Below are 107,115 nucleotides of genomic sequence, written 5' to 3'. Positions count from 1 at the left end.
TACATACATACATACATACATACATACATACATACATACATACATACATACATACATACATACATACATACAAACATACATACATACATACAAACATACATACATACATACATACATACATACATACATACATACATACATACATACATACATACATACAAACATACATATATACACATGTTAATAACATTTAACATTTATTGTTGGACATTAAAGATTGTAGAAACACCAAAGCATTTCCACTCCTAATATGTTATATGATCGTATTCAAATGAAAGCAAGATTTGAAATTATTATGTTTTAGTTAAATGTTATTATAATTTTGGAAATATGTTCCAAAGTATTCCCATGCATAACAGAGAGATACTATGCGATCGTATACAAATGTAAACAAGATTTGAAATTATGTTTTAGTCAAATCTGTTTATCTGTTTAGGCTTCTTGCGGTCAATTTGCAGTCTAGAAATTATTTGTAATTATGTTTCAGCCCCCTGACCATCCACTCAAGAAAAAGGTAGGCCCATGGCTGAATTTAGTTGATGATCCCAGCTGTACAGTGTGCATCTTACCTGGCTCCTCATGGCTGCCAATCCTGCCATGTTTGAGACTGTCTCTCCCAGCTAAATAATGGCAGAAAAGCAGAACCAGACAGAATGTCTCCGTGAGACAGCAGTCAGCCAGTAGAGGATTCCTCTGGTGAAAACAGACAGGAGACAGGAGGTTGGAAGTTGTTCTGTCTATCTGCTGTACCCACCTCTTCATCAGGGTGGGTACACACACACACACACACACATAGTTTATTGACTCACACTCTGCTTCTCATCTGCCTTACAAGTTTACACAGGAGCACAGAGAGCTGGGCCCTCTGCCCCAAGGGTAGCTGAATTCCATTCTTTCCACAAACACAGTGTACAACTATTTCCCTATAAATTCAGCTTCGTAATACTCTAAAAAAACTCTCAAATATCCATTCCCCGACCCACCCATATGGTGGGAGAATGTCTCGGTTCGACACCTAAAAGGCTGTAACTTTGAAACTTCATGATTCGCTTTCGGTCGTCTGCTGTAAAAGCCAAATGAAAGATCGAAATAGGAGGAAAATCACTGTGTTTGCTAGGACCAACTGTGTTAGCTGTCAGTGTGTTTACTAGGACCAACTGTGTTAGCTGTCAGTGTGTTTACTAGGACCAGCTGTGTTAGTAGCTGTCAGTGTGTTTACTAGGACTAGCTGTGTTAGCTGTCAGTGTGTTTGCTAGGACCAGCTGTGTTAGTAGCTGTCAGTGTGTTTACTAGGACCAGCTGTGTTAGTAGCTGTCAGTGTGTTTACTAGGACTAGCTGTGTTAGCTGTCAGTGTGTTTACTATGACTAGCTGTGTTAGCTGTCAGTGTGTTTGCTAGGACCAGCTGTGTTAGTAGCTGTCAGTGTGTTTACTAGGACCAGCTGTGTTAGTAGCTGTCAGTGTGTTTACTATGACTAGCTGTGTTAGTAGCTGTCAGTATGTTTACTAGGACTAGCTGTGTTAGTAGCTGTCAGTATGTTTACTAGGACTAGCTGTGTTAGCTGTCAGTGTGTTTACTAGGACTAGCTGTGTTAGCTGTCAGTGTGTTTACTAGGACTAGTTGTGTTAGTAGCTGTCAGTGTGTTTGCTAGGACTAGCTGTGCTAGCTGTCAGTGTATTTACTAGGAAAAGCTGTGTTAGCTGTCAGTGTGTTTACTAGGACCAGAAGTGTTAGCTGTCAGTGTGTTTACTAGGACTAGCTGTGTTAGTATCTGTCAGTGTGTTTACTATGACCATCTGTGTTAGCTATCAGTGTTTTTACTAGGACCAGCTGTGTTAGCAGCTGTCAGTGTGTTTACTAGGACCAGCTGTGTTAGCTGTCAGTTTGTTTACTAGGACTAGCTGTGTTAGCAGTCACTGTGTTTACTAGAAACCAACTGTGTTAGCTGTCAGTGTTTTTCCTAGGACTAACTGTGTTAGCTGTCACTGTGTTTACTAGGACTAGCTGTGTTAGCTGTCAGTGTGTTTACTATGACTAGCTCTGTTAGCCGCTGTCAGTGTGCTTTGTAGGACAAGTTGGGTTAGCTGTCAGTGTGTTTACTAGGACTAGCTTTTTTAGTAGTTGTCAGTATGGATACTAGGACTAGCTGTGTTAGCTGTCAGTGTGTTTACTAGGACAAGCTGTGTTAGTAGCTGTCAGTATGTTTACTTGGACTAGCTGTGTTAGCTGTCAGTGTGTTTACTAGGAATAGCTGTGTTAGTAGCTGTCTGTGTGTTTACTAGGAATAGCTGTGTTAGTAGCTGTCAGTGTGTTTACTAGGACCAGCTGTGTTAGTAGCTGTCAGTGTGTTTACTATGACTAGCTGTGTTAGCTGTCAGTGTGTTTACTAGGGCTAGCTGTGTCAGCTGTCAGTGTGTTTGCTAGGACCAGCTGTGTTAGTAGCTGTCAGTGTGCTTACTAGGAATAGCTGTGTTAGTAGCTGTCAGTGTGTTTACTAGGACCAGCTGTGTTAGTAGCTGTCAGTGTGTTTACTATGACTAGCTGGGTTAGCTGTCAGTGTGTTTACTATGACTAGCTGTGTTAGCTGTCCGTGTGTTTACTAAGAATAGCTGTGTTAGCTGTCAGTGTGTTTACTAGGACTAGCTGTGTTAGTAGCTGTCAGTGTGTTTACTAGGACTAGCTGTGTTAGCTGTCAGTGTGTTTACTAGGACTAGCTGTGTTAGTAGCTGTCAGTGTGTTTACTAGGAATAGCTGTGATAGTAGCTGTCAGTGTGTTTACTAGGACCAGCTGTGTTAGTAGCTGTCAGTGTGTTTACTATGATAGTTGTGTTAGCTGTCAGTGTGTTTACTATGACTAGCTGTGTTAGCTGTCAGTGTGTTTACTAGGACTAGCTGTGTTAGTAGCTGTCAGTATATTTACTAGGAATAGCTGTGTTAGCTGTCAGTGTGTTTACTATGACTAGCTGTGTTAGCTGTCAGTGTGTTTACTAGGAATAGCTGTGTTAGCTGTCAGTGTGTTTACTAGGACTAGCTGTGTTAGTATCTGTCTGTGTGTTTACTAGGACTAGCTGCGTTAGCCGTCGGTGTGTTTACTAGGACTAGCTGTGTTAGTAGCTGTCAGTGTGTTTACTAGGACTAGCTGTGTTAGTAGCTGTCAGTGTGTTTACTAGGACCAGATGTGTTAGTAGCTGTCAGTGTGTTTACTATGACTAGCTGTGTTAGCTGTCAGTGTGTTTACTATGACTAGCTGTGTTAGCTGTCAGTGTGTTTACTAGGACTAGCTGTGTTAGTAGCTGTCAGTATATTTACTAGGAATAGCTGTGTTAGCTGTCAGTGTGTTTACTATGACTAGCTGTGTTAGCTGTCAGTGTGTTTACTAGGAATAGCTGTGTTAGCTGTCAGTGTGTTTACTAGGACTAGCTGTGTTAGTAGCTGTCAGTGTGTTTACTATGACTAGCTGTGTTAGCTGTCAGTGTGTTTACTAGGAATAGCTGTGTTAGTAGCTGTCAGTGTGTTTACTAGGAATAGCTGTGTTAGTAGCTGTCAGTGTGTTTACTGGGACCAGCTGTGTTAGTAGCTGTCAGTGTGTTTACTATGACTAGCTGTGTTACCTGTCAGTGTGTTTACTAGGGCTAGCTGTGTCAGCTGTCAGTGTGTTTGCTAGGACAAGCTGTGTTAGTAGCTGTCAGTGTGTTTACTAGGACTAGCTGTGTTAGCTGTCAGTGTGTTTACTAGGACTAGCAGTGTTAGTAGCTGTCAGTGTGTTTGCTAGGACTAGCTGTGCTTGCTGTCAGTGTATTTAATAGGAATAGCTGTGTTAGCTGTCAGTGTGTTTACTATGACTAACTGTGTTAGCAGCTGTCAGTGTGTTTACTAGGAATAGCTGTGTTAGCTGTCAGTGTGTTTACTAGGACTAGCTGTGTTAGTATCTGTCAGTGTGTTTATTAGGACCAGCTGTGTTAGCTGTCAGTGTGTTTACTATGACCAGCTGTGTTAGTATCTGTCAGTGTGTTTACTATGACTAGCTGTGTTAGCAGCTGTCAGTGTGTTTACTAGGACCAACTGTGTTAGCTGTCAGTGTGTTTCCTAGCACTAACTTTGTTAGCTGTCAGTGTGTTTACTAGGACAAGCTGTGTTAGCTGTCAGTGTGTTTACTATGACTAACTGTGTTAGCAGCTGTCAGTGTGTTTTGTAGGACCAGCTGTGTTAGCTGTCAGTGTGATTACTAGGACTAGCTGTGTTAGCAGTCACTTTGTTTACTAGGACCAACTGTGTTAGCTGTCAGTGTGTTTACTAGGACTAGCTGTGCTAGCTGTCAGTGTGTTTACTTGGACTAGCTGTGTTAGTAGTTGTCAGTATGGATACTAGGACTAGCTGTGTTAGTTGTCAGTGTGTTTACTAGGACCAGCTGTGTTAGTAGATGTCAGTGTTTTTGCTATGACTAGCTGTGTTGGTAGCTGTCAGTGTGTTTACTAGGACTAGCTGTGTTAGTAGCTGTCAGTATATTTACTAGGAATAGCTGTGTTAGCTGTCAGTGTGTTTACTAGGAATAGCTGTGTTAGCTGTCAGTGTGTTTACTATGACTAGCTGTGTTAGCTGTCAGTGTGTTTACTAGGAATAGCTGTGTTAGCTGTCAGTGTGTTTACTAGGACTAGCTTGTTAGTAGCTGTCAGTGTGATTACTAGGACTAGCTGTGTTAGCTGTCAGTGTGTTTACTAGGAATAGCTGTGTTAGTAGCTGTCAGTGTGTTTACTAGGAATAGCTGTGTTAGTACCTGTCAGTGTGTTTACTAGGACCAGCTGTGTTAGTAGCTGTCATTGTGTTTACTATGACTAGCTGTGTTAGCTGTCAGTGTGTTTACTATGACTAGCTGTGTTAGCTGTCAGTGTGTTTACTAGGACTAGCTGTGTTAGTAGCTGTCAGTATATTTACTAGGAATAGCTGTGTTAGCTGTCAGTGTGTTTACTAGGAATAGCTGTGTTAGCTGTCAGTGTGTTTACTAGGAATAGCTGTGTTAGCTGTCAGTGTGTTTACTATGACTAGCTGTGTTAGCTGTCAGTGTGTTTACTAGGAATAGCTATGTTAGCTGTCAGTGTGTTTCCTAGGACTAGCTGTGTTAGTAGCTGTCAGTGTGTTTACTAGGATTAGCTGTGTTAGCTGTCAGTGTGTTTACTCGGAATAGATGTGTTAGTAGCTGTCAGTGTGTTTACTAGGACTAGCTGTGTTAGTAGTTGTCAGTATGGATACTAGCACTAGCTGTGTTAGTTGTCAGTGTGTTTACTAGGACCAGCTGTGTTAGTAGCTGTCAGTGTTTTTACTATGACTAGCTTTGTTGGTAGCTGTCAGTGTGTTTACTAGGACTAGCTGTGTTAGTAGCTGTCAGTGTGTTTACTATGACTAGCTGTGTTAGCTGTCAGTGTGTTTACTACAAATAGCTGTGTTAGCTGTCAGTGTGTTTACTAGGACTAGCTGTGTTAGTAGCTGTCAGTGTGTTTACTAGGACTAGCTGTGTTAGCTGTCAGTGTGTTTACTAGGACTAGCTGTGTTAGTAGCTGTCAGTGTGTTTACTAGGAATAGCTGTGATAGTAGCTGTCAGTGTGTTTACTAGGACCAGCTGTGTTAGTAGCTGTCAGTGTGTTTACTATGATAGCTGTGTTAGCTGTCAGTGTGTTTACTATGACTAGCTGTGTTAGCTGTCAGTGTGTTTACCAGGACTAGCTGTGTTAGTAGCTGTCAGTATATTTACTAGGAATAGCTGTGTTAGCTGTCAGTGTGTTTACTAGGAATAGCTGTGTTAGCTGTCAGTGTGTTTACTAGGAATAGCTGTGTTAGTAGCTGTCAGTGTGTTTACTATGACTAGCTGTGTTAGCTGTCAGTGTGTTTGCTAGGACCAGCTGTGTTAGTGGCTGTCAGTTTGTTTACTAGGACTAGCTGTGTTAGCTGTCAGTGTGTTTACTAGGACTAGCAGTGTCAGTAGCTGTCAGTGTGTTTGCTAGGACTAGCTCTGCTTGCTGTCAGTGTATTTACTAGGAATAGCTGTGTTAGCTGTCAGTGTGCTTACTAAGACTAGCTGTGTTAGTATCTGTCAGTGTGTTTATTAGGACCAGCTGTGTTAGCTGTCAGTGTTTACTATGACTAGCTGTGTTAGTATCTGTCAGTGTGTTTACTATGACTAGCTGTGTTAGCAGCTGTCAGTGTGTTTACTAGGACCAGCTGTGTTAGCTGTCAGTGTGTTTACTAGGACTAGCTGTGTTAGCAGTAACTGTGTTTACTAGGACCAACTGTGTTAGCTGTCAGTGTGTTTCCTAGGACTAACTGTGTTAGCTGTCAGTGTGTTTACTAGGACTAGCTGTGTTAGCTGTCAGTGTGTTTACTATGACTAACTGTGTTAGCAGCTGTCAGTGTGTTTTGTAGGACCAGCTGTGTTAGCTGTCAGTGTGTTTACTAGGACTAGCTTTGTTAGTAGTTGTCAGTATGGATATTATGACTAGCTGTGTTAGCTGTAAGTGTGTTTACTAGGACTAGTTGTGTTAGTAGCTGTCAGTGTGTTTACTAGGGCTAGCTGTGTTGGTAGCTGTCAGTGTGTTTACTAGAACTAGCTGTGTTAGTAGCTGTCAGTATATTTACTAGGAATAGCTGTGTTAGCTGTCAGTGTGTTTACTGGGAATAGCTGTGTTAGCTGTCAGTGTGTTTACTAGGAATAGCTGTGTTAGCTGTCAGTGTGTTTACTCTGACTAGCTGTGTTAGCTGTCAGTGTGTTTACCATGACTAGCTGTGTTAGCTGTCAGTGTGTTTACTAGGAATAGCTGTGTTAGCTGTCAGTGTGTTTACTAGGACTAGCTGTGTTAGTAGCTGTCAGTGTGTTTACTAGGACTAGCTTTGTTAGCTGTCAGTGTGTTTACTAGGAATAGCTGTGTTAGTAGCTGTCAGTGTGTTTACTTGGAATAGCTGTGTTAGTAGCTGTCAGTGTGTTTACTAGGACCAGCTGTGTTAGTAGCTGTCAGTGTGTTTACTATGACTAGCTGTGTTAGCTGTCAGTGTGTTTACTAGGGCTAGCTGTGTCAGCTGTCAGTGTGTTTTACTAGTACCAGCTGTGTTAATAGCTGTCAGTGTGTTTACTAGGACTAGCTGTTTTAGCTGTCAGTGTGTTTACTAGGACTAGCAGTGTTAGTAGCTGTCAGTGTGTTTGCTAGGACTAGCTGTGCTTGCTGTCAGTGTATTTACTAGGAATAGCTGTGTTAGCTGTCAGTGTGTTTACTAAGACTAGCTGTGTTAGTATCTGTCAGTGTGTTTATTAGGACCAGCTGTGTTAGTATCTGTCAGTGTTGTTTACTATGACTAGCTGTGTTAGCAGCTGTCAGTGTGTTTACTAGGACCAGCTGTGTTAGCTGTCAGTGTGTTTACTAGGACTAGCTGTGTTAGCAGTCACCTTGTTTACTAGGACCAACTGTGTTAGCTGTCAGTGTGTTTCCTAGGACTAACTGTGTTAGCTGTCAGTGTGTTTACTAGGACTAGCTGTGTTAGCTGTCAGTGTGTTTACTATGACTAACTGTTTTTGCAGCTGTCAGTGTGTTTTGTAGGACCAGCTGTGTTAGCTGTCAGTGTGTTTACTAGGACTTGCTTTGTTAGTAGTTGTCAGTATGGATACTATGACTAGCTGTGTTAGCTGTCAGTGTGCTTACTAGGACTAGTTGTGTTAGTAGCTGTCTGTGTGTTTACTAGGACTAGCTGCGTTAGCCGTCGGTGTGTTTACTAGGACTAGCTGTGTTAGTAGCTGTCAGTGTGTTTACTAGGACTAGCTGTGTTAGTAGCTGTCAGTGTGTTTACTAGGACTAGCTGTGTTAGTATCTGTTTGTGTGTTTACTATGACCATCTGTGTTAGCTGTCAGTGTTTTTACTAGGACCAGCTGTGTTAGCAGCTGTCAGTGTGTTTACTAGGGCTAGCTGTGTTAGCTGTCAGTGTGTCTACTAGGACCAGCTGTGTTAGCTGTCAGTGTGATTACTAGGACTAGCTGTGTTAGTAGCTGTCAGTGTGTTTACTAGGACTAGCTGTGTTAGCTGTCAGTGTGTCTACTAGGACCAGCTGTGTTAGCTGTCAGTGTGATTACTAGGACTAGCTGTGTTAGCAGTCACTTTGTTTACTAGGACCAACTGTGTTAGCTGTCAGTGTGTTTACTAAGACTAGCTGTGCTAGCTGTCAGTGTGTTTACTAGGACTAGCTGTGTTAGTAGTTGTCAGTATGGATACTAGGACTAGCTGTGTTAGTTGTCAGTGTGTTTACTAGGACCAGCTGTGTTAGTAGCTGTCAGTGTTTTTACTAGGACTAGCTGTGTTGGTAGCTGTCAGTGTGTTTACTAGGACTAGCTGTGTTAGTAGCTGTCAGTATATTTACTAGGAATAGCTGTGTTAGCTGTCAGTGTGTTTACTAGGAATAGCTGTGTTAGCTGTCAGTGTGTTTACTAGGAATAGCTGTGTTAGCTGTCAGTGTGTTTACTATGACTAGCTGTGTTAGCTGTCAGTGTGTTTACTAGGAATAGCTGTGTTAGTTGTCAGTGTGTTTACTAGGAATAGCTGTGTTAGTAGCTGTCAGTGTGTTTACTAGGAATAGCTGTGTTAGTAGCTGTCAGTGTGTTTACTAGGACCAGCTTTTTTAGTAGCTGTCAGTGTGTTTACTATGACTAGCTGTGTTAGCTGTCAGTGTGTTTACTATGACTAGCTGTGTTAGCTGTCATTGTGTTTACTAGGACTAGCTGTTTTAGTAGCTGTCAGTATATTTACTAGGAATAGCTGTGTTAGCTGTCAGTGTGTTTACTAGGAATAGCTGTGTTAGCTGTCAGTGTATTTACTAGGAATAGCTGTGTTAGCTGTCAGTGTGTTTACTATGACTAGCTGTGTTAGCTGTCAGTGTGTTTACTATGACTAGCTGTGTTAGCTGTCATTGTGTTTACTAGGACTAGCTGTTTTAGTAGCTGTCAGTATATTTACTAGGAATAGCTGTGTTAGCTGTCAGTGTGTTTACTAGGAATAGCTGTGTTAGCTGTCAGTGTGTTTACTATGACTAGCTGTGTTAGCTGTCAGTGTGTTTACTATGACTAGCTGTGTTAGCTGTCATTGTGTTTACTAGGACTAGCTGTTTTAGTAGCTGTCTATATATTTACTAGGAATAGCTGTGTTAGCTGTCAGTGTGTTTACTAGGAATAGCTGCGTTAGCTCTCATTGTGTTTACTAGGAATAGCTGTGTTAGCTGTCAGTGTGTTTACTATGACTAGCTGTGTTAGCTGTCAGTGTGTTTACTAGGACTAGCTGTGTTAGCTGTCAGTGTGTTTACTAGGAATAGCTGTGTTAGTAGCTGTCAGTGTGTTTACTAGGACCAGCTGTGTTAGTTGTCAGTGTGTTTACTAGGACCAGCTGTGTTAGTAGCTGTCAGTGTGTTTACTAGGACTAGCTGTGTTAGTAGCTGTCAGTGTGTTTACTAGGACTAGCTGTGTTAGCTGTCAGTGTGTTTACTAGGAATAGCTGTGTTAGTAGCTGTTAGTGTGTTTACTAGGACTAGCAAATGTTAGCTGTGAGTGGAGAATCAGTTCCTGATTATGAGGATAAGTGTTCTTTCATCCTAACAGTTCATTCCTCAGAGAAGACTCTGGAAAATAAAGACATCTGGAACAGAATGGATCATCTTCCTATTCGTCATCCTACGCCGACAGGCAACAAACCCATTGTTATTAGAAAAAAGCCAAATTGGATTTCTCAGCTAATTACTTTAAACCCTGCAGGATTCATTGCGATGTTTGAAAAGGAATGATTTCATCATCACAATAGGGAGATCATATGGGTGTGGAGAGAACAGGAATCTCCCAACCTCCCTAAAGACAAGTTATCTGTATGCTAACTGGGCTTTGAAAAACCTTGAAGAAATTACCTCAGTTTCACTGACTCCAATAAATTAAAATGGCTGCTTATTACCAAGTCCTATCTTCTGCTTAATTGCTGCTTGCTTTCACTTGATGTTTCTTTGAGGCATAAAACACATGATTATATGGTTGGAAACTAGATTTATCACTGTCTACTACCTTAGTCTGATCACCAATGTTTGCCGCAATCTATCTAGTCAGCAGTATAATTGAATTAAAGGTATGCCTTGAAATGTTAGCTAACATAGCCTTCACAACGTTGTCTCCAGTGAATACTGGTAATTACCTTTGGGGAATATAGATCAAGAACCAGTGGGCTGTTTCTAATGACATTCTGGGATCTTTTTTAGTTTATTGAAATTCTTTATCTTGAAATCCCCCCAAACTATCCTAAGAGGGACAAGAAAATGACACACTCAACATTTGTGATGATTGGCCAAGCTGTCATTGCAAATAAGAATTTGTTCTCATCTGTGTGAATAAAGTCGATAATGCTTATTCTATTGCAGTCTCACCTGAAACAACACAGATCCATGGTCTGTAATATCAGTTGCAGAAACAAACATGCACACACTTGACAATATTTCCCAACACTACATTCATATTTTTTTGATGACTCCAGTAGCATTACAAAGCAAGAGTAGTACGGAGAAGAAACAAGAGCTGTGGGGCGATATTTCAGATTCTATCTATTTTACAGTCACTTCTGAGAAGCCACATAATAAAAAAAACAACATCTGTTTACAAGATCAGGTATTTTTCAAATCATTTGTTAACAAGCAGATGACTGCTCTGGACTGTCTGCAAGACCACATCTGGATACATAATATCTATAGCTATGAGGAGAGGGGAGCTGCTCCTGGTTGCAGTTCAGTTGAACAATTCTCTGATTGTTTGAAAGTTGGATGGCAACACAGTTTGTGTATTAGGAACGCCCTTTTGGTGAATATGATGAAGTAGAGTGATAACACATTTTTATAAAACAACAATTGTTTAGAATCGAGTGCCAGAACAGGAACATATTGAGGTTGACCCAAAATGTGTTTCTAGTTCCAACATGTCCATAGCATCTGTATCCCAATTGTGCTAAAGTATCCTGCCATGCAGATGATCTAAGCCAATAAATAGAAACATGATCTCTCTCCTTGGGGATACCAATATTTGAAATGTTTTTCAAGGCACACACACACACACATTTATTTTAATTTCTTACGACACTACAAGCATATAGTGAGAATTAAATAACGCTCGTTAGCTCAACTAAAAAAAGTAGACTCTTTATACTTCATTTTTTGAACATTAACATGTCATTTGAATAACACACATTCCCTTGGTTTCACATGTAGGGAAAGCTGAACAGAGTTCTAGAAGACTGAATACGAGGTTAAAACTGAGCTGCCAATTGAGAAAAAAACAAAGCAGATCCTTCCAGTGGTCTGTCAGTCATAGTGGGAGCAAGAATGTTTCCCATTAAATGACTCGCATTAAGAAGGAAGGCTGTAATTATATTCTCCGACTGAAACATTGCATACAGGATCAGTGACTACACTGAGCTAAAAGTAGTAATGTAGAAGATTGAACAGTCCTTGACCAATGCTAATGTAGCAAGTTGTATTTATTTGTATGGGGACACATATAACTCATCAGGGTTTGTGTCAGTTGAAAGCTATTTTCTTATCTAAATATGAATCCAGCAGTTGTCCCCTGCTATTTAAATATATTCTCTTATCTCAGTAAACCAGTTTCCTATTATAGATCAAATGTTTTCTTACCCGTTTCAAATAAAAAGGGTCTTGCTCAGAATCAGAAGTGTGACAACAAAGTGCACACAATAACTTTAGCCAATCTTTTTTTTTTACCTTTAAAAGCCATGGTAATAATCTGAAGTCAAGAAGAAGAAAAACATCCCTTTAAGAAGATGATGATTTAGTCTGGGTTTAGAGGCTTAATGCAATCAGTGTTAATCCTTTAATCTGAAAGGAAATTATCTCCAACATAAAGTTCATAACCCTAACCAATAATGTGTAGGCCATCATTGTAAATAAGAATTTGTGTCTCAACTGACTTGCCTAGTTAAATAAAGGTTACATTATTTTTTATATATTTTTTAAAATAATGGGTGTTTCATTGGTAATTAGTGTTTCAGTAATAATAATAATAATATTGCAGTAGTAAAGTTTGAACATAATTTCAGGGTTGTTCAAAGTCTCCATAGGAAGTTGTCACTCATATTCAATAATATGCATTGAAACAGCTCAGCAGTTGATCGTATCTTTAATAAAACATGTGACAGGTCTACAGAGTTTGCGTGTGGAGTGCAGACATAACCTCATGCTCTTCAAGGAGTTCTAATGGATGTTCTGTGGTTCCTGGTGTTCTGTGGATCCTGGATGTCCACCCACTGTCTCAGCTAGAACCTCCCTCTGTACTCCCTACAGCTGCTGCTGCTGCTACCAGTAGACCCAGACAGGTAGACAAATCAGACCCCTTTCCCGTCCCCTTCTCCCCACCCCAACTCTGGAGGTGGTGGTGGAAGAGGTGATGGAGGGAGAAGTGGTGGTGGAGAAAGTGGTGGAGGTGGAGGAAGTGGTGGAGGGAGAAGTGGTGGTGGAGGTGGTGGTGGAGGTGGTGGAGATGGAGGGGGTGGAGAAAGTGGTGCAGGAGGTGGTGGAGGTAGTGGAGGAGGTGGAGGAGGAGGTAGTGGTGGAAGAGGTGGTGGAGGGAGAAGTGGTGGTGGAGGTGGTGGAGAAAGTGGTGGAGGTGGAGGATATGGTGGAGGGATAAGTGGTGGAGGTGGAGGTGGTGGAGGGAGAAGTGGTGGTGGAGGTGGTGGAGAAAGTGGTGGAGGTGGAGTAGGTGTTGGAGGTGGAGGAGGAGGTAGTGTTGGAAGAGGTGGTGGAGGGAGAAGTGGTGGTGGTGGACGTGGTGGAGAAAGTGGTTGAGAAAGTGGTGGAGGTGGAGGAGGTGGTGGTGGTGGTGGAGGTGGAGGAGGTGGTGGAGGGAGTGGTGGTGGAAGTGTATGAAGTGGTGATAGAAGAAGTGGTGGTGGTGTAGGTAGTGGAGGTGGAAGTGGAGGTAAAAGTGGAGGAGGAGGTGGTGGTGTTAGAGGGAGTGGTGGTGTTAGAGGAAGTGGTGGTGGAGGTGGAGGTGGTGGAGGATGTGGTGGAGGAGGGGATGGTGGAGGAAGTAGTGGTGTTAGAGGAAGTGGTGGTGGAGGTGGAGAGGTGGTGGTGGTGGTGGAGGAAGTGGTGGAGGTGGAGGAAGTGGTGGAGGTTGTGGAGGAGGTGGTGGTGGAGGTGGAGGAGGATGTGGTGAGGGAGAAGTGGTGCTGGAGGAAGTGGTGGTGGTAGAAGAAGTGGTGGTGGTAGAGGATGTGGTGGGGAAGGAAGTGGTGGTGGTGGAAGTGGTGGTGGTGGAGGTGGGAGAGGTTGGTGGAGGGGATGGATGTGGTGTTGGAAATGGTGTAGGGGGAAGTGGTGGTGGAGGAAGTGGTGGGGAAGGTAGTGGTTGAGAAGGTGGTGGAGGAGGTGGTGGAGAAGGTAATGGAGAAAGTGGTGATGGAGGAGATGGTGGTGGAGGACGGGTGGTGGAGGAAGTGGTGGTGGAGGTGGCGTTGGTGGTGGAGGAAGTGGTGGTGGTGGTGGTGGTGGTGGTGGAGGAAGTGGTGGTGGAGGAAGTGGTGGTGTTAGAGGAATCGGTGGTGGAGGTGGTTGAGGTGGAGAAAGAGGTGGTGGAGGGAGTGGTGGTGGAGGTGGAGGAAGTGGTGGTAGAGGAAGTGGTGGTGGAGGAGGAGGTGGTGGTAGAAGAAGTGGTGGTGGAGGTGGTGGTGGAGGATGGGATGGTGGAGGAAGTAGTGGTGTTAGAGGAAGTGGTGGTGTTAGAGGAAGTGGTGGTGGAGGAGGGGATGGTGGAGGAAGTAGTGGTGTTAGAGGAAGTGGTGGTGTTAGAGGAAGTGGTGGTGGAGGAGGGGATGGTGGAGGAAGTAGTGGTGTTAGAGGAGGTGGTGGAGGTGGAGGAAGTGGTGGAGGTAGAGGAAGTGGTGGAGGTGGTGGTGGAGGAAGTGGTGCTGGAAGTGGTGGTGGAGGTGGAGTAGGAAGTGGTGGAGGAGGTGGTGAAGGAAGTGGTGGTGGTGGAGGTGGTGGGGAAGGTTGTGGTTAAGAAGGTGGTGGAATAGGTGGTGGTGGAGAAGTTGGTGGAGAAAGTGGTGACGAAGGAGATGGTGGTGGAGGAAGTGGTGGTGGAGGAGGCGGTGTTGGTGGAGGAAGTGGTGGTGGTGGTGGAGGAAGTGGTGGTGGAGGTGGTGGAGGTGGAGGAGGAAGTGGTGGAGGAGGTGGTGAATGAATTGGTGGTGGTGGAGGTGGTGGAGGTGGTGGAGGAAGTGGTTGTGGAGGAAGTGGTGGTGGTTGTAGAGAAAGTGGTGGTGGAGGTGTTGGATGAGGTGGTTGAGGTGGAGGAGGTGGCGGTGGTGGAGAAAGTGGTGGGGGTAGAGAAAGTGGTGGTTTTAGAGGAAGTGTTGATGATGGAGGAGGTGTAGGTGTATGTGGTGGAGGAGGAGGTGGTGGTGGTGGAGGTGGTGGATGCAGTGCATGAAGTGGTGATGGTTGAGGAATTGGTGGTGGAGGTGGAGGAGGTGGTGGTGGTACTGGTGAAGGAGGTGGAGGTGGTTGAGGTGGTGGTGGAGGTGGTGGAGGTGGTGGTGGAGGTGAAGGATGTGGAGGAGGAGAAGGTGGTGGAGGAGGAAATTGTGGTGGATGAGAGGGAGGTGGAGGAGGAAGTGGTGGAGGAGGTAAACATTGTGGTGGAGGAAGTGGTGGTGGAGGAGGTGGTGGAGGAAGAGGAGGTTTTGGAGGGAATGGTGGTGGAGGTGGTGGAAGTGGTAGAGGAGGTGATGGGGGAAGTGGTGGAGAATGTGGTGGTAGAGGAGGTGGTGGAGGAAGAGGAGGTGTTGGAGGAAAGAGTGGAGTTGGTGGTGGTGGTGGTGGTGGTGGTGGAGGTTGAAGTGGTGGTGGTGGTAGAAGTGGTGGTGGTGGAAGTTAGTGGAAGTGGTGGTTGTGGAGGAAGTCATGGTTGTGGTATAAGTAGTGGAGGAGTTGGTGGAGGTGGTGGAAGAAGTGTTGGTGGAAGAGGTGGAAGTAGTTATTGTGGAGGAAGTTGTGGAGGTGGTGGTGGTGGTGGAGGTAGAAGTGGTAGAAGTAGTGATTGCGGAGGAAGTGGTGGTGACGGGGGTGGAGGAGGTGGTGATGTTGGAGGTGGTGGTGGTAGTGGTGAATCCAGACATCCTGTTCTGTCTCTCTGGCTTGGTAGGAGAGTGTGTGACAAGCTCTATTGTGGTCAGAATAGAACAGCACCACAGCCTTAACACAGCTGGCGAGGCAGATGTGGCCCACAAAGTTTAACAAACATTTCTTAGTGTTGAGAAAATCCCCTGGCTTTGCATAACAAGGAATAGACTGCATTATTATGACAACCGAAAGCTAGATGTCCTATTTGTTCCAACGAATAGTAGAGTGGTGACTGGACATGACGTTTAGTAGCACTTTGTTTTTCGAGTGACTTGCTGAGTTTGATCACTACACCGTCTATGTTGAGAGACTGAGCTAAGACACATTCTGTAAATATTTATTTTTTTAAACGTCAAAATGGATATAACCATTTTTATGGATATTCAGCAAGATAACATACAGTGACTTCAGAAAGTATCCACACCCCTTGACTTATTCCATATTTTGTGTTACAGCCTGAATTCAAAACGGATAAAGTATTTAAAATTATCAATACCCCAAAATGACAAAGTGAAAATATATATATATTTTTTTAAATGTTAGCACATTTATTGAAAATAAAACACTGAAATGTCTTATTTACATACTGTAAGTATTCACACCCCTGAGTCCACACTTTGTAGAAGCACCTTTGGCAGTGATTACAGCTTTGAGTCGTCTTGGGTATGTCTGTATCAGCTATGCACATCTGGATTTGGGGATCTATTTTATTTCTTGCTGGCAGATTTTCTCAAGCTATGTTAAGTTAGATGGGGAGTGGCAGTGAACAGCTATCTTCAAGTTTTTCCAAAGATTTAGGATACAAGTCTGGGCTTTGGCTGGCCCACTCAAGGATTTTTCACATTCTTGTTCTGAAGTCATTCCAGCATTGCTTTGGCTGCATGCTTGGGGTCAATGAGCTTAGACTGGGGCCCCCACTTATTCACTCTGAAGATGGTTCCTGTATTTGGTTCATTCCATTGTTCCCTATATCCTTACCAGTCTCCTAGTCCCTGCCTCTGAATTGCATCCCATAGCATGATGCTTTCACCACCATGCTTCATGGCAGGCAGTATACCACATCTGTCACCTATTCATTAATTTTATTTGTATTTTTTTAAATTTCACCTTAATATAACCAGGTAGGCTAGTTGAGAACACCTTTATTTAACCAGGTAGGCTAGTTGAGAACACCTTTATTTAACCAGGTAGGCTAGTTGAGAACACCTTTATTTAACCAGGTAGGCTAGTTGAGAACACCTTTATTTAACCAGGTAGGCCAGTTGAGAACACCTTTATTTAACCAGATAGGCCAGTTGAGAACACCTTTATTTAACCAGGTAGGCTAGTTGAGAACACCTTTATTTAACCAGGTAGGCTAGTTGAGAACACCTTTATTTAACCAGGTAGGCTAGTTGAGAACACCTTTATTTAACCAGGTAGGCCAGTTGAGAACACCTTTATTTAACCAGATAGGCCAGTTGAGAACACCTTTATTTAACCAGGTAGGCTAGTTGAGAACACCTTTATTTTACCAGGTAGGCTAGTTGAGAACACCTTTATTTAACCAGGTAGGCTAGTTGAGAACACCTTTATTTAACCAGGTAGGCTAGTTGAGAACACCTTTATTTAACCAGGTAGGCTAGTTGAGAACACCTTTATTTAACCAGGTAGGCTAGTTGAGAACACCTTTATTTAACCAGGTAGGCTAGTTGAGAACACCTTTATTTAACCAGGTAGGCTAGTTGAGAACACCTTTATTTAACCAGGTAGGCTAGTTGAGAACACCTTTATTTAACCAGGTAGGCCAGTTGAGAACACCTTTATTTAACCAGGTAGGCTAGTTGAGAACACCTTTATTTAACCAGGTAGGCTAGTTGAGAACACCTTTATTTAACCAGGTAGGCTAGTTGAGAACACCTTTATTTAACCAGGTAGGCTAGTTGAGAACACCTTTATTTAACCAGGTAGGCTAGTTGAGAACACCTTCATTTAACCAGGTAGGCTAGTTGAGAACACCTTTATTTAACCAGGTAGGCTAGTTGAGAACACCTTTATTTAACCAGGTAGGCTAGTTGAGAACACCTTCATTTAACCAGGTAGGCTAGTTGAGAACACCTTTATTTAACCAGGTAGGCTAGTTGAGAACACCTTTATTTAACCAGGTAGGCTAGTTGAGAACACCTTAATTTAACCAGGTAGGCTAGTTGAGAACACCTTAATTTAACCAGGTAGGCTAGTTGAGAACACCTTAATTTAACCAGGTAGGCTAGTTGAGAACACCTTAATTTAACCAGGTAGGCTAGTTGAGAACACCTTTATTTAACCAGGTAGGCTAGTTGAGAACACCTTTATTTAACCAGGTAGGCTAGTTGAGAACACCTTAATTTAACCAGGTAGGCTAGTTGAGAACAAGTTCTCATTTACAACTGCGACCGGGCCAAGATAAAGCACAGCAGTGCGACACAAACAACATCACAGAGTGACACAAACATAGTCAAACATAGTCAATAATACAATAGATAAAAAGTCTATACTGTATACAGTGTGTGCAAATGAGGTACGATAAGGGAGGTAAGGCATTGAATAGGCCATAGTGGCAAAATAATTACAATATAGCAATTAAACACTGGAGTGATAGATGTGCAGAAGATGAAGGTGCAAGTAGAGATACTGAGGTGCAAAGGGGCAAAATAAATAAATAACAGTATGGGGATTAGGTAGTTGAGGCTATGTACAGGTGAAGTGATCTGTGAGCTGCTCTGACAGCTGGTGCTTAAAGTTAGTGAGGGAGATATGAGTCTCCAGCTTCAGTGATTTTTGCAGTTCGTTTCAGTCATTGGCAGCAGAGAACTGGAAGGACGGGCGGCCAAAGGAGGAACTGGCTTTGGGGGTGACCAGTGAAATATACTTGCTGGAGCGCATGCTATGGGTGGGTGCTGCTATGACGACCAGTGAGCTGAAATAAGGCGGGGCTTTATCTAGCAAAGACTTATAGATGATCTGGCGACGAATGTGAAGTGAGGACCAGCCAACGAGAGCATACAGGTTGCAGTGGTGGGTAGTATATGGGGATTTGGTGACAAAACGGATGGCACTGTGATAGACTGCATCCAATTTGCTGAGTAGAGTGTTGGAGGCTATTTTGTAAATGACATCACCGAAGTCAAGGACCGGTAGGATAGTCAGTTTCACGAGGGTATGTTTGGCAGCATGAGTGAAGGATGCTTTGTTGCAAAATAGGAAGCCGATTATAGATTTAGTTTTAGATTGGAGATGCTTAATGTGAGTCTACAGTGTAACCAGACACCTAGGTATTTGTAATTGTCCACATATTCTAAGTCAGAACCGTCCAGAGTAGTGATGCTGGACGGGCGGGCAGGTATGAGCAGCGATCGGCTGAAGAGCATGCATTTAGTTTTACTTGCATTTAAATTAAGAGCAGTTGGAGGCCACGGAAGGAGAGTTGTATGGCATTGAAGCTTGTCTGGAGGTTAGTTAAAACAGTGTCCAAAGAAGGGCCAGAATACATATATATATGTATACATATATACATATATACAGAATGGTGTCATCTGCGTAGAGGTGGATCAGAGAATCACCAGCTGCAAGAGCGACATCATTGATGTATACAGAGAAGAGAGTCAGTCCGAGAATTGAACCCTGTGGCACCCCCATAGAGACTGCCAGAGGTCCGGACAACAGGCCCTCTGATTTGACACACTGAACTTTATCAGAGAAGTAGTTGGTGAACCAGGCGAGGCAGTCATTTGAGAAACCAAGGCTGTGTAGTGTGCTGATTAGAATGTGGTGATTGACAGAGTTGAAAGCCTTGGCCAGGTCGATGAATACAGCTGCACAGTATTGTCTCTTATCGATGGCGGTCATAATATCGCTTAGAATACTACTACACCGGCTCGAATACTACTACACCGGCTCTGATGCTCGTCGCATGTGACAGGGCTTGCAAACTATCACGGATTACAAAGCGATACCAATCTCCAAGCTGCACAGTGACGCGAGTCTACCAGACGAGCTAAATATCTTCTATGCTCGCTACTAGGCAAGCAACACTGAACCATGCATGAGAACACCGGCTGTTCCGGATGACTGTGTGATCACGCTCTCTGTAGCCGATGTGAGTAAGACATTTATTTTTGTCATTATCTTTAATTATAATTTTAACAGGGGTTAAATAAACAACCAAACAAAGTGCATCACACAGACCAAGTACAATAAAATGAATATGGATACAGCAGAATATTATACAAACATCACAGCTATAACATGGGGCATTTATGGGAGATTTTCTACATAGGACCACAATGGAGACCAAATTTTACAATATGTCAGACTTCTTGAGTAAATCAAAGGTAAGTAGAATAGCAGAAGCTTGAGAAAGCCACATTCTCGCAGATGGTACTTTAGGTGTAGACCATAATAACAATTTAATGTTTTTGCTAAGTAAACAAGGGTATTGAACACACGTTCAGAGTTAGGGTCAAACACATTGTTACAATCAAAGTAGAGCAAACATAAAATTGGTGAAAAAGCAAATTGTCTACCCAAGATCCTTCTGGGTGTGTAAATGAATATAATTCCAATAAGACTGGATTCTGCTACAGTACCAAAAAACATGCATGAAATCAAAAAAGAAAAAAAATCAAGGTGCCAGTATCCTGTTTACATCTGAAACATTAAGGGCAATCGGATTAAGGCCAATCGGTTGACAAGCAGAGGGATTTAAGGTCTGGAATCTGCAAGTACCCGATAAGGCCAGGATCTTTTCAAAGCTATTAATAAATGATAAGGAAGCTATGGCTCTTGGTTGACATGCTATTGATTCCATCCCAACCCAAAGTAAGTGGCATCTCTGTTTAGGCACCAACTAAACATGTGCTTGATCTGAGCAGACCAGTAATATAGTTGCAGATTTGGCAAAAAAGACCTCTCTTAAATCCTTAGGCTTAAAATTTGTTTGGTAATTTGGTTCTAGGTTTCTTATTGTTCCATATATATTTAGAGATATTGGCCTTCATTTTCGTAAAAAAAAAGGACTGAGATAGATGTCAGGGGATAGTTTGGAATAGAAAATTTAGCCGAGAAAGGATATTCATCCTGACGACATAAATCCTGCCAAAAAAAGAGTTTGGCACGGTAGACCAGTTAACCAAGCCCTGTTTAATCTTTGTGCCCAAAGGCATGTAATTTGAAGTGCACAGGTCTTTAAGATTTGGAGTAACATAGATGCTCAAGTATTTTAAGTTTCAGGCAATTAGACTGGAGATATAGTTTCTAAGTTGATTGTAGCGGGGATATTCAAAATCTAAAGCCATGGATTTATCCACGTTAATTTTGTACCCTGACAGGTTACCATATTCAGATATGATGTTCATTACTGCAGTGACAGAGGTCTCTGGTCTGGAATAAAGCACATGATCAGTAAATAATGGAATTCTATGCTCTTCGTCACCAATAGAGACGTCCCTGATGTTATTACTATAACTTATTGCCTCAGCCAGTGGTTCTATGACGAACGAGAGCAGAGCAGGAGATAAAGGACAGCCTTGACGACAGCCCCTACTGTTAGGAAATCTTTCTGATAATTTACCATTTGTTTTATCTGCCGCTGATAGTCAGAATAAAGTAATTGTACTAAATTAATAAAATGGTCATCCAGATTAACTTTTTCTAATACAGCAAAGAATAATTTCCACTCAACTCTATCGTAGGCGTTTTCTGCATCGGGAAAGATGGGGTCCTCACATTGTCCTTTCCAAATCTGGATTTGACAAAGCCAGTCTGGAAGTAAGACCTCCATCCTGAAAGCAAGTGTCTTAAAGACTATTTTAACATGAACTCCTAGCAAACTGATAGGTCTAAACAAAGAGGAGTTTAATGCGTTTTTGTCCTTTTATAGTATCAGGCTAATGGATGCAGTTTTTCAGGACTCTGGAATGATGTCTCTTTCGAACATATCATTTAGAGCAGGCATGAAGATAGGGCATATATCAGGTCAAAACTTGAAGAAGTCTGCCGGAAAGCAGTCTAGGCCGGGTGCCTTGCCAGAAGGCATTGCCTTAATTGTTTCCCAAACCTCTTCAGGAGTAAAGAGAGCATTTAGTTTATTTTTTATGCTCATCTGATATAGTGGGCAAGATGATCTTATTCAGATATTTTGTCATTTTGTTTTTCGATCTTGTACATTGTGAAGTATAAAGAGATTTTTTAGAAATCACAAAACATTATTGATAAGCAATAGATCATAAGAAGTGAAGCCATCTGCCATACTTATAGACTTAATACATCTTTCATTCTGTTATTTCTTAAAAGCTCTTAGTGATAGGCAAATGTCTCAACTTGCCAATTGCCAGGGGAAATGCAGAGCGCCAGATTCAAATAAAATGCTATAAAATTCAAACTGTCATTAAATCACACATGTAAGACACTCAATTAAAGCTACACTCGTTGTGAATCCAGCCAACATGTCAGATTTTAAAACTGCTTTTCGGCGAAAGCATAAGAAGCTATTATCTGATAGCAGGCACTATCTGCACCAGCAGTGAACAAAGGAGCTAGCATATTACAACCCTGCAGGCGCTACACAAAACGCTGAAATAAAATATAAAACATGCATTACCTTTGACAAGCTTCTTTTGTTGGCACTCCAATATGACGCATAAACATCACGATTGGTCCTTTTGTTCAATTACTTATATATTATTATTATATATCCAACATGTCCATTTATAAAGCGCGTTTGATCCAGAAAAAAACAGCTTACAAACACTCAACGTCACTACAAAATATTTCAAAAGTTGCCTATAAACTTTGCCAAAATATTTCAAACTACTTTTGTAATACAACGTTAGGTATTTTTAAATGTTAATAATCAATCAAATTGTAGACGGGGCAATCTGTATTCAATACAGGAAAGAAAACAAACTAGCGCTGCTTTTCACGTCTTGTGCAACTCACAAAAGTGTCCCCAGTTCCAAGTTGGGCTACTTCTTCATTGCACAAAGGAATAACCTCAACCAAATTCCAAAGACTGGTGACATCCAGTGGAAGCGGTAGGAACTGAAAATAGTTTCCTATGAAATATCCCATGGCAAAGACAATACAGGGAACAGAGAGGGGAAAAAAATCTGAACAGTTAGTCCTCTGGGCTTTGTCTGCTACATAAGTTCCGTTATACTCATAGACATGATTCAAACAGTTTTAGAAACTTCAGAGTGTTTTCTATCCAAATATATGAATAATATGCATATCTTATATTCTTGGCATGAGTAGCAGGAAGTTGAAATTGCGCACGCTATTTATCCAAAAGTGAAAATTCTGCCCCCTAGCTTCAAGAGGGTAACGTTGTATTACAAAAGTAGTTTGAAATATTTGGTGTACAAGAGTACAAGTAGATGGCTCGGACTGTTACCAAACTCATAATATTTTTGCTCAGTAAAAAACTTTTTTTTTTACATGCTTTGTATGATCTAAATAGAGTTTGGCCTTAGCACAAACTAGTGACTTCCTGTTTGCCTGGGTTGGTTGTTGTTTATGAAAAAGTTCTACAGGCTTTACTTCAGCCTCCAATTTTTCCCTATTTTCCATTCTAAGCATCTTGACCAGAAAGGCTTGGGAAATGATATAACCCTTTATGGTTGCTTTAGCAGAACCCCAGATAGTTGTAGCTGAGACAGGAGAGAGTTGATTGCCGCTAGAGTGCAATGCACCCTGTCGATGACTGGGGGGGCCTGTCAAACGTCTCTCCGCCGAGGAAGTCTTGCAGGAAAGAGGCCATGAACTGGGTAGGATTGTGCCCTTCCGGCCCTTCTGGGATTCCGGTCACACGTATGTTCTGTCTCCGGGAACGTTTCCTGTTCTTCTAGACTAACTTTCAGCTTCACATTCTCGGAGGCAAGCTCGTCGTTTTTGGTTGAAACCGCACCCCTGCGAGTAAAAACCTTAAACAGGTTAAACAGGGCAAGACGGATTACCAGGAAGCGTACTCAGAGCAAGCAAGCACACCAGCTGGCATGTGACTTCATTGACATTTTCAAACTCTCCCTGACCCAGTCTGTAATGCCTACATGTTTCAAGCAGACCACCATAGTCCCTGTGCCCAAGAACTCCAAGGTAACCTGCCTTAATGACTAAACCCCGTAGCACTCAAATCTGTAGCCAGGAAGTTATTTGAAAGGCTGGTCATGGCTCACATCAACAACATCGTCCCAGAAACCCCAGACCCATGCCATACCGCCCCAACAGATCCACAGATGACGCAATCTCTATTGCACTCAACACTGCCCTTACCCACCTTGACAAAAGGAACACCTATGTGAAAATGCTGCTTATTCACTACAGTGCAGCACTCAATACCATAGTGCCCTCCAAGCTCATCACTAAGCTAAAGACCCTGAACTGAACACCTCCCTCTGCAACTGGATCCTGGACTTCCTGACGGACCGCCCCCAGGTGGTGAGAGTAGGCAACAACACATCCACCACACTGACCCTCAACATAGGGGCCCCACAGGGGTGCGTGCTTAGTCCCCTCTTGTACTCCCTGTTCACCCACGACTGCGTTGCCACGTACAACTCCAACACCATCAAGTTTTACAACAACACGACGGTGGTAGGCCTGATCACTGACGATGAGACAACCTATAGGGAGGAGGTCAGAGACCTGGCAGTGTGGTGCCAGGAAAAACAACTGCTCCCTCGATGTGAGCAAGACAAAGAAGCTGATCATGGACTACAGTAAAAGGAGGGTCAGGCACGCCCCCATTCACATCGACAGGGCTGCAAGGGATCGGGTCGAGAGGTTAAATGTCCACATCACCAAGGACCTATCATGGTCCAAACACACCAAGGCAGTCCAGAATGACAATGCTTATGACAATGCTTATTTCCCCTCAGGAGGCTGAAAAGATTTGGCATGGGTCCTCAGATCCTCAAAAAGTTCTACAGCTGCACCATCGAGAGCATCCTGGCTGGTGGCATCACCGCCTGGTATGGCAACTGCTCGGCATCTGACCGCAAGTCAGTTTTACTATTTTTAAGTTTTACTATTTTCTACATTATACAATAATAGTGAAGACATCAAAACTATGAAATAACACATATGGAATCATGTAGTAACCAAACAGAGCTGAGCATATGTGGAAACTCCTTCAAGACTGCTAGAAAAGCATTCCAGGTGAAGCTGATTGAGAGAATACCAAAAGTGTGCAAAGCTGTCATCAATGCAAAGGGTGGCTATTTGAATAATCTCAATATAAAATACATTTTGATTTGTTTGACACTTTTTTGTTACTACATGATTCCATATGTGTTATTTCATAGTTTTGATGTCTTTACTATTATTCTACAATGTAGAAAATAGTACAAATAAAGAAAAACCCTTGAATGAGTAGTTATGTCCAAACTTTTGACTGGTACTGTAGGTGCACACAGGTCAAGAGACACATTTGTTATAATTTCTGTTTAAGTCTATGGAAGGCGGTGCGAACCATGAACCTCTGACGTTTTGTATTGAGGTCAGTGTACCCAGAGAAGGAAGGAAGCTAGCTGTCCTCCGGCTACACCATGGTGCTACCCTACAGAGTGTTGTTGAGGCTACTGTTGACCTTCTTTGCAAAATAGTGGGATTTAATCAACTATTTTGTGATGTGATGTGATTATATGTAGTATAGTTTTATCTAAAAATGATAACTTTAACGTTTTATAATTTACGTTTTTATAAAATTCACTGTGGAGGATGGTCCTCCCCTTCTTCCTCTGAGGAGCCTCCACTGGTGTGTACGGCCCAGTATATCACTGGGGCCGAGCTTCCTGTCATCCAGGACCTCTATACCAGGAAGGCCCAAAAAATGATCAAAGACTGTTCACTCTGCTACCGCATAGCAAGCGGTAGCACCAAGTCTGGGACCAAAAGGCTCCTGAACAGCTTCTACCCCCAAGCCATAAGACTGCTGAACAGTTAAATAAATGGCTACCTTGACTATTTACATTGACCCCCTTTTTTTATTCGTATTTATTCAAATTGTTTTTCACTGACTCTTTTGCACAGGCTCGACGTACACTCACTAGACTCTAACCACACACTCACACATACTACACTGGCACTAACACAAACACACATGCACATATTGACGCTACACACACACACACACACACACACACACACTGTACATGCTCTGCTAATACTCTGTTTATTATCTATGCATAGTCACTACCTCTACCTACATCTACAGTACATATTACCTCCATTACCTCGACTATCCCGTACCCCTGCACATTGACTCTGTATCGGTACCCTTTGTAAACAGCCTCCTTATTGTCATTTTATTGTGTTATTATTTTTCCTTCATTTTATTTAGCAGATTTATCTTGCTTACATTTTAATAAAAAACTGCATTGTTGGTTAAGGATTCGTAAGTCACGGTAAATTCTTCATGTTGTATTCTGCGCAAGTGACAAATAAGATTTCATTTGATTGTTTGAATTAGGAATGGTGTTAGACGGGTGATGAGCTGTGTCTGTTTTTTTCCAGACATAGCGCTTTGCATTCAGTCCAAACAGTTCCGTTTTTGTCTCATGAGACCACAGAATCTTTTGGCTTATGCTCTCAGAGTCTTTGCCATGCCGTTTTGTAAACTCCAGGCGTGCTGTCATGTGCCTTTTTCTCGGGAGTGGCTTCCATCTGGCCACTCTCACATAAAGCCCAGATTGATGAAGTGCTGTAGACATCTCAGCCAAGGAACTCTGTAGTTCTATCAGAGTGGTCATGGGCTTCTTGGTCCAAAGTCCTTCTTTCCCGGTTGCTCAGTTTGGTCGGACATTCAGCTCTGCGCAGAGTCGAGGTAGTTCCATATTTTTTCAATTTCCCAATGATGGAGATTATTGTGCTCTTGGAAACTTTCAACACTCTAGAAATGGCTTTATACCCTTCCCCAGATATATGCCTCATCACAATGCACGTCTGAGATCTACAGACAGTTCCTTGGACTTCATGGTACTCGCCCGACTTAAAGGCTCAGTGCAGTCAAAAACATTTATATATATTTCCACACTTTGAGGTTGGAAAAATACTGTGACATTGTGACAATTATGCTAATGCCGTTTTAGTGTAATAGCTGTTTGAAAAGACCGCCTGAAATTTCAGCCTGTTTTGTTAATAGACCAATAAGAAAGATAATAACAACACATTTTTCTCCTCTCAAACCACTCACAGACAGTCCTAGCAAAATTATTGCGATAAATTTCTATCTGCTAACAAGCTATTTTTGTTTATTTTTGACCATTTTAATTGAAAACAATCACAGTAAGGTTGTTACCCCAACTATCACAGTAAAGTTGTTACCCCAACTATCACAGTAAGGTTGTTACCCCAACTATCACAGTAAGGTTGTTACCCCAACTATCACAGTAAGGTTGTTACCCCAACTATCACAGTAAGGTTGTTACCCCAACTATCACAGTAAGGTTGTTACCCCAACTATCACAGTAAGGTTGTTACCCCAACTATCACAGTAAGGTTGTTACCCCAACTATCACAGTAAGGTTGTTACCCCAACTATCACAGTAAGGTTGTTACCCCAACTATCACAGTAAGGTTGTTACCCCAACTATCACAGTAAGGTTGTTACCCCAACTATCACAGTAAGGTTGTTACCCCAACTATCACAGTAAGGTTGTTACCCCAACTATTGAGATATTGATATAAAAACAGCTGCATTTGACTTTTAAAGTTGGTCATAAAAAGATTAGGCAGTAATCAGGAAGCGAGTTTGCCTGTGGTCCAGTCCGGGAGAGGATAGGTGAACTCCCTGTGGCTATGTCTGGGACCCTCTGTTCCACTTCCTGGTTAGTGAGAGAGTTCTCTCACAGGCCAGACAGCTCTGGCTCTTGCACTTCATTAGGGTGTTGAAATGTGCCCGAATTAAATTTTTATGGAGTCTGAGGAGCTGTCAAAACAGCCACCTTCCACTCCAGCTCATTAGCGAATGAACCACGTACATTGTTCCTGACTTCCCTTTACACAGAATGGGAACATAAGAATTAAGAGGAAGAAGAAATCAAGCAGTGGAGTAGTTGGAGGATACTGACAGAATTCTGAAGTCGGAGTTAAAAGGCTTTTTCAAAGGGAGTAAGGGGTTATTGCCACAATGTTTCACGCCACTTTCAGTTTCTATGCATAGTTTTACAGATGATGAAAACAAGACGATAAAAATACTAATATCCCATTTCATCCATCACGGAGGACAAAGGAAAATGCACACACGGTAATACAATCAGGCTGAAGGGTTCAAGCTGGCAATATACAGAATGAAAGCAGCTTAATTGCCATGAAAATACTGATGAGGCACAAGGTACAAAAGCATTACTATTAGCATGTAATGTTAAATCAATGTGAAAATGAAAAAGTCGTATTAGCATTGCAAGCAACCTCATATCAGAGACATTAACTGTCATTTTTACTGAACAGATCATAAGGCCTAATGTTTGCCCGGGACAAACAAACAACCCTCTGGGCACAGACGTCACTTCAACGTCTATTCCACGTTGGTGCAATGTCATTTAATTGAAATGACGTCGAGACAACTTTGATTCAACCAGTGTGTGCCCAGTGGGAAAATTTGCCAGCAAATATTCAAACAACAAAAAGTGAAAGTAATGACATATATATTGCAGTACCTTCATTTCCCCTTAAGATGTGGGGGCAGAGAAAAACTTGATACATTCAATAACAAACTAAGATACTTTGGTTATATCTTGAATATTGGGGAATTACATTCATAATGTTCTGGATATTCAAGTTTCATTTTCCCCATCATAATAAAAACAGGGGGATGGCAGTTACACTTGTGTTTGGATGAGTGAATGGATGAATACTAGAACCAGTTACAGTTGTGAATGGATGACTATTAGAATCAGTTACACTTGTTTGGATGAGTGAATGGATGAATATTAGAACCAGTTACAGTTGTGAATGGATGACTATTAGAATCAGTTACACTTGTGTTTGGATGAGTGAATGGATGACTATTAGACTCAGTTACACTTGTTTGGATGAGTGAATGGATTAATATTAGAACCAGTTACAGTTGTGAATGGATGACTATTAGAATCAGTTACACTTGTGTTTGGATGAGTGAATGGATGAATATTAGAATCAGTTACACTTGTGAATGGATGACTATTCGACTCAGTTACTCTTGTTTGGATGAGTGAATGGATGACTATTAGACTCAGTTACACTTGTTTGGATGAGTGAATGAATGACTATTAGAATCAGTTACACTTGTGATTGGATGAGTGAATGGATGACTATTAGAATCAGTTACACTTGTGTTTGGATGAGTGAATGGATGACTATTAGAATAAGTTATACTTGTGTTTGGATGAGTGAATGGATGACTATTAGAATCAGTTACAGTTGTGAATGGATGACTATTAGAATCAGTTACACTTGTGAATGGATGACTATTAGAATCAGTTACAGCTGTGTTTGGATGAGTGAATGGATGAATATTAGAATCAGTTACAGCTGTGTTTGGATGAATATTAGAATCAGTTACAGCTGTGTTTGGATGAGTGAATGGATGAATATTAGAATCAGTTACAGCTGTGTTTGGATGAGTATTAGAATCCGTTACAGCTGTGTTTGGATGAGTGAATGGATGAATATTAGAATCAGTTACAGCTGTGTTTGGATGAGTATTAGAATCCGTTACAGCTGTGTTTGGATGAGTGAATGGATGAATATTAGAATCAGTTACAGCTGTGTTTAGATTAATATTAATATCAGTTACAGAAGGCCATGAACATTAGTTGTAAAAGCTAGTGACCAAAACATCACATTTAAGTGTAACAGCAGTAACAAAAACATCATGGATTTTCATTTGTTTGGCAACAGCTCCACCAACAGAGAAATAGCACAAAGACACCTCTTGTTTCAATACGATAAATGTATTTGATTTTGGTTATAATATCAACATTTTATCTCATAGGATGATATTAGAATATAAAAATGAACATTGTACGTAAGCCACTAGTACTGATCCATTCAGATTCATTCATACACCATTATTCTGAGTTAAATAAAAATAACATTATAAAACATATAAATGACACGGCCCCCCCCAAAAAAAATACTCAGATAGTCACATCTCAGTGATGTTAATTTGTGTCTCTGTTAAGGTATTTCTTAATGACAAAATGTTGGAGTCAAGCTTCTGAAAAAAGTATAGGTAACACATGAGCAGAGTGAAACAACAACATTAACAAACAAACACACCGTTACTCACAGACAATTGGCACATCTCAGTAAGTAGCAGATCAACATATTCATACAGGACCTCCCCCCCCCCCTCATCCCTCCTCTCCTCTTGGTAACACAGTAGTTGAAGTTAGTGGGTCTACTCAACGCATCACACCAGTGTCTCTGGTAGTGTGTCTGTGTTGTCTGTTGATAAGAGCTTCCATATCTGCCAACTCTCTCTCTGCCACTCCGGGCTGACTGGCACGTTTCCTTCCAGAGGACTAGTGGAGGGGTTCTTAGGGGCCACAGTCCGGTTCCTGGGGCTGCAGCTGCCCTGGGGGGGCCGTTGGGGGCTCTGTGGGGTCACACACTGGTGCGTGGAGAGGGAGAGGGAAGGTGTAGAGTGAGAACATTCTCTGTGTGTTCCTCTGAGAGGTCCAGGGTAGGGAGGGGGGGGCCTTCCATCCACCCTGCCACCAGGCCTGCCTCTGAGGGAGGGACTGGCAGGCTGTGACACTCCTCCTCTTAGTGCGAGGTCCTCTGAGCTGCCGGCCCCTGGTCTTCCCTGTGGTCGGTGATGTAATAATGAGTCGGTACCCTGCTGTCTTTGCCCTCTCTCCGTCAGAGGGCTACTACTGCAGCGAGTCACCGGGGGGTGTGGTCTGCACTCAGGCACACCTAATGAGGTATAAGTTCGTCTGACAGGCAGTTTGCTGTTGTTACCTTGGTGACGGTCGAGTCCCTCTGATGAGCCGCAGGAGCCGTGTTCCGAAACGTCGCCATGGGAACCTAGGGGAAACCATTTATACACATAATCAACGTCTAACTCCATCTAGTCTACAATGTTTATTCTAGGTTGCAAAGTTTCAAAGAGCAAAGAATGAGACATTATGTTTAAAGACAATGAATGTACCAGTGATGTGATGATCCACAAACCCTTTCCTTAGAGAGGCATGCCAGGCACCCCAGACATGTTCATCAGGTGTGTCTAATGGAAAAATAAGACATATTCCTCAGCCTAAGTAGCAATATACAATACAGCATATTGTGCTATTTTCAGAAATTAAATGACCAACAACTCGACCATTGGGAAGCTCACCTTTGCCTGTGGATGGTGAGTGACAGGTGATGCTAGGACGACCTTTGACGTGGCCAACCAGTGTGTACTGCTCTGGAACCCTGAACAGCCTATCAGAGAGGAGATTCCTGTCCTCCTGGGGCTGTGAGAGCAGCCGCTCCGGCAGCACAGGTGAGTTGTTGTCATAGGGGGACACATCCCCACTGGAGGCCTTGTTGGAGTCACTGGAGCAACGCCTCTCCCTCAAAGAGAAGGGATCCTCAGTCCTCACAGGGCCTGGACCACTATGGGGGAGAGGAGAAGAAAGAGACATGATGTAAAATGAGACATATGATGACCAGTAGATTTACCATAGTAGGTATTATCTGACCAGGAACAACTCATTGCCCTAGTTACAAAGTATGCCATGGTGTACAGAGAAGGGAGACAACTGAAATGATATGTTATCACAATGATGTCTGGGTAAGAGAATGGAAACTGCATTATATCAAATCTAATTTTATTGGTCGCATACAACATATTTAGCAGATGTTATTGTGGGTGTAGCAAAATGCTTGTGTTCCTAGATCCAACAGTGCAGTAATATCTCATGTTTAGGTAAGAACATTAAAACCAAATGTCATCACAATGATGTTTAGGTAAGAAAACTGAAACTATATGTCATCACCATGATGTTTAGGTAAGAAAACTGAAACTATATGTCATCACCATGATGTTTAGGTAAGAAAACTGAAACTATATGTCATCACCATGATGTTTAGGTAAGAAAACTGAAACTATATGTCATCACCATGATGTTTAGGTAAGAAAACTGAAACTATATGTCATCACCATGATGTTTAGGTAAGAAGTGAAAATACACAATACTACCACCAGGGGGTGCTCAAGTACCTTCTCAGAGCCCCATACATCACTGTACAGGATTTTCACAGAGCTTTTTAAATATTTGTCATGTAGTAGATGTTATCTTATCCGGAGCAAGTAGGGTTAAGGACATATTTTTCACCTAGTCAGCTCAGGGATTCAAACCAGCGACATTTCAGTTACTGGCCCGACGCTCTTGATGCCCATTTGGCAGAGGCACAGCATCACGTCCAATCGTCCATATCTAAGCACACAAAAGGCCACACACTCACGAGTGCTGAGAATCCTTCCTCCTCAGGAGGTAATCCACCACGTCAGGATCCGTCTCTAGTAGACTCATCAGAACCTCATTCTGCAGGTCAGGCGGCACCTGGAAGGGCCAGAAACACACAATCCTTAACTAGACGTCTCAGCTGAACAGACAGTTGTTACATCTATCTCATTCTCTGTTGGCTTAAACTGGATATCTAAGTCCTTCACTGTAAATCAAGCGGCTCAGATGTAGGCCAAGTGTTGAGACAGATATTGACACAATAATGTAAATATGTACTCTGAAACGCTAAATTACAAGAGCTGAAGCAAGAATGTCTCCTACAGACGATGTATAATAAGCAAGTGGTTCAAGTAAAGTTTAAAGCTATTGCACCATTGGTTAACACATGCGAATATATATACACTACTGTTCAAAAGTTTGGGGTCACTTAGAAATGTCCTTGTTTTTAACAGAAAAGCTAATTTTTTGTCCATTAAAATAGCATCAAATTGATCAGAAATACAGTGTAGACATTGTTAATGTTGTAAATGACTATTGTAGCTGGAAACGGCAGATTTTTAAAGGAATATCTACATAGGCGTACAGAGGCCCATTATCAGCAACCATCACTCATGTGTTCCAGTGGCATACTGTGTTAGCTAATCCAAGTTAATAATTTTAAAAGGGTAATTGATCATTAGAAAACCCATTTGCAATTATGTTCGCACAGCTGAAAACTGTTGTGCTGATTACAGAAGCAATACAACTGGCCTTCTTTAGACTAGTTGAGTATCTGGAGCATCATTTGTGGGTTCGATTACAGGCTTAAAATGGCCAGAAACAAATAACTTTCTTCTGAAACTCGTCAGTCTATTCTTGTTCTGAGAAATTAAGGCTATTCCATGCGAGAAATTGCCAAGAAACTGAAGATCTCGTACAACACTCGTACTACTCCCTTCACAGAACAGTGCAAACTGGCTCTAACATAATTGAAAGAGAGTGGGTGGCCCCGGTGCACAACTGAGCAAAAGGACAAGTATATTAGAGTGTCTGTGAGGCGTCTGTTTCTCAAACTAGACACTCTAATGTACTTGTCCTCTTGCTCATAAACTTGGATTAGCTAACACAATGTGCCATTGGAACACAGGAGTGATGGTTGCTGATAATGGGCCTCTGTACACCTATGTAGATATCCTAAAAAATCAGCCGTTTCCAGCTACAATAGTCATTTACAACATTAACAATGTCTACACTGTATTTCTAATCAATTCAATGTTATTTTAATGGACAAAAAAAATAGTTTTTCTGTAAAAAACAAGGACATTTCTAAGTGACCCCAAACTTTTGAACGGTAGTGCATATAGCTTAGATGAAGCAATGCAATGGAAAGGGTAAGGGAGGGATGGTGGTTGTGAGATATTTTGTGTTGAAAGATCCCACAGACTAAAGGTTAAGATAAATAGAGCAAGTTTAAAGGAAATCCACGGTTGCTGTATCTATTCCATCTATTTATGGTCTAATCAAATTAATGACATAGATTCTTGAAGAATATAACGTACAAATGCCTCATGAGATCAACGGTCGTACCATATCAGAAACCAAAATGCACTGAAAAAAAATATATACGCAACATGCAACAATTTCCAAGATTTTACTGAGTTACAGTTCATATAAGGAAATCAGTCAATTGAAATAAATAAATTAGGTCCTAATCTATGGATTTCACATGACTGGGAATACAGATATGCATCTGTTGGTCACATAAAGCTTTTAAAAAAGTAGCGGCGTGGATCAGAAAACCAGTCAGTATCTGGCGCAGCACATTCTCCTTTGCATAGAGTTGATCAGGCTGTTGATTGTGGCCTGTGGAATGTTGTCCCACTCCTCTTCAATGGCTGTGCAAAGTTGCTGGATATTGGCAGGAACTGGAACACGCTTGTCGTATATGCTGTCATACATGTTGATCCAGAGCATCCCAAACATGCTCAATGGGTGACATGTATGGTGAGTATGCAGGCCATGGAAGAACTGAGACATTTTCAGTTTCCAGGAATTGTGTACAGATCCTTGTGACATGGGGCCGTGCATTATCATGCTGAAACATGAGCTGATGGCAGCGGATGAATGGCACGATAATGGGCCTCAGGATCTCGTCACGATATCTCTTTGCATTCAAATTGCCATCGATAAAATGCATTTGTGTTTGCTGTCTCTAGTTTATGCCTGCCCATAGCATTACCCCACCGCCAAATTCTCTAAAACAATGTTGGAGGCAGCTTATGGAAGAGAAATTAACATTCAATTCTCTGGCAACAGCTCTGGTGGACATTCCTGCAGTCAGCATGCCAATTGCACGCTCCCTCAAAACTTGAGACATCTGTGGCATTGTGTTGTGTGACAAATCTGCACATTTAGAGTGGCCTTTTATTGTCCCCCAGCACAAGGTGCACCTGTGTAATGATCATGAACCTCAAGGATCATACCCTTTTTTTCAATGTTCACCTAAAATGACATAACCAAATCTAACTGCCTGTAGCTCAGGACCTGAAGCAAGGATATGCATATTCTTGAAACCATTTGAAAGGAAACACTTTGAAGTTTGTGGAAATGTGAAATGAATGTAGGAGAATATAACACATTAGATCTGGTAAAACCTGATTTTTCTATTTTGTATTTTTCCATCATTGAAATGTAGGAGAATGGCCATGCTTTCAGATAGGAGTCCTGGTGTAATTTAGATTTTGGCCACCAGATGGCAACAGTGTGTGTGTGTGTGTGTGTGTGTGTGTGCAAAGTTTCAGACTGATCCAGTGAAGAATTACATTACTGCTCAAAATGTTGTATCAAGTCTGCCAGGAGATTGCCTAAATGTGCCGAATTGATCATTTATACATTTTCAAGTACATAACTATAGAGAACATATAAAAATGCTTTGGTAATAAAAAAATTAAGTTTACACACTCCCAGGAATGTCATACAGTACATGATGGATCATTAGCTTATACACTTTCACAAATCTAGATGGCCGGGTCAAATCAAATCAAATTTATTTGTCACATACAAATATGTATGTAGTTAGCAGATGTTAATGCAAGTGTAGAGAAATGCTTGTGCTTCTAGTTCCGACCGGCAGTAATATCTAACAATATCTAACATCCAATATATAACATCCTGTGACATCGGGTGGTGTAGGTGTCCTGGAGGGCAGGTAGTTTGCACCCGGTGATGCGTTGTGCAGACCTCACTACCCTCTGGAGTCTTACGGTTATGGGTGGAGCAGCTGCCGTACGGTGGTGGGCGGTGATACAGCCCGACAGGAGGCTCTCAATTGTGCATCTGTAAAAGTTTGTGTGTTTTTGGTGACAAGCCAAATTGTTTCAGCCTCCTGAGGTTGAAGAGGCGCTGCTGCGCCTTCTTCACAACACTGTCTGTGTGGGTGGACCATTTCAGTTTGTCCGTGATGTGTACGCCGAGGAACTTCAAACTTACTACCCTCTCCACTACTGTTCCATCGATGTGGATAGGGGGGTGCTCCCTTTGCTGTTTCTTGAAGTCCACGATCATCTCCTTTGTTTTGTTGACATTGAATGTGAGGTTATTTTCCTGACACCACACTCCGAGGGCCCTCACCTCCTCCCTGTAGGCTGTCTCGTCGTTGTTGGTAATCAAGCCTATCACTGTAGTGTCGTCTGCAAACTTGATGATTGAGTTGGAGGCGTGCATGGCCATGCAGTCGTGGGTGAACAGGGAGTACAGGAGAGGGCTGAGAACGCACCCTTGTGGGGACCCAGTGTTGAGGATCAGCGGGGTGGAGATGTTGTTACCTACCCTCACCACCTGGGGGCGGCACGTCAGGAAGTCCAGGACCCAGTTGCACAGGGTGGGGTCGAGACCCAGGGTCTCGAGCTTAATGATGAGTTTGGAGGGTACTATGGTGTTAAATGCTGAGCTGTAATCGATGAACAGCATTCTTACATAGGTATTCCTCTTGTCCAGATGGGTTAGGGCAGTGTGGTGGCCTGTGGTCTGTGGACCTATTGGGGGGGTAAGCAAATTGGAGTGGGTCTAGGGTGTCAGGTAGGGTGGAGGTGATATGGTCCTTGACTAGTCTCTCAAAGCACTTCATGATGATGGAAGTGAGTGCTACAGGTCGGTTGTCATTTAGCTTTCTTGAGAACAGGAACAATGGTGGCCCTCTTGAAGCATGTGGGGACAGCAGACTGGGATAAGGATTGATTGAATATGTCTGTAAACACACCAGCCTGCCAGTCTGTGCACGCTCTGAGTATGCGGCTGGGGATGCCGTCTGGGCCTGCAGCCTTGCGAGGGTTGACACGTTTAAATGTTTTACTCACATTGGCTACAGTGAAGGAGAGCCCGCAGGTTTTGGTAGCTGGCCGTGTCAGTGGCACTGTATTGTCCTCAAAGCGAGCAAAAAAGTTGTTTAGTCTGTCTGGGAGCAAGGCATCGTGATCCGAAACGGGGCTGGTTGTTCTTTTGTAGTCCGTGATTGATTGTAGACCCTGCCACATACCTCTCGTGTCTGAGCCGTTGAATTGCGACTCCACTTTTTCTCTGTTCTGTTCTCTAGTTAGATTACTTGTTATTACTGCATTGTCGGAACTAGAAGCACAAGCATTTCGCTACACTCGCATTAACATCTGCTAACCATGTGTATGTGACAAATAAAATTTGATTTGATTTGATTTGACGCTTAGCTTGTTTGATTGCCTTGCGGAGGGAATAGCTACACTGTTTGTATTCGGTCATGTTTCCGGTCACCTTGCCCTGATTAAAAGCAGTGGTTCGCGTGTTCTGTTTTGCACCAATTCTGCCATCAATCCACCGTTTCTGGTTGGGGAATGTTTTAATAGACGCTGTGGGTACAACATCACCGATGCATTTGTTAATAAACTCGCACACCGAATCAGCGTATTCGTCAATGTTGTTGTTCGCCGCAATGCGGAACATATCCCAGACCACGTGATCGATGCAATTTTGAAGCGTGGAATCAGATTGGTCGGACCAGCGTTGAACAGACCTGAGCGCGGGTGCTTCCTGGTTTAGTTTCTGTCTATAGGCTGGGAGCAACAAAATGGAGTCGTGGCCAGCTTTTCCGAAGGGAGGTCGGGGGAGGGCCTTAAATGCGTTGCGGCAGTTAGAATAACAGTGGTCTAGGGTTTTGCCCTGGTAGCACAATCAATATGCTGATAGAATTTAGGGAGCCTTGTTTTCAGATTAGCCTTGTTAAAATCCCTGGCTACAATAAGTGCAGCCTCAGGATATGTGGTTTCCAGTTTACATAGAGTCCAATGAAGTTCTTTCAGGGCCGGCGATGTGTCGACTTGGGGGGGAAATAACACATAAAAAAACAAAATACTGCATAGTTTCCTAGGAACACGAAGCGAGGCGGCCATCTCTGTCAGCCCCGGAAGTGAATGCACGTGGGGTGGGTGTGGAGCCAGAGACATCAGTGGGGTAAAACTGTAGACCCCAGTTGCTACATTTGAACATAAAAATTGATTTTATCAAACACAACTATGCTACATTTATCTCTGGGACCCTCGGGATGACAAATAAGAGCAAGATTACTGAATGTATCAAACCAGTTGCCGTGATAAAAGGTTTGTTGTTTTGCACTCTCCTCAAACAATAGCATGGTATTTTTTCATTGTAATAGCTACTGTTAATTAGACACAGCAGTTAGATTAACAAGAATGTAATCTTCTGCCCATATAAGACACGTCTATGTCCTGGAAAGTTGGCTGTTTTATACAACGACATTCTAGTCACATTAGCAACAACCGTCCCGGTTTAGGGACACTGATCCCGTAGAGGTTTAAAATAATCAACTTCTTGATATGCCACACCTGCCAGGTGGATGGATTACCTTGGCAAATGAGAAATGCTCACTAACAAGGATGTAAACACATTTATGGACAAAACTTTATGGAACTAAGCTTTTTATGGAAAATTTCTGGGATTTTTTATTTCAGCTCATGAAAAATTGGACCAACAATGTTGTGTTTATATTTTTGTTCAGTGCACATGTCATGATAGGAGTGAGTCCCCAGATGCTCCAGCCACACACAACATGCTTTGATAATGTGTGTGCAGTTCATTCTGAAAGTATTCAGACCACTTCGATTTTTCCACATTTTGTTACGTTACAGCTTAATTCTAACATTTATTAAATTAAATGTTTTCCTTATCAATCCACACACAATACCCCATAGTGCCAAAGCGAATACAGGTTTTTATAAGATTTTGCACATTTTATAATAATAAAAAAACTGAAATACCCTATTTACATAAGTATTGAGACCCTTCGCAATGAGACTCGAAATTGAGCTCAGGTGTATTCTGTTTCCATTGATCATCCTTGAAATGTTTCTACAATTTGATTAGAGTCAACCTGTGGTAAATGCAATTGATTGGACATGATTTGGAAAGGCACACTGTGAGACATGCACTGTCCCACAGTTGACAGTGCATGTCAGAGCAACATCCAAGCCATGAGGTCGAAGGAATTGTCCGTAAAGCTCCGAGACAGGATTGTGTCGAGGCACACATCTGGGCAAGGGTACCAAAACATTTCTGTAGCATTGAAGGTCCCCAAGAACACAGTGGCCTCCATCATTCATAAATGGAAGAAGTTTGGAACCACCAAGACCTGGAGCTGGACGCCCGGCTAAACTGAGCAATCGGGGAGAAGGGCCTTGGTCAGGGAGGTGACCAAGAACCTGATCGTCACTCTGACAGAGCTCTAGAGTTCCTCTGTGGACATTGGGAGAACCTTCCAGAAGGACAACCATCTCTGCAGCACTCCACCAATCAGGCCTTTATGGTAGAATGGCCAGACGTAAGCCACTCCTCAGTAAAAGGCACATGACAGCTGCTTGGAGTTTGCCAAAAGGCACCTAAAATGACTCTTAGACCACGAGAAACAATATTCTCTGGTCTAATAAAACCAAGATTGAACTCTTTGGCCTGAATGCCAAGCGTCACGTCTGGAGGAAACCTGGCACCATCCCTACGGTGAAGAATGGGGTTGGTGGCATCATGCTGTGGGGATGTTTTTCAGCGGCAAGGACTGGGAGACTAGTAAGGAACGGAGCTAAGTACAGAGAGATCCTTGATAAAAACCTGCTAAAGAGCGCTCAAGACCTCGGACTGGGGTGAAGGTTCACCTTCCAACACGACAACGACCCAAAGCACACATCCAAGACAACGCAAGAGTGGCTTCAGGACAAGTCTCTGAATGTACTTGAGTGGCCCAGCCAGAGCCCGGACTTGATCCCGATTGAACATCTCTGGAGAGATCTGATAATAGCAGTGCAGCAAAGCTCCCCATCCAACTGGACAGAGCTTGAGAGGATCTGCAGAGGAGAATGAGAGAAATTCCCCAAATACAGGTGTGCCACGCTTATAGCGTCTTACCCAAGAAGACTCGAAGCTGTAATCACTGCAAAAAGGTGCTTCAACTGAGTAAAGGGTCTGAATACCTATGTAAATGTGAATTCAGTTTGACATTTTTTAATACATTTTCAAAAAAATTCTAGAACCCTTTTTTTGCTTTGTCATTATGGGATATTGTGTGTAGATTGAGGATGGAAGAAAAACAATTGAATCTATTTTAGAATAAGGTTGTAACGTAACAAAAAACTTTCTGAATGCACTGTAAGCAAAAACTGTGTATAGCTTCAAAATATGCTTAACTATATTGTTGACATATTGAGTGGTCAGTCCTTGCGTCAAAATAGCTCTGTCTATGAATTTAAGAGTGATTGCATTTCTCCATGTCCATCCCTCACCTTTTTACCATAACAAAGGCAGTGCATGTGCTTTGTTATTGTTTCAACTGAGGATTGCCCCTTTAAGAGAAATAGAGCTTGGTCTGGAAAGAAACTGTAAAGACACTGTAATCAGTATGTCCAAATCCATAGTCCTCCTTTTCCTGGACCTTATAAGGACCCGTACAGGAGTGAAAAACAAAGGCAGGAGTTGATGATCTTCTCTGTGGAGCTTGGTTTTACAAGGCTTAGGCCTTCTCCAAAACGTATAAAATGCATGTTTACATTTCATTAGATGGAGCCACTCTATTAAAGGAATACATCTGTATTTTGGCAATGAGGTCCTTTTATCTACTTCCCCAGTCAGATGAACTTGTGTTTACCATTTTCTTTGTATCTGCGTGCAGTTCGAAGGACATTCCTAACTAGAACTACTGCAATGACTAACTATAGTAGCGTTACCACAATGACTGGAAGTCTATGGTATCTGCTAGCAGAACCTACCTCTAATTTCCTTCATAAAAATGTAATCCATGGGGAAGTAGATAGCAGGCCTCATTGCCAAATTCCCAAAGTATCCCTTTAAGCACAATTCCCCTAAGAACAATTATTCTAGGAAAGGAGAGCAGTGACTAAGAGAGTTCAATTGTTTGTCAGCTGTGCCAATTTTGTACTCTGTTCTCTATCTAGTGTGATAAACACTTATATATCCATCTATTGGTGCCATGTTACAGTGTTTTCCATAAGTGGATAGCTTACCATGAAGAGGGTCTCATATGTGGTGATCATGCTGTGTACCACGCCAATGATGGCTGTACTCTCCTCTGCGCGGGCAACACTCTGAACAGTAAACTCCTTGTCTGAGCTCTTCTGCTTGTGTAGAAGGTTGGGCCCAAAGACGGTGGCCAAGTTGAGTGATGTCATCTTGTTCCCGGTGATCTAAAGACAGCAGTGGGACAATGAGCACAAAAACATACACACACACACACACACACACACACCTTTCTGAGAAGCTCTCCTGCCAGTGCTGGCAAACATGAGCTCCTTCTGCTCGGTAGGACATGAACAGTTTGTTATGCATCGTCATGAAATCCCCAGTAATAACAGGATAATGAAGCCTGAATTGATCTCATTCTGGCTGTCTGGCCAGCAGCCCCACAACTCACAGCCTCACATGCCAAGTACGTGATTGTTAGCAAGACATTTTCGTCTGATCTTTTGTGGTTACAGGAAAAATCAGGACTATGCTGAAGGTTAGGTTGATGGAGGTTAACTGGAATGATTAGTTAAGGTAACACTGAATAAAAACATCAGATGACTTTCTGGTCTTTCTTTTAAGTTTAATGTAAAATTAACATGGGTAAGCAGTCATTAATACAGATAATTTTTTAAAATCAATTATGATTATGGTAGCAATAGAAAACAATTAATGCACATGGCTGACTCTTGACACACAGAGGTGTATACATATTCAAACCGAGAGGAGTGTGGGAATTAATACTCACTTAAGCCGCTCTTGTCAACATGAATAAAGCTATAAAGTCCGTCAATTTGTTACATCAGAATGTAAAAATATCCTTCCCATGTACTCCTCTCTGCGCTCATTTGGGGTGGTGGAAGTACTATTACTAGCATGCTAATGACAATGTGGTCTGCGCTGTAATGTAAAATGCTTGCAGTATTTCGATAGATGAATATGACTCATGACCTTGTCAAGAATCATAAATAACCAACATTGGGAAAAACTACAACATTCATCTATCATCTACCTGAGTAAATTAATTACACTACTAACCTCTCATCCTGTCATGCTCTGCCCTGTCCTCCTGCCCTTTCCTCATGTCCTGCCATGTCCAGCCCTCATGTCCTGTCCTCCTACCCTGTCCTCCAGTCATCCTATCCTGTCCTCCTGTCCTGCCGTGTCCTACCCTCATGTCCTGTCCTCCAGTCATCCTATCCTGTCCTGCCGTGTCCTACCCTCATGTCCTGTCCTCCAGTCATCCTATCCTGTCCTCCTGTCCTGCCGTGTCCTACCCTCATGTCCTGTCCTTCCCTGCACTGCCCTCATGGCCTGTCCTCCTGTCCTGCCGTGTCCTGTCCTCCTGCCCTGTCCTCCAGTCTTCCTATTCTGTCCTCCTGTCCTGCCGTGTCCTACCCTCAAGTCCTTGCCTGCCCTGTCCATTCCACACCTCATGTCCGTCCCTGTCCTGACTGTCCTCTGCGTGGGCGGTCACCGTGGCCAGGAACTCCAGGAGGCGTTGCAGGGTGTCACTGTTGCACGGCGGCAGCAGATACACCAGTAGCTGGATGGTGCTCTCCTGGTCTGGATGGTCCAGTACTGCAGAGGAAGACAACCATCAACACAACTCCCTCTCATTCTCACAGGTACAGGTACAGACACGTTTTACAATACAGACGGTATAGGAATCAGGTATACTCTCTTGGTGTATGAAGTGTATGCTTTCTTAATAACAAACTACTGTAGTGTACAGTGGCTTGCGAAAGTATTCACCCCCTTGGCATTTTTCCTATTTTGTTGCCTTACAGCCTGGAATTACAATAGATTTTTTTGGGGGGGTGTATCATTTGATTTACACAACATGCCTACCACTTTGAAGATGCAATTTTTTTTTATTGTGAAACAAATAAGACAAAAAAACTGAAAACTTGAGCGTGCATACTGTAACTATTCACCCCCTCATAGTCAATACTTTGTAGAGACACCTTTTGCAGCAATTACAGCTGTAAGTCTCTTGGGGTATGTCTCTATAAGCTTGGCACATCTAACCACTGGGATTTTTGCCCATTCTTCAGGGCAAAACTGCTCCAGCTCCTTCAAGTTGGATGGGTTCCGCTGGTGTACAGCAATCTTTAAGTCATACCACCGATTCTCAATTGGATTGAGGTCTGGGCTTTGACTAGGCCATTCATTGGAATGTTCCCCCTTAAACCACGCAAGTGTTGCTTTAGCAGTATGCTTAGGGACATTGTCCTGCTGGAAGGTGAACCTCCATCCCAATCTCAAATCTCAAAGAAATTCCCTGTATTTAGCGCCATCCATCATTCCTTCAATTCTGACCAGTTTCCCAGTCCCTGCCATTGAAAAACATCCCCACAGCATGATGCTGCCACCACCATGCTTCACTGTGGGGATGAAGTTCATGGATGAAGTTCTCGGGGTGATGGAGGTGTTGGGTTTGACCCAGACTTGGTGTTTTGCTTGATGGCCAAAAAGCTCAATTTTAGTCTCATCTGACCAGAGTACCTTCTTCCATATGTTTGGAGAGTCTCCCACATGCCTTTTGGCGAACACCAAACGTGTTTGCTTTTTTTCTTCTTTAAGCAATGGCTTTTTTTCTGGCCACTCTTCAGTAAAGCCCAACTCTGTGGAGTATATGGCTTAAAGTGGTCCTATGGACAGATACTCCAATCTCCGCTGTGGAGCTTTGCAGATCCTTCAGGGTTATCTTTGGTCTCTTTATTGCCTCTCTGATTAACGCCCTCCTTGCCTGGTCAGTGAGTTTTGGTGGGCGGCCCTCTCTCGGCAGGTTCGTTGTGGTGCCATATTCTTTACATTTTTTAATAATGGATTTAATGGTGCTCCATGGGATGTTCAAGTTTCAGATATTTAAAAAAACAACAACCTTGATCTGTACTTCTCCACAACGTTGTCCTTGACCTGTTTGGAGAGCTCCTTGGTCTTCATATTGCCGCTTGCTTGGTGGTGCCCCTTGCTTAGTGGTGTTGCAGACTCTGAGGCCTTTCAGAACAGGTGTATACATACTGAGATCATGTGACACTTAGATTGCACACAGGTGGATCTTATTTAACCAATTATGTGACGTCTGAAGGCAATTGGTTGCACCAGATCTTATTTAGGGGCTTCACAGTAAAGGGGGTGAATACATATGCACAAACCACCATTTTTTTAAACAAGTTATTTTTTTCATTTCACTTCACCTATTTGGACTATTTTGTGAATGTACATTACATGAAATCCAAATAAAAATCCCAGGTTGTAATGCAACTAAATAGGAAAAACGCCAAGGGGGATGAATACTTTTGCATGGCACTGTAGGCGTAACTAAACCCTTCACACTTTGGGTTGATTAAGGCTATGAGTAGTGTTGTGGTTAGATTGTGGTGAAGCAATTGAGTTATATAGTGTATGAAGTGTACATGAATGTGGGGTATGGGGTAAATGTGGGCTGTTCATGCTAGTGATGAAGGCTGTGTGAAGTGTGGTGGTGAGATTGTGTGTCATATTGTGGTATGAAGTTTAGATGTGAGCGTAAAGTATGGGTTTAGTAATGTGTTTGTGTCTGTCTGTGTGTGTGTGTGTGTGTGTGTGTGTGTGTGTGTGTGTGTGTGGCCAAGTCTGTCTGTGTGTGTGTGTGTTTGTAAGTCTGTGTGTGGCCAGGGTGTGTGTGTGTGTGTGTGTGTGTGTGTGTGTGTGTGTGTGTGGCCAAGCCTGTGTGTCTGTGTTCCTCACACATGGTATTGAGGAATGCAGTGTAGAGCTCTCTGGTCAGCAGGGGTTCAGGCATATCCCTCAGGAACTCCTTAAGCAGCGCGGCCACATCATGGACACTGTTAGCCTCGTCCAGCTGGACCTCCATTCCCAGGTCACACTGCTCTCTGAGCTGGAAACAACATACCAAATCCCACATTCCACAGTTTAACACTAGAGACATACTGGAGACAACAGCCATCCCTCCACAGTTTAACACTAGAAACTTACTGGACTGGAGACAACATCCCTCCCTCCACAGTTTAACACTAGAAACATACTGGAGACAACAGCCCTCCCTCCACAGTTTAACACTAGAAACATACTGGAGACAACAGCCCTCCCTCCACAGTTTAACACTAGAAACATACTGGAGACAACATCCCTCCCTCCACAGTTTAACACTAGAAACATACTGGAGACAACAGCCCTCCCTCCACAGTTTAACACTAGAAACATACTGGACTGGAGACAACATCCCTCCCTCCACAGTTTAACACTAGAAACATACTGGACTGGAGACAACATCCCTCCCTCCACAGTTTAACACTAGAAACATACTGGACTGGAGACAACATCCCTCCCTCCACAATTTAACACTATAAACATACTGGAGACAACAGCCCTCCCTCCACAGTTTAACACTAGAAACATACTGGAGACAACATCCCTCCCTCCACAGTTTAACACTAGAAACATACTGGAGACAACAGCCCTCCCTCCACAGTTTAACACTAGAAACATACTGGACTGGAGACAACATCCCTCCCTCCACAGTTTAACACTAGAAACATACTGGACTGGAGACAACATCCCACCCTCCACAGTTTAACACTAGAAACACACTAGGAATTTCACAGTGTGTTTTGATGAGCACCTCATCGATGTGTTCATCAGCATTTTCCAGAGAAACCTCACCTGCCGCACTCTCTTCTTTGAGCTCCCTACACGGAAGATGCCGACTGTCTGTAGACCTAAATTACATGGAGAAATAAAGGGTAAATTTGATTTGACACCAACAGGGAAAATGTGTACATAAACTCCAGTCGCATTTAACAATCCTCTGCAAGTCATATCCTCCATTGACTTAAGTGAACGATTTACATGAAAGTCTGTGTTGTCTGCGCTCACTACAACTGTGAATCGGGCCCAATATGCGCAGCACTTTCTGAAGAATGACGGCAATTCCTTTGTGTGTACCATATTTCTCCAGATGCAGGCAGCACATCTCCACCACCCTGGGAACCTGTCTATAGATGGGGTTGAGGCTAAGCTTCTTGTCCCTCTGCTTCTTCCTGTTGCTGGGTGTCTCGGCTGGTAGGGACAGCTGCAGGGCTTCCAGCAGGCGAGACTGATTGTCATCCAGGTCAGTGATGCAATCCACAGACACTCCTCCCTGCCAGATACACATAGTTGAGTGAGTACGGTACAGTACAGCCATATGGAGAGGTGATGGATAGCGTATGGCGACGAGCGCATGGCATGGCATGATGGATTATATACAGTGTGCTCGGAAAGTGTTCAGACCCCTTCACTTTTTCCACATTTTGATACGTTACAGCCTTATTCTAAAATGTATTCAATCTATAAACAATAACCCATAATGACAAAGCAAAAACAGGTTTTTGGAAATGTTTGCAAATATATATATTAAAAAAAAACGTAAATGTTACATTTACATAAATAGTCAGACCTTTTACTCAGTACTTTGCTGAAGCACCTTTGTCAGCGACTACAGCCTCGAGTCTTCTTTGATATGACGCTACAAGCTTGGCACACCTGTATTTGGGGAGTTAATCCCATTCTTCTCTGCAGATCCTCTCAAGCTCTGTCTGGTTGGATGGGGACACAGCTATTTTCAGGTCTCTCCAGGGATGTTCGATCGGGTTTAAGTCCGGGCTCAGGCTGGGCCACTCAAGGACATTCAGAGACTTGTCCCGAAGCCACTCCTGCTTTGTCTTGGCTGTGTGCTTAGGGTCATTGTCCTGTTGGAAGGTGAACCTTCACCCCAGTCTGAGGTCCTGAGAGCTCTGGAGCAGGTTTTAATCAAGGCCTGATTGGTGGAGTGCTGCAAAGATGGTTGTCCTTCTGGAAGGTTATCCCATCTCCACAGAGGAACTCTGGAGCTCTGTCAGAGTGACCATCGGGTTCTTGGTCACCTCCCTGACCAAGGCCCTTCTCCCCTGATTGCTCAGTTTAGCCGGGCGGCAAGCTCAAGGAAGAGTCTTGGTGGTTCCAAACTTCTTACATTTAAGAATGATGGAGGCCACTGTGTTATTGGGGACCTTCAATGCTGCAGAAATGTCTTGGTACCCTTCCCCTGATCTGTGCCTCAACACAATCCTGTCTTGTAGGTCTACGGACAATTCCTTCGACCTCATGGCTTGGTTTTTGCTCTGACATGCACTGTCAACTGTGGGACCTTATATAGACAGGTGTGTGCCTTTCCAAATCATGTCCAATCAGTTGAAAACAATCTCAAGGATGATCAATGGAAGCAGGATGCACCTGAGCTCAATTTCGAGTTTGATACCAAAGAGTCTGAATAATTATGTAAATAGATTTCCTAAAATACTGTTTTCGCTTTGTCATTATGGGGTATTGTGTGTAGATTGATGAAGAAAATGTTTTATTTAATCAATTTTAGAAAAAGGCTGTAACATAACAAAATGTGGAAAAAGGGAAGGGGTCTGAATACTTTCCAAACGTACTGTAAGTGGATGGCATACATTGAAGTGAGGTGGGAGCCCGGCCAATGGTATTTCTACCTCTGCCCATCAAGTTATATGGGGCGGCAGGGTAGCCTAGTGGTTAGAGCTTTGGACTAGTAACCGGAAGTTCAAATCCCCGAGCTGACAAGGTACAGGTCCTTCTGCCCCTGAACAAGCAGTTAACCCACTGTCCCTAGGCCGTCATTGAAAATAAGAGTTTGTCTTTAACTAGGCAAGTCAGTTAAGAAAAGGTAAAATAAAATTATATGAACAAGTTGCTTTGGATATAACAGAATACATTCAGACTCATACCATAGGTTTGTTAGAACAGCCCCCATAGGTAAAAACCTACCCTTCTGCGGGTGCGTGGTGCTGCTTCGGGTGTGCTGGGTGACGGTGACTCAGTGGCCGTCTCAGAGGTGGAGCTGAGAGACGAGTTGCTGCTGGACAGCTCCTTGTCTTTGGTGCTCTTCCGTGAGGTGAGGTGTAGCAGGGAGGACACCAGGTCACTGGGGTCACGGTGCTCCTCGCGCTGGGGCTCCTGACGCTGCTTGTGGGTGCGATCGTTAGAGATCACCTGCGACAGAAGTATGCCGAAGGCCTGGGGCGTTGCCTCTATGATGCGAGGGACGGATAAGGAGGGGAAAGGGGAGGACCCGGAGTTAATATTCATAAATTCAGCATTCAATTAAATGTAATGGTAAATCCCAAGACTTGCTTCGAAGTATGAAGTAACGTACTGTGCAGTGAAGTCTGGATGGCTAAAAAACTATGCTTCCTTATTTAAAAAATAATAATTACATTTCCCATAGGCCCTCTAATTGAAAACTCTTACCCTATATAAAAACATATCTAAAGGTCCTTGGGGAAATGCAGTGTTTAGTCTAAACAGTATCCGTACCATGTATACATTATCCCCAGTCAGGGGACGCATACTTTGGGATGTGTCTCTTTAAACACAGGGAGAGAAAATGAAAAGAGAGCGGGGGTGGGCTAGGGTTGTCCATGCCTGAGGTTAGGCTGGGATGACTGAGGTTAGGCTGGGATGACTGAGGTTAGGCTGGGATGACTGAGGTTAGGCTGGGATGACTGAGGTTAGGCTGGGATGACTGAAGTTAGGCTGGGATGACTGAGGTTAGGCTGAGATGACTGAGGTTAGGCTGGGATGACTGAGGTTAGGCTGAGATGACTGAGGTTAGGCTGGGATGACCGAGGTTAGGCTGGGATGACTGAGGTTAGGCTGAGATGACTGAGGTTAGGCTGAGATGACTGAGGTTAGGCTGAGATGACTGAGGTTAGGCTGGGATGACCGAGGTTAGGCTGGGATGACTGAGGTTAGGCTGGGATGACTGAAGTTAGGCTGAGATGACTGAGGTTAGGCTGGGATGACTGAAGTTAGGCTGAGATGACTGAGGTTAGGCTGGGATGACTGAAGTTAGGCTGAGATGACTGAGGTTAGGCTGGGATGACTGAAGTTAGGCTGAGATGACTGAAGTTAGGCTAGGATGACCAAGCCACCTCTCAAGATTGTTTTTGTTCTTCCCTTGACCACCCAGGCGACAGAGAGAACTCACATTCCTGTGAACATTGTAGCAGGAGGCTGGGCAGCAGTTGGCAGTGCTGTTCAGTGGAGGCTGCTGAGGGGAGGACGGCTCATAATAATGGCCGGAACGGAGCAAATGGAACGGCATCAAACACCTGGAAACCATGGAAACCATATGTTTGATGCATTTGATACCATTCCACTGATTGAGCCCGTCCTCCCCAATTAAGGTGCCACCCAACCTCCTGTGGTGCAGTTGTTGAAGCAGCCCTGGCTCTTTCAGGAGGAGGCTCCTACTGTATATTTTCCTCTCAGAGCTCGGCGGGTTGAAACAGCTGAGAATGCTTGCTCTAGTGAGCTCCACATAGCTCCAGTGAAACGGATCAAAGAGTCAACGGATGGCCCGGCCAGTGTGTGAGATAACGGAACCCAGCTGGACATGAACAAAGGTCTAGAGGACTCAGTGTCTGTCTCACAGCCTCCAACTAAAAAGAGCCATGTTTATCTACACTGAAAGATCAACATCAATATTATCACTGACTACATGCAAGACACTTTTCTCAAATATACTGTAGTGATGGAGAGAATTTGAGAATCCCCCAATATTGTCATTGTATGGTATGGCGAAGTGAAATATCTCACCTTTTATATATACTTTCCGAGGCAGTGGAGGCTGCTGAGATGAGAAGGGCTCATAATAATGGCTGGAACGGAGCAAATGGAATGGCATCAAACACATGCAAACCCGCTCCCACCATTACCATGAGCCCGTCATCCCCTATTAAGGTGCCACCAACCTCCTGTGTTCTGAGGGTATTTGAGTCTAGGGCTGCACCATTGACATGTGTAATATCCATATCCCATGCAATATTTTGAAATGCCACTCAGCAGTGTGTAATGTCCGTTTGTATAGTTTACTCGTTTGCTGTCTCTCTCCTCTAGCGGCTGCTTCCCACACACACCAGGCCCTGCCCCCTGTCACTCAAGCAGTACGCTTCCTCTGCTGTTAGATCCAATATACGTTTGCATGCTGTTCTGTTAGGTCAAATGCAGTCAACACATTGTTCCATGGTGCTCTCCATCATTGTATTTCTATGATTCCAACAGGTCACCAAAGTGTTTTGATCTATATCGCAAGTCAAATTGCAAAAGCAGTATTTGGTTAACAAAAGAAAATCGCAATGAAATGTTTTTCCCATTTTGTGCAGCCCTACTTGAGACATATTACTACATAAAATAAACATACCTAACTCATGTGACTAATTAATGGAACTACCTTTGTCTTTACTCATCTCTTTGGCCAGTGAATCCAACTTCCTCCTGAGGGACTTCTTACGCTTTTGACCATCTAAGAAAGAAAAGAAAAAACACTTCATAACATTCTACCACATTCTACTGCATTCTACCACATTCTACCACATTCTACCACATTCTACCACATTCTACTGCATTCTACCACATTCTACTGCATTCTACCATACCTGTAACATGTAATTTCATGACTCAATATTGCATTACCATACACAAATGTTTTCATCACTCATCACAATCACTCAAAAATATCATTAAACAGACAACCCAAGCATAAATCATGTAATATTTAAAATGTGGAATATGAATCCTAATCCTAGTTTTCAAGAGCACTGTTAAAGTCACATGTGACAATCCACACAAAAACATGGCCGGATATACTGTGTCTTGTCTTTTCTAACTCAATCCATATGTAGAAAGGGTGGTTCTAATGTCTGCTACTATTTCAGATTACATTTCATGTGTTTTTCCTACAGTTGACTGTTTACTTTTCATGCTAGTGCTTTCTAAAGTTTTAATGCTGCAGTTATTGCGAGTGACTGTTGATGGCAGTGCATGTCTATAGGGTGCCTGTCCCATGTTAGCCTAAAATAGTTAAGACAGGAGCACACGAGGGAATGTAATCCAAGACAGAGCCTGGCTGACCAGAAACAGACCATGAGGTGAAGATAGACAACCTCACACCACGACAAGACAGTTGAAATAAATAACTCCTACAGCTACATACCTATAATTCACTATCTTCTATACAAAAGGTCATTAAATACACAGTTAAAACAGGGTTTTACAAATTGCTATTCATGCAAACGCTAAATACACAGGACATCCTATGTAAAATACACAGAATAAACTAGAAATTATTTATTACATTCAGTTTTGGTGTCAGTATATGTTGTGTAACATTCAGACTTGTTGTGACAATAATGTTTTCCAAGTAGCTTTGCTCGTTGAATGAAGAGATCAGGAGATAGTGGATGTTAGATGGCCTCCAAGCCTGAATAGTAGAGTACCTTTGGGGATGGTGATCTGGCAGCCCAGGTTGTATTCCTGGAGCAGCCTGCTGAAGGCCACTTCTTGCAGGCGGACTCTCTCCAGCTCTGAGAGGCTCTGGAGGGGCACAGGCTTCAGACGAACGCTCCGCCCTGACATGCTGTTCCATGTGAAGGCACCCTGTGGTGAGGAGACAGGACACACACACGTCAGAGAGGAAACAAGGGATACACACACATACACACATCAGATACATCTATCAGTACTGTTACTGTGGAGGTACCTGACTAGTCATGCATTTGTAAAGCAACAGATATTTCTGCATGAACTGACAGTTGAGAAACTGGAGCGCATCAATCATTTGACAATTCCCATGATTAATTCCCAGTTGGTTTTAGCCTAATATGTGTTCAGATCTAGTTTGGTTTCTATTGTACAACAAATTATTTAAGGAACATACAAATTCTTATTTCTTTCAACTCTGTAAGTAAGTATGAACCAGAGTTCATGTGAATAATCTCCCTGACAACGGATCTCAATGACAACGAATCTCCCTGACGACGGATCTCCCTGACGACAGATGGTTATTTTGCCCACTAAGGGAAGAGAATGTAAAAACTGGGTCATGCCAACCACTCTAAAAGGAAACAGACTCATGTACTTTCCGCAAACTCAACAAACCTTTACAAGCGAGACACAAGAGCAAAACTAGAATTTAAAACACATTATCTCCCAACCTCCTAAATGAGAAGTGTGTAGGCCTAACAGGCCTAACAGTATAAAGAGCCTGTTCTGTTAAAAGTGAAACCCATTTACTCAGCCATTACCAAATATGTCTCTGTCCCGTCATCTCCCCTGGTCTATAATGAGGTCACAGTCCATGGTTTCAAAAGGCCATCAATAAAAGCCTAGTTGTTGTAATTTCCTCTCTGACTGGAGAACTTGGTGAATAACACAGCTGGATGGGCTGAAACTCCCACTGTGAGAGAGCTTGCCAGAGCACCATCCATGCTCAGGAATGTCAGACATTGAGCCCTGTGTTTCAAGCCTCATTACAGCCTCTCCCAGCTCTGGTTGGAGAGGTAAGTGCTGCTGACATACTGTAGGCCAACTCTCTCTGTCTAATGTTGAGATGGTGTTAAGTGTAAATTCATTATCGTCTGACAGTATCCAAGAACTGTGACATGGAGAGAGTTCAATACTCATCCAGCCACCACCATGCGTGGAGAACATTCCATACAATACAATTTGACTAACATTTCAGGCTTGAGAAAACACACTGATTTACTTTTATAATGCAAATTCAAGACTAACAAAATAACAGTTAATGATCTATGATGAAAAGGACTCTGCTGAGTTAGTTAATAGGATGAACCCCTGTTGTGATCTACCAGACTAGGAAACCAGGAGTCCTCACTCGCTGCTGAAAACCCTGACCTCGGAGCATCTCTCTAATAAATCCAGCCAGCAGATTAGACTTCCTTTGATCTCATATGAGCCATGCTCCGAATCGACTTACGTGCTCATTATCAGGCTTTGCTTACACTACTGTACAGTAGCTTACTCTCTCCTGTTGGGAGAGTAATGTCTTTACTTCACAAAGTCTAACTACTTTAACTGAATTAATATCACGCACCTGATACTGAACCATGGACATACATGTACATCTAACCGCTCTGCTCAGGCATGCTCCACCTCTATGGCATTGGACATACATGTACATCTAACAGCTCTGCTCAGGCATGCTCCACCTCTATGGCATTGGACATACATGTACATTTAACCGCTCTTCTCAGGCATGCTCCACCTCTATGGCATTGGACATACATGTACATCTAACCGCTCTGCTCAGGCATGCTCCACCTCTATGGCATTGGCTAACACCTCAACTGCAATCAGAGGTTCTGGGGATGGAGAGTAGAAATATAACAGCATAGAATAGAACAACTTGTTTTTTTTCTGTTGAGGAAACCAACAAACATAGACACTAGGCGTACTTGGGAGATCTAACGGAGATCTAAGGGAGATCTAAGGGAGATCTAACAGAGATCTAAGGGAGATCTAACAGAGATCTAACGGAGATCTAACAGAGATCTAAGGGAGATCTAAGGGAGATCTAACAGAGATCTAACAGAGATCTAACAGAGATCTAAGGGAGATCTAAGGGATATCTAACAGAGATCTAAGGGAGATCTAACAGAGTTCTAAGGGAGATCTAATGGAGATCTAAGGGAGCTCTAACGTACATCTAAGGGAGCTCTAACGGAACTAAGGGAGATCTAATGGAGATCTAAGGGAGATCTAACAGAGATCGAACAGAGATCTAACAGAGATCTAGGGGAGATTGAACGGACATCTAAGGGAGATCTAGGGGAGATCTAACGGAGATCTAACAGAGATCTAAGGGAGATCTAACAGAGATCTAAGGGAGATCTAACGGAGATCTAAGGGAGATCTAACAGAGATCGAACGGAGATCTAACAGAGACCTAAGGGAGATCTAACAGAGATCGAACGGAGATCTAACAGAGATCTAAGGGAGATCTAACGGACATCTAAGGGAGATCTAACGGACATCTAACAGAGATCGAACGGAGATCTAACAGAGATCTAACGGAGATCTAAGGGAGATCTAAGGGAGCTCTACCGGACATCTAAGGGAGATCTAACAGAACTAAAGGAGATCGAACATTCTACTGTATCAATCATGTTTCACAGCCTTGACGGCCTCCTGACATTACAGTGTTTACCTCAGCTCATTGTGAGGATTCCTCCCCTGGTAGGGTGTTGAATCATTGAGTCATTTTCCCCAGTCCAACCCTCCATCGGCTACACAAGGGACTGATACTCTGTAGTACTTCCTTCCCTAATCAACAAACAAAAGATTGTCTCTGTTGCGATTCTCTCCATGTTCTGTCCACTGGAGCCAAGATCTCTGCTGTAGCCAGAGAATGTGTTTAATCTCCCTTCTCTGCGTGCCAACCCATAAAGGCCAAAAACACACACACACACGTTTGGTGTTAATTATCCACAGCTGGGAGGCATCAACACCCAGTAATACATCACAGCACGTTATCACACGTTTCCACAATGTGGGATTGAACACAGAGTAAATGGGATGATAAGTCTGCCCAAACAATCCGGTTCTACAACATTACATCTTATTGTGTGGATACACGTGATATATTGTAAAGATTGTTGTCGGTTTTTCTGATATGAGACAGTGGTCGAGAGGAAGGAAAATAAAATACATTCTATTCATCTTCTTCTTCTATTATTTTTACAAATCAAACTCAGAGGTAAAGCTCAAAGCCCTGCTAGTTAATTGGCTTCCGAGTGGCGCAGCGGTTTAGGGGAGGGTTTGGCCCGGGGTAGGCCATCATTGTATAATAAGAATTTGTTCTTGACTGACTTGCATGATAAAAATAATAATACATAATAAATAATGGTTGAGGCTTGAGCAGGTGGCAGTCCGGGGTTGGGATACAGTCAGAAAGTCAAATAAAGCCGTCAATACAACCCTTTCCAAGATTTAATACGTCTGGTAGGTAACTTAGCAACCACGTAATGGTTTACTTTCCCCCTTGCAGTTTTACATATATTTACATAACAGGCTGTAGCATCTGTCCACACAATTACAGGGTATTTGTTTACAACCCACTCTGATTAAGATGAAAAGATAAGTGAGTTATGTACTGTATACATGGCAAGCAGTGGAGGCTGCTGAGGGGAGGATGGCTCAAAATAATGTCTGGAAAGGAGTAAATGGAATGGCATCAAACACATGGTGTATTTGAAACCATTTGTTACGGCTGTCGTCTGAATGAGATCAAGGTGCAGCGTGGTAGGTGTACATTTTGAATTTATTAAATGAACACCAAAAAAACAAGAAAGATAAACGACACGTAAAGTATAGTAGCGCTAAACCAGCAACTAACAAAAACAAGATCCCACAACAGAAAGTGGAAAAAGGGCTGCCTAAGTATGATCCCCAATCAGAGACAACGATAGACAGCTGCCTCTGATTGGGAACCATACTCAAACTGAGAATCCATCAAACTGAGGGAACATCAACCTAGGAACCCATCAAACTGAGAACCCATCAAACTGAGAATCCATCAAACTGAGAACCCATCAAACTGAAAACCCATCCAACTGAGAATCCATCAAACTGAGAACCCATCAAACTGAAAACCCATAAAACTGAAAACCCATCAAACTGAGAACCCATCAAACTGAGAATCCATCAAACTGAGAACCCATCAAACTGAAAACCCATCCAACTGAGAATCCATCAAACTGAGAACCCATCAAACTGAAAACCCATCCAACTGAGAATCCATCAAACTGAGAACCCATCAAACTGAAAACCCATCAAACTGAGAATCCATCAAACTAAGAATCCATCAAACTGAAAACCCATCAAACCGAGAACCCATCAAACTGAGAACCCATCAAACTGAGGGAACATCAATCTAGGAACCCATCAAACTGAGAACCCATCAAACTGAAAACCCATCAAACTGAGAATCCTTCAAACTGAGAACCCATCAAACTGAAAACCCATAAAACTGATGGAACATCAAACTGAGGAAAGATCAAACTGAGAACCCATCAAACTGAGAACCCATCAAACAGAGGGAACATCAACCTGATAACCCATCAAACAGAGAACCCATGAAACTGAGAATCCATCAAACTGAGAACCCATCAAACTGAGAACCCATCAAAAACTGATGGAACATCAAACTGATGGAACATCAAACTGAGGAAACATTAAACTGAGAACCCATCAAACTGAGAACCCATCAAACAGAGGGAACATCTAGATGTGGGTGCGTTATGACAGACTCATTTGTATATTACACCATATCCTATTCATATCAGCTTTAACGACAGCTCTCATCTGCTCAATCTGTTCCAATGTTCCTATCAGATCTCACTACATCAGACAAGGCTGTGGGAGGAGTTATAGGATGTAATGGCTGGAATGAAATTAATGGAATGGTATCAAACACATCAAACATATGGAAACCACGTGTTTGACTCCGCTCCATTTATTCCATTCCAGCCATTACAATGAGCCCTTCCTCCTATAGCTCCTCCCACCAGACTCCTCTGCAGTACATCCCATGGTTCACCATCCTACTCAGAGACAGTCCAGAAGGGCATGGTCCCACCGTCCTACTCAGAGACAGTCCAGAAGAGCATGGTCCCACCATCCTACTCAGAGACAGTCCAGAAGGGCATGGTCCCACCGTCCTACTCAGAGACAGTCCAGAAGGGCATGGTACCACCGTCCTACTCAGAGACAGTCTAGAAGGGCATGGTCCTCACACTGACAACTATAGACATGTGGACTAGACTCTCACATTACCCCACCACTCATAAAGCATCTCTCGTTGAACTGTTTAGTGTGACAGCAGTCTTGGATAAGGTTATTAAGGGAGGGTATACTTACTTAGATTACATAAATCCTTGAAAGATACCAGCATTTTGTTAGTTTACTGGTAAACTTAGAACATTTCCAGTAATAACCCCTCCCTTTGTAACCTTATCCAAGACTTCTGTACTTCAGATTATGACAGGTGTCTGTAATTATCTCTGGCCCTCTGTTGAATACATTTAAAAAAAGAAAAAAAAGAAGTTATTCAAGCATAAATGACCAAAGTTATGACAGTTTGCCATATCATTTTTGTTAATTAACAAAATTACTGAAGATTCCGGTAACTTTGGTAAATTAGCGGTAGCTTAGCAACCCTAGTCCTACCCTATGTCTACTACAATGTATCCGAAGGTTATGATTGTATGTGTGAGTAGGATGGTACCTAATCATATCACAGTGGGAAAAAAAGAGCATTCTATAAAATGGATCAGTCACTTTTCTCTGAACAGCTTGAAAGACATAATATCAACATGTCACTCTGGCTGTGCATTCTTTCACACTAAGAGGAGCGACCTGGTTTTGAAAAGATTGAATGTGTCATTAAAGGGGAATGTTGTTAGTCATACTAACCTTGAGTTCAATCTCATCTTAAACATGATATGGGAAAACATTACGCAACTCAGTGGTGTTTTCTGTCCAATTACAGGTGAGAGGTGCTGCCCTGCTCACTAAACCCCACCTCAGAGGATGAAAGAAAATTAACAGAGGTAACATACAGTACTGTACAGTATATAGCCATATGGTATGCAACACACACATAGCCATAAACCGCCATGTGTGTGAGTAGGGATGCTTATTCCTGTTACTACCAGTTCTGATAGTTAATAACATAAAATAGAATGGATTTCCATTCAGTTTCATGAAATAGTACTTAAATTCATCATGAACTGTAATACTGTAGCATCCTATATGAAAGAGTTGCCACAATGTGCATGTCCTTCAGTGGTCCGTCCCCAATGCAATTAAAAAAAGAGAAAGTGTTAGCCATCACTCGGTGAGGTACAATGAGTAGACATGAGCAAGGGAAACACAAAGTAGTGAGACTGCCAGCTCAGAATACAGCCATTAAACACACTTGAGATAGGTATGTTGGGTGATGAATATTCCTCCCTGTTCAGGAAGCCATTGAATGGAACATTTAACTAGTCCTGTTCTCCACAAAGACTTCAAACCGCGGCTTGAATAATTTTAGAAACAAATACCGAAAACAATACTAAAACCTCTACAACAAGTCCAACACTAATATAATTAACTAACAACGTGGAAGAGAAACTGCCACCTTCCCAATCTGAACTAAACAGGATTCTGCACGCTGATCAATATTTATGACTGCACTTCAATGAGGTTATTTTCGGGTTGGTTGACTGTTCATTGACTTTCTGATGTCTGGCAAGTTCACAACCTGCACACACAGCAACCATTTATCTAGATCGAGGGGAAACACAACCACGATTTGTTATTTCCAATCTGATGAGGAGATGATAGATAGGGCATAGTAATGACTGCTTCTGTGGCACCAAAGATAACTAAAGGAAACTAGATTCTTGGCATATTCAAAACAATCCCATAGGATTTTTTTATAGACATTGTGAACAAAAACAGGCTTTAATGATTACTATTATTGATCTTTCACTAATATAGTGTTTTTGGAATAATGGTGTAAAACAGTTTTTATCATACTTCATATAGTACTTCCTGCTTTTAAGCAAATATTATTCAGCTACAAGGAGACTCCACGATAATGTGTTATCCTTCATACTACATGAAGCACAAGGTCAGATGCACATATTTTCAAGGATAATTAATAAAAAACATTACTAAAAAGTGACCATGTAAGTTGCAGTAGGATTTTCCTACTACAGTTTCTACATGTATCACTGAGGTCCAATAAGATTCATAAGAAATATGGCTTTAGCTCAATGGGCTAACAGGGTCTTGTTACATGTATTTGTTTAGTTTTTACATTTGAGTCATTTTTCAGACGTTCTTATCCAGAGCGATTTACAGCAGCAATAAGTGTTAAGTGCCTTGCTCAAGGGCAAATTGACAGATTTTTCACCAAGTCATCTCAGGGATTCGACCTAGCGACCTTTCGGTTAACTGCTAGGGTACCTACAGCCAAAGTCATATTGATAACTCTGGTTCGAAACCAGGTCAGTAACATCTGCAAACAGAAAAATCTAAAGCTTGGCACAGCTCCAGACTTCACTGAAAGCACTGTCACAGGGATCATCAACAACACTGAACAAAAATATAAACACAACATGTGTTTGTCCCATGTTTCATGAGCTGAAATAAAAGATCCCAGAAATGTTGCATATGCACAAAAAGCTTATTTCTCTCAAATTTGGCACACAAATTTGTTTCCATCCCTGTTAGTGAGCATTTCTCCTTTGCCAAGACAATCCATCCACCTGACAGGTGTGGCATATTAAGAAGCTGATTAAACAGCATGATCCTTACACAGGCACACTTTGTGCTGGGGACAAGGCCACTCTTAAATTTGCAGTTTTGTTACACAACACAATGTAACAGATTTCTCAAGTTTTGAGGGAGCGTGCAATTGGCATGCTGACTGCAGGCATGTCCATCAGAGCTGTTGCCAGAGAAAGTAATGTTAATTTCTCTACCATAAGCCGCCTCCAACATCGTTTTAGAGAATTTGGCAGTACGGCCAACCGGCCTCACAACCGCAGACCACGTTTAGCCACGCCAGCTCAGGACTGACACATCCGGCTTCGTCACCTGCGGGTATCGTCTGAGACCAGCCACCCAGACAGCTGATTAAACTGAGGAGTATTTAAAAAACTCATTCTGATTTGCTGGGCCTGGCTCCCCAGTGGGTGGCCCAATGCCCTCCGAGGCCCACCCATGGCTGCACCCCTACCCAGTCATGTGAAATCCATAGATTAGGCCCTAAATAATGTATGTAAATTGACTGATATCCTTATATGAACTGTAAATCAGTAAAATCGTTTAAATTGTTGCATGTGGCGTTTATATTTTTGTTCATTATAGATTCAGTCGCAGGACGTTTTGTTTCTTGAGCGGATGGTCAGGGAGCCGGAACACAATTACAAATATTTTGTAGATAGAAAACTGACCGCAAGAAGCCCAAACAGATATAATATTTGACTAAAAAATAATAATTTCAAACCTTGCTTACATTTGTATACTATTGCATATACACTATAAATACAAAATTATGTGTATACCCCTTCAAATTAGTGGATTCAGCTATTTTAGCTACACCCTTTGCTGACAGTTGCATAAAATCGAGCACATAGCCATGCAATCTCCAGAGACAAACATTGTCAGTACAAAGAGCTCAGTGACTTTCAACGTGGCACCATCATAGGATGCCATCTTTCTGCTACGTGGACAATAGACAGCTGTACATTTCGATGAAACATGGTGAAACCACAAAATTGCCCTCCCTGGAAGCCTGTGTTTCAGACATAAGGAAGTGGATGGCGGCAAATGTTTTACTTTTAAACTCAGACAAAACAGAGATTGTTCTAGCTCCCAAGAAACAATGAGATCTTCTGTTGGATCTGACAATTAAACCTGATGGTTGTACAGTAATCTCAAACAAAACTGTGAAGGACCTTGGCGTTACTCTGGACCCTGATCTCTCTTTTGATGAATATATCAAGACTGTTTCAAGGACAGCTTTTTTCCATCTAGGTAACATTGCAAAAATCAGAAATGTTCTGTCCAAAAATTATGCAGAAAAGTTAATCCATGCTTTTGTCACTTCTAGATTAGACTATTGCAATGCTCTACTTCCCGGCTTCCCGGATAAAGCACTAAATAAACTTCAGTTAGTGCTAAACATGGCTTCTAGAATCTTGACTAGAACCCAAAAATGTGATCATATTACTCCAGTGCTAGCCTCTCTACACTGGCTTCCTGTTAAGGCTAGGGCTGATTTCAAGGTTTTACTGCTAACCTACAAAGCATTACATGGGCTTGCTCCTACGCTATCTCTCCGATTTGGTCCTGCCGTACATACCTACACGTACACTACAGTCACAAGACGCAGGCCTCCTAATTGTCCATAGAATTTCTAAGCAAACAGCTGGAGGCAGGGCTTTCTCCTATAGAGCTCCATTTTTATAGAATGATCTGCCTACCCATGTGAGAGACCTCGACCTTTAAGTCTTTATTGAAGACTCATCTCTTCAGTAGGTCCTATGACTGAGTGTAGTCTGGCCCAGGGGTGTGAAGGTGAACGGAAAGGCACTGAAGCGCCGAACCACCCTTGCTGTCTATGCCTGTCCGGTTCCCATCTCTCCACCGGGATTCTCTGCCTCTAACCCTATTACGGGGGCTGATTCACTGGCTTACTGGTGCTCTTCCATGCCGTCCCTAGGAGGGGTGCGTCACTTGAGTGGGTTGAGTCACTGACGTAATCTTCCTGTCTGGGTTTGGCGCCCCCCTCAGGTTCGTGCCGTGGAGGAGAGATCTTCGTGGGCTATACTCGGCCTTGTCTCAGGGTAGTAAGTCGGTGGTTGAAGATATCCCTCTAGTGGTGTGGGGGCTGTGCTTTGGCAAAATCACCCAGATGGGGAACCCTGCACTAAAGTGTAGTTACACTGTTTTAGGGGGTGGCGACACAATCTCAGATATGTTATATGTTCTAAAAACCAAAACAAACCGTATCACAATTCTAGAGATTCAACTTCAGACATACTCCAAGAGATGTCTGATAATGTCTGAACTGATCATAAATGCTTTCAATAGAAAAGCAAGTTCCTCTGTCAGGATGTTGTCAGTCAGTCAGCCCCATAATATTTACTAAGAATTCATGCTGGTTCTGACGTCATCATAACCCACAGTCCTTGTACCACACCTGGTCCTAAGTAACACTTGATTTAATATGAGACCCATTGGCAGAACTCCCTCTCGTTTCTGTCAGTGAATTACATTCTAAAATCATCTTTACAAAAAAAACGAGAAATTAGCTGTCAACTTAAGCAATTAACAGAGTTGCTTTAACAAGTTCCCGCAATGAATCATTAGTGCAAGGTGACTTGAGCATTAATCCCAGCAGTGATGTAGAACATGCTTTGTGCAGCAATATAGACGGTGAGGAGGACTCACTCTCCCATTGGGGAATTCAGTTTTCCCAGTTATAGCCTCAGGTAGGTTCCTTATAGGCCAGGTATGGGGTCATAGAGTTCATAGACCACTGGTGGCTTGAACTCACCTAGATCACTGTCTGTAGACTATCACACCCTGACACCCAGCCCAATTACAGTTTGTGAAGCTACCCCACTGGGCACACACTGGTGGAATCAACGTTGTTTCAACGTAATTTCAATTAAATTAAGTTTAACCAACGTGGAATAGACGTTGGATTAAAGTCTGTGCCCAGTGGGTATGCTTATTGGTTCTTAGCCCAACACACCGCTGATATCACATGATAAGAGGTCATGTACGATTGCTTACTGAAACTACCACATGACTGACTCAGCGATCCACCTAATAAGTATGGGGAACTCCTCGTGGACAAGACAAAAGGGAAGCCACCTGCTCTTCAGCGTTCCTGTTGCCTACCTGTCACTGTTTATTACTGGGCAGCAATGTACTGTATATGAGACGTCACTGTAAAGCCAAACGGTTACATGTGCATGTAGCCATTCCATTAAAGACTGGGACACCAACAAAAACAAAACAAACCACGGAGAAACGGCATCCCATTACATTTTAATTGTGATGATTTCTAGGCTATAACACAATGCACGGCATTACATGTGAGGAGCATTATTTTTTTTTAAACATAATTTGAAGTTATATGTCATATAAAAGTCTGAAGAGAAGCAGACATGAGGCATTTCCAATTACAACTAATATCTCCAAAATGATGTTATCGTTGACACTTTATCGAACCAACATTTTTAATACAAAATGTAGGAAATTCTCAATATCTTTTTTTAATCGTTGACACTTTATCGAACCCCCCCCCCCCCCCCTTTTTTAATAGAAAATGTAGGAAATTCTCAACCTCTTGGTTAAACATACGCAAATGTTGGTTTGTTCAAAAAGTCTACACAGCTGACGCGGTACAGAAGAGCACCGGACAATACTTACAAAGTATGGGATGCGCCTGTTGAAGGGTAGGAGGTCCCCCATGATCCGAATACCTACACAGCCCGCTACACAGAGCGTTTGTGGAGTTACATTTTAATTTACATCAAGTTTGCTGAAATGTAAGTCGCTACGTCAATGACTGCAAATAGATAACATGTAAGATGTTGCTATATTTGCCCTCAGTTTTACTCCATTTTTGTCGTTTAACTCTCATTTGCGCTTCCCCTTGTCTGGTGAAGCTTAGGTCCTTGAAGAATCGAAACGCAAGGAAGCCTGACGATAGACGGGGCGGGGAAGTTTGATGCGCTCTCTCTCTCCATTGGAAAGTTCAACAACTCAGTTATTAATGACGTGATGACAAACACTGTCAAAATCCTCAGAAAGATTCCGCCATTTGTGTTTTAACGCATATTAAACATGCCATCCTTCACACAATACATATTTTCCAATCCAAAATGTACCGACTTGTCTCACTGTGATAAAATATATTCTAGACTAGAGGTCATACCTCAACATCATTCAATATTGTATTTACGTTCCACTATCAATGTGCTGTCCGTGAAATCTATTTGCGTGAATAATTTGCAAAGCAGACCATTTGGTTGAGGACGTTGATGTGAGGAATGTCTCTGTGTCGTAATAAAACTGTTTATATAGTATGAAGTGTCCAGACCATATGTAATGCATCAGGACATGCAGATAAATGTAAAGACCTTTGTGATGTAGTAATTCTATCGGTAGCCTACTTAAATTACGTGCTATGCAAACGACAGCGCTATGACCCTGCTAAACATGCATTACACTATATACTATGTCGTAGTTGTATTAACCTGCTTCTCACGCTTGAAAATATATTAAATCCAAATGAGATCCAGTCTACATGGTTACAACATGGTCCCATTAGCCTACTGTCCACAAAGGGTAAACAAATGTCTCTATTGCCTGAGAATGTGAATTGACTCTCCCTTATGGAGAAGAGAAATTGTCATGTTTGTTATTACTGTGACATGCTGACATCTTCAGCAGCTTTGCCCATCTAAACAGGAACAACTCCTGTTCGAACAAAACAAACAAACTGCAGGTAGAGGCCAAAAACCGTGACCACTCTGTTTTTGCACAACAAATCTAAGTTATAACCCTCAACTTTCGACCACATTCTTGGGATTAGCCTGAGGATCGAGTTTCAAGACATGAGGACACAGTACTTGTGCAAGGATGAACAAAAACGTAAGTGTTTTTCATTGAATATCAGCTTGTTTGACTCGGTTTGTATTTTACATTGTTTTTCTATAACATTTATTATCATATTTATAAATTGTGACATTTTTATGATGCAAACATACAATGTTTTCTGTAATTAGAATTAACCATTTTTCAAGCCAATAACTATTTTTGGCTCAGGGGTTCAATATGATTAGAAGAAACTATAATCTGACTAGGAACATAGTTGTAAAGCCTATAAATGTGGAAAATTTGACTTTTAATGAGACTTTTAATCAGACTCATGGGATAGCTTTCCTCTGCAAGATAATGGCTCAGTAAAGTTTGATCCAAAATATATCTGATGAAATGGGGTTACAATTTTAAAAAGCTCTTGAGATTTGCATTGCAATCCTCTGTTTTCTCAGTATAGTGTGGAGCAAAGGAGGCTGCTGAAGGGAGGACAGTTCATAAGAATGTCTGGAATGTTAGAGAATGGAACGGCATGTATTTAATATCATTACACTTATCCCGCTCCAGCCATTACCACAAGCCCATCCTCCACAATTAAGGTGCCACCAATTCCCTGTGGTGTGGGGGAATACCAAGATGCCTAGCCCACCAGAAACAGCCATGCATTGCGTAACATTCAGAGCAGGTTGTGCTTCTGCTAACATACTGATCCCATCGCAAAGCCTAACTAATTTGATTATTTGAAACCATCCAAACAGCTGGATCGTCATCTTGACTACTTTCTTATGTCATTCTCGGTGGCAACAAAAGTTTAAAAAAAAGTGTTAATAGGGGACAGAATGCGGTCGGACCGTCAAATAATTGGCATATCCACTACCGTTCAAAAGTTTGGGTCACTTAGAAAATTCCTTGTTTTTGAAGGATTTTTTTTTTTTTTGTCCCATAAAATAACTTACAATTGATCAGATATACAGTGTAGACATTATTAATGTTGTAAATGTATATTGTAGCTCGAGACGGCTGATTTTTAATGGAATATCTGGCATCAGGCATACAGAGGCCCATTATCAGCAACCATCAATCCTGTGTTCCAATGTACGTTGTGTTAGCTAATCCAAGTTTATCATTTTAAAAGGCTAGTTGATAATTAGAAAACCCATTTTCAAATATGTTAGCACAGCTGCAAACTGTTGTCCTGATTAAAGAAGCAAAACAACTGGCCTTCTTTAGACTAGTTGAGTATCTGGAGCATCAGCATTTGTGGGTTCGATTACAGGCTTAAAATGGCCAGAAACAAATAACTTATTTCTGAAACTCGTCTGTCTATTCTTGTTCTGAGTAATGAAGGCTATTCCATGCGAGAAATTGCCAAGAAACTGAAGATCTCGTACAACGCTGTGTACTACTCCCTTCACAGAACAGTGCAAACTGGCGCTAACCAGAATAAAAAGAGAGTGGGAGGCCCCAGTGCACAACTGAGCAAGAGGACAAGTACATTAGAGTGTCTAGTTTGAGAAACAGACGCCTCACAAGTCCTCAACTTGCAGCTTCGTTAAATAGTACCTGCAAAACACCAGTCCCAACATCAACAGTGAAGTGGCGACTCCGGGATGCTGGTCTTCTAGGCAGAGTTACAAAGAAAAACTAATATCAGGCCTCCCGGGTGGCGCAGTGGTTAAGGGCGCTGTACTGCAGCGCCAGCTGTGCCATCAGAGTCCTGGGTTCGCGCCCAGGCTCTGTCGTAACCGACCGGGAGGTCCGTGGGGCGACGCACAATTGGCCTAGCGTCGCCCGGGTTAGGGAGGGCTTGGTCGGTAGGGGTGTCCTTGTCTCATCGCGCACCAGCGACTCCTGTGGCGGGCTGGGCGCAGTGTACGCTAGCCAAGGTGGCCAGGTGCACAGTGTTTCCTCCGGCGCATTGGTGCGGCTGGCTTCCGGGTTGGATGTGCGCTGTGTTAAAGAAGCAGCGGCTTGGTTGGTTGTGTATCGGAGGACGCATGACTTTCAACCTTCGTCTCTCCCGAGCCCGTACGGGAGTTGTAGCGATGAGACAAGATAGTAGCTACTACAACAATTGGATACCACGAAATTGGGGAGAAAAAGGGGTAAAAAAAAAAAAAATAAAAAAAAAATAAAAGAAAAACTAATATCTCAGACTGGCCAATTCAAAAAAAAGATTAAGATGGGCAAAATAACACACACACTGGACAGAGGAACTCTGCCTAGAAGGCCAGCATCCCGGAGTCTCCTCTTCACTGTTGGTGGTTTGCAGGTCCTATTTAATGTTCAGAAATGAAATAATATCCAAAATATTGTTATTTTTTAAAACAAGCCATAGAAAGTTGGTTGCAATTTCAGTTTAATCCACCAGAAAAGACAGAACAAATATTACAGTAAATATTCTGGTTAAACTAAAATATATATTATATATATATTTATATATTTTTGGAGATTAAAAAAAAACAAAAAAAAACGTATAATCTTTTAAAATTCTGTCATAAATAGGACTGGTGGAGTTATATCACACATTCAGCTAACAAAAATATATGGAAATGTCTGCTATACCCAACATCACAACCAACTAATTGCAGCATTACCGCAAAAATGGAAGAGGCAAGTGGAAGGGGGAGAACGTAAGGAACTTGTTTGTCAGCTCTGCATTAAAGATCAAAATTGTGATAGATATAATTGTTATAAATAAAAAAGTATACCAGTTTCATTTAAGGACCAAATTTAAGGACTAAATTCAAATTTTTGCAAATTCATAAAAAAATTAAAAATTGGAAATATAACATTTACATTTATTTTCAGACCCTTTACTCAGAACTTTGTTGAAGAGATGTTCGATTGTGTTCAAGTGGCTGGGCCACTCAAGGACATTCGGAGACTTGTCCCGAAGCCACTCATGCATTTTCTTGGCTGCGTGTCAATTTTGAGTCTCATAGCGATGGGTCTTAATAAGGTATTTCTGTTTTTACTTTTTAATAAATGTGCAAAAATGTCTAAAACCTGTTTTTGCTTTGTCATTATGGGGTATTGTGATGTCATTATGGGTTATTGTGTCGATTGATGAGGATTTTTAGATATTTAATTAATTTCAGAATAAGGCTGTAACGTAACAAAATGCGGAATAAGGGAAGGAGTCTGAATACTTTCCGAATGAACTGTATATATGGGGGATACAAACATCCCAGCTCTGCAGATTTTGCTGTGAAGAGACAGAATCATTAAATCATTTGTTTTGGTACTGTTCATATGTAGCTTGTTTTTGGTCGCAGGATCAGGAATGGCTGAAGAATTGCAACATTTACCTGGAGCTTACTCTGCAAATTGCACTGCTGGGTGATTTAAAAAGTCATACTTAATCGATTAATATTATAATAATACTCTTAGCGATATATAATACTCTTGTTTATCTTTAATTTACAATCTGTAGAAACTATGAGAAAATAACATTTCAGAACATTTGTGAAACATCACAGTTGAAAAATATATGGCAAATAGAAGCTGGAAGGTCTTCATAGATAGATGGGATGGGTTGAGTGTAGCTGAAGGCTGGGACTGGATGGTCTTCAGAGATAGATGGGATGGGTTGAGTGTAGCTGAAGGCTGTGGATGGTCTTCAGAAGGCTGAAGGCTGGGACTGGATGGTCTTCATAGATAGATGGGAGGGGTTGAGTGTATCTGAAGGCTGGGACTGGAAGGTCTTCATAGATAGATGGGAGGGGTTGAGTGTAGCTGAACGCTGGGACTGGATGGTCTTCATAGATAGATGGGAGGGGTTGAGTGTAGCTGAAGGCTGGGACTGGATGGTCTTCAGAGATAGATGGGAGGGGTTAAGTGTAGCTGAAGGCTGGGACTGGATTGTCTTCAGAGATAGATGGGAGGGGTTGAGGGTAACTGAAGGCTGGGACTGGATGGTCTTCAGAGATAGATGGGAGGGGTTGAGGGTAGTTGAAGGATGGGACTGGATGGTCTTCAGAGATAGATGGGAGGGGTTGAGTGTAGCTGAAGGCTGGGACTGGATGGTCTTCAGAGATAGATGGGAGGGGTTGAGGGTAGCTGAAGACTGGGACTGGAAGGTCTTCATAGATAGCTGGGAGGGGTTGAGGGTAGCTGAAAGCTGGGACTGGATGGTCTTCAGAGATAGATGGGAGGGGTTGAGTGTAGCTGAAGGCTGGGACTGGATGGTCTTCAGAGATAGATGGGAGGGGTTGAGTGTAGCTGAAGGCTGAGACTGGATGGTCTTCAGAGATAGATGGGAGGGGTTGAGGGTAGCTGAAGACTGGGACTGGAAGGTCTTCATAGATAGCTGGGAGGGGTTGAGGGTAGCTGAAAGCTGGGACTGGATGGTCTTCAGAGATAGATGGGAGGGGTTGAGTGTAGCTGAAGGCTGGGACTGGATGGTCTTCAGAGATAGATGGGAGGGGTTGAGACTGGGACTAAAAACAAACAAAAGATAACTGTTGTAAAATATACTGTTTCCGTAAAATGTATATAATATGTATAAGCTGGAAGTAGAAGCCTAAGGGTTGTTGTCCATTAGTTTACTCCAATTAGGGGAGGGGTGGTAGGATTAGGGGAAAATAATAAAGGAAAATATTTGATTTTTTTAAAATATTTTATATTTGCAAAAAATATATATATGGGGGATTGGAAATTATGCTGACAATTACATGGAAACCACAGTCTATCTGCATATTAAAACTGATCTACCTCCTAATGAAATATGAGTATAATGATATGAGTATAATGATATGAGTTTAATGATATGAGTTTAATGATATGAGTTTAATGATATGAGTATAATGATATGAGTAGAATGATATTAGCATAATGTTGTATGACACAATAAGATTACATTTATGAAACACCCATATTTCAAACAATTAGCAGTACTTAATCAAGCCTAGATTTGATCTTGACGTTTTGTATTTTGTATAGTCGTGGTCTGTGAGAGCTACGCAGGATATCGTTTATGAAAGTATTCAGCCCTCTGCTCCTCCTCCAAGCCCTCGAGTCTCCTCTCTTCTCTCTAGAGCTCGTAGGAATGCAGTCGGCATTCCGTCCAAACACTGGGAGCTAACTACCCACACTGCAGTCCTCCAGACCCACACCTCTCTCTCCCAGTCAGCATCATATCAATCAACCCTGACTTCTCTCTCTCTCTGGAGGAAACATACAGATTTCCACTTCAGCTTGGAGTCGAAAATCAGAAGACCTGCATTTATTAAATGATGGGCATGATGGCCATCTTATAGTACTGATGTATGGCTGATGCCGTCTGTGGGTCAAGTATGCCCCTGACTCCCAGCGCACCAGAGAAAGTGCATTGGACCAAAGGTCAGACAGAAGAGTCAGTCTGCTGTTATTCCTTCTAGTTGCCAGCAAGCTGGAGATGTAGCACCATCCAAACAGGAAGCTGGAGATGTAGCACCATCCAAACAGGAAGCTGGAGACGTAGCACCATCCAAACAGGAAGCTGGAGATGTAGCACCATCCAAACAGGAAGCTGGAGATGTAGCACCATCCAAAAAGGAAGCTGGAGATTTAGCACCATTTAAAGAGGAAAACGTCCAAACATTCCTCTCATGCTATTGAATGCAATGATGCCCTATATTAAAAAAGTTGACATTTGGAGTGTGCAATGGCTGGTTTCACATGTTAGGCTAAAATTAAGAGCATTTTCAAGTGCAACATTAATAGCGGTGGTATTGGGAAACAGCTCGTAGATTTGCTCCTACAAACAATGAAGTTAGCATTAAGATGCTTTAGTGAAAACCGGGCCTAGAGCAATTAACAGGATCAATAAGGGCTCATCAACATATTTTCACCTAGTGGGCTCAGGGATTAGAACTAGCAACCTTTTGGTTATTGGCATAACGCTCTTAACTACTAGGCTATCTGCCACTAGGCTACCTTTCGCATGTGAAAATCGAATTTGCTGTTTTACATGTAAGAAATATGTGGAATTTGTAGTTCACATGTGGGGGTGAAATAGTGTTATTCTCCTCACGTGAAAAGCTGGTGCTAAAATGTTGCAATATCAATGTTTCCACATGTGGAACTGCAAAATCTGTAATACCATTCTGTGAAAAGATTACGTAGCCTACTTCTTATTCCTGAGCCATCCACTCCATTATTATTGTAGTCCTCTATGGTGTTGAATTGATATACTGTACATGTTACCACTAAAAGGGAGGCATTCTGAGTGTTACATCCACTCCATTATTACTGTAGTCCTCTATGGTGTTGCATTGATATACTGTACATGTTACCACTAAAAGGGAGGCATTCGGAGGGTTACTTCTGCAGGCCTCGTCTTCATACTGAAAGAAGCCCAGTGAAAAGAACAGAGAAGCTTTCTCTTCGTATCTCCTCATTTTTCTTATCTTGTTTTCCGGTTTGTATGCATGGTTACGTTTTCAAAATCTAGAGACAACATGTTTAACTAAACTGTGTTGAGTTTTCTGGTCATTTTGATATATAGTTTAATTGTTTTGAGATTTTTCAATTTACTTGAGTGTAGCCAAGCTAAGTAGCTAGCTCATTTTGTATGCAAGTCAATGAGAACATGGCATTTAGGTAGATTTTTTATTTCCGTTAAATATTTTGGCTCTTAAATAGTTTTAATTTTACAAACAAGGGTACATATTAAGTGTATTTACATGTGGACATATGAACCACGCTAATGACATGTATTTAAATTCTCCTTTATATATGACATTTGTATCTAATGGTCGCATGCTAATTGCTGACAGCTAGCTAGCATAGTAATAGGTGATAGCTAGGCTTCCATCTTGTCCTAGCTAGCTATTTTTAGCTTATGTTATTGTTAACTGTCCATTAGTTTTTGTGATGTTTAATACACAGGCCTACAAAGGATTTTAATAATATATGGATGTGTTTTCTATTGGATTGAATGTAAACAGGTACTTTTCTACATTTGATTTTTTTAGTTAAGAACAAATTCGTATATACAATGATTGCCTAGGAACAGTGGGTTAACTGCCTTGTTCAGGGGCAGAACAACAGATTTTTACCTTGTCAGCTCAGGGATTCAAACTAACAACCTTTCGGTTACTGTCCCAACACTCTAACCACTAGGCTAGTGGTTCTGACAGTTCCCCTGTCAGAGAGCTGCCAGAGAGCTGTCAGAAGAGCTGTCAGAAGAGCTGTCAGAGTTAATCAATTAACTCAAGTTAACTTTTTGTAATTTTAGTGGATTTTTTTCTTTTATTGTGATTACTTGCGTTGTCTGAAAGCGTTCAAAATACACTGAAAACATCCCATATACAGCTAAAAACAACAATGTGATCTCAAAACAAGTTGACATTGAGGTACAAGAAAGTGTCCTTTATCAACTTACCAGATTCTCCTAGCCTTTACTTCGACAATCTTCTAATGCTTTTTACATAAAAAAAAAAACATAAATTACAGCTCAATTTGATCAAATTCTGAATTTGAGATTAATTGTGATTAATAACAGCAAATCCTGTGATTAACTTCATGACATTTTTAAATGTTTGTCAGCCATATTTTGAATTGAACTGTCAATATTCAGAGTTTGAAAGACATTGATAGTACATGCTACATTGGAAGAGAAACCCAGTGTCGGCCCTCTTGGTTTAATGGTCAAGAAATTGGCTTCTCCTGGGTTCTAATCCTTTTGGTTACAAAAGCGCACATCTGAATAGTAGAACATCACATGTGAAATGTTGGGAAACCACGTGTGTGAGTTACGTGAAAAATTTACTAAATTATAAATATTTTGTCATTTTAAAAGTAAGAATGATTTTTTTCCCCAAGGATGTTTATTCTGGAAACCAATATTCATTGGACAGCTCTTCTTCCAATGACACGTCATTATTACACGGTATATAATTTAACATTTCATCAATTATAATTGTGTCGAGACAAATGTTAAACTATTAAAAACACATGTACTGTATAGATTTTGTTGAGCAGGTTATCAGCAGTGTTAAAGCAACGTGGTACATGTCTCCCTCTAAAGGACATGAGAGGACTTAAATACTATCTATCTGCTGGGAAATACAAGAGATGCTGTGCAATAGATTCAAATATAAAATGTCTTCCAAACGATTGATTAATGAAAGCATGTCAATAATAAGCCAATCATTGAATATTACTTTTCATACATGTTTTGATGTGGCTAATTAATTGAATACAACGGCTAGTTTAATCTCTTTATTTATAAGAGATGAAAACAACTCATTAAATCATTGAATCATTAAATCATTGAATCATTAAATCATTGAATCATTAAATCATTGAATCATTGAATCATTGAATCATTGAATCATTGAATCATTAAATAATTTAATCATTAAGTCATTGAATCAATAAATCATTGAATCATTAAGTCATTGAAAACAATGATTTAAGAATTTCATATTGCAAAGGGTCAGGTTAGTTCAGAACATAAGATGGTGAATGACAGTAAGTAGCCAGCAGATATCAGCATTGGGCTATACCCTGAGATTCAACTGAGCTTTACCATCATACTGTACATGGAGGAAAAGACAGAGCATCCCCCATTACAGCCATCATCAGACAAAACAGCAACAGACAGACAGACACACATTTGTATCATATACAGGCATTCATTTGGGGTCCACAGTAATTTGTGTTTAAAAAAAAAATGACATGACTAAATCTCTACATTTCACATTTTTCTCAAAGGGTGCACCAAGTTTCCTACTGTAGCCGGCGGCAATTTAATATCAAAGCAACGTGATATCCTAAAATCAACCTAAATGAAACCCAAAGCCTCCATTACTAATGCAGCGGAGGTTGCAGATAGACAGAGAATATCCACAGCCACATGAAACATGAATTCACTTACTGTAAGGCTTTGATGCCTAAAGCAGTCATATCAAAGAATCTTTGTAAACATTACGACAAAGCTCTACTGCTCAGGAGAGGTAGTCCCTTAGAAGCAATGAAAGGTCATGACTTCCTCTCTAGGTCTCTATGTATATTCATATTAGGTTCACTGCCTCATGTGTCTCTCATCTAATCTCCTTCTCTAGTGAGAGATCATCTTTTTTGTCTTAAGGCCGGGTTGTTAAGAGTGAGGTGATTATTAGATTTAATGAGACACAACCAGCCCAAGCTATTACTTTGTGATGAGCCACGGAGAGCAACACACTAATATGAAGCAATATGATCCCCATTGAAGATCCACTCCCTGAGTGTGACAGATCAATGTTCCTTCTCCTCCATTACGTTTTCACATCCGCAAGAAGCAGCCGCTGTGCCATCTATATTTAGAAAGGCTTTCTCACCAAATAACAACAACAATGTTCTGTGACGAGCTCTCTCAGTCAGCCCATTTACGCTGAACTAGGTTGAAATCCATTCCAGTCTATTCTCTCTCTGAAAGAGGGAGTAATAAGGCCAGTAATTATGTGAGGAGGAGTGAAGAGTCTTCTCTTAGAAAATAATTCAGGAGACTGTCAACTAGAACTATAAATACTGACAGATAAACACCTTTGTCACCCTGGCAAGTAAAACAGGCACTTTCATCACCTCGGCAATAAAAAATGTTAGGAGGAAGTTGATTGTCTTCATACTGCTCTATTTTTAACGTAGAAAATATGGATTATTTCGAACTGATTAGAAATACTTGCTCAACATATTCCGTGGCAGTCATCCAGGCTGTGGGTTGGAAAGGCTTTCTGGTCTCAAACTGAGTTGCTACAGTTTTGCAGCTATTCGGGCAGAACACATTGAGCTGACTGGCCCTCTGGGTCACCGTCTGAAAACATAGCCATACGGACCACGAAATGAAAATAACCATTGATTTATTTATTGAAATGTTATTTTCAGGTTCACAGTTTCACTATCTAACTCGTAGATTGTATATTTTCTCCCCTTTTGGACAGCGGAGGCGTAGGTATATGAGCATACGCTACTTTGTGTGGTAGGTTCTACAGGCAGGTCTAGTTCCATGCCATACACACTGACCGTCTCCTGTGGGAAGAAATATTTGCCTGGGGGAATGTTGCCAAGGATCAGGTTCAGCAGTTCTGCTGTGAGAAGTAAGAGTTGAGATTTACTTCATGTAAACCAGATGTCCCTTTTTGCTTTACGTTTCAACCCAGCCATCACAGTCCTCAAGTAGATCCTATTCAGGGCACGTTCTACTGTATATGAAATATACAAGAATAAAAGTGAAAACTAGACAAGGTCTTCAATGTTATCTAACGAATGAAATATAAATCATGTGTCAAATCACTATGCTAGGATAGGATTGACAATGATGTGTAATGCCATAGCAACCTCGGTCCCTAGGCTAATTGCTACCACATAGAGCCGACTGGGGGACAAGACTAATGCAATAGTGATCCTACAGTGTATATATTAGTGGATAGAATAATGAGAATAATAGTCAAATCATTCAGTTTTCTTTATTTGTAAAGTGTATTGTAACATGTTAAAGGCACTTTAAATACATTGAGATTTGATTTGATTTTGAGTGTACCACCATCCAAAATTACATTGACATCTCCCCCTTTTCGATTCCATGGGGTTCATCAATGATTGAACCAGCTTATTGATCACTTGCATACGACACTCTATATCAAATCACATCTAATTTTATTGGTCACATACACATGGTTAGCAGATATTAATGCGAGTGTAGCGAAATGCTTCTGCTTCTAGATCCGACAGTGCAGTAAAATCTAACAGGTAATCTAACAATTCCCCAACACACACACACATCTAAAAGGGAGGAATAACAATATGTATATATAAATATATGGATGAGCGACATAGGCATGGTGCAATAGATGGTATAAGGTAGAGTATATACATATGAGATGAGTAATGTAAGATATGTTAACATTATAAAAGTGGCATTGTTTAAAGTGACTAGCGATCCATTTATTAAAGTGGCCAGTGATATGAGTCTCTATGTAGGCAGTAGCCTCTGAGTTATTGATTGATGTTTAGCAGTCTAATGGCCTTGAGTTAGAAGCGTCTCTAGGTCCCAGCTTTGATGCACCTGTACTGACCTCGCCTTCTGGATGGTAGCGGGGTGAACAGGCAGTGGCTCGCTCGGGTGGTTGTTGTCCTTGATGATCTTTTTGGCCTTCCTGTGACATCGGGTGCTGTAGGTGTCTTGGAGGGTAGGTAGTTTGCCCCCAGTTATGCGTTGTGCAGACTGCACCACCCTCCGGAGAGCCTTGTGGTTGGGGGCGGTGCATTTGCCATACCAGGCGGTGATACAGCACGACAGGATGCTCTCGATTGTGCATCTGTAAAAGTTTGTCAGGGTTTTAGGTGACAAGCCACATTTCTTCAGCCTCCTGAGGTTGAAGAGGTGCTGTTGCGCATTCTTCACCATACTCTCTGTACAGCCAGCTGCCATACCTGGACCATTTCAGTTTGTCTGTGATAGGAACGCCTAGGAACTTAAAACTTTCCACCTTCTCCACTACTGTCCCTTCGATGTGGATAGGGGGCAGCTCCCTATGCTGTTTCCTGAAGCCCACGATCATCTTCTTTATTTTGTTGACGTTGAGTGAGAGGTTGTTTTGTTGACATCACACTCCGAGTGCCCTCACTTACTCCATGTAGGCTGTATAGCCATTGTTGATAATCAAGCCCACTACTGTTGTGGCGTCTGCAAACTTGATGATTGAGTTGGAGGCGTGCATGGCCACGTAGTCATGGGTGAACAGAGAGTACAGGAGGGGGCTGAGCATGCACCCTTGTGGGGCCCCAGTGTTGAGGGTCAGCGAAGTGGAGATGTTACTTCTTACCTTCAACACCTGGGGGCGGCCCGTCAGAAAGGCGGCCCGTCAGAAAGTCCAAGACCCAATTGCACAGGGCGGGGTTGAGACCCAGAGCCTCCAGCTTAATGATGAGTTTGGAGTGTACTATGGTGTCGAATGCTGAGCTGTAATCAACGAACAGCATTCTTACATAGGTATTCCTCTTGTCCAGATGGGATAGGGCAGTGTGCAGTGTGATGGCGATTGCATTGTCTGTGGACCTGTTGGGGTGGTATGCAAACTGAAGTGGGTCTAGAGTGGTAAGGTGGATGTGATATGATCCTTGACTAGTCTCTCAAAGCACTTAATGATGACAGAAGTGAGTGCTATGTGGCGGTAGTCATTTAGTTCAGTTATCTTTGCCTACTTGGGAACAGGAACAATGGTGGGCATCTTGAAGCATGTGGGGACAGCAGACTGGGATAGGGAGAGATTGAATATGTCCATAAACACACCAGCCAGCTGGTCTGCGCATGTTCTGAGGATGCGGCAAGGGATGCGGTCCGGGCCAGCAGCCATGCGAGAGTTAAAACTTTTAAATGTCAAACTCATGTTCGCCACGGAGAGGGGGGGGGGGGGCGCAGTCCTTGTTAGTGGGCTGCGATGGTGGCAATGTATTATCCTCAAAGCGGGCATGATAACTGTATGCCTATAGGGCATTAAACATCCAAATGTATTGTGCATGCATGTTACATCTACAGATGTATTATCTAAATTTGACCAGTTTCTCACAACAGGAAAATAATCCTGCAGCAACAGGAAATGTAAATGATTATTTGGATTAAAAAAAACTTTAGTTAGGATACATCAAGTCTGACATTTTGAAATGCAAACTAGAAAACTTTAAAAGTATTTTTAAACCTTGAATACACTACAATTATCATTTCCTGCTAAACAGGAAAATGATACATCAGAGTGATCTCATTAAGATAGTCTATCTGTAAGTGAAAGATAACGCTCCTTACAGAAACAGAATATCTGTGGACATTTTACCACGGCTCTCGGATCTGGGTCTGAACCTTTAACAACCCCATGGAAAAAATGTACCTTAAACAACTCCATGGAAAACTTCACCTTTAACAACCCTATGGAAAACTTCACCTTTAACAACCCCATGGAAAACTTCACCTTTAACAACCCCATGGAAAACTTCACCTTTAACAACCCTATGGAAAACTTCACCTTTAACAACCCCATGGAAAACTTCACCTTTAACAACCCCATGGAAAACTTCACCTTTAACAACCTCATGGAAAACTTCACCTTTAACAACCCTATGGAAAACTTCACCTTTAACAACCCCATGGAAAACTTCACCTTTAACAACCCCATGGAAAGCCTCACATGCTGCAGTTACTTTGTCCTAACCAGGGACCCCAGGCTAGTGCGGCACAAGTTACAGAACATACTGTACATCTTATTATAGGAGAGTAAGAGAGAGCTGACTCTTGGTGGGGGAGAGGTGCCGTGTTTCATACAGTGGGGAAAACAATGTCAAACTGACTTCACTGTTGTTATTCAGTCGGACCACAGTCTCTTAGATAGAGCAGGAACACAGGGCCACAGTCTCTTAGATACGGCAGGAACACAGGGCCACAGTCTCTTAGATACAGCAGGAACACAGGGACACAGTCTCTTAGATACAGCAGGAACACAGGGCCACAGTCTCTTAGATAGAACAGGAACACAGGGCCACAGTCTCTTAGATACAGCAGGAACACAGGGCCACATTCTCTTAGATACAGCAGGAACACAGGGCCACAGTCTCTTAGATACAGCAGGAACACAGGGCCACATTCTCTTAGATACAGCAGGAACACAGGGCCACAGTCTCATAATGGCACCGTGGGCCTATTACATGTGACTGTGGTTACGGATCTGCACTGAGATATGCTTAAACAATAAGGCCCGAGGGGGTGTGGTATATGGTCAATATACCATGGCTAATGGCTGTTCTTATGCACGACGCATAAGAAGAAGATGCAGAAACCTCATTGAGCATTTGTAATGAACATCTGTGCTTCGTATCACCATCACACAAACAACATGAGCCAAGAAGAACATCTCATCATCATTCTTACCGTTGATGAGTCAGTCTTCAACAGGCTTTAATCCAGAAGACTAACATAATTGGTTTATCATGTATATATAGTTTTAAATCAACATTATAAACCGTATGCAAGACGTAACACAACATTTAAATCATGTTACTATAGCATAAGTAAATATGCATAACGCCCACTAATCAACTCACTGGTGGTGATGTAAACACAGGCAGCTGATTTCCAGAACACGAGCGCCATGTAAGATCTGCAGCCCCAATGACATAATAAATCATATTAAGTATCCCATTGTCATAGAACGAGTCCTCCTGCTATTAATCAGCCTCAATATAATTTATAGTGATTACATTTCTGAGTGGTCTGGCTTTGGATTCGGTGTGAAGAAACCAGAAGTCTGGTCTTCATTAAAAGCCTATCGTAATGTCACCCTCTCAATAGTACTAAATAAACAGCACAGCCATGGATACCTTCTTAAGGAAGTGCTGCTAGGACTTGATGTGCACAGCCTCAGAGATCCCTGCATTTATCCTTCACCTTGAAGTACTGCCACTGAATTGGTAAACTGCTCTGGCTATAAACTGCTCTTAGTGTCTTGAGCACAGGAGGTTGGTGGAACCTTAATTGGGGAGGACAGGCTCATGGTGATGGCTGGAGCAGAATCAGTGGAATGGTATCAACTACATGGCTGGAGGAGAATCAAGTACATGGTTTCCATGTGTTTGATGCCATTAGCTCTATTCCAGTCATTATTATGAGCTGTCTTCCACTGGTCCTAAGGGTTTGTGTCCATCAAGAGCTGTAGGAAATGTGTCAATTTACATATTATTTAACTAGGCAAGTCAGTTTAAGAACAAATTCATATTTACAATGACAGCCTACTGGGGAACAGTGTGTTAACTGCCTTGTTCAGGGGCAGAACATATTTTTACCTTGTCAGCTTGGGGATTTGATCCAGCAACCTTTCATTTACTGGCCCAACACTCTAACCACTAGGCTACCTGCTGGTTAGTGGCCCAACACTCTAACCACTAGGCTACCTGCTGGTTACTGGCCCAATGCTCTAACCACTAGGCTACCTGCTGGTTACTGGCCCAACACTCTAACCACTAGGCTACCTGCTGGTTACTGGCCCAATGCTCTAACCACTAGACTACCTGCTGGTTACTGACCCAACGCTCTAACCACTAGGCTATCTGCTGGTTACTGGCCCAACGCTCTAACCACTAGGCTATCTGCTGGTTACTGGCTCAACACCCTAACCACTAGGTTACCTGCTGGTTACTGGCCCAACGCTCTAACCACTAGGCTACCTGCTGGTTACTGGCCTAACGCTCTAACCACTAGACTACCTGCTGGTTACCTGCTCAACGCTCTAACCACTAGGCTACCTGCTGGTTAGTGGCCCAACGCTCTAACCACTAGGCTACCTGCTGGTTACTAGTCCAACGCTCTAACCACTAGGCTACCTGCTGGTTACTGGCCCAACGCTCAAACCACTAGGCTACATGCTGGTTACTGGCCCAACGCTCTAACCACTAGGCTACCTGCTGGTTACTGGCCCAACGCTCTAACCACTAGGCTACCTGCTGGTTACTGGCCCAATGCTCTAACCAAAAGGCTACCTGCTGGTTACTGGCCCAACGCTCTAACCACTAGACTACCAGCTGGTTACTGGCTCAACGCTCTAACCACTAGGCTACCTGCTGGTTACTGGCCCAATGCTCTAACCCTTAGGCTACCTGCTGGTTACTTGCAAAACGCTCTACCCACTTGGCTGCCTGCTGGTTACTGACCCAAACGCTCTAACCACTAGGCTACCTGCTGGTTACTGGCCTAACGCTCTAACCACTAGACTACCTGCTGGTTACTGGCTCAACGCTCTAACCACTAGGCTACCTGCTGGTTACTCGCCCAACGCTCTACCACTAGGCTACCTGCTGGTTACTAGTCCAACGCTCTAACCACTAGGCTACCTGCTGGTTACTGGCCCAACGCTCAAACCACTAGGCTACATGCTGGTTACTAGCCCAACGCTCTAACCACTAGGCTACCTGCTGGTTACTGGCCCAACGCTCTAACCACTAGGCTACCTGCTGGTTACTGGCCCAATGCTCTAACCAAAAGGCTACCTGCTGGTTACTGGTCCAAAGCTCTAACCACTAGACTACCAGCTGGTTACTGGCTCAACGCTCTAACCACTAGGCTACCTGCTGGTTACTGGCCCAATGCTCTAACCCTTAGGCTACCTGCTGGTTACTTGCAAAACGCTCTAACCACTTGGCTGCCTGCTGGTTACTGACCCAAACGCTCTAACCACTAGGCCAACTGCTACCCCCATCAGAAGAGGCTACCTGCTACCCCCATCAGAAGAGCCTAGGCTACCTGCCAACCCCATCAGAAGAGCCTAGGCTACCTGCCAACCCCATCAGAAGAGCCTAGGCTACCTGCCAACCCCATCAGAAGAGCCTAGGCTACCTGCCAACCCCATCAGATGAGGCTACCTGCCAACCCCATCAGCAGAGCCTAGGCTACCTGCCAACCCCATCAGAAGAGCCTAGACTACCTGCTACCCCCATCAGAAGAGGCTACCTGCCAACCCAATCAGAAGAGCCTAGGTTACTTGCCACCCCATCAGAAGAGCCTAGGTTACTTGCCACCCCCATCAGAAGAGCCTAGGCTACTTGCCACCCCCATCAGAAGAGCCTAGGCTACTTGCCAACCCCATCAGAAGAGCCTTGGCTACCTGCTACCCCCATCAGAAGAGGCTACCTGCCAACCCCATCAGAAGAGGCTACCTGCTACCCCAATCATAAGAGCCTAGGCTACCTGCTGGTTACTGGCCCAACGCTCTAAGCACGAGGCTACCTGCTACCACCTTCAGAAGAGCTTAGGCTACCTGCTACCCCATCAGAAGAGCCTAGGCTACCTGCCATCCCATCAGAAGAGCCTAGGTTACCTGCTACCCCCATCAGAAGAGGCTACTTGCCAACCCCATCAGAAGAGGCTACCTGCCAACCCCATCAGATGAGACTACCTGCTAACCCCATCTGAAGAGCCTAGGCTACCTGCTACCCCCGTCAGAAGAGGCTACCTGCCAACCCCATCCGAAAAGCCTAGGCTACCTGCTACCCCCATCAGAAGAGCCTCTATCCCTGGCTAAGACCATCATTAAATTAGCTCTGCTTCCTCCAGTCCATACCACACACGGAAGACCTATTAATCTGGTAAATGTAGCTTACCTGCAACAAAAACAAACAAAAAACAAGTTTTTCAGGCACTCCAATCATCCCAAAGCACTGCTGTGGGGAGTGCCTTAGGAACAGGTGAGTAGAAGCCAGACTTACTACTAAATGCTTAAACACCACCACCTTCCTCTTCTTCTTCTTCTTCAGTGAGGTTTAATGGCGGTTGGCATCCAACGTATGTTGCATTACCACCATGAACTACCATCTAACCCTACACTCATTAAAACCCACCACCCCACCATCTAACCCTACACTCATTAAAACCCACCACGCCACAATCTAACCCTACACTCATTAAAACTCACCACCCCACCATCTAACCCTACACTCATTAAAACCCACCATCCTACCATCTAGCCCTACACTCATTAAAACCCACCATCCTACCATCTAACCCAACACTCATGAAAACCCACCATCCTACCATCTAGCCCTACACTCATTAAAACCCACCATCCTACCATCTAACTCTACACTCATTAAAACCCACCATCCTACCATCTAACCCTACACTCATTAAAACCCACCACCCTACATTCTAACCCTACACTCATTAAAACCCACCATCCTACCATCTAACCCTACACTCATTAAAACCCACCATTCTACCATCTAACTCTACACTCATTAAAACCCACCATCCTACCATCTAACCCTACACTCATTAAAACCCACCACCCCACCATCTAACCCTACACTCATTAAAACCCCCCACCCTACATGCTAACCCTACACTCATTAAAACCCACCATCCTACATTCTAACCCAACACTCATTAAAACCCACCACCCCACCATTTAACCCTACACTCATTAAAACCCACCATCCTACCATCTAACCCTACACTCATTAAAACCCACCACCCTACATTCTAACCCTACACTCATTAAAACCCACCATCCTACCATCTAACTCTACACTCATTAAAACCCACCACCCTACATTCTAACCCTAAACTCATTAAAACCCACGATCTAACTCTACACTCATTAAAACCCACCATCCTACCATCTAACCCTAAACTCATTAAAACCTAACACCCTACATTCTAACCCTAAACTCATTAAAACCCACGATCTAACTCTACACTCATTAAATCCCAACATCCTACCATCTAACCCTAAACTCATTAAAACTCACCATCCTACCATCTAACCCTAAACTCATTAAAACCCACCATCCTACCATCTAACCCTACACTCATTAAAACCCACCATTCTACCATCTAACCCTACACTCATTAAAACCCACCATTCTACCATCTAACTCTACACTCATTAAAACCCACCATCCTACCATCTAACTCTACACTCATTAAAGCCCACCACCCTATTCAACGCTATCTGGCCCTACCCCAGTCCAACAGCGGATTATAGGACACCACCACTCAACACGCCCTGTAACTCTTCTGAAGTCCCCCAAATACCCCCAAATACTTCTCTGCTGCAGCCACCATAACATCTATTTTCTGTGACTCATCTGGGATCTGCTGTAAAGTTGATAAACATAGCTATAAACCCTAATCCTTCTGTGCTGGCACAGATTTACTACTCACTGGGATCCTCTCAGGATCCTTCCCCCTTGACCCATCTTCCTCTACTTTCTTCACTGCCTCAGCACACAATACCCCCTGCTCTACTCTTACCCTGGCAACCTCAACCTGCCTCTCTCACACAGGACACTTCTGATCCCCAGCCCCATAGGCACCCCTACAATTAACACATACCGCTTCTTTCCCCAATACTACACATTCCTTTGTCCCATGCCCTTCTGCACACTTCTCACACCTAGAAACCTCCCTCCTACACACTCTTGCCACATGCCCATAAGCTTGACACCTGTAACAATGTAATGTAATCGGCACAAAAGCTCATACTGGATAACTGAAAAATCCTAACTTTGTCAGGCAAAGACGAACTCTTCTGTCTCACCGCTACCCCAGTAATCACTCCTTTCAATTGTGTCCTGTTCCCTCCCGCTCCCTCTGGGCGGAAGAAACGCACACAAATATCACATGCCCACTAGAGGGTACCTTTACTGACTCAACTGTCCCCAACTCCTTTCACACCCTGAAACTTCAAATGAATCTGCTAAAAAGGCAAGGATCCACTTTCTCCAAAAATGTCACACCTACTGGACCAGATTCTTCTTTATCATGTCCATTGACGCCATGCTCGGATTCCGAGCTCTTCACCACACCTTCCACTTCACTCGCCGTCAATCACTTCCCTTTCACCTCCAGAACTCAACCTGGCGGACTCTGTTTGTACTTGCCCCCCCCCCCCCCCCCCAACATCTCCCTTTCTATCGCCAACTTCATCAAATTCAACCTCTGTCTCTTTAACACCTTCTCCCTCATTTTCACCTTCCCTTCGTCACAGCTGAAACAGAAGACTGTCTGCAGCTTAGGTAGAGGCAGTAAGTACCCACACTCACAGCCAAAGTTCCTGTGTTTCCCGTTTGTCTCTGTAGCCTTTTTCCACTCAACCGTCCCCACAAAATCCATGCTCCCCTCGACCGAGCTATTCCTTTGTCGAATAAAACTCGATGGTAAACAAGCTCAGGTAAAGGACCTTCTTCACATTCACGTCCCAACACCACATTCTTACAACGTCGGCTATTTAAATCCAGGGTCAAAAGGGGACCATCTCGAAAACAGGACGTGCCGCTATTAGCGAACACGAATGCTACGCCAACCTGAGGATCTGACTTTTTCAGCCATCTATTTCCTGTGTTTGAGTGGCGCAAAATCCATTTGGCACTTAAATCTTACTGTATTGATAGCTATCATTTTACTCCTGCAACTCTTTCATACTCTTGCTTGTGCCAGTCATTTTTTGCCCCCTTAACATTATGACCGTGGAAATGTTTGTAATGACCTGTCAAACACACCCCGTGTAATGACTGAAATAGTCTCAATGGAATACACTGTCTGTCCGTTGCATCTATGAGAACGCTTCGTCTGGGATGTGACGCATCATCTCGACACTTACATCCCAAGAAAGAGGAGTGGCCCGAGTGGTCTAAGGCACTGCATCTCCGTGCTTGAGGCGTCACTGCAGTCATCCTGGTTCAAATCCAGGCTGTATCACAACCGGCTGTGATTGGGAGTCCCACAGGGCAGCCAAGTGTATGCCGTCATTGTAATTAAGAGTTTGTTCTTAACTGACTAGCCAAGGTTAAATAATAGATTATTTTTTTTAAAGATCACTTTATTCTGAAGGGTGTTCATTTGTTTGTGGAATTGTAAAAAGTTAATTTAATATAGTCAAAGTGTTTACAAATTAGATGAAAGCAACTTTCGAAAATGAACACTTGCATTATAGTGATATTATGTCTGATCTCGCAAACAATGTCAAGTATGTGTTGATTTTTTATTTGGGGGTATGCTGCTATTGACACGATTGTTGAATGATGCAACAGAAAGTGACAACAACAGTAACTAATGAGGCAGTCTCGACAACGCAGGTGAGTGCAGGTAGGTCTAGACAGAGAACGTTTTTGGTGGTTGCAGCAAATAAGGCAGATAGAATTTTCTTTATTTTAACACAAAATACACTGAGTATACAAAACATTAAGAACACCTGCTCTTTCCATGACATAGACTAGACTGACCAGGTGAATCCAGGTTAAAGCTATGATCCCTTACTGAGCCAACTTGATAACTGTGGGAAGCATTGGAGTCAACATGGGCCAGAATCCCTGTGGAACGCTTTTGACACCTGGCAGAGTCCATGCCCTGCCGAATGGAGGCTGACAATGACAATACTTTGAATACCTGAATAACCAAAAAAATTCCTGAACTCCATTATTTGTGCTATAATTCAGTCAATATCTGATGAATTTAAAAAAGTATAAAAGTTTGGAGTATCTTCATCTTTTATCCAACTGTTGCAGTTATTAGAATTGTCCTTTGCTAATTTACACCATCACAGCAATTCCTCGCTTAGTGACTTCCAAGTTAATAAAGTTAAATCACGACAGATCTTAGGATTTCCAAAAGCTATCAAGACGTGAGGGGAATGAGCTCGCTATCCTGTCGCTTACCAAAGTTTGTGCCAAACCAAAGTTAACCAATTAAAATAGTTTCTTTGCAGAAATGACAGGAAATGAAATGCTTGAGCTGCAGTAAGAAAGTCCACGAAGAAGAAACAACACATTACTCCAGGCAGAGTAGTCACAGGGATTTGGGTTTTCTGACTCATCTGCAATAAGATATATATAACTCTTACTCTGTATCTGCTAACAGTTACTAGGCCCAGTTTTAAGAACTGCCAGATTGAACGAGACAATGCAAACAGACACACAGATGTGCAAGAATGGGTGAGAGAGGGTGGGCTATCTACAGCACCATATCGTTTGAGTGCATTGGCTCCACGACACTATGGAGCAAAGGATACCTACTGCATGCATCTGTGAGCTGCATGTCCCCCCCCCCCAAAAAAAAACACATGCCAAATGTGCAGTTTCACATGTGAAATAGCTGTTTTCATATGTTGACACCCTATTTTCCCAGGCATTACATTTAGAGTTCACATATTAACACCACCTATCACACGTGAGGAGAAAAACATTTGCAGTTTCACATGTTAAAAGTGTTCACATGTGAAAATCAGATATGCAATTTCACATGTGTGAATTGCAAGTTCACATGTGAAATTCTCACTTTCAGGTATAAAGAAAATGTCACGTGATGTGTGTGTTTCACACGTGTCCCAAAAACCATGTTTTTAAAAAAAAAACAATTTCATGTGGATAATATTTTTTTTTGTAAGGGGCCTCCTTATTGAAACACATAGAAACAATGTAATGCTGTAACACTACATACAATTACTCTTAAACGTGTGTAGTAACACTGCAATTACTACAGTAGCAACATTATACTTTAGATGTTGCTACTGAGGTATGTTGAGATGGACAAAAAAAAAAAAAGCTGTATGCATAGCTGGACTTTTGAAACTCCTCAACAAGTTTACTTATTAGGAAGAAGTGAACCGGCATGGGGAGGGGTGAATGATCCCACACTGCCCTGGACCCAGGAATGCAGCTTGTCCTGATTATGCCAACGAGGACTACATCTGCTTGAAACTTCAGAATTTAGGGAGAGCAATGGGAGAGAAAACGGATTGGGGGCTTCAGACCCACCTCTACTGCAACATTAGACCTCCTAGTCATCTCCTTACTAGCATTTAATTTTATAGAGATGAGAAAAAATATGAGGTGTGTGTGTGTGTGTGTGTGTGTGTGTGTGTGTGTGTGTGTGTGTGTGTGTGTGTGTGTGTGTGTGTGTGTGTGTGTGTGTGTGCACACCAATGTGTGTGTGCACACCAATGGTCCAGAACAACCCCCTTATATAACCCCCTTATATAACTTTATATAATGATAACGGAGACACCCCGATTACATTAAGTATTTAAAGTGCAGCAATATGCAAACACAGTAACCATACTGAAATGGAAACATCATGCAGTAACTGACACCAACCCTGCTCTGTGTTTCAAGACACATTCCTGGCTATAAAAGTTGCCATTAAAAAAATAGTACAACATTCACTTAAGAATTATTACAACCATGTTACAACACTCTACATTCTAAAAACGGGTTCTGAAAAAAAAAATATATGGCAACAGTAACCCTTACAACAACAACACAAAAACACATGAACTAGCTGTTTTCACATGTTGAGCTTAAATTTCAGACATATTACATTTAGAGTTCACATGTTAACACAACCTTTTCAAAACTTTCTCATGTGAAAATATCCTGTTCACATTTGGAATTTCAAGTTCACATGTGAAAATCAAATTTGCTGTTTCACATGTAAGACAACAGAAATCTCACATTCACATGTCGAATTGCAATTTAACAGGTACTGGTGAAATAGTGTTATTGTCCTCACATGTCAAAAGGTGGTGTTAACATGTTGCAGTAGCAATGTTTTCACATACAGACTTGAACATTCTGTAATGCCATTCTGTAAAAAGTTAACTTATCAGTCTAATAATTCAAGTGTCTTAAAAATAATTATTTCTTACTTCTGGGCCATCCATTCAGGGGGGTGGTACTTGCTGAAGGCACCTCTCTTCTTCATATGTTGGTCAGTGACCGTTGGAAGAAGCCCAGTGAAAAGAACAGAGAAGCTAGTGCTCCGTGTCTCCTTATCCTTTTTAACATGTTCAAATTAGCTCTGTCAGAGTTAATCGGTTAACTCAAGTTAACTTTTTGTAATTTTACTGACTTTGAGGTTAAAGAAAGTGTGTTTGTCAATTTAACAGATTATGCTAATATTCTTGTAATGCTTTTTATAACATTTTCAAATTACAGCTCAATTTGAGCAAATCCTGCGATAAAAACGTATTTTGACTCTGTCAATCACCACATTCTTATCGGCAGACTCAACAGCCTTGGTTTCTCAAATGATTGCCTCGCCTGGTTCACCAACTACTTCTCTGATAGAGTTCAGTATGTCAAATAGGAGGGCCTGTTGTCCGGACCCTTGGCAGTCTCTATGGGGGTGCCACAGGGTTTAATTCTCAGGCCGACTCTCTTCTCTGTATACATTAATCGCTCTTGCTGCTGGTGATTCTCTGATCCATCTCTATGCAGATGACACCATGCTGTATACCTCTGGCCCTTCGTTGGACACTGTGTTAACTAACCTCCATACGAGCTTCAATGGCATACAACTCTCCTTCCGTGGCCTCCAACTGTTCTTAAATACAAGTAAAACTAAATGCATGCTCTTCAACCGATCGCTGCCCGCACCTGCCCGCCCATCCAGCATCACTACTCTGGACGGTTCTGACTTAGAATATGTTGACAACTACAAATACCTAGGTTTCTGGTTAGACTGTAAACTCTCCTTCCAGACTCATATTAAGCATCTCCAATCCAAAGTTAAATCTAGAATTGGCTTCCTATTTCGCAACAAAGCATCCTTCACTCATGCTGCCAAACATACCCTCGTAAAACTGACCATCCTACCGATCCTCGACTTCAGCGATGTCATTTACAAAATAGCCTCCAACACTACTCAACAAATTGAATGCAGTCTATCACAGTGCCATCCGTTTTGTCACCAAATCCCCATATACTACCCACCACTGCAACCTGTACGCTCTCATTGGCTTGCCCTCGCTTCATACTCATCGCCAAACCCACTGGCTTCAGGTCATCTACAAGTCTCTGCTAGGTAAAGCCCTACCTTATCTCAACTCACTGGTCACCATACCAGCACCTACCCGTAGCACGCGGTCCAGCAGGTATACCTCACTGGTCACCCCCAAAGCCAATTCTTCCTTTGGACGACTTTCCTTCCAGGTCTCTGCTGCCAATGACTGGAACAAACTGCAAAAATCACTGAAGCAGGAGACTCATATCTCCCTCACTAGCTTTAAGCACCAGCTGTCAGAGCAGCTCACAGATCACTGCACCTGTACATAGCCCATCTGTAAATAGCCAACTACCTCATCCCCATACTGTATTTATTTATTTATCTTGCTCCTTTGCACCCCAGTATCTCTACTCACACATTCATGGATATATATATATATATATATATATATTTTTTGCACATCTACCATTCCAGTGTTTAATTGCTATATTGCAATTACTTTGCCACCATGGTCTATTTATTGCCTTACCTCCCTTATCCTTCCTCATTTGCACTCACTGTATATAGACTTTTTCTACTGTATTGTTGACTGTATGTTTGTTTATTCCATGTGTAACTCTGTGTTGTTGTATTTGTCGAACTGCTTTACTTTATCTTGGCCAGGTCGCAGTTGCAAATGAGAACTTGTTCTCAACTAGCCTACCTGGTTAAATAAAGGTGTTCTCAACTAGCCTACCTGGTTAAATAAAGGTGTTCTCAACTAGCCTACCTGGTTAAATAAAGGTGTTCTCAACTAGCCTACCTGGTTAAATAAAGGTGTTCTCAACTGGCCTACCTGGTTAAATAAAGGTGTTCTCAACTAGCCTACCTGGTTAAATAAAGGTGAAATAAAAAAAAGGGGAAAAAAAGAAAGTTCAGTTCCCATGACACCAATTAATTCTTACGGACCTGAAGTCCATTGTCACCATGAACAAGTCCAATGTCAGAGACAGCCTACCTTACTGAGTTCAGGGATTATCAACTAGATTCAGCCATGAGACGATAATTAGAAATATTTTTTAGACTGAAAATTGACTGCAAGAAGCCCAAACATATATAATATTTGACTAAAACATAATCATTTCAAACCTTGCTTACATTTGTATTTGATCAAATACACTGAGTGTACAAAACATTAGGAACACCTTCATAATATTGAGTTGCAACCCACCTTTGGCCCTCAGAACAGCCTCAATTCATCGGAGCATGGACTCTACAAGGTGTCGAAAGCGTCCCACAGTGATGCTGGCCCGTGTTGACTGCAATGCTTCCCACAGTTGTGTCAAATTGGCTGGATGTCCTTTGGGTGGTGGACCATTCTTGATGCACACATTTAACTGTTGAGTGTGAAAAACCTAACAGCGTTGCAGTTCTTGACACAAACCGGTGCGCCTGGCACCTAATACCATACCCCGTTTAAAGGCACTTCAATCTTTTGTCTTTTCCACCCGTCTGAATGACACACATACACAATCCATGTCTCAATTGTTTCAAGGCTTAAAAATCCTTATTTAACCTGTCTCCTCCCCTTCATCTACACTGATTGAAGTGGATTTAACAAGTGACATCAATAAGGGACAATAGCTTTCATCTGGATTCACCTGGTCAGTCTATGTCATGGAAGGAGCAGGTGTCCTTAATGATTTGTATACTCAGCGTATATTTTTTTTAATTCAATTTTATTTCACCTTTATTTAGCCAGGCAGGCAAGTTGAGAACAAGTTCTCATTTGCAACTGCAACCTGGCCAAGAATAAAGCAAAGCAATTTGACACATATAACAACACAGAGTTACACATGGAATAAACAAAACATACAGTCAATAATACAGTTGAAGAAAGTCTATATACAGTGTGTACAAATGAGGTAAGAAAAGGGAGGTAAGGCAATAATTAGGCCATGGTGGTGAAGTAATTACAATATACCAATTAGACACTAGAGTGATTGACGTGCAGAAGATGAATGTGCAAGTAGAGATACAGGGGTTCAAAGGAACAAGATAAATAAATCAATAAATACAGTATGGGGATGAGGTAGTTCGATGGGCTTTTACAGATGGGCTACGTACAGGTGCAGTGATCTGTGAGCTGCTCTAACAGCAGGTGCTTAAAGCTAGTGAGGGAGATATGAGTCTCCAGCTTCAGTGATTTTTGCAATTCATTCCAGTCATTGGCAGCAGAGAACTGGAAGGAAAGGTGGCCAAATTAGTAATTGTCCACATATTCTAAGTCAGAACCGTCCAGAGTAGTGATGCTCTCTATTATGCAAAGAAATACTTAAATTAAAATCCCTAAATTAAAATCACTTGGAGTTGACGTGTTGATGTTTTTATAGTCTTTCAGGTCAAACAATTTAAAGAAAGAAAAAACACTTGGTGGGCCAAATAAATTCACCTGTCAGTTGGGGAGCCCTAGTATAGTCTAACTCCTTCCATAATAGTAGACTCAGGCACTTTGAGCTGCCAAGAATAATATGCCTTTACATTTAACACAGGTGTTCCTATAAATTGATGTATTTGTGTAATCCACCACTCAAAAAGTTCTGTTGATTCTGACTGGTCATTCTAACTGACCACATTGTTTGAATGCATTGAAGAGGAAATGGCCCTGCTGCCTTAGATGAAAGGTTTTCTATAAACACATGGTTCTGTTTATCTAAAAACAGGACATACAGTCCACAGGGACAAGAGTCCCTCTCTTAGTCTCTTCTGCAAAACTACTCAGACAGAGCTGTAATCACACCGCCAAATCCTGAAGAAAGATTATTATAGATCTCTGATATACAAACATTTGGACACACCTACTCATTCAAGGGTTTTTGTTTATTTGTACTATTTTCTACATTGCAGAATAATAGTCAACTCATCAAAACTATGAAATAACACAAATGGAATAATGTAGTAACCAAAAAAGTGTCAAACAAACCAAAATATATTTTAGATTTTAGATTCTTCAAAGTAGCCACCCTTTGCCTTCATGATAGCATGATAACCTCAGGAGGCTGAAGAAATTTGGCCTGTCACCAAAAACACTCACAAACTTTTACAGATGCACAATCGAGAGCATCCTGTCATGCTGTATCGCCGCCTGGTACGGCAACTGCTCCACCCACAATCGTAAGGCTCTCCAGAGGGTAGTGAGGTCTGCACAACGCATCACCGGAGGCAAACTGCCTGCCCTCCAGGACACCTACACCACCCGATGTCACAGGAAGGCCAAAAAGATCATCAACGACAACAACCACCCAAGCTACTGCCTGTTCACCCCGCTATCCTCCAGAAGGCGAGGTCAGTACAGGTGCATCAAAGCTGGGACCGAGAGACTGAAAAACAGCTTCTATCTCAAGACCATCAGACTGTTAAACAGCCATCACTAACATTGAGTTGCTGCTGCCAACATACTGACTCAACTCTCTGGCCACTTTAATAATAATAAATTGGATGCAATAAATGTATCACTAGTCACTTTAAACAATGCCACTTTATATAATTATTACATACCCTACATTACTCATCTCATATGTATATACTGTACTCTATACCATCTACTGCATCTTGCCTATGCCGTTCGGCCATCGCTCATCCATATAATTACATGTACATATTCTTATTCATTCCTTTACACTTGTGTGTAAAAGGTAGTTGCTGTGAAATTGTTTGATTACTTGTTAGATATTACTGCATGGTCGGAACTAAAAGCACAAGCATTTCGCTACACTCGCATTAACATCTGCTAACCATGTGTATGTGACCAATAAAATGCGATTTGATTTGATTTGTCCAAACTTTTGACTGATACTGTATCTAAAAGGAGATTAAGAGCTTTACTTGTTTGTTTGTTTGTTTTATAAAGCAAGTTTCCTGCCAGATTTATTCAAAGGGTAGCTACAGCTAGCCCGGTCCCAGATCTGTTTCTGCTTATCCATAGGCTTAATCCATTGTCATTGTCAAGACAATTCAATAAGGAGTTGACAAGAGGGCTAAAACAGACTGGCACCCAGGCTAAGCTATAGATGCTACAGATTTCTATAAGTTTCTATAGGCTATAGATACAGCCTCTAAATGCTATATTTACTCTATGCTTCTTTAGGCTATAGTTACTATATGTTTCTATAGGCTATAGCTACTATTTGCGTATATATGCTTCTATAGGCTATAGGCTATAGTTACTATATGCTTCTGAAGGCTATAGTTACTATGTGCTTATATAGGCTATAGTTACTAAATGCTTCTATAGCTATAGTTACTATATGCTTCTATAGGCTGAAGGTTTTTGATATTGCCTATCCTTCTGAGGAAGATAGACAGAAATTTGCCAGTGACATCATGCTGTATGTACGCCTAATGTATATCCTATTGCTCATGTGTGACATTGTTCCATATTTCAGAGACTAACAAATATGCATTTGAAAGTTTGATATGAAATTCGAGGTCAACAGGTGTAACTATTATTCACGAGTCATGACTCTAAATACATGTTTTTGCATGTTGACAACTGACACTGTCACACTCTTAATAAACTGTGGTCTTGCCACCATACTACTACAAATGCTACTACTTTCACCACCACCTTCAATCATCCTCATCAGCTTTACTAATTAACCAAGCTTCTTTAATTTGAGTATTATTGTGTAATACAGCCCAACCTGGTCTCAGAGCATTTCGTATAGTACTGTATGTAAATCTGGGACACTCCATTTAGTATGGTTTATTTTAATTTGGGGATGTCCATGATCCATTTCGTATGAAATGTTACAATTTGCAAAACCTATGATATGTTACGAATTCTAATTTGCTGTGGCTAACGTTAGCTATGCTAGGGGTTAGGGGTTAAGGTTAAGAGTCAGGTTAAAGGGTTAAGGTTAGGGTAAGGGTTAGCTAAAAGGGTCATGGTTAGGGATAGGGTTAACTCACATGCTAGTTAGTTGCAAAGTAGCCAAAAGGTAGTAAGTAGTTGAAAAGTTGACAATTAGCTAAAATGCTAAAGTTGTCCGTGCTGAAATTCGAACTTGCAGACCTTCACGTTATACGGTGACCCATCCACCCCAAAAACCTTCCTATATTTGTGTTTGCCTTTAATGCCTTTAATTAACTTTCTGTCTTATGTAACCACAACAAACATAACATATCATACTAATTTGAGTGTTTTCGATTTCCCTTTACTGTTGTTACGTCTAGTCTATGAGACCAGGCTGTACAACATGAAGTCTACATAGGGTTGCAAAAATCTGGCAATTTTCCCAAAATACCCAGGTTTTCCATAAATCCCGGTTGGAGGGTTCCTTATTTCTGCAATATTTTGGGAATATTTCCACCAGTATTTCTGGAAAATCTGGGAATTTTCGTAAATTTACCGGAATTGGACAGTTTGAACAACAGTAATATGATCATGATCACCACCAGCATCATCATCAACAACAACAAAAGTGGAATTTTAACACTTACTTACCTCGGATTTCCATACAGCGTATGATTGAGGGATGGATGGTGGAGATGGCTTCTTTTGAAGCCACTTTCTAGGTGAAAATAAAGTGCTCGAGCTTCCGGTTGGAGTAACGGGGCTTCTGACAAGAAAAGGCAAATCCCATGCCGTGCTTCTTTTAGTGGCCTTGGAATCGTAGTCGAATTGGCCAGAAGTATCCAAATATATTGACAGGCTTGAGGATGCTGACTGACATTGTTTTGCCCCAGCTGTAAGTGGCGCATCCAGTTTGGAGAGGCTTTCGTTTGAGGCTCGGAGGTAACGACCATGATTTACACTTAGGTAAAGCGACTTTTGATCTGTTTGACCCGATGTCCCATCCGTTTCGGTCCCATAGTGTCTTATCAAAGTTGAATCCAAACTTCTAGTCTGTCTCAGTCTCCGTTTGGACATTGTTTTGGATGTTGGCGAGGAGCATGAGAAAACGCTGCTCAGCAACCCTTGCGCGGACATATCATATATCAGTAGGCTATTCTCAACGTTCCACAGATGATCCTACTTGTAAATATCGAGTTCATTAAAGCGATCAGAGATTAGATTGTTACCTTGAATAAACATCATGCAATGTATTCCGTCCTCACAGTTCCTGGCTACCTGTTGCGCGCCATAAGGAACCCGAAGTTCAACCAAGAAACCACATAGACTTAAGTCATTGACCCTGTTAGTTCTTCCTTCTCGGAATTTACAGGAACAAGGATGGGGGGTACATAGCCTCTCCCGGGACAGTTTCACAATTCTGGCCCCTTGCGCGTCACAAAGCTTCGCCCCTCTGAGTAATATGAAATGAATGCGTCTGCCTCCTCGCTTGAGAGCCGCTCTGCTCCCGGTTCCGCCACCATCATACATCAAGGCACCCCAGGATGGTCCTAATCAGTGGTGATTTCACATCTAAACAATGTAATGACATTGAAAGGACGTCTTTAAGGACGTCTTTAATGCCTTGTTCACACTGCAGGCCGTATTGATCAAATCCGTTTTTTTTCTTTCAAATCCGTTTTGGAATACTTTCTATCCAAACAGCAAGTTACAAGTGATCAAATCGGAATTGCGTGCTCAGACAGCAGTCATTTGCTGACATGGCTACACTAGTTGTCATAGTACTAACTGGTGTGTGCAGTGGTGTAGGCTGATTGGTGGTGGTGCTCATGCTTCCTATCACTCAGAAATATATCACAAGTTATAAGGTGACAACAATACCTGTCATGGACGTTTCCCAGTTGTTTTGAATGTTCAAAATCATAGTGTAAGAACACTTTTCCTCAAAGGATAAGATGATCCAACTTTCAAAATAACTATTTTTTGACTAGCCACAACAGTCAACTGGCTAGCTACGTAGCTGTTTAGTTTTCTAGCACACTCACTAATTTCTTTGTAAACATTTAACAAGTTAGTTAGCAACCACATATTCTTGTCAAACTTTCAACAGAGTAGATGGCAAGCAACAAGATATTCCAAATAACCGTCTAAAAAAAAGAAAAGATTTGACCATTCAGACACGAGTTGCATGGCCTGGAATCATGTTAGTATCTGACTTCAAGGTGATTTGAAATGTAAGATTCCATCTGCCTTTTCGCTGTTCAGACTCCAGTAAAAAGAACAGATTCTATTCAGATATGCCAAAAATTCTGGTTTGAATCACTTCATACTGTCAATGTGAACAAGGCTTTAGACGTCTTTGCCAGACATTGACACCACGTGCACTTCAGGTGCTGAAGAAAAAGTTACAAGACGTCAAAACACAGATGCCTCTTAATATGAAAGAGGAGCAAAAGAGAAGATCGCAATAAAGCATGTATTATTGCTCCTATCTATGACATGCACATATGTTAGGTTTTTGAAAAACTTTAAAAGTGACAACTGACGTTTTAGGCAATCAATCATATAAAATAAACCAAAAGACCCCTTCAACTACAATAACATTCCCAGTAACAGTTAGAGATTAATTTTTCTTGCTATGACTGTGAAATGTTGTTGTTTATCTACCTTAGTTGAATGTACTGACTGTAAGTCAATCTGGATAAGAACGTCTGCTGAATGACCAAAATGTAAATGTAGAGTAAACATTTGCAATGAGCTCCGCCTCCAAACAAGTACTCATTTGGTCTTTGCGGGACCAGATCCAAATCTGAACAGTGAAGAGGCGTCTCCGGGATGCTGGCCTTCTAGGCAGAGTTCCTCTGTCCAGTGTCTGTATTATTTTGCCCATATTTATATTTTATTCTTATTGGCCAGTCTGAGATATGGCTTTTCCTTTGCAGCTCTGCCTAGAAGGCCAGCATCCTGGAGTCGCCTCTTGACGTTGAGACTGGTGTTTTGCAGGTACTATTCAATGAAGCTGCCAGTTGAGGGCTTGCGAGGCAGCAGTTTTTCAAACTAGACACTCTAATGTACTTGTCTTCTTGCTCAGTTGTGCACCGGGGCCTCCCACTCCTCTTTCTATTCTGGTTACAGTTTGCGCTGTTCTGTGAAGGGAGTAGTACACAGCGTTGTACGAGATCTTCAGTTTCTTGCCAATTTCTCGCATGGAATAGCCTTCATTTCTCAGAACAAGAATAGAATGACGAGTTTCAGAAGAAAGTCCTTTGTTTCTGGCCATTTTGAGCCTGTAATCGAACCCACAAATGCTGATGCTCCAGATACTCAACTAGTCTAAAGGCCAGTTTTATTGCTTCTTTAATCAGGACAACAGTTTTCAGCTGTGCTAGCATAATTGTGAAAGGGTTTCTAATGATCAATTAGCCCTTTAAAATGATAAACTTGGATTAGCTAACACAACGTGCCACTGGAACACAGGAGTGATGGTTGCTGATAATGATCCTCTGTATGCCTATGTACTGTAGATATTCTATAAAAAAATCGGTACTGTAGGTCCGGACCAAAATCTGAACCAATTATAGAGGTCTATGTTTGGGCTAAATAAAGGCCACTCCGGACCAAATCTGAACGTCTATGCTTGGGCCAAATATAGGCCGGTCGATACCGGACGTCTGTGGAAGTTGACATTAAGGTCGGCCTGGGCCAAATCTGAACCAAACATAGACGTCTATGTTTGACCCAAATCAAGGCCTGGACTGGGCCTAATTTGAACCAATTATACACATCTATGTTTGGCCCAAATATAGGCCGGTTCCAGACCGGATGTCTGTGGGGGTTGAAATCAGGGCAGTTCTGGACCGGACCAAAAAAATACCTATAAAAGACTGCCGGTCTAGACAGTACCAAAACAATACCTAAAAAAGACTGCCTGTCTGGAAAGTACCAAGAAAATAGGCTGCCTGAAATGTTTAGTGAGATGTGTTTATGTGCTGAGTGATCTTAATTTTCTCCATGCATAGTCATAAAATGAATAGTGTACAATGTTCCTCAATGCTAATTATTTTGACACATTTCCAAAAGCAGCACAATAATAACTTTCCAAATGTTATCATTTGTCTCTGTCTGGATTAAAACTCACCCCTTAGCTCACCAGCAAATAAACTTTGCCATAGCCCTTTCCCCCTTCAGGAAAGCTGCTGATGCTGCTGAGACATGTGGCATGGGAACAGGCTCTTCCTGTGGGAACCCCATGGAATGGACATGTCTGATAACATAGCTTGTTAACCAGGACTGTGTAGCTCTGATAAACATTCATCAGATACTGGAAACCACTAAGCAGACACAGGAAGGGATGTTAAGATTGGCTTCACGTTTGATCCACTTATTTGCTCACAAGGTTGAGTAAGACCCCCGAAAGTTCAAATCAGACTTCCCATTAGGTCATTCCCTCTACAGGATAACTACTCCCTGGGGAGCTTACATCCATTGACTTTCTTAAACCTACTGACCTAAAGGCTATGGGTGGAGCTGGACAGTGTATGGGGCAAATGTATACTCTACTGGATATGAAAGCATGCACTTCCCTGTCCAAGGGAGCAAGGAATGTTATGAATGGTGCATTTCAATGTCCTGTATTTGCTATATCCGAAGCAGTTTGGGAGCCACAGGTTCAACATAAACATCCAGCACATGTAAGGACAAACTGTTTGACGTGGACATATCTATCACCTATCTCTGCTACACAAGCACCACTTTATTCATCCGCTTTTTGCCTCAAGGTTGGACGCTGTTTATTAAGTCATGTTGAAGGGGATTTTTACATTGCACTCAACTCTGGCCCTGGTTGGTCATTCTGTTTGGTGTGACGTTAGGGTTCGTCACTGTCATTCATTCTCTATAGAACAGAGCCACCTTGTGGCATTACAACGACATTAAATGCTGCACCCACACCTTGAATACAAACTCTGAATAGCCTACTTGATGTGCCCTTGGTAGATGGGGACCTTAGAGCAGAAGTTATGCTCTTATTTAGACTACAGTTGAAGATCGTGGTCTAGGGACGCGTTGGGGAAGTATTTACTAAATAATTCTCAGTATGACTAAAGTATGACTCTCTGCCACCCCAGGTAACACAAGATAGAAATAAAACCAGATTAAGAAACCTAAAATAACACGGCACAACGGGGACTGTGAAGAGACACAGACATTTCTATATATTATCTATTGTATTTTGTATGGTATTATGTATTGTATTTTGTCGTGTATTATTATGTAGTGTATTATGTATTGTATTATGTAGTGTATTATGTAGTGTATTATGTAGTGTATTATGTAGTGTATTATGTAGTGTATTTTGTATTGTACTAGGTATTGTATTTTGTATTGTACTATGTATTGTATTTAGTAGTGTACTATGTATTGTATTTTGTATTGTATTATGTATTGTATTTTGTATTGTACTATGTATTGTATTTTGTATTGTACTATGTATTGTATTTTCTATTGTACTATGTAGTGTATTATGTAGTTTATTATGTAGTGTACTATGTATTGCATGTTGTATTGTATTATGTAGTGTATTATGTAGTGTATTATGTAGTGTATTATGTATTGTATTATGTAGTGTATTATGTAGTGTATTATGTATTGTATTATGTAGTGTATTATGTAGTGTATTCTGTATTGTATTATGTAGTGTATTATGTATTGTATTATGTAGTGTATTATATAGTGTATTATGTAGTGTATTATGTAGTGTATTATGTATTGTATTATGTAGTGTATTATGTATTGTATTATGTAGTGTATTATGTATTGTATTATGTAGTGTATTATGTATTGCATTATGTAGTGTATTATGTATTGTATTGAATTAGGTATCGTATTTTGTATCGTCACGTCCACTCCCGCTCCGGTGCTCAACGTCGCCGGTCTACCATCCACCGATCCTGGCAACCCTCATTACGCAGTTCTGCACCTCATCATCACTCCACTTCCTGATTACTCCCCCTTTATCTACCACTATATTGTTATCACACATCAGGCAGTATGGTTTCTGTGTTATGTTCAGATGCTACTCTTGTTCTTCTACTCTCTCTATGTTCGTTCATATTAAACTCACCGACTGCACCTGCTTCCTGACTCCTTACTTCTTTTTCACAGTATGATGTATTGTGTGATGTATTGTATTATGTATTGTATTATGTATAGTATGTATTTTATGTATTTTAGTTGTTTTGTTTCCTGTTTGGACCCCAGAAAAACTAGCCGGTGCCTTGGCAGCAGCTAATTGGGGATCCTAATAAAATACCAAATACTAATGAAAGATAATGCCTTGGGAGCAAGCAAACTGTCTATTCCTTAAAGACTAAGATTGGAGTGTACTGTACTAGGCTCATGTCAGCCTACCCTCGTATTTACCAAAATAAATCTGTCGGTAAGCCCTTTTCCTGGGACATACCACTGTCAAAATTATAATTAACTACACTTAATGTAAAAGGCATATTCCAAAATCCTTCATTCCGTTGTATAATAATATTCATATAAAAATGAACTTGTTTGGAAAACATATTCACACATGCAAATTCACAGCAACATTCCGAATTTTGTCGCCCTCCTTGTATAACATCTGCTTTCAACTCACACTCTCAAACGCCTAGATGTCATTATCATGCACTATTTATTTCAGTTCTTTGCACCCCATCGCTGTGAGGTGTTGTTTGTTTTGTGACACGTCTTTCAGAGCACTGTGTTGCCAGTAATTTACACCTTCCGTGTATGATAGTTTTTGCCTGCCTCACTAACGATGCCTTTTTTGCTTGTACTTCGGATTTCCTGTTATCTACCTATTGCCTGATCTCCCGAACTACGTTACTAGCCTTTTCCCTGCCTGTACTGTTGCCTTTGGAACCCCTGTGTATGACCTTCTGCCTGCCCCTGGACCCAGCTACCTGCCTCCTCCTGTGGTCCTTACAATAAACACCTGCTGCTCCCTGCGCTTGAAACCAGCTCTCTGTCGCCCATCGTATTCATTACACCTTGGAAGGCCTGTAGTCATCCTCCTGTACCAATCGAAACGTGCTTGCACTCAAGTTGATAACTTTGACCAGATATTTGACAAAGAGTTACTCCCAGTGCTAAAAGTGCTGTAGAGAACAGTGATGGTGAGTATTGAGGATGCAGAGATGGGGGCCACGGAGAAAAGGTTGGAGAAGCAACAGCTGAGAGCAGAAGCGCTGATTGATTCTGATGATGCGTTGTTGAGAAAGCTGGGCTAGAGTGACTGGAAGACAACGGAAAATAGAGCCAAAAGAGCAAAATATGTAAATGAACATCACTTTCTTAAAGGAGTGTGATTTGTTAATAATGATGTATACTTGAGAGATCTAGTTGAGGTCACAAAGATGATTTCAGGATGCATTAGTAAAGGTAGAATCAGTCAGAGTTACCAGGAAGGGTTTTGTTCTGATTTCATGCATCTCGGAAGAGCAGAAGGAGAAGCTTTGTGGCCCCATAAGTTTGCAACATCTGAAGTGGAGAGCTTTGATTTTTTGGAGCAGGGAACCGATTCAATTAAAGGTGTTTTGTATTGCTGGAAATTGAGGCTTCATGTCTTGAGAAGAAGATTCCAGGGGGGGGGGGAGCACGATGCCTGTACGTGTAGTGGATGGACAGAAGGACGAAAGCCAGTCGGTTTTACTGATGTTTGATGAAGAGTATCTTCCCACACATGTTATTAAGATGGGATACTTCTTAAGTAAACAGTTACAATGCCGGAATTGCCGAATTCCCGGAGGTCACTGCAAGGGTAATGGAGTTAGAAGTTGCAAGGATCCGAACTGTACAATAGGTCTCCTACAGAGAGGTGCGGGGAAATAGTTGAAGGAGCAAGTGGATGCAGTGTATGACCTTCAGCCGATTCAAAATGTTGACACACTGATTGTAAAGAAGATGCATTTATTGGCGTTTATTGTGCAGTTGATTAATTGTACTGCCCAAATGAACAAGAAGTCTGATAAACTGGACAGAATTGTAGGTGGGGGCTGAAAGGTTTTTGGGTCTACAAGAATTAACAGCCGAATACTGAATGAAGATGTTCCCCCTTCCCAGACCCCTGAGCCTGCACAGGGATTTTATTCTATACTGTACAAAAATGTAAACGCAACATGCAAAGTGTTGGTCCCATGTTGCAAGAGCTGAAATACAAGATCCCACACGCACAAAAAGCTTATATCGCTAAATGTTTGTGCACAAATTTGTTTACACACCTGTTAGTGAGCGTTTCTCCTTTGCCAAGATAATTCATCCACCTGACAGGTGTGGTATATCAAGCAGCTGTTTAAACAGCATGATCACCTTGTGCTGGGAACAATAAAAGGCCACTCTAAAATGTGCAGTTTTGTCACACAACACAATGCCACAGATGTCTGAAGTTTTGAGGGAGCGTGCAGTTGGCATGCTGACTGCAGGAATGTCCACCAGAGCTGTTGCCAGATAATTGAATGTTAATTTCTCTACCATAAGCCGCCGGCAACATTTTTTTAAAAGAATTTGGCAGTACGTCCAACCAGACCAACAGACCACGCCAGCTCAGGACCTCCACATCTGGCTTCTTCACCTGCGGGATCATCTGAGGGGGAGGTGGGGTGGCTGAGCAGTATTTATCTCTGTAATGTAATGTGGGGAAAAACTCATTCTGATTGGCTGGGCCTGGCTCTCAAGTGGGTGGGCCTAAGCCCTCCCAGGCCCACCCATGGCTGCAACCTTGATCCATAGATTAGGGCCAAATGAATTTATTTCAATGGACTGATTTCCTTCTATGAACTGTAACTCAGCATAATCTTCGATATTGTTGCATGTTGCGTTTATATGTTTGTTCAGTATACATCTACTGATGTTAACAATGTTGCAGCCATGGAAAGGAATGGTGTAATGCTATAAAAAAAAAAGAGAGTGTGAATCGCCACAACCTCTCATGGTAAAACTTCTGAGGTTAGTATTTGAACCAACCATGGGTGTTGCAGCTGGTGTTCTGCTAGCCCAATTTTGGAGTATAGAAGCTTAACGTTACTCCTTATAGTCCGAGGACCTTTACATGTCTGTTTAAAGTTTAATTGGCTCTGGAAGTCAAAACAGCCAAATTCTCCATCTAAACGTGAATCGATTATCAATTGTGGTACTGTGCTAGAAACATAACACCCTTTACTTTTTTATCACATCAAAATAATTTCCCAAATGCAAAATACACACTTACTGTACACTGTTTTATCACACTTTCAGTCGACAGTATTTTTCAGTGACAACACGTTCGTAGTGTTCACCTTCCCATTTACACACAGGTGTTCAGAGACGCAGATAGCTAATTAGCACAGGTATTCCACTCTGTCTTCCATCTGTTTTCCGTTAACAAGTGCTGTAACATGGAAATATGGTCGTGTGGGAACCCTAACCCTATAAAGGTGTGCATCAATTTAACATTTTGTTTCTGGAAAATGATATGAAGGATAAGGTCCTTATGCTTCCAAAACCGCACAGCAAGCGGTGCGTGTTCATGTTCAGACTGAGCATCGGGACTCTTGACTCTTAACAGAACTCCCACCTACAGAAGACGCCTTCACCCAATGACTCTTATGTGTAATATAATGGAACTAAGAGTCACGATGAAGGCCTAGTATAATGCTATCCATTGATTACCCTGTTGGTTTATCCCCTTCTTACAAACCCTGAATAGGCCTACTATTTCACCAATTGCTATAGCAGTTGTTTTTTCTCAAAATAAAATGGTTAAAGACAATGACCCATGAGTTTTGCAGCTGTTGCACTTCTAGTCATTAACATAGCCTTTTGCTTATTGTTTGATCGAAATCCCCACAGTCTAACTGGTAAGGTTTTTCCTCCAGAAAAAAAAACTATTTACCAGAGGATCCTGGCATTGTAGGCTACCAGGGAGATGGGACTGGAACATACAGTGCTGTGTGTGACTAGCAGAGGGTTCATAATGCTGCCAGGAAGGTGGTTGTCTCACTGGAGCCTGCTGCATGGAGCCTACTGCCTGCTGCATGGAGCCTGCTGCCTGGAGCCTGCTGCATGGAGCCTGCTGCATGGAGCCTACTGCCTGCTGCATGGAGCCTGCTGCATGGAGCCTACTGCCTGGAGCCTGCTGCCTGGAGCCTGCTGCATGGAGCCTGCTGCATGGAGCCTGATGCGCCTACTGCATGGAGCCTACTGCCTGCTGCATGGAGCCTACTGCCTGCTGCTTGGAGCCTGCTGCATGGAGCCTGCTGCATGGAGCCTGCTGCCTACTGCATGGAGCCTGCTGCCTGGAGCCTACTGCCTGCTGCCTGGAGCCTACTGCCTGGAGCCTACTGCCTGATGCATGGAGCCTGCTGCCTGGAGCCTAGAGCCTGGAGCCTGCTTCCTAGAGCCTGCTGCCTGGATCATACTGCCTGCTGCATGGAGCCTGCTGCCTGGAGCCTAGAGCCTGGAGCCCGGAAGGCTTCTGGGGCTGCTGAATGTGGGAGGAATTTATTTCCACTATTTATTAGGTTACCTTTTACACCATTGCCATGGGATTTCAAGTGGGGTGCAGATTGAAAAGATGAGAGGAGGTCTGAACTTCATTATCCCAACTCTCCTGCACTGACTCCTGTCTTTGAGAGAATGTATATTCATATCAGGAAGGCTGCGTTTACACAGGCAGCCCAATTCTGATATTTTTTTCCCCTAATTGGTCTTTTGAAAAAAATCTGATGTGATTTGTCGAAAGCCCAATTAGTGAAAAACATATCAGAACTGGGCTGCCTGTGTTAACGCAGCATAATAGGCCAACACATAATTTCACATCATGAGGTTCTTTGTATGACTGTAAGTGTCATGGATGTGACATTTTGAGGTATAGATTATTAATTTAATGAATGATTGCCTTCAGATGGTATTTCCATATTAATATTGTTAAACTGTAGCAAACAAGATTAATTCCGAAGGTGTTCATTTGCCTGTCTTCAAAATGCAGTTCTCCCATTGGACACTTGTCAGTGCTGTTGTTTGGTACATTCAGTGTCAACATTTCTCTTGAATTGTGGGCTATTGCAAACTTTTGCTCATCTTTTGCTCAACGTCTTTTTTATAAATGAAAGTAGGTTACTTTGGAAGGCCACCTTTCAAGACTCCCTGTGTTTCTCAATAAACAACACACCCTTCTTTTTTGTTGTTTAATTTTTACCCCTTTTTCTCCCCAATTTCGTGGTATCCAATTGTTGTAGTAGCTACTATCTTGTCTCATCGCTACAACTCCCGTACGGGCTCGGGAGAGACAAAGGTTGAAAGTCATGCGTCCTCCGATACACAACCCGCACTGCTTCTTAACACAGCTCGCATCCAACCCGGAAGCCAGCCGCACCAATGTGTCGGAGGAAACCCGCCACAGGAGTCGCTGGTGCGCAATGAGACAAGGACATCCTTACCGACCAAGCCCTCCCGATGCTAGGCCAATTGTGCTTGCCCCACGGACCTCCCGGTCGCAGCCGGTTACGACAGAGTCTGGGCGCGAACCCAGAGTCTCTGATGGCACAGCTGGCGCTAACCACTGCGCCACCCGGGAGGCCCAAACAACACACCTTTCAAGACTCCCTGTGTTTCTCAATAAACAACCTTCACAGACTGAACTGAAGCATTTCAGATCCTTTCCCTAATTAGCCTAAATCCCAGTGGAAGAAAGGACAGATATTTTCCACATGAGTTCAGTTTGTGCTGTTTTATTATGTAATACACCTTAATTGCTTCTCCCATTTTTACATTTCAGTCATTTAGCAGACACTCTTCTCCAGAGCAACTTGCAGTAGTATATGTAAAAAAAGGTTTTTAAACTTGATTCATTCTGGTCCCCCATGGGATTCCAACCCACAACCCTGCCTTTGCAAGCACCATGCTCCACCAACTTAGCCACACAGGACATTCCCTTGTAATTGTAGAGAATTGTAATATTCTCCTTCGAATGAGTCAACTACTTTGCACTTTGGAAATTGATTAGTAAACTGGATTATTGCAATTGTTTTATTATTGAATGGTTTCCTCTTTCATCACTCAGGTTTCCATGTAGCTTACCTAATATTTACAAACATCTTGCATCAGTATACAGTCATCTGTGTTCTGGTATAGGCTGCAAATGTAGTCTTGGGAGACTAACATACCACATTGATGTGTTTTGCTATTTGATTGCATCATCGAGAGCATCCTGAAAGGGTTGCATCACTTCCTGGTATGACAACTGCTCGGTCTCCGACTGACTGCAAGGCACTACAGAGGGTAGTGCATACGGCACAGTACATCACCGGGGCCAAGGTTCCTACCATCCAGGACCTCTATACCAGGCGAGGAAGGCCTCAGAGGAAGGAAGGCCCTAAAAATTGACAAAGACTCCAGCCACGCTAGTCATAGATTCTCTCTGCTACCGCTCGTCAAGCAGTACAGGAGCACCAAGTCTAGGTCCAAGAGGCTTCTAAACAGCTATTACCCCAAAGCCATAAGACTCCTGAACAGCTAATCAAATGGCTTCCCAGACTATTTGCATTGCCACCCCCACCCCCCCCCCCCCTCCCTTGCCGCTGCTACTCTCTGTTATTATCTATGCATAGCCACTTTAAAACTCTACCTACATGTACATAATTACCTCAATTACCTCGACACCAGTGCCCCCTGCACATTGACACATTGACACTGTACCGGTACCCTATCATGACACTAGCCGAGACCCAAATACAGACACGAGGCAGATGGTTGGAGTTTAAGATGTTTAATAGATTCAAAGGGAATAGGCAAGAGAATGGTCGTGGACTGGCAAAAGGTCATAACCAGATCAGAGTCCAGGAGGTACAGAGTGACAGACAGGCTCAAGGTCAGGGCAGGCAGGCGGGTACAGAGTCCAGGAGGTACAGAGTGACAGACAGGCTCAAGGTCAGGGCAGGCAGAATGGTCAGGCAGGCGGGTACAGAGTCCAGGACAGGCAAAAGGTCATAACCAGATCAGAGTCCAGGAGGTACAGAGTGACAGACAGGCTCAAGGTCAGGGCAGGCAGAATGGTCAGGCAGGCGGGTACAGAGTCCAGGACAGGCAAAAGGTCATAACCAGATCAGAGTCCAGGAGGTACAGAGTGACAGACAGGCTTAAGGTCAGGGCAGGCAGAATGGTCAGGCAGGCGGGTACAGAGTCCAGGACAGGCAAGGGTCAAAACCGGAGGACTAGGAAAAAGGAGAAACGGCAAAGCAGGAAACCGGGAAAAACAGCTGGTGGGCTTGGACATAGAAGACAAACACAGGGATACTGGGGAAAACAAGCGACACCTGGAGGGGGTGGAGACAATAACGAGGACAGGTGAAACAGAATCAGGGTGTGACAACCCCCTGTGTATTGCCCCGCCATTGTTATTTACTGCTTCTCTTTAATTACTTGTTATTCTTATATCTTACTTTTTTAGAGATTTTCTTAAAACTGCATTGTTGGTTAAGGGCTTGTAAGTAAGAATTTGTTGTATTTGGCGCATGTGACAAAATAAAATTTTATTTTATTGCTTCTCTTGACAATATTGGTGTCTGTCTCCCCATGAATGATTGCAATGACTGGGTGTGGGCAATAGTTTTATTTACAGCAGCCAAAATGCTAAAATGTCACAGTGACACAAGTGATGAATGTTCCATGCCATCTCACCCATGTTCTTAAATTGAGTCATCTGCAGTTATACGGAAGTACTGAACGATATTTCTAAGTAGAGGACTTTGGAATATTGACCTTCAATAATAGGTTGATATCATTCACTCGTGAAATGCATCATATTCTACAGTCATTCAGATGGTTTCAGACATATCTGTATATGGGAAATCAATGCCAAAAATATCATTGGATTAGATCCTAAACATTTCCAAAGTACCATCAATAGTCTGCACACTATTGTGGATGACTCTGGAAACAGTGTTCAGGTGCCCTACTCGGTGCTGAACAATATGCTACTATTGAAATACAATTGCTATCAGCATTATGACTTTGTAATTATAGTTATATTGTAGCCTAAATCTTCTGTATCTGTTCCATGGTTTTCCAAGTATGAGATATTTGCTAAACCTCTGGGAGGCATTTTAATATATTTAAATGGCTGGTAATGTGTGGGAGCTATCAGGTCTAATTACCAGTCACTTGATAGTCCATCTCCTCTACAAAGAAGAGGAGAATGGGAGTAATGGTGTGAACAAAATGCAATTTAGATGTCGGATAAAGCTCTTGGTTAACCACTTACAACAGCTACCCCAGCATCAGGGGCAAGGCCTTGAACGTTGAAAAATAACTGGCCCACCTTTATGGATTTCCTCGTTCTGGCTGCTGATAAGATTTACATTACCGGTCCAAAGTTTTAGAACACCTACTCATTCAAGGGTTTTGCTATATTTTTACTATTTTCTACATTGTAGAATAATAGTGAAGCCATCAAAACTATGAAATAACACATATGGAATCATGTAGTAACCAAAAAAGCGTTAAACAAATCCAAATATATTTGAGATTTGAGATTCTTCAAATAGCCACCCTTTGCATTGATGACAGCTTTGACATTCTTGGCATTCTCTTAACTAGCTTTATGAGGTAGTAACCTGGAATGCATTTCAATTAACAGGTGTGCCTTCTTAAAAGTTCATTTGTGGAATTTCTTTCCTTCTTAATGTGTTTGAGTCAATCAGTTGTGTTGTGACAAGGTAGGGGGGTATACAGAAGAAAGCCCTATTTAGTAAAAGACCAAGTCCATATTATGGCAAGAACAGCTCAAATAAGCGAAAAGAGAAATGACAGTCCATCATTACTTTAAGCCATG

The 107,115-nt window shown here is 42.3% G+C and overlaps 2 protein-coding genes across 3 annotated transcripts; one reads left to right on the top strand and one right to left on the bottom strand.

The window, feature by feature from the left end:
* Window positions 1–12,452: 12,452 nt before the first annotated feature.
* LOC139386148 (probable serine/threonine-protein kinase kinX) lies at window positions 12,453–14,004 on the top strand. Its single transcript, XM_071131603.1, has 5 exons — window positions 12,453–12,683; window positions 12,768–12,917; window positions 12,966–13,127; window positions 13,379–13,450; window positions 13,504–14,004. Exons 1-5 carry the CDS (start codon window positions 12,453–12,455, stop codon window positions 14,002–14,004), a joined length of 1,116 nt encoding a protein of 371 aa, XP_070987704.1.
* Window positions 14,005–29,123: 15,119 nt separating this feature from the next.
* LOC139406178 (rho GTPase-activating protein 6-like) lies at window positions 29,124–93,740 on the bottom strand. Of its 2 annotated transcripts, none has more exons than XM_071148677.1 (13): window positions 92,913–93,740; window positions 50,508–50,667; window positions 49,463–49,534; window positions 46,996–47,258; window positions 45,133–45,328; window positions 44,851–44,906; window positions 43,915–44,065; window positions 41,612–41,760; window positions 40,182–40,361; window positions 31,649–31,746; window positions 30,534–30,796; window positions 30,348–30,422; window positions 29,124–30,223 (listed from the first exon to the last, which is right to left on the bottom strand). In XM_071148677.1, the coding sequence occupies exons 1-13, from the start codon at window positions 93,396–93,398 to the stop codon at window positions 29,604–29,606; spliced, it is 2,769 nt and encodes a 922-aa protein (XP_071004778.1). In that variant the 5' UTR covers window positions 93,399–93,740; the 3' UTR covers window positions 29,124–29,603. The 2 variants fall into 2 exon arrangements, with proteins under 2 accessions (XP_071004778.1, XP_071004777.1); XM_071148676.1 differs by lacking the exon at window positions 92,913–93,740 and adding an exon at window positions 62,029–62,293.
* Between the last annotated feature and the right edge of the window lie 13,375 nt (window positions 93,741–107,115).

Source organism: Oncorhynchus clarkii, chromosome 3 (assembly GCF_045791955.1).
Source record: "Oncorhynchus clarkii lewisi isolate Uvic-CL-2024 chromosome 3, UVic_Ocla_1.0, whole genome shotgun sequence".
In the NCBI taxonomy this organism is placed as follows: Eukaryota; Metazoa; Chordata; class Actinopteri; order Salmoniformes; family Salmonidae; genus Oncorhynchus; species Oncorhynchus clarkii.
Note: the sequence above shows the minus strand (reverse complement) of the source record. Positions and strands in the feature narration are given on the sequence as shown.

Coding starts and splice junctions, on each gene's coding strand:
- LOC139386148 (XM_071131603.1), top strand. CDS start 12,453: ATGGAGGGAGAAGTGGTGGTGGAGAAAGTGGTGGAGGTGGAGGAAGTG. Junction 12,684..12,767: donor TGGTGGAGGTGGAGGATATG/GTGGAGGGATAA, acceptor GAGGTGGAGTAG/GTGTTGGAGGTGGAGGAGGA. Junction 13,128..13,378: donor TAGAGGAAGTGGTGGTGGAG/GTGGAGAGGTGG, acceptor GAAATGGTGTAG/GGGGAAGTGGTGGTGGAGGA.
- LOC139406178 (XM_071148677.1), bottom strand. CDS start 93,398: ATGTCCGCGCAAGGGTTGCTGAGCAGCGTTTTCTCATGCTCCTCGCCA. Junction 30,423..30,533: donor CTCACCATCCACAGGCAAAG/GTGAGCTTCCCA, acceptor TTTTTCCATTAG/ACACACCTGATGAACATGTC. Junction 30,224..30,347: donor TGTGGATCATCACATCACTG/GTACATTCATTG, acceptor GGTTTCCCCTAG/GTTCCCATGGCGACGTTTCG.